This window comes from Rosa chinensis, chromosome 3 (genome assembly GCF_002994745.2).
Source record: "Rosa chinensis cultivar Old Blush chromosome 3, RchiOBHm-V2, whole genome shotgun sequence".
In the NCBI taxonomy this organism is placed as follows: Eukaryota; Viridiplantae; Streptophyta; class Magnoliopsida; order Rosales; family Rosaceae; genus Rosa; species Rosa chinensis.
Window position 1 is genome coordinate 11979509 of NC_037090.1, and position 138695 is coordinate 12118203.

The following is a 138695-nucleotide window of genomic DNA, read 5'->3' on the forward strand; positions in this document are numbered from 1 at the left end:
CCTTTGATTTTGGATGAAGTCAAGGCTTTCGGCTTTCTAAACTTACGTTCAGTTGGAAACTCAAAGCCATCATTGAAAATTTCAAAGAATTAAACATCTTGAACCTTTGTTTTGAAAAGTAAACGTCTTGTCTTGGCTATAAAAAGGATACCGAAGCTTTTGTTACACAACATTGGATTATTTGACACTCCCAACTTATGAAAACTTGGGAAATCATACCCATAGTCGGGTTTGTTGGCTTCTTCGTAATTACTGCTTTGAGTCTGTTTTTAAGAAGTCGTGGCAGTCTAGGCGATGGTGGACATGGAAATCTTTCTGAAGGTGGAGCTAATACCGACGTTGAAGCCACTATTGACATAGGACCCGACGACAACGGTGGAGCAATTATCGACTCCGGATTCATTGTAACAGACTCTGGAGGTGGAGCCAATTTTGGCAATGGAGCTGATTCAGGGGGTGGAGGTTGTGGCGGCGGAGGAGGAGTAGGCGGCAGTGCATGATAGTTCAAGTTTTTCCTCGTTTGACTTGTGCTCCTAAAACAAATAGCAGTACCCTGAAATTATATTGTGATTCTTTCATTGTTTAGAGTTGTCCTTTCATATGCGTATGTAATTGTGATGGGGTAATGTTCATCCGGTCATCCCCCTCGTTCGCATCTGTTCTCTTTCTAGTTCCTTCCCTTCATATAGAAAATAAACAAAGAAAGGCGACTTTTGTTCACCATTCACAATGAGCAAGGAGAGCACATCAACACGCTTTTCAGTTGACCAAGTACAAAATTGACATACCTATGAACAGCGAGGGGGAATTCCTTGTGTCTAAGACCAAGTCCAAATACCCAATACACATGCACGAAAACAAGCAATAAATCTAATAACACCTACAGGTCTAGCATATTACTGCTTCCGATGAGCTGATATTGCCTTATTCTTTATTAAATTAACAAAAATAAAATATAAAATAAAAAAAAAACAAATATTTTACTGCTCAAGTTCTTATTTGCAGTCAAATAATTTGCTCTAGACTTGGAACATTTCTACCATCTTCCCAACCAAACTTCAGGTTCACTAAGCTGGAGCTTAACATTTTACTGGGGCTAATTAGATTTTGAATTCAAATTGCTAATAAACGATAATTGCTATCAAACATTGTTCGAACCTGCAGAGCTTAGGTTCAGAGAAAAAAAAAATGAATAAGAACTATAAAATCCATAGGGTACTTGACTTTGGTTCCTATAGTTCTCAATACCAAACTGTGCAAATGAACTAACTTTGCCTTATGCTTGAACCATAACTCTCAGAACCCTCAATAACCCAAAACTGCAAGAGCAAAGCTAAAAAATTGGAGAGCCGAATACTTAACGACTGACTTCAGGTACCAAAGCTACGGTCTCCAGCATCACCCAGACCAGGGATTATAAACCTGAAATCAGTACCAGCCCAAAAGAAAATATATTAAACCTGCAGTTTGCAAAATAAATCACATTTCCTAGTAGGTAGTAGCCGCATTACAGCAAAGGGAGTTACTTACCCTTTATCATTTACAGTAGGATCAATGATCCCAGTGTACACATGAAGCCTGGAAAATGGTAAAAGCCAAGTTAAGAAATGCTAAGGTTGGTCCAAACTGTACTCGGTGATAAGTAAATTGTTACCCGGGAAATTTCTCGCTCAGCTTTTGAAGGGCCGGAGGAGCAGCTACAGCAGATATCTGTGAAGGAAAATTATTCACAGGATATATGACCTATCAAGACACTTATAGTAAACATAAGGAACCCCTTCACAATACTTACAACTTTGATTTGCTTGTTAGCAAGCCCATGCTCCTTCAATAGGTCCACAGCGGCCACTATTGTGCCACCTGAAATGAAAATAAGGGGACAGAGAGAAAGAATCGAGTCAACCCAATATAACAATTCAGTGCAAACTGCAAAATTTTCTGCTAAAATATATGAACAGATGAAGTGGTCACTTATGACGCATCTTTTATCAATCCAATCGGACACCCACACAAGTATGATATTGATACCTGTTGCTAGCATCGGATCAAACAGAAATACTCGAGATCCTTCAGGAAATTTTGCAGGTAGCCTACCAAAGATTTGACAAGATTTGTTAGAAAGGTCGCACAAACACTGCATGTAGAAGGAATGAGAAATACAAAGAAAAAGGCAAAACAAGACTAGTTCAGAACTGAGACGAATACTTGAATCATGCTTAATAAAAGGAATAAGAAATACTTCAAAGCATTATAATTCCCACAAAAACAAGCTTTTAAATACTTTTGTGATTGAAACAAGGAATGCTTACTTGTTAAGATATATAGTTGGTAGAAGTGTTTCCTCGTCTCGGGCCATTCCTTGAGCGTAGAATAAGTGAAAAAGACATCAGCTAATATCAATTACCCAAAAACACGAAGAAACTTGAACTGCATGCATGCTACACGGGAACTTTTCTTACCAAGATGGTACGTTTTTGTTGCTGGCAAGACGGATGATGCATGTTCCATAAGAGCTAGACCAGCTCTCAGTATTGGAACGACCTGCAAAACTAAAAGAATAAAATATCAATAGATCACACTCAGATGTTAGACCCTGTTCAGTGAAGTACTTATCTACGCTTTTATAATCTGTGAATCCAATATTCAATCATCATATAAGATTACATAAATCTAGTACCCTACACACTCATATAATGGAAGCATCTTTAAACACCAACCAATGCTGAGAACTAACCGCCACAGGCTCCCTTGGATCTATGAATTCAACTGATGCAACACCCATTGGTGATTGAATTTCTCCAGTGACCGTAGGCTGACATTTAGTAAAGAGAAAACATGTGTTATAAACCTAAAATAGAATGTAGTATTTATTGATTACTACTGAAGCCATGAGTGTAAGATATGGAAACTCACCAACCAATCTCTTGAAGCTTCATAAATAAGAAGTCTCCCCAACTCAGCCATGGCATTTTCTACAACATATGACTGACCCCATAAGAAAATGCTTACTCAATTTGGGGGCAGCAAAGCAGTATAAGCTCAAAACTAGAAACAAAAGCCATAGTCTCTCCATCATTTTAACAATGACGAACAAACAAACTCACTTAGAGCACTAATCAAGCTTGATAGTCGATATCAAAATGATCAGATATAAAACCACGTTTGGCAATTCTGTTACTTACTGAAAATGGGGCAAGGGGTCTGCTCATTTCTCAGGACTGAAACCCAATGCTTAATCAACGGGTGCGGCGGCACAAAGACCTAAAAACAAATCCCGAAAAAACCCTTGAAACGAAGCATATTCTTCACAAAGCCAAAAACACTTATTCTAACCATCATTCTCTATTCTCAGCTCTCCAACTTCAGCAGCAAATTCCAAACATATAAAGCCAACAACCACAAACTATCCAAAGATACAAACTTTCCAATTCAAAGCATCCAAACTCATCCCTTTCAACAATCACAAACCCAAAAAGCATCCAAATTCTAACAATCACAAACCAAACAGAGCATGAAAGTGACAAGCAAACCAGCATTCGGTCGCCGGAAACCGCCTTCTCCTGGGTGGTCATGTGGGCCTTCACGGTAAGTGATCTCCGGCGTCGCGTACCGGAATAAGAGACCTAAACGCAAGCAGCGTCGCTTGGTTACAAGGCGTAAAAGAAATTTACTGTGACGGCCGTGAAGGGAAAAGAAAAAGAAAAAAGAATTTACCTTTTGGGGATTAGAGGAGGAGGGAATGAGATTAAGTAGGGGAGGGGAGGTAGGGTTTCGGGAAGAGAGACGTGGAGTTTGGGATTGGGAGGGACAGTGTAGAGAGAAATGTAAACGACACGACGCCATGGATTAGAGGATTACTTTCTCTCCGTTTCTGTGTCTGAGTTTGGGATACGAGCGTTTGGGAGAAAGGAGGTGAGCTAAACGACACGCGTTACGGGTCGACCCGTTGAGGCCCAAATAAGATCCACGGCCCGGATGGGATGTGACATGCTCGACAAGTAAATCAATTTCATTCGTAATAAGCTTATTGTGTTTGAAGAAAAAATCGAGTATTTACTGACCAAAAGCAAATTGTGATACGATAACAGTAAGTACACAAACACCGCCAAAGCCATGCATTATCAAGATTTGATGTTGTTATGAACTTCCCCTTTTGTTTTTTGAAAGGATGAACTTCGCCTTTATGATACAAAGTATTGTGAATGTCATTTACGGCTTTACATAATTACATTGTTATATAAATTATTTATAATATTAATAATTAGTGGATAGATGAAAATAAACTATGTTGTATATTTTTCCCAAAAAAAAAAAAAAAACTATCTTATATATAAATTACACAGTATAAGTATAAACATTATGTCTATCTAAAACTTATGACTCTTGAGTTAAAAACAAAGTACATATCTCTTCAAATGATATATAAAAGGATGAATGACATACAGAAGCTTTAGGTTGTAGTTTTATTTTATTATAAAAAATCGATATACAAAAGAATAAATTAAATAGTTTTGAATATATCCTAAAGATCTAAAAAATCAACATACCATATGTAAGTATTCATGTGTTGAGTTATTTGATGTAATATGATTTTCTTTGTTAGACTTAGAATCAGGCGGGTCATGAATATCTCTAGCATGATAAAATTGTTTTGTGGCCGAATTTTCTGATGGTTAAGCGTTACTTGAGCTGACAACTTGATGTTTCCACTAGAACCCAATCAATCTACTTTGTTTGCCCCGTTGACAAATTCACCACCAAAAGTCATCTTCAACAACATATCACGATTAACTTTCACTACTCCAAATATTGATAGAACAAGAACGGGTATCTTCACTCCCCCACAAATTTCCCCCTGCCTACCTAGTCTTTCCACGACTTTTAGCTCTACTCCTAATTCAAACTTTCAAGGAAATACAAACACCATCAATGATAGTGAAGTTAAGAAAACACCTTGTCTTTTTTTTTTTCGCTTCTTTCAATTAGTTAAGAAGATTTTGGTGTCTCTGTTTGGTTAACCTGACAATCCATTGGTATAGATCGAGGAAATATATTAATATAATCCATGAGGTGGATCATATTTGATGGCTTTTGGTTAATTTTCTGTTTGATTAAAGCATTAAATCAGGTTATTTATTTGTTTATTTCAGCATGAAACTACTTTCATTGGTATAGAGTAATATAATCAACAGTAAAGTGACTGAAAATAGCTTTTGGACAAGATGATTCTTTAGTACTATCGAGTCAGGAAATATAATTCATAGGTGAATCATATATGAAGGCTTTTGGTTAATTTGAGTCCGAGCTACATGCTAAGAACACCCTATAAGTGCATTTTAATTAGTTTCGGATGAAAATTACCCTTTGCGGATTAGACTAGGAGAGAATGAGATTAATGAGGAGAGGAGAACGAGGAGAGCTAGAGTTTTGATACGAGAAATGTGCCGTTTCGGAAGGACACGGTTGAGAGAAATGTATTTGAGACGACGACATATATTAGAGGATCAGTACTTCTCGTCTTGTATAGAGTTTGGGATACTTGTGGAAGTTGCACTAAACGATACCCGTACGGTTCAACCTGTGAAGGCCGAAATAAGATATATGAGTTTAGGAGTCTAAGTAAAAAAAGGTGGCCAGTATAATAGACATAGACATGTGCATTTTCCTGTATGAAAATAAAAAATATAATACAAAGATTGTGATGTTCATGTTCTTTTTAGTGTTAATCGCATAAACTTCTGTGACGGGAAAAATATAGTTTGTATTGATTAATTCTTAATTTGGGATCAAAAATAGAAATGTTGACGGTGACTTTTGGATGTCACAATTGAAATATCAACACATCCTTTTAGCTGGGTCTCACGGAAGAAGAAAAAAAGATGAGTTTTTAGACAATGAGATTGAATAGCTTATTTGAGTATGTAATTGTCATTATCGAATATCGATACAAGAGGAGTATGACTCCTAGTGTGTGAAATGTGTATGGGGTACTCAATAAAAAGTTGATACGTAATCCTAGCTTACTAAATACCAATTGGTGAAACTTTATCGTGAATTTGTGAAGGTTTCATGCAATGAATTTAAGAAAAACAACTTTGAACACTTCACTTGCATTGTTGGTGCATAGAAGAATTTCCAAACAAAATAAACATCTAATTCAATAGCTTATAAACTTAGCATACGCACATCAATGTAGATGAATTCTTCTTTTTTAGGGTAAACAAAATGACCGGTTATAGTACAACGTAATACATGGTAACAATCATGTGTAGCTAATGTGTAGCTACACATAAAACTAATGTGTAGCTTCTTAGAGATTTTTTTTTGGTCAGAAGATAAGTTCATAGCAACATGCATGTGTATAGTTTGCAAGATTGTTCAGGAGCTAATAAGTTTTGCAGGAAAGACACGAAGAAAATTGATAGAGGACTCACCTATGCTCTTGAGTTGGGTGGCTTTCTTGAGGGGTCTCATCGATGTCGGATGGTAGAGGACTCACCCATGCTCTTGAGTTGGGTGGCTTTCTGTACCCACTTTTGGCTTTAGGTTGCAGTCTTGCAGAGATTCTCCACCATCAAAGTTCTCTTCCAAAAGTACTTATTTTGCCTTCAGCAACACCACTCCTCACATTTGCACGTATTTGTTGTCGCCACGCACTTTCGGTGATGACGTCCTCTTCCGGTAAAGCGACTCACCTCTTTGGTAACAACTACGTCTTAATCAGGCTTCGTGAATATCCCGAAAAAGGACGGGTCGACCCTAAGTCTGTCATGGGCTTCACAAGGTGTGTCAGTAATAAAGTCGATTGCTAATGTTGTAACCAATTAAGCAAGCGCCACATTCAATTCTTTGAGCAGTCCAAACCGATTCAAGCTCATGCTCGCTGAGGTACTACTTGTCATCTCCTTGGTAAGTTTTCCTACATAAGATGTCGATCTTCAGGATCATTGGCCTCACAGCTTCATTGCTTGATAATACACCTTGGTAGGGTGCTGGGGATACCTGATACATGCACTTGACAAAATCAAGAGACATTCTCCGGCCTATCTTGTACTACCTTCACCTAGGCACTCTATCTTCAGGGTAGCATTGATCGATAAAGGGTCCATCCTGCATCTAGATAGTAGTCAGACTCCATGCGACATTATTTTTGTGCATGCGATTTTTTACTTTGGCTGTTTGGCATAATATGATCACATCGATCAAGCAAATACGTTGCGTTCGCGTTTCCCTATAAAGACATTACTTTACACTAGATCAATTGTTACTATATATTGTACCCGAATCTTTGCCAAATATAGTTTTTTTTTTTGTAAAGGCTTGGATAGTTGGATAGGTAAGGAGGAGATCATTCATGTCATTTTATAGTAAGAAAAGGAAAACAAGAGTGCAAAGGAGGGGGATCAAAACCTTCTCGAAATATTTTATAAAAAGATTATCAAAAGATTTCACTTCTACCCTTATGGTGACTCGAACCCATAACCTGGATTTTAGGTAGTGGGTGCTCTAACCACTGAGCTAATACCACTAGACCTTTAATTACATTTGTTAACTACGTGAAGAGTCTTTGAAGGCATAACACACGTGTCCTCAGTTGATACGTTTCGCAGTTTTTCACATAACTTGGTATTGAAAGAATAACCACCCGTATTTGAGTCACCTAACATTATATCATCACAACTAGACTCAAGAATGGCCTCAATACATTGATTTAACAATTTTCATGCTGAAACATATAAAATCTTCATTATAAAAGGTGGGGGTAACACCACCCTACTCAAGTAATAGCCAGATTTCCGTGTGCAAAATACAAGAAGCTAGTGGTAGTGTCCCCATCCTTTTACATTATTATTCGAACGATAATGCAATAAGATACGGTAGACATTAAATTCAAATCTACGTTACAGATTTGAATATCTATTTAATTTTCAATATTAATTAATAATAGATTTAGATTATGGTAACAAGACAAAAATTACTTGGATAAATCATATTTATATTAGATATAATGCAATTGGATTGGATTTAAAACTAAAAATAATTAATGAAATCCCCAAAAGGAATGAAAGTTGGAAATGATTAGGTTCAATGCACTCGTATTCCCGTTACGATTTCCAATAACCATGAACATATTTTTGATTTTTCTCTCTGCCCTGCAGTTACTTTTCTTTCCATCAATTACATAGTTACACTTGGAAGTGGCACACCGCACAAATCCAAGTCCATGATGATCATCGACTCTTTACTCCTCTCACGTAAACAGCGTTCTCTGGTTTTGTAAGTCTTCACGTGACTCAAATCCGCACCATCACTTGCCCAGAAAAAATTACACCACCACCCACCCACCCGCCCACCCACCAGAAGCGCGAAAGAGGTTCGTCCACGCGACGTGGCTTCCCGTCCTCGCTTTTCGGAATAGACTTCTCGACCCAGTTAAGTCTCACTCGATTGTTTTTGTTTGTTGCTCTCCTCATCTTTACCCTTGTTTTTTTTACTTCTTTGGTCTTTTCTCACAGCTTTTTTATATGTGCTCTTGTTTTCTCTTTGCTCTCTATCTCTATCTCTCTCTCTCTCTCTCACACCTCAATCTCTCCACCTCTCTCTGTCTCTCGTTTTTTTTTTTTTTTTTTATCTGGGATTTTCACTACGTACACAAAACCAGGGTGAGTCGACCCGCCTAACTCGTCAGCATGGACACTGTGGATCCTACGCGAGCTTTTGTCAAGAATGTTAAGCGTATCATCGTCAAGGTTATCATCGTTCGTCTTCACTGTCCCTAACGTTTGCATTCTGTGTTTTTCTGGGTTCGTTCTTCATATTTGGTTGTGTTGTGTGAAAGACGTGTAGAATCTTGGTTCTGATGAGCCGTGTTTTATTATTATTACTATTATTTTGCAGGAAAAAAGTATATATATTTATTGCTTCTATATAGCGATTTGTTTATATGTATATATGATTGATTATGTTTGTTCGGTGTTGGGACCGTTTCCCTGGTCCAAGAATCCTGGCCAGAAAATATAAATAGGTTATAGGGATTTAGTCATTTAGATTTATAATAAATGGGAAGGGACAACAAGGGTTGAGCTTCAGCCCAATTTTTGCAGAGTAGTTTCTGACTTGCGGGAGTGATGTTATAGTAGTATATAGATCCCTTTGTTAATTATACGTGTAGTCTGCAGGTGAAAATTTTGAGCTTTTTGATTGGTGGCTCTCAGTTTTGCAGTTTTTGGATTTTTTCTGTCGTCACAGGGTCTTGTGAGTCTTAAATTAATGGAGACTGTACATTATTCTAATACAAAATGTGGGATAGGCCTCATAGTATAATCAGTTTCAGAATATTTTTTTTTTGGCGAAAGTAATCAGTTTCAGATTTGGTGGCTTATTCCCAGATTTTGTGGGATAAACAGCATTTTCATAAAGTTTGTGTCTTGGGGTATTTTCACAATTTGCAAAGATTCATTTTTACCCAATTTTATTTATTATTATTATTATTTTATTTTATTTTAACTTTAGGTTTTACTCAGTTTCTGATGAAGATTGATTTATGATATTGCAGGTTGGCACTGCTGTGGTCACTCGTGGTGATGGAAGACTGGCATTGGGTAGACTAGGATCTCTTTGTGAGCAGGTATGTAATTTTAGGAGGACAAGTTTCAGTTTGTTTATGCACTCATTGTATCGTATGAGCGGAAGAGTAATAAAAAGTGGTGTCTGCAAGTTTCAGTATGATTGAATTGGTCTTACTGTACATTAATAATGTGACTGATGATGACATGTTTTGATTGTTGTACTTGCAGCTTAAAGATATAAATTCTCAGGGCTATGAGGTTATTTTGGTGACCTCAGGAGCTGTTGGGCTTGGCCGTCAAAGGCTGAGATACAGGAGATTGGCAAATAGCAGGTAAGGATGGAGAATTTTTCTTTGTTGATTCTGATTTTTGGCATCAAATTGAGCAACCTGAAAAGAATGTTGTGTCTGAGACAAGTTTGTGCTTGTTTTGTAGCTTTGCTGATCTCCAAAACCCACAAAATGATTTTGATGGAAAGGCTTGTGCAGCTGTTGGACAGAGTAGTCTCATGGCTCTTTATGATGCCATGTTCAGCCAGGTGAAAAATAATCTTCTTGCAATTTTATGTAGATTACAACAACGAGTATGTTCAGTTTGTCTATCGATTTTGCATTTACTCTGTAAACCAATTTTGTTGTGGGGAAAGTACTAATGTGGAACTCTTTAACGTGCAGCTTGATGTGACTTCTTCTCAGCTTCTCGTGACAGATAGTGTTTTCAGGGATGAAGCTTTCAGAAAGCAGCTCTCTGAAACTGTGAAGTCCTTGTTAAAACTGAGGGTTATTCCCATATTCAACGAAAATGATGCAGTTAGTACTAGGAAGGCCCCTTATGAAGTATGCAACTCTACTTGTTTCTGTACTCTTTCAGTTGAATTTGTTTAGATATGCAGCTTTTTTCAGTCTTGCACGCTTTTACAAAATGTTACAAAAATTCCTTCACAATGACATTGCATAAGTGTTCACACTCTGCATAGCGGTGGAGAAGCATCACTGCCATTTGTTTGTGATCTCATTGCTTCGTTTCTTTCCTTTTGGACCTGGGAGTGATCTAATATCATAATTTCGTCCTGGTTGTCTGTTATTAATTCCTATAATCATCAAGTTGCACTAGGAATCATATCTACTAATTGCCTTAAGGATATAACAGGTTAAGGCTATATTCCATATTAGCTGGACCACAAGGGATATATGTTTCACATTTTCTTTTTCCATGTTGTACTGAACACATATTCAGTTTTGCCCAACATCCATATTTTTGTCTCTCGCCCACTCCCTCTTCTAGGAAAACAAATCTTGTTAATTGCTCATGGCCCGTTTGGTAAGGTTTTTGTTTTTGAATTTTATTTTAAAGACAGAGAAGTGAAAATGAGAGAACTATGAGAAGAAAGATCTTTTTTTCTTTATTTTTTTTGGTCTGAAGGGAAGAAAAATTCTAGACGTGAAGTAGACAACAATCAATTTTTTTTTCCATGATATTTTTGTGCATTGTCCATCTCTCCCTGTCCCTCCCTTATACTTTCTCCTCTAAATTTCCATTCATATCCTCAACTAAATAATAACTGAAAATCAAAAACAAAAATGTTATCAAACGGGCTCTTAACTATTCTGTAATTGCATTAAGTGTGTTGCTTCTAATTGAAAGTTCTGTTTGCAGGACTCTTCTGGTATATTTTGGGACAATGATAGTTTGGCTGGTCTATTGGCCCTCGAACTGAAGGCTGATCTTCTTGTGTTGCTAAGTGATGTAGAGGGTCTCTACAGTGGTCCTCCCACTGATCCAAAGTCAAAGTTAATCCGTACATACGTGAAAGAAAAACATCATGGAGAAATAACATTTGGAGACAAGTCAAGGGTGGGCAGGGGGGGTATGACCGCTAAAGTCAATGCTGCTGTGTGTGCCGCTTATGGTGGAATCCCTGTTGTTATCACTAGGTGAATTCCAGCTTATGGTTAAATTGGATATCTCTCTTTAACATTTTCATCTGCTCCACAACCTTCAATTTGTTGCATATTTTATCTAACTCTCCAATTTCTCAACCACCTGATGCACCTTGACAAAGAAACATTTACTTGAAAATCATCAAGTAAAGTGGAGTTAATGAATCAACTGTTTTTTTCCAAAGAAAGTTTATATATCAACTGTTTCTGAGTTTCTCTTGCAATTTTTTCTTTAACTTCATTGTAAGTTTCCTATAACATGTCTGTGGTTACTAGATTGATTTCCATTTTTTTTAAAACAGTGGCTATGCTAATGATAACATTATCAAAGTGCTTCAAGGAGAACGAATTGGTACTGTCTTTCATCAAGATGCACATTTGTGGACTCTGGTTAAAGAAGAATGTGCACGCGACTTGGCTGTTGCAGCACGGGAATGTTCTAGAAAGCTTCGAGTACTTAACTCCATAATCTTTTTTTTTTTTTTAATTGTGAAGCTTGATATATTGTTATGGTTTCTCCTGAAGATTCATTTTTTACTCCAGGGGAGCTTCTGGCTTCTGAATTCCTTGCTTATTTCATTAATTGGATCCGAAGTAAAGAATTCATAGAGTAATTCAGCATGTAATGCAAACTATTTTTATTGCAGGCTCTAAACTCTCTGGATAGGAGGCAAATATTGCTCGATGTAGCTGATGCCTTGGAGGCAAATGAAAGTGACATTTTAGCTGAAAATGAAGCTGATATTGCAGCTGCGCAGGAAGCTGGATATGATGGGGCACTAATAGCTCGGTTGGCCCTAAAGCCTGGGAAGGCATGTATTTTACTACTTTCCTAGTTGAAATTCTGTTTGATCTCTTAATCCCATATCACTTGGTTGTGGATTAACATGTTTTTTTGATATCTACAGATTTCTGCACTTGCAAAATCTATGCGTCAACTTGCAGACATGGAAGAGCCCATTGGCCAGGTCTTGCAGAAAACAGAGGTCAGGATACCGTACTAGTTCTTATGACTCATAAATTTATGAACATGTTGTGATACAGATTTTAGAATTTATATACATTTAAATGATAGGTATAGAAGTTTTTTTACCCATCTCAAGCATCTTGCAGTGCTGCTAATATCTGATTTTCCACCATGACACAAGATTAGAATTTATTGTTTAAACTACATAGAAGTTAAATTTAATTAAAAAATAAACTTGTTTCAGTATGCTTTCTTTCCATTGCTCTGAGATTAACTATCAAGTATGCCATTTTAACTTTAAGATACACTTCTCCCTTTGCTCTTGCATGCAGGTTGCAGATGGACTTGTCTTAGAGAAAGTGACTTGTCCCTTGGGTGTTCTTTTGGTTGTTTTTGAGTCTCGACCTGATGCCCTTGTTCAGGTAGAGATAAAGTACCATTATATTGTATATTCCTGCATCTTTAAACATCTATGCACATGTTGAAAACTTACTAGTAATTAGTACATTTCCAATGGACTATATGTAGTCACTTCTCAACCTTATTGGTTAGCAATAATTTTAAAATATTGCTAGCAAGCCATCCACTCCTTAATGATAAGAAAATTGAATGACAATGTAACATACTTTCTCTGATTATTTAAGTGAACAATGAACCTGCCATAAGCTCTTATTTTGGCACTGGCCTCTTTATTTTTTTAGTTTTTGTTGGTTTTTTTTTTTCAAGGAAACATTCTTGATCTTGCATTTTTGTATCTCTGCTAGTGTATTTTAATTTACAACCCTACAAAATTTTGTTTGAATTTGTTTCATTGTGTTCATGTAGTATTTTCAATGTAATGACGATTACCTGTTCATATGATTCAATAGATAGCTTCATTAGCAATTCAAAGTCGGAATGGTCTTCTGCTTAAAGGTGGGAAAGAAGCCAAGAGGTCAAATGCTATCTTGCACAAGGTTTGAGACTCTAGAGGCTGGCACTTTATTAGTACATTTATAAATGTTCTGGAGCTGTTTTCTCTGCTACGTGTTCCTAATTTAAATTGTTGTTCGCTAGTTTAACTTTCTTCTTTTTGCAGGTCATCACCAAAGCAATCCCAGATACTGTTGGTGGCAAGCTTATTGGACTTGTAACTTCAAGAGATGATATTCCTGATCTGCTGAAGGTGGGCACAAAAGTTAAAGGTTATTTGTGTGTGTGTGTGTGTGTGTTTTTTTTTTTTAATATATGACGAAACCTAATATATTTGTTCTGTTATAGCTCGATGATGTGATAGATCTTGTCATCCCTAGAGGCAGTAATAAACTCGTTTCTCAAATCAAGGAGTCGACAAAGATACCTGTTCTTGGTCATGCCGGTAAGATAAATAGGATAGACATTGTGCGTACACCCTACCATTGCAAACTAGCTAGAGTTTCAGCAAAATTCTGTTTTTTTTTTTTATGCATGCAGATGGGATCTGCCATGTTTATATCGATAAGTCAGCTAATTTGGAGATGGCAAAGCGCATTGTTCATGATGCAAAGACAGATTATCCTGCAGCCTGTAATGCAATGGTAATTTCACTTTTGCTATCCATCTCCATTTCCAAACTACCACATGAACATATTTTATGCATTTGACATTCCATGTGCCGCATGTCTTGAAATTACTCTTTTTTTTTTCTTTCTGGCAGGAAACACTTCTTGTACACCAGGATTTGTTTAACAATGGTCAGCTTAATGAGATAATCACACAACTCCGAGAGTCAGGTTTGACACCATGTGTAGACTTATATCCCAACAAGTTGTAAGACTTATAAGATGTCTCTGACTACTAACATGTCACTTCTACCAATGTTTCATATTTGATACTCACAAACTAGATTTTGGTGACATGTAACCAGTAACAACAAACTAGGATACGAGATGCCCGACCTTGGTGGCATGAGTTGAATCACCTCCCCTTTTAGTTATCAATCTTCACCTAAAATTTGACAGGCAGGAATATATGGACATTAATTACATGGGGATGTGCTGAAAGAAATATAGTCTGAAATACATTGTGATTAGTAGATTGAGGACATTTGGGCACAAGTTGAAACTTGGCAAATGTTGGGGTTACTATAGCTGGTAGATTTACTACCTTTGACAGTATGATTTTATCCTCTGCTTTAACCAAGAAGAGGAAGGCCAAAACTTGGCCTTGATCTAGTGAAAGCAGAAAAAGAACTGGTGTAAAGTTTGACCAGAATGTTAAGGTTGTGACTGTTACTAGAATCAAATTTCTAGCCAGCCATTGAGAATGAATTTTCAATGAAAAAATGTGATGAATTTGTTAAGCTGATATTTAGCTTGTACTTATTTATTTTCTATGACTTGGTGACTTTGTTTCTATTCCTGTGGGTACAATTTTCTGCAATTAAATATCTAGCCAGTCATTGAGAATGAAATTTCAATGAAAAAAATGTGATGAATATGTTTGTGAGCTGATATTTAGCTTGTACTTGTTTCTTTTTTATGACTTGGTGACTTTGTTTCTATTCCTATGGGTACAATTTTACTTACAGTTTTAGTTATTCTCTTCCTGATAATAGTGAACTTGAAAAGATAGCCACTTAATGAAATCAACCCTCTTGGTTGCAGGTGTTACTTTGTATGGTGGACCACATGCAGCAGTTTTGTTAAATCTTTCAGAGACAAGCACATTGCATCACGAGTACAGTTCAATGGCTTGCACAGTTGAAATTGTAGATGATGTGCATGATGCAGTTGACCACATTCATGTATATGGAAGGTCAATCCATTTCTCATATTCCGTCTCTTCCCCCCTTTTAATTTCTGTACAGATTAATTTTTTCAGTTATTTCTCCATTCTGACTTTTTCACCTCCTCTCTCTCCCCATTTTCTCTTTTGCAGTGGTCACACTGAATGCATTGTTACTGAAGATGATGAAGTTGCTGAATATTTCTTAAGCCAAGTTGACAGGTAAGCATGGTTCATGCATATATGTAAATCGTCTTACAGTTAAATTAAGTATGAGACAAAGTAGAGCATGTCTCACTGATTTCCGGAATCATATTTTCAAGTTGCACTTCTTGATGGGTAATGCTTTTTGTATCTACAGCGCTGCAGTATTTCACAATGCAAGTACACGATTCTGCGACGGAGCTCGATTTGGTCTTGGTGCAGAGGTAGGTAATCTGCGAGTAGACCTGGTATTGAGTATCAAACTTTTCTTTTCCCCCTCATCTTTGACTCAAATATTGGCTGAACAGGTTGGGATAAGTACAAGCAGGATTCACGCTCGAGGTCCTGTAGGAGTTGAAGGACTGCTAACAACCAGATGGTATGAAATAGGAATTCTGCATTATCTTCTGTTTTATATGCTTAATACTTTTTATATACTGATAAACTAATATAGATTTGCCCATCAATCTCTATTTGTTTATGGTGGTTAGCTTTCCTAGAATGTATTCTTTATGTTTCCATAAAGAACCAAATGCGATGGTTAAAATTATGTGGAAAATGTCTGAATGTGCAGTATTGATTGATATTTTGGCAAATTTAACATGCAAGATACTTGGCAGTAGATCATAATACTCTTTGGTGCTATGAATTCTAGGGCCCTTAGAGCAGGATAACATTGTTACATGATCATTTCCGTTTTGTAACAAATGCAGGACTCTGAGGGGGAAAGGGCAGATCGTCGATGGTGATAATGGGGTCGAATACACTCACAAGAATTTACTTAAAAGTTCCTAAATCTCGGTGGCAGAGTAAAGCTTTATAGAACACAATTACATATCAATGTTAACCTTGTCGACCTCATGCGTAGCTGCAGTCTATTATTTCTCAATTATAGTGTAGGAGTACCTAGTATCCTTGCTCCATAGATACTATATATTCTATTATCATGTAATTTCACTCTTATTCCCTTTGCCAGATTTTGATTACCTGGATTATATAAGGGGCCTCATGTTATCATCCTTTTTTTTTCGGTGAGAACATGCATGTAATCATCCTTCTACTGATGAATGATTTTATCATTTGTGTTGGCTATGCTTATAGGCTATGGGGTGCAGGAATTTAAATTCTTAGGTGCATGAGCTTTTCTTTTCCAATTTAGAGATAGGTTAGATCAAGGTTATGTCTCTCGTACCAAAATCTACTCTTTTGGGTAGGCCGTACTTCCTGAGTTGCAGTGATTGAGCAAATGGAGAAATTGGAAGCAATATAAGCTTCAAAATGGAGAAATTTCCCAAGCTTAATCTTGGTTATAAACGCCGACTATCAGTTCCATTTATGAAATTATAACAACATAATTAAGCAAAAAAAAAGAGAAAAAAGAACGCGCCTCACGCGCCTGGTTTTCCTGACAGAGAGTGATGCTCCGTCCGGCGGCGCATCCTTGTTACGTCATCGTCGGACGGGTCTGTGTTGTTTTTACGCAGTCCGGAGGGGGGCTCAGGCGAAGACGTGGCCGTGGGAAGGTGGCAGGTTGTGGTCGGTCTGTGAGTTCTCGATGCAGCTTGTGGACTTCTGCAGGTGAGGAGCGGAGGTGCGGCGCTGTTGAGCGGCGGGATGTTCTGGTGTCATCTTTGCTTCTAAGTTCTGGGAGTGGGCGGCGGCGATTTGGTGTTCTGGGCATAGTCGATCCAGATCTGGATCTATTCTGTCTGTGGATCCGGATGCTGTTGCCGTTCAGACTCATGTCGGGGTGGCCCGATGTTTTGCGGCGCAGCTGTGTGGCGTCTCGGTGCTGGGATGGGTGGGTACCTGGTCGTCTTGGGTGCTTGTTCAGGCTGCGGTGGGATGGTGATCGAATCGGGTGGACTCATGGTGATCGGAGGGCTGAGAGAGACGGTGCTCCTCGCAGGCGATTTCATGCCAGTCGGACGGTGTGGATCTGGCTTGCAGGACGGCGGCGTGCGGCTTGCAGTCTGTGCTCCTCTTTGGTTGGGCTATGTGCGGTTTGGACCTGGGCTCTGGGCCCAAATTCGCTTTATTGTTTTAAGTTTTATTGTTTTTTGTCTTTTTCAGGTAATGGTGGCTATATGCCAGTAATAAGTCCCTGCCGAGTTGTGGCAGGGCGACGTGGGCTTGGTCCCGGACTGCACCCTTTGTGTGCCTGGTCTGTCCTAGGTAGGCAGCGAGTTCCTTGCGTTTGCAAATGGTCGCGGTCCTCTAGTGGCAGTAATGTTTCTGCACTAGCTAGGCGGCGAGTTCCTTGCGTTTGCAAATGGTTGCTGCCTCCTAGTGGCAGGGTGAAACTGCGTGTCGTAGGAGTTCTCTCCCGACGGCAACATAACAGAAAAGTTGTGCCTATGGCATTTATGCTACGTAGTCATCGAGTTCTCTTTCTGTTATGTCACCGCAATGTTAAAGCAAATGGAGAAGCCAGTAGTGCGCTCTTTGCTAATTGGTGCTTATTTGAATACATGTTTTTTGTAGAGTTTCCTGATATCATTTCGGGTCGTACTCTTTATGCTTATTGTAATCAGGGGTTTAGGCTAAATGTCCCCCCCTTGTATTCAACAGTTTCATTAATGAAGGCGTGAGGGCAGCCGCACCGGCCCTTTTCAAAAAAAAAAAAAACATAATTAAGAACAAATATGTATGCCAGTTTTTTCATTTATTCAGCAGTAGAATGAAGTCGAAGAACAAATGTGTATGCCAGTTCCATTTATGAAATGATAACAACATAATGTTGTCACGATATCAGCAGGGTCTGGTATTTGAATCGACACCTTGCCAGAGGGCCATCCCAAGTTGTATTTATTGGTAGTATATAAAGATTAACCCTGAAATCCAGTTTAATTAACATTGTATTATTACTTCATAGCTGCAGGCACTACAATCTGGGTTCTCCAGAAGGCACAATGTAGAAATGACTCGTGGATATTCAGACGAGGCCATGTTGCTCATTCTCATTGGTTAGCTAATTTCTTCTCTCATCTGCAACTAAAGAATCATGATCGAGTTATTTTCTTCACAATAATTAGGATGATACGAGGTTCCACATTGCACTATGGTTTCCACAAGCTCTCCTACATTTTCATGGAATACAAGCTGGTATCCACAATTGCGCACCACCAAGTCCTGGCTTTTACCAGAATATGTGATTTTCATTGTGCAGTCATTCATCAGCTCATTTAAAATTGACCGACGTGATATATAAGTTATCGAGATGAAACTAGTCCGCTTCAACTGAATAAGTTCTGACGTTCTTTCATGCTTGCGGCTGGTCGTGCTCAAACCTGTGCTGGCTTGCACATGACATTCCACGACATAACAATAAGGCAGGAGAGATGGATCCCCGTGTATTGTGAAAGCAGCACAAATTGCAATTCCTTTTAAATCTCTCATAGATCCCAAACTGGAATTTAGAGGGATGGTTACTGAGGAACCATTGACACTGCAGAACCACTCTGGAAGTTTGTATTGTGGATAAGATTGGCTATGCATTATGTACCGATGAGAATATTCCTGTAAAAAAATAATGATATTTAATTAGTCTAGCTATTGTGTACGAGTGTGTCGGATGAGAGAGGGTTGAGAGAGAGACCTGAAGGATTTCCTTCAAAGCAGATGCAGTGTGCGGATTTAGGGGGATGCCTACTATGCAGTAGGTTTTCTCTCCTAATTGTTGACCCTATATAAAGGAAATTTGACGTTCAACAGAAATGCATAAAAGAGAGAGAAAGAAAGGTGCAAAGTCTGTACATCATTGGATATTGAATCAAAATAAGAGAAATACCTCATAGAAATCTAAAGGCAGTGACTCCATGCGTTCTTCTAGAGAGACAGTAGAGTCAATTGTGCAGCCTTGATCCTCTGTCGACATGAGCAAATGAGTTCTGGACCAATCTGAATCTCCTGAAGTCGATTCCCCTCCTTGTTTCTTCATGGTCAACTTTGTTTCTTGAACGGAATACACTTTCCTAAACTCTCTACTTCTTCTTACAACAACAGAAATGCTTTTTATTGCTTGGATAAACCCTAAAACATCTTGCTCGTGCTTCAATAGACGACTACCACTCATTTTCACTTGCACAGCTGTGTTATCAGTTCTAGTGAAAACCTCAATGCTACTGCACTCCTCGAAGCCATTCAAACGTTGAGAAAACCACGCATGTGTTATGTATAGCCAATATCCATTTGGCCCAGTGAATGGAATGTCTTTGACATTTAGCTCGTGACATAAAGTTTCTTTTCGACGAGGACCTTCTTTGGTTTCGAAGTAACAATCTAACTCGTGCATAACTTTTAAATCACATCCAGTATCAAAGTCATCATGCATTCGAAAACAAACATACAGAGCATATCCTATCCACGGCCTGCTTTTATTATATAACTCTGTAGGCAGCTGGATGGTTATAAAAGAGCTGTAGCTTTTATTGGTAAACCACCCTGGAATTATGAAGACTTCAACTGAAACACCGTATGTTGTTTTCAACTGTGGATTTCCTTCCACCTGCATAGGGAAAAAAATTGTTAAATGTTCGTAAGTTGACACTATTATCATGGTATGAAGAGGGCCTAGAGAGAGCTAGAGACCTCATTAATGTCATGATATCTTTGCAGCACTGCTATGAACTCTAACTCTGGCATAATGACCAAACATTCTGGGGATACGGAACGCTTAATAATAGCAAGTCGTCCTTCCTCTCCTGAAGGCCATACTTCATACTGATCAGAATCACTTCTCAGTGAGGTACAACCATCCGTCCAAATGTATTCCACGGTTATTGGAAGTTTTGGCAGTGACTGCAATTTGCTACAATCTCTCAAGCACAGATCCCAAAGGTTAGAAAGTCGGCTGATGCTCTGGGGGAGACTTGTAAAATTGTTTCCCCTTAGATATAGATACTTCAACGAGGATAAGCAGTCCAAATCATTAGGGATTGCTCCATCAAATAAATTGCAGTAACTTAGATCTAGTTCGGTCAAAAAACATAAACCTAAAAGTGAAAAAGGTGACAACAAGCCCATTGCAGGGCATAGAGCTGGAAACCAGCCGAAGACCAATGACGAAGACAACATGCCTGTGCAGCCGGAACAGGATAACACTTTGAGGTTCTTAAGATACACAATGGATGATGGCATCTGTCGTATGGCAGTTCCACTCACATCAAGCTCTTCCAGACTTTCCACACCCCCTAAGGTCAATGGAATTTCATCAAGATTGGAGCAGCCTGATAGATTGATGGTTTTAAGGGATGTCAAATGGTAAATGACACTCGGAAGTCTAAGAAGTTTTTTGCAATCACTTAAATTCAACAACATAAGACCAGTCAGGAACTCAATGGACGAAGGTAGTTCTTGTATAGCTGTCCCATCTAAACAAATCTTTGACAAGCATTTCATATCTCCCACAATCTCTGGAAATCTCTTGAGCTTGGAGCAACCGGAAAGAATAAAAGTTTCAAGAGATTCCATGCTGACCTTGCATGTAATGCTCTCAAGACTTTTACAATTCCTCATGTTTACTAAGACAAGTTTCTTGAGATTTCTAATGGATGGATGAACACTAGATAATTTAGTGCAACCTTCAAGAATCAGCCTTTCAAGATTTGGGACTCCGGTAAAGTCTGGGGTTTCTGTCAAACTTTCAGAATCAGTGAGTTCAATAGACTTCAACCTCTCTAATGCCTGTAATAGACAAGGTAAATGTTAATCAGTAAAATTTTAATCTTCCTAGTTTACTTAGTATTATGCATGAGAAAATTGTTACCTTGAATCCCTTCCATAATTGTTTTATATTGCTGCAACACATGGTCAGTTCAACAAGTTTGCTTGAAGGGAAATTTGATGGAAATAACTTCAGAGGATATCGTTCCCATTGGACAACTCGCAACTCAGTAGAAAGATACTTGAGGCCTTCAGGAAGTACCACATCACAATATATTCCAAGCAATCTTAGATTTTTCATCATCAAGAAGGTTTCACAGTTCAATTGTACCTTTCTTTGTTGAGGTGACTTTAGGACTAACCCTTCAACTACTTTGGTTCCCTGCTTAATTAGAATAATAAGCATGAAAAGATATTGAATAATCTTATTGTAGAAAGAATGGAAGTATAGAACAATTAACGTCTTTTAAATATGAGGATGTAATTGCAAACCCTTTTTTTTTTAGCACATTTTCCTTATAATGACTAATGAGATTCATGCAAAAGGGAAAGGAAGAGAGTGGCATTTGTGAAAAAGCAGGTGCCAGCCAAATTCAGCCCCTTTTAAATATTTATTGCAAGATAATGCATTATTGAGCATGCGTATTATTGATATGTTCGCTTAAGGTTGTGTTCTTATTATACTGTAAACTACTTATATATATATATATATATATATATATATATATAAAACAACTATTTAGATAAATTACCTTATTATACTCCAGTACATCAAGCACATCATCACAATGCCACAATCTGCTGCGCTTTCCGAGCTCTCTTGTATTTTCCTGTCGAACAATTTCTTGACCCATTTCCTGGACTAAATCATGCATCCACAAGATTTTCCCTACTACGGTAATTAGAGATTTATCAATGAGAACTCTTAGACCAATGACAGGGTCAAAACCAAAACTTTCTAATATCTTTTCCACATATTCTTTGTCATTTCCTCTGAAGAAACATGCAATGTCTAAAAATATTTGCTTTTCCTTCTCATGCAAACCATCAAAGCCTATTATAAGTACAGACATAATTTTTCCTTCAGGGCTTTGTTTTAGTCTACTAAAGGCACTTTTCCATTCAATTATGCTTTTACCAAATAAGAAAGGACCCAAAACTTCAAGTGCTAGAGGAAGGCCCTTGGCATAATTAACAAAATCCAGGGACAATTCCATGTAATCTCTCTGAGGATAATCACTCTTGAAGGCTTTCCAACTAAAAAGCTGAAGGGCTTCCTCATTTCTCAATTCCTTAACCTTATACCTTCTATCCACTCCATGAGCATTCAATAAATGTTCATTTCTTGTTGTTACAATGATCCTACTCCCTTGACCAAACCAGTCATCGCTTCCTGCTAATGCTTGCAATTGTTCTAAACTATCAACATCATCAAGAATGATAAGGACCTTTTTATGGCGTAATCTGTGCTTGATCCCACTAATTCCATCATGGACATCCCACCTTTGTGTAAAACTTTTGATCCGAACATCACGAAGGAGTTTTTCTTGTAAAGCAACAATACCATCTCTTTCTGAAACCTCTCTTACATTGTGAAGAAAGCTTCTAGATGGAAATTGATTGGCGATTTTGTCATAAAAAGCTTGTGCAAGAGTTGTTTTTCCTATGCCACCCATTCCTGATATACCTATGAATCCCACATCATTCTCCTTTCTTATACCAGAACATAACTTCATTATTTCCTCTACACGGCAATCAATTCCAACAAGGTCTTTGGAAACAACTGAGAGTTCCCCAACCAAATCACATCCTAACTTTTCAATAATCTTTTGAATAAATTCTGACTCATGCCTGAAAAGAACCGCGGTAACTTTGGCCAGTGAGAAGCTATAATTAATCAGTTATCCAACTTTAACAAAGGATCACTGGGGTCGAAAAGAGAGCAATTGAAGTCAAAATGCTTGATGCTAGGTGCACCACATTAGTGTGTATAGTTCATAGTTTTAGAGCATTTAATAAGTACTATGTGAGAATCTAGCTAGGTTCTTCACTTTTCTAAGCTTTTAACTTGGTTTATAGGCATGATATCTATGTGTTTGCATTTGGGTAAGTTTAGTTGTATATGCATAGGTAGATGAAACCTTTTTTTGGATCATTGTCTTACTAGGTTGATTCAGAGTTTAAGCAGTCAAAGTTCCAAATTCAATTTCTAATCAGGAAGACAAGATATATGTCTAAACCACACGCATACTTCTGTAAAAGTCAATTCATGAAACAAAAACAAAAAAAACAAACAAAAAATTGCTAGGCTTTCTCAGAAGGTTAATGTTACGTACCCATCTTGTAGATGAAATCCGGAAAGATTGGCCACTTCAGTCAAAGCAGCTCTCCACCTTTGCACGTTTTCCAAGTTATCCTTGAAGCGTTCTTCATGTGCATCAAAGGCTTCTGCAAAGCTTCCAGTTTGTTTCCGTACATTTGATGGATCTACATTATAGAAAATGGGAAGCACCGTCTGTCCCATCTCTTTCATGCACTGAACAATCTCAGCGAGTTCATCCAAGCACCACCTAGAAGAAGCATAGTTTCTCGAGAAAATAACAAGAGCAAACCTTGATTCTTGTATTGCTCGCCCGAGTTCTGATGAAATTGGTTTCCCTCTCTCAAGTTCATCATCCCTAAAGGTGGATATTCCTTCTCGTTTCAAAGCAAAATATAGATGATCTGTAAAGCTTTTACGGGTGTCCTCACCTCTGAAGCTGAGGAAGACATCATAGTTCCAAGGTGGATATGAAGAAGAGGAAGAAGGAAAAACTGAGGGGAAGGTTCTTTTGGTTGCCATGAAAGCCTTTGGAAACCTGCAGCTAAAGGAAAGGTTTCCAGAAGAAGCAATCAACTTCATAAATTTCACTTCTTAAAGCGAAAAAATAAAAATAAAGTTTTCATGCTCGAAGAAATAAAAATCTAAGTGAACTCTGTTTTCTGTTTTTCTTTTGTTACAAGAAGCAAAGATTATGCATATATACCTATCTTCCTGAAGAGCTGAAGAAGGCCATAGTTGACTTCAAACCAGACCAAGGAAGGCGTGATGTCTCCACTGTGGAGTCTGTGGGTCAGAAAAAGAACAACAAATTAGGATTTAGTAAGTAAGAGATGTCCAATAGGAAGACAAGCAGCTTTCAAAATTCAATTCTTTATCAAAAGAAAATATACTAACTAGGATTTAGAATCAAACAGGTACTGCATACCTATCCTCAAGCAAGCCATTGTTGAAGAACCTTCTTCAAACCAGAGTGAACAAGAAGTTCAATAGGATATGAAACAGAGAAGTGAATCAAATCCTGCGATTACTTAAATTCACAGAGAATAAAGGATGAAGACTGATCGGTACAATACAAAAGCTGATGATTACTTTAATAGACGAGAGACGAAGAGAAGTTGGATGGTTTTTTGGAGGGAGGAAAAACGCGTTACACTTTACCTATAATGAAAGCCAAAACACTCAACGCGCAACATGTTGACTATTATTTTCTTTTTCAATTCCCCCAAAATGGGCAAAGTGGGAATATTCTACCTATTTGTCAATATAAAAAAAAAGGAAATATATAGAATTTGAGATAGAAACTCATAACAATCCGTTCTTTAAAAGAAATGGGAATTTCTGGTATGATAGGTCCGACCTCAGTTAGTCATCTTGTAATGGGTCACTTAGAGTAAGTCCACCCGTTGAGGTTGGCAGGTCAATACTATTCTCTACTTTTTACCTTTCATTTCCACCATTTAGGTTGGCAGGTCAGATACTGTTCACAAAAGGTCATTCTGGGTCAATTTCTTGACCTGCCAACTGACATTCAGTGACCTTTTGTGAATAGTATCTGACCTGCCAAGCTAAATGGTGAAAATGAAAGACAAAAAACAGTGAATAGTATTGACCTGCCAACCTCAACGGGTGGACTTGCTCTTAAGCTACCTACGTATCTTGAATATCTTGAGTGTTTTAACATTTGGAGTCCTTGTCCTCTAGAGTGGTTGAGGTTAATTTAATGGCCGGGTTAAGATTAATTTAATGGCCGACCCTTAACTTGAGCAAACTAGGCCTGTCAATTTCTATTTTTATTTCTTATTTTATTTTTTATAGGAGGCTTTGAACGGCGATGTATTTTATTTTGTTGCACGAGGCTTTTAACAACGAATAGTTTGTCAATAAACATTATGGGGCTCATTGTCAATAAACATAAGCCCAGGGCTAGCCCTGCGTTTTTGCCTTAAATCTTGATGTTTTTGGTTCTATTGTAGTGGAGATAATCACAATCATTAAGGCAATTAGCTTCTTAGGTTTGCAATCAAAAACATATTTGGTTAGAGAGGTTGATTCATCTCTAGTGTTTGATTATATTGGCAGTTTTCTTATTCCTTGGCAGTTTTTGGTTTGATTAAATATCAGATTCCTCAATGACTTTTAGAACTTCCATAATTTTAGGGAAGAGAACAAAGCTGACAAATTATTATACATCTTCTTTTAATTTGGTGTGGTGGGATGCACCTCTTTCTTTGTTTTTGTTAATCCATTTTTCGGAAATATTGGTTTCGGTCCTCTTACTATTGCTTTTCTAATAAATTGGAGGGATATTCCTCTCTTATCTTCAATCACTCACAAAAGAAAAGAAAAAATATACGAACAACAAAGACAACACCTTATCCATGTAATGGGATGAGAATTTTTGGTCGAACAACCCTTCTGGTAGGGTGGTCTGACAAAGGACCCTCTCCCTCTTTGCCTATGCCTATAGCTCCTTAAGACTTGAAGAATTATCCTTTTAGCAATTTTCTTATATTTCAACTCCTAGTCGAGATAATATATTTCATAACAAAACTTTTTTTTTTTTTTTTTTTTTTTTTAAATTTTTTTTTTAATCCCCACCCCTCCCCACCCATGATGGGGCTCGAACTCCTGACCTCCCAAATGAGAGTTCAGAGCCTTACCACCCCACCAACACACACACACTAAACATGAACAATACAGTTCAAGTCGGAGTTCGGATTGCTCTGGTGAAACCATAACAAATTTGATACTGGTTTAAGAAATCCAAAGATACTAGTGTACAATTTCTTCCATGTAAAATGGGATAGACAAACTTCCCTGGATTAAAAAAAGAGGCTTCATTTGTTAATCATCGGTCTCAAATTTCACCATCCCACAATTCATCTAGGCTTTTATAAGGACTACAGCTCTCATGGATTGCAAAATCACCACGGAGGAGCCTTTGCTGCATTAATAGCAAGATATGTCAGTAGACAAGTATTATGTATGATTGAAATCATGTACACCACCGCTGTTGATGAATGTTACATGTATATTCAGGCGTATTACCTGGTGAATATCTGAGAATTTTGAGAAGAGCTCTGAAGGAATGCACCAGTCAAATAAACTTCGATTTTCCTTGATCCTTGATTCGTTTACGCTCTTTGGAAGGATACTGTGTCCACTCTGAATACCCCAACGAAGGGCTACTTGTGCCGGTGACTTGTGAAGTTTTTCAGCAACTTCAACCAATAGTGGTTCCTTCAATATTTCCCCCTTCACCCAAGACCCTGGAGAACCAAGAGGAGAATACGCCTGAAAGGAAGATATAGGAAACAGATGACTAATGGCCTAGTTCAACAGTTTGGTAATATAACATGTGTCAGAAAATCTTACCGATAAATGAATACCAGTTGATTTGCACAAGTTGTGGAGAGAATGTTGTTGCCAGACAGGATGACACTCAACTTGATCTACTGCAGGTGGAACTTTTGCATAACTAAGGAGGTCTTGCAGCTTCTTAGTCGAGAAGTTGCTCACACCAATTGCACGTGCCTGACCGGATGCGTACAGGCCTTCCATTGCATTCCATGTCTCTGGAAGGCACAATGGAGCCATGACTTCCGGAGTCAAACCCTGTGACCCGGGCTTTGTACGAAGTGGCCAGTGAATCTGTCGAAGGTTGTTCCACAAAATCATTCTACATTCTTCATTATCACAAAATCTTAAGTTCCAGTTTAAAGTTCTAGATGCTTACAAGGTATAGATCAATGTAGTCAAGCTGTAGGTTTTCTAAAGACTTGCTTAGTGCCTTAGCAACATCTTCTGGTGCATGGTCACTGCACCTGTAGATGTCACAAAGAGTTGAAAGAAGCGATATAAGCTTCCATTGGTTACTGCTCAAGCTTAATATTGGTTCTAAACTCATAGCCAACTCTATCAGTTTCATTAAGAAGTTACGAAAAACAAAATTAAGAACATTTATGTATGCAAGTTATTCAGCAGCAGAATGACCACATACCATAGCTTAGATGTTATAAAGATTTCACTGCGATGCACTACACCAGTAGAAAATAGTTCCTTCAGTGCAACCCCTATCTGCTCGGTATCAATACAACAAGCATGCGTGCACACACACATGAAGAACCAGCATAATGAGCATACAAGGGAAGAAAATGTAACAGGGTGTTATGAATTGATGAATTATTACCTCTTTTTCATTACCATAGACTGATGCACAGTCAATATGCCTGTAGCCATTCTGCATAACCAGGAAAAATTCTCCAGCATAAATTTTTCCCTAAAACAGAGCCTATACCTAACCATGTAAGCATACTTCAGGAACCTGTATCAAGAATGTACCTTCACTGCAGCAATGACAGCTTGACCGACCACACCTGGTTCAGCTTTCCATGTTCCAAGGCCAACAGAAGGAATCTTAGCTCCAGTATTCAGATCAAAATGCAGAGTTTCAGAATCTGTATCGTTACTCATGTTTTATGTACTGAAAAGGTGAATAGAACCAAGATAAAGCATAAGATTAGCTTATTCGATTTCAAAAGTGACAGTAAGGTAACCCAATCACAAAATTGAAAGAATTCTCAAACAATAGTTGATGAAGGGAGGAAGATGTCGTTTACCTATTTGGATCAATTGTTGGAAGACAATGCAGGATACGTATTGTTAAGAGGCAATTCACCAATGTATTATCTCTAAACACTCGACTGCTTACTTGTTTTCTCATCTCCAAAATTTTCTCGGAGTTTGATGATAAGGCATGAGCATGGTGAATGTTTTACTTGTTTAGACAGTCTTTTGCGGAAAAAAAGATGGATCTTTCACCATTCCTAAACCACAAAATAACAATAACAATAATTAGAAAGGAAACATCTTAATGACAAAAAGTGAGGGGAAAAAACCAAAATTACAAGAAGAAATGCATGGTGTATAAGTTTGCGAACTGCATAAAGACATGTGGTGCGAACAGCAATGCCGACCGCTCATACTGATTATTACTGTCAAACGTGAACAGGGAAACATATATTGTTGGAAAAAATATCGTTTTAGTCACTCAACTTTCGCTTGATTAACACTTTGGTCACTCATGTTTATAAAATCTCACTTTAGTCACTCAACTTTAACTCCGACTATTACTTTAGTCCGCCAGTGAATTTTTTCAATAAAAAAAAGTCACATGACACCTAACATGCCATTTTTTAAAGGTAATTTTCGTCCTATAATTTCAGAAAATTTCAACCTATATTCAAACCAAAGGTCTCACATCTCTTCAACATCTTAAAATAACCCTTGAGATTATATAGTTGAGTGACTAAAACTATATTTTTCCGCAAAAGTTGAGTGCATTCCTGCTAGATTATTGAACTATTTCAAGTCCTGCTTACAAGTACAGAAGGATAAAATTAGCCGCGCATTGATTGCATGAGATGCGGCTCATTCTTTCATATATCTTTCTATGGCCAACACATACAACATAACTGAATTGAATTCTAGCAGGCAACTGCCCAAGAATTCACCAGACCTAAAAATTGATCGGTAGTTGCTCCTCCCGATGAAGCCGGGAAACTTTCAAACTTATCAAGGAAAACTAATTATTATTTGAGTCTTAAAAGAGGGGAAACACCATCCATTAATAAAAACCATTTCCAAGTTATAAATATGTCCCCTGTTTTTTAAGTGTACAAAGGGACTCACATGATCAAAACTGCCTCGACACTGGTTCATTGGTTGCAATCTACTATTCCTATCTTGTTCATCCTTCTGAATTGATTTGCAATCCTACTACCCTCTATCCAACACGTGAAAGCAACAATCACTGCTCCAACACGTGAAAGCAACAATCACTGCTCAATAAAACCTTTTAGGTTCTTCAACCACATCAAGTACTCTCTGAAGTCTTTGTTCCTCATATACTCCTGCAAGAACTTAGTTATGCTCGACTTGATCCCTCGAACCTCCAGATATTTCTGCAAGGCCTTCTGGAAGCTCTCATCCAAGTCACTGGTGAAGAAAACAAAAAACAAATCGTATCAGACCATGAACAAACTGAATAAAAGCATACATAATAGAACAGAACAATCATCATTCCCACGACAAGCTTACCTAAAATTAGGCCCTTCATATGCAATCCGTTTCGATCCTTCAGAATCCTCTGGCTGCCTCATCGACAAGCTATCGACGCAAATCTCATCAGAAAAGGCAGTGAGCCCAAACTCCAGCTCCTGCTCATTTCCTTTCGAAACACTCACAACCATTGGAATCCCAGTGTCTTCATTCTCCTCCTCATCATCATTGTCTTCGGTGGAAGAAACATTAGGAATATCGACCGCCACTTTGATGATTTCTCCATCGAATTCTCTTCTGAGCATTATGGTCTGCTCTCCAGCATTGTCTACTATTTCAAAAGGAAACCCATCTGCAACCTCACCCACCTAGTACGTGTCACATTACACAAACCCATTCCTCAATTAGGTAAAACTTGATTCACTGAAAAAGTGAAAATCCAATTCAAAATGAAAAAAAGATGGCAAACCGCAAAAAGAACAGCAGTACTTCAATTTGGGGAAAACAAATGCAAACCCATTACTCAATTACTAATTATTCAAAATTCAATTCATCGAAAACCCATTTAAGAATTAAAACAAATGAAAACAAAGATGACTCATTTATCCCGAAATGAAATGAAATTTTGGGGAAATGAACAGAAACTGAAATTAGGCACTGACCTTATAATTTTCTATGTCCTCTTCGGCGACCTTGATCTCAGACTCGAGAGCTCCGACTACCCTTTCGTCGGTGGCCGGTTTCATGGCGGTGGCGGTAGCGGCGGAGAAATGCCGAAATGGAACAGAGCATTCTCGGGTGATCTCACCGCCGAAATTGGGGACGGTGGAGAATCGGCTGTGAAAGGTTGTTGCAGAACCGACGGTGCGGAGCACGAAGGAGAATAAGGAGTAGGATGGCCTGCGAAGCATCGACGAGAACAAAGCCATCAGGGTTTTAGGAGTAGCTGCGTTTCAGACTTCGAGCTTTGCTTAGGGTTTTACAGAGGTTTGGAGTCAGTGATATTGGACCTATGGTTTTAAGGAAACAATAATAAGGCCGGTTATAAACAAGCCCAACAGAATTTAGAAGTTAAATTTGAGGGAAAATGATCATTTACCTAATTTTGGGCTAAAATTGAGTAAGTGGTCACGACCCCATATATATATAAAGACACAGACACACATACGGTAATATCTAAGGATTTTTTTGATAGACCCACTTTTCGATCGTATATCCACATCTCGACCGTTCAGGTTTTAGGTCTTAATGTATAAATCAATTCTGCAAATTCTCAGTCAAATTGATGATTGTTAAAGTATTGAACTAGATTAAATCAATGAACGAATCGAATCTGTCAAACATGAACTATTCATGTCTATAATTGTAAATCGCAGTTTTGAATGTCTTAATTATCAGTAGTTTCACTTACCATCTAACCGCGCGTGCTATTCACACACCAAACATAACCGTGGTCCACCTCCACCAAGGTCTATAGTAGAATTTTCGGTTAAAGAATTAAAGATTACTCAAATCTAATGCAATGCAATAGTTTCAGAAAGGAATCTTGATGTACTTCTGATTGTAAGTAGGATAACCGATAACGTCATAAAACAACATTAAGAGTTATATTTTCAGCAATGTTTAAATAAACTGAAGAAAAGTTTACAACTTTGTGATCAAATTGGTTTGGGAGGTTATGATGATCATAATCCCTAGTTCCATACCCATAAAAATCCAATTCAGTTGAAGAATATGTGCACTGGCTGACTTCCTAGATTTCGCCATCCCACAATTCCTCAACACTCCTGTAGGGACCAAAAGTGTCATGAACAAATGAAGTCCCTCTTACCAGTCTAGCCTGCATACATCAAAATCAATGGAGTAGTAAGGAGCAAAGACAAAACACAATTCCTCCTGACGAACCTAATCCCAAATCCCAAAGAATTCCCTATTTGAAGATGCAAGGATAACTCCAAGTGAGGTCTAGAATGTTTTAGCAACAGTAATATAGTGGTGCGATGTGTTTATTGGTATTGATCGAGGTGAAGCTTATCAGATGTTGGCAAAACTTTTGATGGTGGGGACTCGCTGGGGAGGTTATAAGACTAATACCAGTAAATACTTGCCTGCTCAATTTGAGAAAGCTTGGTGAACAAGTCCTCTGGGATAGACCAGCCAAAGACATCGAAGTTCTGCTTGATCCTTGCTTCATTAGTACTCTTTGGAAGAACACTATGACCCGTTTGCAGACCCCATCGAAGAGAAACTTGTGCAGCAGTTTTCCCTAGTTTCTCTGCAACCGTGTTCAGAACCGGATTCTCAAGGACGTCACTTTTGATCCATGTGGTGCCAGGAGAACCAAGCGGTGAATATCCCTGAAAGATAAATTCACAGTTCTTTCAGCTAAATCAAAATGCTGAGAAAAGTAAAAATTTGCCAATTAAACATAGGTAAACTAGTTGGATGAATGAAGACAGTGAACACAGAAATTGTACTTTAATACTTGCATACTCACAGATACATGAACTCCCTTGGATTTACAGAATAAATGTAGCTTGGCCTGCTGCCATGAAGGATGACACTCCACTTGGTTAACAGCAGGAAGAACGCGTGCCACATCCAGCAAATCTGACAGCTTCTTTGTAGAGAAATTGCTCACACCAATAGCTCGAGCCTTACCCAAATCATAGAGAGATTCCATTGCTCTCCATGTGGCAGGGATATCTGGTTGTATAAGGTTTTCGGGACTAAAATCTACTGAGCCCTTCTTCAACCGCACTGGCCAATGCATCTTCATATTGTCAGAAGGAAATTAGTTCCAGCTAAAGAATGTCCACAAGATGGTATGACAAAATAACAAATTCATGATGATGAAGTTGGTGCTAATTATCTGTAATTTGAACTGATATCTAGATAGGGCAACACAGCCAGACTGAAGGGGATCGGTTAACACATCAAAAAAATGGGAGAGAGATGGCTCTGACCTCAGCAAACTTTAACAGAAGAAATATGCAGATTTCAACTTGAACAAACCTACTAGAGACTCTACAGTATACCAAACCCCTGAAAACATTCTGATAATGCACAAATTGTTCCACCATGCTGCAATATCTTGAGAATAAGCATTGAAAACATAATACGTACAAGGTACAAGTCAACATAATCCAGCTGCAAGTCTCTCAAAGTCTTTTCCAATGCCACTGTTACATCTTCTGGGGCATGATCAGTACACCTGTGAATTGTATATTTCTTTTAGAAATTTAGAAACTACCTAATTTTAAAGGAACCTTAAGGTTTTAGTTAAGCTGAAAACAGCTCACATCTCACGGCAGGACCATTTTAGATCTTTAGCATAAACATTTATCAATGCTCATAAATCATAACAACAGTACTCGATTTAAAATAAAACAAACCAGAGTTTGGAAGTAATCCACAAATCCCCACGCTTCACCACACCATCTTCGAACAACTTCTTCAGAACCAAACCAATCTACAACAAGTCCAAAACGACATCTTTATCACAACAAAATCCAAGCAGCAACTTAAACATCTCCACAGAATGAGCCAAACACACAGAATAAGAATTGATTAGAAAAAGAAAAAGAAAAAAAAACGAAAGGCAATCAATTAGATCCAAAAACGTACTCTTAAACACAGTGATACAAATACACAGATATTAAAGAAAATAAAGCTATAACTTTGAAGCAACTCGGCAAGAAAACAATTGCAATTTACCTCCTTTTCATTTCCATAGCGTTGAGCACAATCAATGTGGCGATACCCTGCCTGTAATTAGTGGAATCACATGTGTGATCAGTTTAGTGTTAAATTAGCCAAATCAATCGAGATTCAAATCGGAGAAAAAGGAAGACCTTGACGGCGGTGGCAACGGCGTCGCCGACGACACCAGGGCTGGATTGCCAGGTCCCTAATCCCAAAGACGGGATCTTGGCTCCGGTGTTCAACTCAAAGAACTGAATTTCATTCGCCATTTTCGAAGCGAGAGAGTGAGGCAGGCGTCAGGCCTCTTGGAGAAGATCTTTATATATGGGGAGAGCGGGAGAGAACGTTACGTCTCTGACTAACTGTTTGACTGCCGTTTTTTATTTGATTAACTCTCTAAAATTTTATAAAATAAAGGCGAAATTTATTCTTTATGATACAACACACTTTAAGAGCATCTCCAACAGTAGAATTTATTTTTTAGTTAAATTTAGCTAAACTTGTAATTATTTAACAATGTTGCTCCATCAATGATAGCTATTTGTAAGTGATATATTATGTTTCATCGAATCGTAAACTGACATGTGGACAAAAGATGAGAGAGAAATATAACTTTTGCTTTAGCTATGTAGGATTTTCTAGCTAAATATAGCTAGCCAATTTAGCTAAAGTTAAATATAGCTAAGCTATAGCTAGTCTGTTGGAGCTGAATTTTGCTTCAAAAATAGTTAAATATAGCTAAAAATTAAATTTAACTACTCTGTTGGAGATGCTCTAAGGCCCTCAAATTAATCAGTGTAGAGTATGAAGTTCATTTGTTTAAAGGCCAGACAAAATGTTGTTCCATGAATCTGCAAGGTAGGAATCCTATTTCAAGTTTCTAGCAAAGCAAGCTTCAACACAAATTTCGGTTCAACATGAAGCAAAAAAGGTTTGGCCCCAGAAGGCTCGAATAATATGAGCATTGGAAAGCATGGTGTATTCGGTTAGTCCAACAAGCCAAGCACAACGCTGAGCAATAGTTGTTTTAGCTCAAGTTGCCATCAAGACAAGCAAAGCAAAGCACTGAGCTTACAAGAATACAAGTACCATAACCATTCACGGTCTCATACAAATCATAAAAATCCACTCTCACTCTTAAATATATGCTCCCAAGCTCAGCACTCATCTGGCATTTCTAGATTTCACCATCCCAGAGTTCATCCACACTTCTATAGGGTCCAAAAGTGTCATGTACAAAAATGGTCCCATCGAATAGCCTTTCCTGCAAATTTGGAAAATAATGTAGTATCAGTGACTGTCATCACCATCTTCGATCAATTACAGGATCTAATAGAACTTCAGAAGCTGTCATATTATATTATACTGGTCGGCTGTGTTGAATGGTTATGACATAACTGACCATTCTACGATACGGGTGAGGGTATTGATACCAGGAAAATAATAAGAACCAATCCCACTAACTACTTTACCTGCTCAATTTCAGAAAATTTGGCAAACAAGTCTTCTGGGATAGACCAGCCAAAGACATCAAGATTCTCCTTGATCCTTGCTTCATTAGTACTCTTTGGAAGAACACTATGACCCATTTGCAGTCCCCATCGAAGAGCAATCTGTGCAGGAGTCTTGCCTAGCTTCTCTGCCACACCGAGAAGAATCGGATTCTTAAGGACATCGCCTTTGATAAATGTTGTGCCAGGAGAACCCAGCGGTGAATATCCCTGAAAAAAGATTATATAGCTCCCCTTTTAGGTTCTAGCTAACTAAAAATGCTACAACGATCAATATTTTGCTCAAGACAGAAGACAACAACATTCAGATTTGCACTGCATACTCACAGAAAGGTGAACCCCCTTGGATTTGCAGAAGGATCGTAGCTTGGCCTGCTGCCATGAAGGATGGCACTCCACTTGGTTAACAGCAGGAGGAACTCGTGCCACATCCAGCAAATCTGACAGCTTCTTTGTAGCGAAATTGCTCACACCAATAGCTCGAGCCTTGCACGAATCATAGAGAGTTTCCATTGCTCTCCATGTGGCAGGGATATCTGGTTGTATAAGGTTTTCAGGCCCAGAACCTACTGAATCCTTCTTCATCCGCACTGGCCCGTGGATCTTCAAATTTTCATTAGGCTCATTAGCTGCAGGTGAATAATGGCCGCAAAATGGAATAATAAAACATTGATGAAAGGCTAGTTATCACATATTTTATAGCTGACACAGCCAGACTAAAAGGTATCAAGTATCAAATATCAAATATCTTATCTATGCTTTCCAGATGGGGCAAACTTATCCAAAAAATGTAGATTGAAACCCTGAAGTAGGCATATTGCATAAATCTACATAGAATCCCAACTGAATGATCTGATAAATCACGCACACACTCCAGAACCGAAGTATGAGAGACATAACATGAGACTAAGAACATGTAGCGCATACCAGGTACAAGTCAACATAATCAAGCTGCAAGTCTCTCAAAGTCCTATCCAATGCATCCGGTACATCTTCTGGTGCATGATCAGTAGACCTGCGGATGACCATCTTGGATTTTAGAAAATGCAAATCGTAGAGGGCGGAAGTGTGTTGATTAAACTAGCATGACAATCATAACAAACGCTAGTTTGGAGGTAATCCACAACTCCTCGCGCTTCACCACACCGTCTTCAAACAGCTTCTTCAAAACTAAACCAATCTACAATAAATACAAACTATTTGTCACACACTACATCCTTGTAAGAACCTAAACATCTTCATAGATTGAGCCCAAGATATCTCCTTTAAATTCTGAACTAGAGTTATATACATAAAGATTTGACCTTGCCCAAAATGATATGAACTACAATCACAGCAACTTAAGAAATGAACAAATACATGAAAACTAGTGAAAAAATGCTACTAAAAGCATGTAAAATTACCTCCTTCTCATTGCCATAGACTGGAGCACAATCAATATGCCGATATCCTGCCTGCAATTTGTAGAATCACAAAAACAGAGTGAACTTTGATCTCGATCAGGTATAAAATTCAACTATCTAATTAAGTTTTCTTCAATTTCTGAGAAGATTGATTGAGTAAAAGGGGAAGAGGAAAACCTTGATGGCGGCAGCGACGGCGTCACCGACCAAGCCAGGGCTGGCCTGCCAGGTCCCTAAGCCAAAAGAAGGCATCTTAGCTCCGGTGTTCAGCTCAAAGAAACCAATATCGTCCGCCATCTTCAGTTTTCAGAGTCAGAGCAACAATTTCTGGCCCTGCCTTTGTTTAGAAGAGGAGGAGAGAGAAAGCATAACGTCACCGTTGTTGTTTTTTTTTTTTTGAAAAGAAAATTACAGAACCATTGACGACCGTTTGATATGTACGATTAGTTTAGTCCTAATTGTTTACTGTAGTAGCCCAAGGTCGAGAGAGAGAGAGAGAGAGAGAGCGACCATTTGATATGTACGATTAGTTTAGTCCTAATTGTTTACTGTAGTAGCCCAAGGTCGACAGAGAGAGAGAGAGAGAGAGAGAGAATTTTTTAATTAATGCTGTTTTTTTTTTAAAAAAATAAAGGTTCATTCTATTAGATGACCGGCCAATAAATCAGAATCTAACATACACTTAAAAATAGAAAAATGGCGGGGAAACAACCACGCTCCTATCTAAGTAATGTAAACTCATTTCAAGTCAATTTTAGCTACAAGAGGACACATGAACTAAAAATAACTCAGTGTCTCCATTAGCCAGGCGTGCAATTGTGGTACCAACAGAGAGCCACTTCCTAGCAAACAAATAGGAGCAATTCTTTATCCATAAACCGCTTGAAAAAATGTCAATCTTATTCTAGATAATTACCAACTCCCACAGAAGTCATGATCTGCAAATGATTGATCCTGGACCAGATATCAGCCCAATTGCCCAAGAAAGTCCACCTCTTGGGCCAGGCCCACCCTCACCTTTAAGTGATAAATGAGGGTGGCAAGACACCCTCCTTCAAGGCCCACAAAATAGAGCCCAGTAGTTGAAGTTGGAGCCCAGGCCCAAACCCAATCAAAGTCTGCAGAAGCCCTAAGCGTCCTCTGCCATGCCCACGTTGCTGCAAGCCAACTTTCTGACTGGCAACCCTTCCAGCCGGCCATTAGATGCAAACCAATCAACCCGGTGAACATGGCCCCTGTAACACTGCTCGATCAAAGCAGGAGTACCAAGCCAGTGCGAAACAACCTACCAAGTTGGCCTCCCTCTGCCTCCCTGGACCGCCGCAGATTCCGTCACCGAGAACTACAATCTCAGACGCTTAGGTCTGCATCTCACTACTCACAACTGTGAATCGTTGGTGTTATCCTGTCGCCGCCACGTTCTGCCCAGAACCCACCACCTCCAAATCTGCCGAAACCAGCCACCCACCTGCTGGACCGACAAAGATCAGAGAAAAACATCGCCGACTCCGCGAAAACCAGAACAAACACGGTCAGAGAGGCCTCCAAGTCAGAAACCTCTCACCGCAAAACCACGATCGAAGCTGAGGACCCGCTCCACGGACGTCGCCTTGCCTGAAGAACGCCGCCACTAGTAGAAACCTAGGTTTCGAATTCCAAAGTCGCTCCGAGAAGCTCGGAAAAGGTTTCTTTCGCTGAGTTTTTTTTTTTTTTAATTAATGCTGTTGTTAGAACAAATTAGAAAAATTGAGTTTTTTTTTTTTCCGTTTTTTTTTTAGCTTACACTACTAGAATTATGTTATCAGACATCACCACTATTAAATCGGTTAGAATTGCACGTGATGTAAAAAGTCGTGCTAACATCAGTTTATAAATTTACCGATTTCTATTGTTATTATTAACATCGGTCGTCAAATTAACCGATATCTAAACTTTCGTTCAATTTTTTTTCAAAAATGCGGAGGGACTAAGTTAAAAATTTTAGAAACGCGGGGTCTCTCCCTCCCTCCTCCCCTGACTCCTTCCAGACCCTCCTGACCGAGCGGGATCTTTGGCGCTCAGCTTGTTTCGTAATTTTTTCCCCTCCTTTTTCTTATCTTTTACTTTCCCATCTCTCTTCTAATCCGCTCACTGTCAAAAACCCAGAGCGAAGAACACACCAAAACCCAAACAACCAAATCTGAATCGGACCTCCACGATCCATCTTCGCCATCCATTTCGTCATCCTTCTCATATCCTGCTCCATTTATTTTGAAATCCAATCTAGACCCAAAATCCCTAATGCTCAAATCACAAACCCTAACACCTCAGCCCCAAATACGTCCTTCAATCTCACATGCTCTCTCTTGATTCTTTAATCCCTTGTCTTCTCCAGTTTTCGTTAAGGATTGGGTTAGTTCTATGAGGGTTGAGTTAATTATCGACTCATGACAGATTACCAAAGACATTGGAAGAAATATTGATTTCCAGATCACCGAGCTGTTCATGACTAACCATCTCATTCTGGTTATTCTGCTTTGCCTCGTTTTGGAAAGGTATTATTGTACCATTTTTGCTTAGCACTGGATTTCTTGTTGCTAGTTTGGTATTTTCTGCTGTTGGTTTACGTTTGCAGCCTATTTTTGGTAGATTGGAGTTAATTTTTGTTTTTAATTGTGATTCTGTCAAGAAATTCAATGGGTAGCAGACTAGTTTTGGTATTTTCTGCATTTTGATTTACATTTGTAGTGGATTTTCAGGGAATTTAAGCTTAATTTCTGTCAAATTTTAGTTTTGAACTATGATTCTATTAAGAATTTTGATGGGTTCTAGCTTCACACAAGTTCCACCTTGAATCTGTTTTAATGAGAAGAACGAGTCATAGAGTTGTAGAAACTAGAACTGTGTTGATGATTGATTTCAATCGTCTTCAGTTCCACCTTTTGTTAAATGCAATTTTTCCATATTTGTCAAGTTTCTCTCTAAGTACAGTTTTGTTTACATTTGTTACTTATGGTGTGTACAACAGTAGCTTCTCCATACATTGGCATTTACATAAGCATTTTGCTACTACTTTTAATTCAATTCATGGCTGCCAAGCCATTGCTTTCAAAGAATGAGCACGTACTAGTCAAGCAAATACATAGTGTAAAGTGTTGGATTAATTAATTAATGTCAACTAGAGAACTAACTATAAAATGGACAATGTTTTGGAAGTAATTAGCACACTTTCAGCAAAATGTCTACAAAGTAACTTGCTGGGTTTTGATATTTGGAGCAATGATTGAAGATTGAGTTTATTTCATTGGATTTGAGTTAGTCTTTGGTTCATGACAGATACCAAACATGTGGTAGAAATTTTGGGTTGCAAGTCCCAATCTGAGATTGAACCGTAAAAATCTCATTCTTGCCATCCTGCTTTGCCTCATATTGGAAAGGTATCATTTTTTTAGGATTCAGTTTCTTTTTTACACTAAATTTGGTTCTTATTCTGTTCTGAATTGTGTCTTTGTTAAGTATATTAATGAGTTGCAGGTACACAGAAAACTTTCAGGTTGCAGGGGTTTTTGTTTGGAGTACATTTTGTTGGCTGGTATTTGATTTTCTTTTCTTCTCTCTTTGTAGGTTGCCGGTGTTTCTATTTGTGTTGGGGCTTGGTATATTTGTTTCTTCTTTTGCTAAAGATCACATAGAAAAACATATACAGTACCTTGATTGTAACTAGATTTTGTTGTGTGATGTATTGATTTGATTGTGATTTATGAAGCTCACTTTCACGACGAAAGAGATTGATGTAACAGAATGGAAAGGGGGCCTGCTTGCGGTTGGTGTTACAGAGAAGGACTTGGCGAAAGATCAGAACTCGAAATTTGAAAATCCGATATTGAAGAAGCTGGATTCCTGTTTGGGTGGGGTGTTGGCTGATGTCTTGACTGAGGAGGACTTCACAGGAAAGTCTGGCCAGTCTACTGTTGTTAAGCTTCCTGGTCTTGGCTTGAAGAGGGTTGGCTTGTTTGGGCTTGGACAATCTGCTTCGTCTACAGAAGCTTTTAAGGGTCTTGGGGAGGCTGCAGCAGCAATGGCAAAGACTGCTCAAGCAAGTGATATTGCTATTGTGCTTGCTTCCTCGGAGGGGCTTTCTGCGAAATCTTGCAAAGCTTCTGCGATAGCATCTGGTACTTTGATACAGAATTTTTTAATTCTAAGTTGGCATTTGGTTCAATTGTTCAAGTTATGGTGATAGTTGTTATAAACAGTGTGGAATTGCTTGACTTGTTGTAGGAGCTGTTTTGGGGATATATGAAGATAATAAGTATAAATCTGAGTCAAAGAAACCAGCTCTTAAGTCTGTGGACATTCTTGGTCTTGGAACTGGACCTGAACTTGAGAAGAAGCTCAAGTATGCTCAAGATGTTGCTTTTGGAATAATACTTGGGAAAGAGCTCACGAATTCACCTGCCAATGTTCTCACACCCGGTTCGTTTTAGCTCTACTATTGCTATTTTGGTGGGCTATACTTGTAATTTTTATGTTGATTGTGTTATGTCTAGTATTGACTGGATGTGATGATCATTATGTTTTCAGGGAAACTAACAGAAGAGGCCTCAAATATTGCTTCCTTATATAGTGATGTTCTATCTGCAAAAATATTAAATGAAGAGCAATGCAAAGATCTGAAAATGGGTTCCTATTTGGCTGTGGCTGCAGCCTCAGCAAATCCTCCACATTTTATTCACTTGACCAACAAACCCCCTGGTGAACCTGCTAAGCTTAAATTAGCATTGGTGGGTAAAGGTCTGACTTTTGATAGGTGGTTACAGATTGACTTAGAACAATGTATTTTTTACCCTAGACTCTAGTCCTCATAAGTCATAACTCTTGGAATAGAAGAATAGCATTGTTAGTATACATTAGATGCCTGTAAATGTTGTGAAGTCCTATAAGTGGTTGGTATTTTTTTAAATAAAAGTTCAATGCTTCTCTTATTTGTCTATTATTTTTCTGGCACTCAGGTCTTTATTTTCCTATCTTTTATGTTATCAGTGGTGGCTACAACATCAAGACAGGAATTTGCTGTTCAATTGAGCTTATGAAGGTTGATATGGGAGGTTCAGCAGCTGTATTAGGTGAATTAGTTTCCGACTGTTTCACTGAACAAGGAGTATAATGATAAAATCAAAATTAGTTAGCTATGATTCATAAACTCGTAAAGGAGTATAAAGTTAGCTGAATTTACATCAGCTGTTATATGGGATTTATATAGGGTTTATCAGCCAGATATGAGTAAGCTACAACACCAATTAGGAAACTCTTAATGTGATGAACACTTTTGCAAGAACAGATTATAAGCATTCCAACTTCAGAAAGGCATACAAATTAGGGAAATAGACAATGTACCAAATAGTCCAGATTTCAGACAGAGTATTGCTTTTCTGTGAAATTCGGCGGGAAAGAAGACGGCGGTGATACATGAATGTTGAGAAGGTGTGGCGGAGATTTTCAATTGGTTTCCCATTACTTATTCTAAATATACGAAAGCTAAACTACACTTTTCCTGTTCATTTCAGAAAAGACAAAATGAATGAACAGTGAATTAACGGTTATGCCCTGCATTTTTCTGCTGTTTTACAGAATTGCCTTGGCGCCTGTCGTGCTGCTCAGTGCTACGTGTGTTTGCTTTACGCAACGACAGCACGGGTGAGAGGGAGATTCAGGTCAACCAGCTGGATAGCTGGATAGTGAGTGAGAGTGTGAGATTTAGTTCTGAATTTGAGAGAGGTTTTGATCAACAATTGTGGTTGTTGATTGACAGAGAAAAAAGTGCTTCGTTCAAATACTTGGTCCGCCATGTAAGTCTCTGGCACCGCTTCGTTCTTTCCAATTTGTTGATCGAGAGAGAGAGAGAGAGAGAGAGAGAGAGAGGAAGAAAGGATAGGAGCAGGGTATTTTGCATGTTTTCGTTCTTCTAAAGTCTACTAAATCCGACTCCTACGCATCTTCCAGCTCCGGCGCCGACAAATCTCCCGATTCTAAGGTAAACTATTTCAATTTTTTGGCAATTGATTGTTGGGTCTTCATTGAATCTTCCATGTACCAATTGGTCTATAAAATCTTGATGATTGCTGAAGTGGTTTCATTGTGGTGGTCCTTCCGAAATTCAATATTGAATTTTTCTCTTATTCTAGGATCCTTGGTGTTTGAATTTCTATGCGTACAAGGCCACATTCAGACAAAGCATATATAGTCCTTTTGGTTTGCTGCTACTGAATAATCAACCAAGTTTAGATCAGTTTTCTAGGTCTGTGTAGGTCAATTTCCAAGAACCTTACGTTTCAGTTGTATTGTTACTTTAATAAAGAATAACTTTATCTGTCTGATGATATATCTTTCAGGGGAAAGCTAATAGATGCATACCGATTTTTACACAAAGAGAAGGACATGGAGCGTGGCTTCTCCTGGTCAGGAAATCCCATTGGAAAGTAGACCATATGGTTCATGCACATAGGAACTTGCCGTTGAAAATAAATTGGATTACTGTTGTGTTGGTCGAGTTGAAGTGATGTAGAATCATAGTGATTCCATCTGAATGTGCAATCATTAGATGTACGTACATAGGAAGTTAGGAACTGTATTATAATCATATATTGTTATTATACAGTTTACACCACATAATAAACATACCGGGTGGCTTTCTGGCAGGTATAGAGGCAAAAGGATGAGGATAGACTACTTCATAGCTGCAGAGCAACTCAAAGATAGGATTGTTTCATGTGAGATGCACGGGCAAGGGATGAATTACAAGGTATGACTTTTTCCATTTCAAATATTACCTCTGCTGGCTGTGTATTTTCTTGCAGTAGTTGGAACTGGCATAATATATACGAATTACAGAAATAGAATATATAGTTTAAAATAGGAACAGATTCTCATTTCCAACTTAATAGGCCAGTATTACTCATCCATAAGCTCCAGTTGGTGGAGATCATAGCATGTATAAAGGCATAGTCTTCTTCTGATGGCTGATCAAATCATGTAATTTTGGTTTTCTGACATTATTAGCACATTGATTACATCCTTAAACTAAAATATAGTATTCATTGAAACAAGCTAAAGAATCAGAACACAAAGAAAATATCTCTATATTGTGTTGGTAAAAAAAGTATAGCTGAGCAATAAAAGATATTTGTTAAGTTTTACTGCTTCGTGATGTTTTCGGTGTTTATCTTCTAAGCTTGAACTTTTTTACTTTCTGTAGTAGGTTCTTGAACTATAATCATGATTGTCGAAGGTTTTGCAATACACTCATTTGAATTTGTGGTTTCAGGCATCATTTTGTGATTTCAATTAGTATAATATTTATGCTTTGTCATTGAAAGATTATTAAGGTTCCTCAGTTCCTCACAAGTTAGCAAGATCTGCAGTTACTGAATTTTATTCAGACATTATCTCCTTCATGTCATGTACAGATAATGGAGATAATTAGCTGGGTATTATATTCAAAAAGAAAATTGATCTTCTGCATATAGTTTTTCATATCGATGGAGATTTTACTAAGTCTTCAGCTTGAATAATACAAGAATGCTTTAAGTTGGTGGTTGGTAATAGGTGTTAAAAAGATGTTTGTATCATGCAAATGAGACATGTAGCATGTATACTTGCTTTCAAGGTAGATAATGACTTTCAATGGTTGGAATTTCTTTCAGTTTGCTAATGTAAAAGTGAAGCAAAGTGTGTAGAATGATCAAGAGAGATCAATGTCTGCATTAGGCTTCATTTCCTGTTCTTTGTTTCCGTCAAGTGTTTTATAAATGGAAGAATCAGAGATGACATTTGTGCACGTATAAAGAAATTGAAATTGTTAATGGACGCTAATATTGCTATGCTGTGATGGAAATAAAATTGTTGACATTTCCTTGATCAACTGAAAAGAAAAGAAAAAAAAAAAGATTAAGACAAATGTACTGCAATAGCCTTTGAAGCAGCCCCATTATACATCAGCTTAAGTTTTTTTCCACTGCACTGTACAGGTTTGCTGACTGCGGTGCAGAAGGACTACTTTAAACTTCTACATTATCAATAGTTGCATTTCGATGATTGTGGAAATCGTGTTTCTCAGTTGTTACATGTTGAATTAGCTGCCCCAGCTTCACAGTTTCAAAACAATGATATTCTAGAAGACCTCATGATTCAAATTTGTGTATAGTAATTAGCTAAAGTACCAGATTTTGGATCATGTAAAACAATATTCGATGTGTATATACAACGCATTTATATAGTGTACCTAATATTTGTAAATTCAATACTGTTGAAGTCAATAATGTCCATGATATACCCGCAGCATCGCGCGGGCTATCTCGCTAGTAAAAGCTATAACAAATAATAAACTTTCAGAGGTACATATGCAAGTAGTACGGCTTTTGATTCCAAGTTTGTGAACGAATATATACTAATTGCTTGGAATCAACGACTACCTGAAAGTAGTGACGACTCTGCAACATATGATGAATGGGAGGACCCCTTGCCTAAGGAAGACTGATATGACATAGCATAGTCATCAAAACCTTCACGGTGTCTATCCGTTAAGCCACTAGAAGAAAGCCCGAGAAGTGACACTTCCGGCAAAGCAACATCACCGGCCAAGTACTGAACGACTTGTCGCATGCTTGGCCTTGCCGCTGGCTCCGAATGAGAGCATAAAAGCCCAAGCTTCAACACCAACTCCAGTTCCTCGGCTACAAAATCCGTACCAAAGCTCTGATCTCTTGCCTCAAGGATGTCACTCCTATTCCAACAAGAAAACACCCAATCAACCAAAATCACATGTTCTGGACCCTGTGTCTTAATTGGCCTTTTTCCGCAAGCAACTTCGAGCAAAAATGCCCCGAAAGCAAACACGTCGGTGCTCGTGGTGGCCCGACCTGTTCTTGTGTGCTCTGGGGCTAGGTACCCTAGTGTTCCAACTATATGAGTAGTTTGAGGGTCTGTTCCATGGTCGTATAATCTTGCAAGCCCAAAATCTCCTAGCCTTCCATTGAATTCCCCATCAAGCAACACATTACTTGCCTTCACATCTCTATGAATCACAACCTGTTCCCATTCTTCATGAAGATAGAGCAGCCCTGAAGCCACACCTTTGATGACTTTAAACCTCTGGCTCCAATTAAGGGTCATCTCAGGTTGATCAAAGAGGTATTTGTCCAAGCTTCCATTTGGCATGTAGTCATAGACCAAAAGCAGCTCCTCTTTTCGCCTGCAAGCAAGGCATTAAACATCTGTGTTAAAGCAAATATTTGTATACAAGCGCTTATTGTTTCTCAAAATGTTTAAACTGTTGAGGAGTGCAAATTAACACTTCATCATATACGGCCAAAATTCGCACATGGAGACAAACATATCAAAATATACATAATCTGATTACATGAGAGATGTGAAAACTCTAGACTTTATTCAAATAAAGTTGTGATAACATGACTTGAAGATTTTAGAAAAGAATAAGTAAGCAATATATATCATTGCTATTTAACACTCGAGTAAACATCAGAACATAAATCTAGAGAGTTGTATGAAAAAAAATTATACTGAAGTAAAACAGAGAACTAGAGAAATTTGGTGAATATATCAAAATTTGAAGACCATACCTGCAATATCCCAACAGTTGTACTAAATTCCGGTGACGAAGCCGGCCAATACTAACAATTTCTGCTACAAATTCCTTCATCCCCTGTCTTGATTCAAGTGATACCCTCTTCACCGCAATCTCAACTTCAGAGGAGGGTAATAAACCTCTATAAACTTTACCAAATCCCCCAGTTCCCAAAAGCTCCTTTTCCCTAAACCCTTTGGTGGCTATATACAGTTCTTTGTACTTAAACCTCTGAGGACCATACTCTAGCTCCCAATCTTCAAGCACTTCTGCAAACTTCCTCTTCCTTCTTATGACATAAAGCACCCCAGAAACCACTAGCAAAACCAAACTCACTGAAATCAGAGGCACACCAAAGGTGAAAAGCATGGACGTCTTTTTACCTGCAATGCTAGGCAACTTGGGAAGGTTGGAAGCTATAAGGTCTTGAGCTTGACCATTCATCCTAAAGCTCCAACCCACTACATAATGGGATGTGAGGAACGGACCATTTGAAGAGGAAAAGCCAACATACATGGTTTTGTTGAGAATTGGGGAAAGGTCATATTTCAAAGACAAAAGTGGAGTTGCGGGTTTAGTAACTTTAGTTACAACACCAATTGGAGCCATAGTGACTTCAATTTGCTTCTTGGTACCATTATATTCAACCCAAACTCTCATTTCTTTACCACTGATAAGAGTCAGGTTCTTGAAGTACTGACCATCAAAATAACCAGCTGGAGCAGCTGTGACAGATCTCAAGCCATTGATGTCGATCCCAACATGGTTGTCATTGATGTCACTGAATTCCAGCGTCTGGATCGTGTCAAGCTCCACAGCAAAAATATGATTGGTGAACTTCCCATTGTTGGAGGGGTTGAACAGGCTCAGGTACTGGTTCGACAGAGCTCCGGGGAGGCCTCTCGTCGGAGCGATGACAAAGGCCATTCCATCGCCGCTGGAAGTAGTGTACTCTGGTTGGATGGCAAAGATAAAGTTGGTGGAGAAGGAGAAAGCGGAGTCGTTCTCTGAGTTCTTGAAGGTTACTGGGTTAGGGTAGAAGGCATGACCACCTCTCTGTTTGGTGTGGTTTGTAAGCTTCAAGAGACCTTCTGGTGTGATCTCTGCTATGCCGTCTAGACTGAGATTAAGACCAGAACGGCCAGAGAAACCATCATTGTAGATGAAATTGAGGTTTTGGGCTTCTGCGTGTGCCAGAAGTACTAGTGGTAGTAGGAGAGCAGAAAGCTTGACAAACATGGCTGGCTAGGCGTTGTGAAGTTTCTGGACCTTCTTTCTTGGGTATTTATGGATCTAATTAAACCGGCCAAAAATTAAGGAAAATCAAGGCATCTTGCCGATATCCGAGAAGAGTATATTGGGTAATACATTACAATTTGAACCATCATTGTTAGAGTGGGTTAAAGATGTTGTTTTCATGGGGAAGGTCCTGTGATATAGACGATCCAGCGCCTGCTATCGTACGCAAAGGGAAAATTTACTACTTATGAATATTGAATTGATGTTAAAAAAGAAGTTTTTAAATTTTTTTATTCCTATTTTGCCCTTAACGCCAGTTCTCTCTGTATATTTTCTCCGCCTCCTCCTCCACAGAGACAGACCTCCTCGCTCGAGTGTCAATGACGAAGAACGACGCGTCCTTGGGATCAGTGGGTGAGTTCTTGAAGCTGTGCCAGCAATCTAGCGAGCCTTCGATGATAGACATCTCCAGAGATCAGAGCCAAACGCGCACATGAGGCTCTACTATGATCTCCTTACCAACGGGTTTGATTCTCTTCTCAATTCTCCCTAGTTTTTTTTCCAGCTCTGGAATTTGTAATTGTAGTGAATTGAAGGTTCTGGAACTTAGAATTGGAATCAGGTACTACACGACGCGGCTGTGGATTGGGACACCGCCTGAGATGTTCGCTCTGATTGTGGATACGGGGAGTAGAGAATTAAGGTCACCTGATTGGGACACCGCCACCTCAAATCTGGCAGCTGCGGCGGAGAAGCCGCTGCCAATACCAGCTGCAGCCTATTTGATGTGTACGCAAACAAGGCCTTGGACATGATTAAGGGTTTTTTTATTTGGGTTTGTGATTGGTGGTTTTTGCTGGTATTTTTGCTTCTTTGGCGGCTTTGATGTTCAATTGCATTAAGAAGGACGACATTGACTAGTCTCCTTCCGAAGAGGGTGAGTGGAGGTGAGTAATTTGATTCCAGCTCAAGATATATCATCAAGAATTCAGTTTAAATTTGATTCAGTATTGAAATAATTGTTTTCATGATTTTGATTTGTGAATGCCACTGGTGTTGTAAATGTTGGGACTCGGTAGATGACCTAACCTTAACTCAGGCCATCAATTAATGATATGAACATTTAGATGATTCTATACTTCAGCAATTGAATATCAGTGTAAACTGAACATGAATTTGAATCTGGTTATTGATAATGATGATGATGATAAGTTTAACATGAATTCAATTAATGATGATTAATTGACAATACTCATTTGCTTTTATTATGTGTGGGATCGTTGTACATTGGTTTTAACTGTAATTAGAAGCTTAGACAAGTCTTGTAAATTGGAACGCCTTGACATTGTTGTTGTTTCTTGTTTGTGTATTTGTTCAAGATTAAATTTGGTATCACTGATGTTGTGGCATTTCTTCTTTTACTCAAAGTATTCCCGTCCTTTAATGCCTTCTCTTCATTTTCTCTTGTTCTTTCGTATGAGGGCAAAGTTACAGATAAATACCTTGGACAGAAATGATCATGGCACAAGATTCATACATGTCAAGCTATATGTCGAATTAGGGGTAGCAAGAAAGAAGGGTAAATATATTGTTTTTTTGCTTTCCCGTTACGAACTGAACTATTGAACAAGAAGCTAAGTAGCAGTACAAAACAAAATGATTGAGATATGACTCCCAAGCCAATACACGTACAAGTCTGTGTAGTCAACGTTGTTTCCATGTTTTAAATGATAATTTCAAAACGTGTGAGAGCCTCTAGTCTTTCCATTGCTCTCTGTATGTCTATCTGCGGCTCTGGTTAATCTCCCATTCTTTGTTTATTTGTTTCATAAAAGCAGAAATTTGTATGTTGTAGTTTCAGGGCACACTGAATTTTAAGTTTGGAACTTCTTCTGGAGCTGTATCTTAGCCTTGAGAACTTTCTAGTTAGAAACTTGTATGTGATAACAATACTATTGGGATGGAGTGGGTTATGTAATGCTGTATTGGGTTTGATTTATAATACTCATAGTGAGATTTCTGTAAATCATCAATACAATGAATGAAGTTATTAATTTTATTTTCATCTTTTCTGGGCATTGTCAATTCAATTCAACACAAAGCAAGTTAAGATCCAGAATTTTGTTGGTGGTTGCAACACTTTTTTTTTTTTTTTTTACGTATAATGAACACAATGCAGCTGTTAGAACATGTCTTGTAGTGTTTGTCCAACTTTAAGTGAGGAATTTTTAGAAGAGGTTCTTAATCTGGCAGTTAGACAATACAACAGGAATTGACAATGACATGGTCAACGATTAGCCGGTGACTTTGCCAGTAATTTGAGATTAACAGTGATTTGACCAGTGACATGCAATATGACATAACCAGTGATAGTGACTTGGTCAATTTAAAAGATGCCTAAAACTTGAATTGCTGCAAAAAAATGTATAAAAATAATGTTTTATTAAGAAAAACTAAACATAACAGTGACGCCATAAAAAGATATAAAAAACTTTTTTTTTTTGGGTCTGAAAAAGATATAAAAAGCTAATTGATTTAGTAAGTAGAGTAGGGGTCGTCAACGGGCCGGGCCGGGTTTTATTAAAAATCAAAGGATCCAAGCCCGTCCATATAAAGCGGGCATTGTGGGCTTTTTCGGGCCGGGCCGGGCTTGGCCTTGCGGGCTTTTTGGGCGGGGCCTTGCGGGCTTTATTTATAAATAAATATTTAAAGACACAAGTATTTTTTTTTTTAATCAAGCTTTGGAAATTCAATGGATAATGATCAAATACAACCAAAGATAACATATCTATATAACTATATTGTACCCAAAAAAATCTATATTTATATATAGATACTAATTTATTGATAAATAAATTTTTAAAGACACTAATTTTTTATAAATCTATATTTATACATCATACACTCCAAAGAGCTACATATAGCAATTCAAAGAAAATGAGAAACCGACCGTTGGATGAGTTTATTACAATAAATTTTGAGTGTGGTAAAAAATTTAGCCAATTTCACCATATTTTCGAATCCGTTCGGATTGGTCAACCGTAGTCACTTATATGTTTTATTGGTTGACCGATGGCGTGGCAACCGCGAAACGTGCTTATTTTTTCACATCACGTTTGCATATATTCCATTGATGGATGTGCGTGGACATAAGATAAAAAAAATTAATTTTAATTACAAACACATTGGACTATACCAATTTTATTCCTAAAGTTATATGACTTATACACTGCATTTAAATTGTTTAGGTTCATTCTAAATCAACCATGAAGTGGAAAATGAATTCCGAGAAACCAACCGCTCGATGAAGAGATTGTAATGTTTTATGGTGGTTTTAGAAAATCCAGCCAATTTAGTTCTCGTTTCGAATTCGATCAACTAGGTCAAACGTAGTTACTCTTATAAACTTATATTTATATATCATACACTCTAAAGAGCAACCCCTATCAATTCAAAGAAAATGAAAAAACCGACCGTTGGATGAGTTTATTACAATAAATTTTGAGTGTGGTAAAAAATTTAGCCAATTTCACCATATTTTCGAATCTGATCGGATTGGTCAACCGTAGTCACTTATATGTTTTATTGGTTGGCCGATGGCGTGGCAACCGCGAAACGTGCTTATTTTTTCACATCACGTTTGTATATATTCCATTGATGGATGTGCGTGGACATAAGATAAAAAAAATTTAATTTTAATTACAAACACATTGGACTATAACAATTTTATTCCTAAAGTTATATGACTTATACATTGCATTTAAATTGTTTAGGTTCATTCTAAATCAACCATGAAGTGGAAAATGAATTCGGAGAAACCAACCGCTCGATGAAGAGATTGTAATGTTTTATGGTGGTTTTAGAAAATCCAGCCAATTTGGTTCTCGTTTCGAATTCGATCAACTAGGTCAAACGTAGTTACTCTTATAAACTTATATTTATATATCATACACTCTAAAGAGCAACCCCTATCAATTCAAAGAAAATGAAAAAACCGACCGTTGGATGAGTTTATTACAATAAATTTTGAGTGTGGTAAAAAATTTAGCCAATTTCACCATATTTTCGAATCTGATCGGATTGGTCAACCGTAGTCACTTATATGTTTTATTGGTTGGCCGATGGCGTGGCAACCGCGAAACGTGCTTATTTTTTCACATCACGTTTGTATATATTCCATTGATGGATGTGCGTGGACATAAGATAAAAAAATTTAATTTTAATTACAAACACATTGGACTATACCAATTTTATTCCTAAAGTTATATGACTTATACATTGCATTTAAATTGTTTAGGTTCATTCTAAATCAACCATGAAGTGGAAAATGAATTCGGAGAAACCAACCGCTCGATGAAGAGATTGTAATGTTTTATGGTGGTTTTAGAAAATCCAGCCAATTTGGTTCTCGTTTCGAATTCGATCAACTAGGTCAAACGTAGTTACTCTTATAAACTTATATTTATATATCATACACTCCAAAGAGCAACCCCTATCAATTCAAAGAAAATGAAAAAACCGACCGTTGGATGAGTTTATTACAATAAATTATGAGTGTGGTAAAAAATTTAGCCAATTTCACCATATTTTCGAATCCGATCAGATTAGTTAACCGTAGACACTTATATGTTTTATTGGTTGACCGATGCCGTGACAACCTCGAAACGTGCTTATTTTTTCACATCACGTTTGTATATATTCCATCAATGGATGTGCGTGGACATAAGATAAAAAAAATTAATTTTAATTACAAACACATTAGTCTATACCAATTTTCCTCCTTAAGTTGTATGACATATTCATTGTATTTAAATTGTTTAGGTTCATTCTAAAGCAATCATGAAGTGGAAAATGAATTCAGAGAAACCAACAGCTCGATTGAGAGATTGTAATGTTTTATGGTGGTTGTAGAAAATCCAGCCAATTTGGTTATCGTTTCGAATTCGATCAAGAAGGTCAAACTTAGTTACTCTTATAAACCTATATTTATATATCATATACTCCAAAGAGCAACCCATATTAATTCAAAGAAAATGGAAAAACCGACCGTTGGATGAGTTTATTACAATAAATTATGAGTGTGGTACAAAATTTAGCCAATTTCACCATATTTTCGAATCCGATCGAATTGGTCAACCGATATGTAGAATATATATATATGCACATATTCTATATAGAATAATAGAAGTATAAGAACTTCCACACACACACACACACACACACACACATATATATACACTACTACAAAAAATGCATCACACAACGGTGGAAATCTGTTGTGTGATTTGGACCATGTCTGTCGTCTATCTCAGTGTTGTGTGATGAGTAAACTCCAACAACGGTGTTTCACCGTTGTGTGTATACGATAGACACCACGCATAAGTTAAAACCGTTGCACCGATTCTGCGCATGCCAATGCCATATTTTGGATGCGGCGCATTCAATTGTTGTTTCGATGGTGATCAGACAACAGAAGTAAGTAGGGACCATTGTTGGTTAACTTTTCACACAACAGAAAAATGACACTCAGACAACGGAAGTAATACCATACTATTGTTGGTTAACTTATCATACAACAGAAAAATATGGGAACTGTTGTGTGAGTACTAATGAGACAACAAAATTTTATAAGAACCGTTGTGTGATTTAACATTAGACAACTGATAACTATTTGTTCTGTTGTGCGAGTATTAATGAGACGACAAAATTTTATAAGTACCGTTGTGTGATTAAAATTGATTTGTTGTGTGATAAACAATATATGTGAATTCATACAATGTAATATAATTGATTGTTATTTGATTATTTTTGGTTCTTTACCTGAAATATTTGCACAAAAATAATGCACAATATAAGATTTAGGCATTGAAATACTCTAATTCAACCATCTAATGTATGAAAAGAGGTAACATTCATGTATCCATTCATGTATCCATCCATACCATAAAACCAAAAAAGAAGGCATTCTAGCTAGCTTGATGGTTGCTGCATCCTAGCTAATTACAAATGCAAGATAGCAAAAACTGATACACTATCATTGTTCCAAAAACACACACATGCTGGCACTATTGCATTCAAGTGTCTTCTTCCCACTCGCTAGCACTAATGCAGCTGCACCATCACTGTCCAAGAGAACAACAGAACCCCTTACGCACTGTTAAAAATATGAAACCAATATGAGAAATACCTAAGCACAAACACACACACACACACACACAGATAACATTATGATAGAAGCATTGCCAGCAATAACTAACCCCCATAATATAAAGTAAAAAATAAAAGAGATACTCAAACGATAACATAGATAGGGCATTCATGTGACTTGCCTTTGTCCAGCCAAAACCACATAGCATCGTGCTCATCCTCAGCAGACATATATCCAAAAATTATAGTTAGCTGCAAATGTAGAATGATGTAACTTCAGCAAGGAAGAAAAAGATGCAGCTGGAGGAGTTTACCTCCTTCAACACCACTAAGGCATCTAATTATTCTATTGTCATAGTAGGACTTGACTATAGCAGGTGTTTCCTACAACACAGAAAACATAATAGCCTTAATTACATGATAATGTGAGTTGAAGACATTTATACACGTTCTTAATCATGTAAACAAACTGCAACTTTACCACAACTAAAATTCACACGGGAAACGACAGGTAGCATGCTAAGAGGTGTGTAATAAGCATATTCTGCTAGGAATTACATACCAAACTCTAATTATGTTTATATGCAGACTCAGCTGCCCATGTCAATAACTAAGTTACTAATTCAAAAAATTCAAATTGAAGGCATCAGTAGGACATAATAAAAACAAACAAACCATTGACAAGTCATTAAAAACCCTTCTTCAATGAGCAACTGCATGCATGATCTGGCATAGGCAAATTATTACCTCTACAGATTGTGGAAGCAGTTCTTCCAGTGCAGTTACTCTTTTAGCAATTCGGGTCTTGCAAGCCTGCTATTTGAAAGGAAATTAATGTGTAACAAATCACATCAACTGGCGCACATATCATAATTTAAGACAAACAAAACTAGTAAAGATAATGCCTGCTATTTGAAAGGAAAAATGACATGGATTATGATAATCAATTCAACTATCCAATGAGATATCAGACACAATCGGCCTACTTGTTTAAGATTAAGCATACTATGCAGATCATTGAGGATGATATAAATTATATAGATATATATAATGAAAACAAGAATTAGAAACTAGAAAACATTATTAATCGTGTTATATGTTTAACTATGCACTCAAATTCCACAATTCCATGAACAAGGATCATGCTAAATGAATTGAGCATACCATGCACACAGATGGAGACATATAATCATGCACACACATGGAGACTTGTGTGCGTGTATATCAATAATAAATACATTTCAATGATTTCATTTATCTAAGAAACTTCTAATTCCTTTTCCTTTAATTCCTTCTATTTTTAAAATGAGAAATTATCAAACAAACAACTGAGAAGGAAGATAAAAATTAACAAGCAAATGAACAGTTTTGACGCATTTCAAATTTTCAACAGGCATATCCATAACATATCAAAGTATAAATCTTAATTACATAGTCAAGTACTGGTAAAGGAAACAGTTAAAAGAGACAGTTAAAAGTTACAATCCTTACTTGCTAGGTTGCCATCAAACTCAATTCAAACAATAGCAAAGAGCTAGATATATGTTAGATGTCTATCCATGTTTCAGAAGCAGAATATGACAGTAAGAGTTGATCAAAAAAGAGAAACCCAAAATATGAACTTGTCTGACAAGAACAAGTTAACACTGCAAAGTAACACCACAGAGAGATGGGAGAGTGAGAGTTAGCTATGTGTCCATTGTTGATATTCAGTAACCACTTAGAAATAATTGTAAATGGGTAAATTTCTCACTTTATATTCAGTAACTACTTAGAAATAAGCCACCACTAATATAATTCAGAGGACAACTTTCTTCTTTCACTAATCATTGGCATCTAAAATCATTAGATCACTGCAATACTCTTCGACATAAAATAAAATCATCAGCATACAGAGACGTTTAATAAGTAACGATCACAAAAATCAGTCAAGGCATACCTTACCTTAACACCAGCCCACTGATCAATGAGGCCTAGCAGAACCCACCAATCCAATTCTTTAACCATGCCGCTTATCCTTGTGTATACACTGATACCTTACCTTAAATACTTGTACACAAGCTGAGTATCCTGCACCATAAAGAAACTCATTCACACAGAAACATAACAAATGGAAGAAATTAAGGAAAAAAATTAGTTAAAATAACAGACCAAAAATATACTCCGCATCCAGAAAATTGCTGGACTTCTCAGCTCTACTACTCAAAACTGCAGCAACAAAAATAAAACTGAACAGTATGTACATAATGTATAGCTTAGCATTACCAATGGAAAAATTGAACAGTATGTACTCTAGAAAAGATGCAAGACTTTAGCAAATAATCAAGCCTTGTTTTGTTTTGTTTAATAGTATGCACACCAAGTGTATTTAAAATAACTAATGAAAAAACTAAACAGTATGTACTCCAGAAAAGATGATGACTTGGGCAAATAATCAAGCGTTGTTTTGTTTTGTCTACTGCTATAGAACAATCTATATAGGTTGAGTGAAAGAAACAAAGGACAAGAAAGCAAGAACTCTTAATCTCAAACACTAGAACATGCACGATCCAAGATTGTGCAAATGCATTGGCCTCAAAATTAAGATCATGCCTAAGGCCTTTATTCAATTTCCTAAACGCTAACTCTGAATGCAGTAAGAGCAAGAAATTACAATAACCGTAACACACTAACAAATATCAAACCTCAATCAACACACATGTAAACAATTGAAATACAACCTAATCAAGACAACACATTGACACATTCACCAAGAGCTCAGCCAAACTCCATAAATACCAATCAAAGCTACAAGATTGATACATACATCTATATAAAAGACAATCAAAGCTAACTGACCTCTCTTCCTGGATGGAATGGAACATTAGGTCCACCAGTGACCTCGACAGCAACAACTCCAGCCAATTATTTCCAAAACAAAAACCCAAATTAAAAAATAATAATAATAATTGAAAGCCGAAATTTTAACCCGTAAATGAAACCATAAATATACAAATTCATAAAATTGTTAATCTATTTTACCTGGTAGAAGTCAGCATAAGAGAGAATAGGGAACTGCTCCTTGATTGGCTCCAAGAGCCTGACAGCAATATGAAGACCATTGTTAGCACCGTGAGCAAGCTCAGCTGACTACTTCATGGTTCCGAATGGATCTCCAGTCTTAGTTTTCACATCATAGGTTCCAGCAGAGAGTGAAAGAACCTCAACTGCGTATTAGCTCCTGTTACTTCTCCACAGGCTGACCTCAAAAACTGGAAATATCAGCCAATTTTTCTACAGAAAAAATCTTAAAATCTTAAAAACAAAAAGAGAAGGACCTGAAATTCGTAAAACTTGGCAAGGCGAGGCTTGCCCTGAGTATTTTATCACCATCACCGCTTGTATCATCTTCTCCACTGATTCTGAATTTCCGATCAAAATTCAGATGAAGATCCATACATATTTTGGTTTCCTCCATTTCGGATACCGATTTGTGATACTCAGACTAGCAGAGAGAGAGATCGAGTTGGCGAGATTGACATAAAAGAATAGGGGTTTCTCGGTGTTACAGACTTGGATTTAGGGTTTAGGGATTGAGAATCTCACCCCCTTGGAAGGCTTTAGAATCGAGGCCATCGTAGTCGGCTCCCCGTGAAGATGGATGATTTAGGGATTTAGAGGGTCTCGAGTCAGGGTCTGCGACGAAGAGAGGTTGGAGTTGAAAACTGGGGATCTTGGGGAAATGACAATAGAGAGAAGGTTGAGGGAGGTTTCACAAGAGAGAAAGTGTGGGTGTGTGAGATAGAGAGAGAGAGAGAGAGAGAGAGAGAGAGAGAGAGAGAGAGAGAGTGAGAGTGAGCGGAGGATCGAGAGTTTTTTTTTCCTTCTCTTTTTGACAGATGTGGCTAGGTCTGGGACTTTGGGGACACAATAAAAACTTCTTGTTTAGTTGATCCCACAACAGAAACGTAACACACTGTTGTAAGAGTGTGTTACACATAAACAAAACCCAAAAATATAGAGGGAAACATGCCGCCTATTGCATTTTGGTTCAAAATCTTGCCCCCTAAATTTCTAGTTCAGACAACAGAATTGCTTAAATCTGTTGTATAATTTATGCAGCTTGCACTAGGAGTACTTGGTAGAAGACATTCAAGCGAGCTTCCTCAAAATTTTAGTGCCCAGTTTTCAATCATACAACGGAAATAGTTATACCGTTGTACCTGGTAACCCAAATTTCAATATTTCGAGAGGCAATTAATATTTCAAAGTGGAGGAAAATCTGCTCTAAATTTTTTAAGACTCAGACAACGGATAATGCTTAATTGTGTTGTGCAATGTAGTTATGAGAAAATAATTATCACTTTGCTGACATTCACACAACAGAACATCACTAATACCGTTGTATAATAGAGTTCACTCAAACACACAACAGTCAATTTCTATTCCGTTATCTGATTGGTGTTGTGTGATTAACTTTTTGTAGTAGTGATATATATATATATATATATATATATATATATATATATACAGCAGGGATCAGAAGAGGACGTCCGTGAACAATGAGAAATGCGGACAAACACGTGTCAGCCAGTCAATCAACTTCATTTCCATGTGGGTTCCACCCACATGTCCTCCTCCGTCTCTAACTCTAATATGGTTTTCTAGGACTGAATCTTCTCTTAATCCCGATCTTTCTCTGTCTCTCCAATCTCCAACTCCAAAAACATAAGCAGCTTGAATAGAAAGTTTTAATCTTGAAATCGGCAGCACTTTCTAGTGTTGTTGCTCATCTCCCATTCCCCAAAGAAACCCGCCAACCGCCACCACCGCCACCGCTGCCTAAAGCTTCTCTCTAACTTCACATTCTCTCCTCCCCTCCACCACTCTCACAATCCCATCCCCTTCGACTCTCATCCTCTCTAATCATCATCGTTAACAAATGACAACAAAATCATCTGAGTGAACTCAGTAAAGGTGTGGGTCTGACTTGGTTTCTTTCGGGAAGTGAAAAGTGGTCACTGGGTGAATTCATTTCTAGTTCTGGAGCATAGGAAGGTTGAGAATGAGATTGGGTCGCTGAAATCATCATTTTGTATGAAGATTTTTAGATGAGGTTTGCATCGCAAGATGGGAGAAGAAGAACTGGAGGAAGAATATGAGTTTTTTTTTCCTGGTGATCTGTGTCATTGGTGGGGATCTGGATCTATAAAATCTTAGAGTTCATGGTCTCTGCACAATTTGGATATAGGCTATGATTCAAATTGAAGAGTCTGAAAGTACTAACAGTTCAATTTCATCATTTTGCAGGCGTTAATGCTGATATGGGAGAATTGGAGACACATTGGTTGGTTTGAGGTTGCTCTAGAAGGTGGAGTTGAATTTGCAGAAGCCGCTTATGGAATTGAAGGTGGTCAGAGTCGAAATTTCAATTGATCAGAAGCTGCCAAAAATCATTGATTCAAATGCTCCAATCAAACGTCAGCTTTTCTCGAAACGTTTCTCAACTCAGAATTCTGGATATCAAAGGGGAATAGGCGGATAGCTTCATCTTCATGGTGCCCGGTTTGCTACCGGTCTTTTTTTGAAGGCGGTGCCACGAAAAGACCAGACCCATCTCAAATGTTAGGCAGTCACCAAATTCCAGTCTCTTCTACCATTGCGTTTCCATAGTTGCATCTCACCGATGAAGCTTGACTTAGAAGAATTTTTCTTCGTTTTTCTTTTGTTCGATCTGGGTTGGTAGTTTGGTACTGAACTCCTCTAGACTTCTCTCCTAATTTCTGTCTTTTAGATATATGTCCTCCCCTTTTGAGTTCTAATATTCTAGCTCTCTCAAAATCAAGGTGTTTATGGGCATCAGTTTCTCAGAGATAAGATTTTTTTTTTAGGCATCAATTTCCGGGCTCAACTCTATTAATTGGAAATTCATGTTTGAATTTACAGAACAGTCTGGGTTTGCTTAATTGTGATTCAATTTAAAAGAAAAAAGAACTCTTGATGAAAGCTTATAGAAGATGAGAGGGACGTCGAAGGGAATGAGATTGCGAGAATGGTGAAAGGGAGAGGCGAATGTGAAGTTGGAGCGGAGCTTGAGGCGGAGCGATCGTCGGCGGGTTTCTTTGGGGTGGTGATATATATGAAAAGTGAGGGCTTGCCTATTTCAAGATTTCCACTTTCCAGTCAATCTGTTTATGGATTTGGAGATTGGAGAGATGAAGGAGGATCAGGATCACGAGCAAGTTTCAATCTTTAGAAATAGAACAGAGTTAGCTAGAGACAGATGAGGAGAGTGTTGACTAATCGGACTGTGCGGGAGACAGAGAATATGTGGGTGGGACCCGCATGCAAATGAAGAATTCAATCTGAGCCATAGCTTTTCATTTAAACCAATCAACGGTTGAGAAGCTTTCGTCCGCAGATTAAGTTTTTCACGGACGTCCTCTTTAGAACGTTGCTGTATATATATAAACACACACACACACACACACACACACACACACATATATATATATATATATATATATAAACACACACACATATATATATATATATATATATATATATATATATATCTATATATATAATTATATATACAAACACACACACACATATATAAATATATATACATATATATAAACACACACACACACACATATAATATATATCTATATATATATATATATATTTATTATGCGGTAATGCATATATATCTTTTCTATATATAACACACACACACACACACACACACACACACACATATATATATATATAAACACACACACAAATATATATCTATGTGTGAGTGTGTGTATATATATACTTATAAACACACACACACATATCTACACACACACATATATATATATATATATAATATTTTACGGGATTTTACGGGCCGGGCCGGGTTTTTGCGGGCTTTTGGCGGGCCAGCCCTCGGCCCACCGAGGCGGGCTTTTGCGGGTTTTTTGACGGGCCGGGCTAAAAGCCCTCAGGGCCGGCGGGCCTCCATTGGCCCACTTGATGCGCGGGCTTTTTGATGAGGCCTAAGCTAGAGTTTACAATTGGCCAATGACTTGCATCCTAAGCCATAAACAAATTTCTAAAATTTCTTCTGTCCTTGCTACTCTTCTTCATAACTTTTTTCTACCTGGCTGGAACTTTTGCTTCTTCTTCATAATCTTCTTCTTCACTTTCTTCCCTCTATTTTCTTTTACCCTAGACCATGTGTCATGTTTGTATATCCTGTACAAAATTGTGAAAATGAGAAGATCATCAATGACTTTGACAGTGACATGTTCATGACTGTGACATGACCAATGAATTGAGGTTAACAGTGACTTGGCTAGTGATCTCACTAACTAGGGACCTGACCTGTGACATGGCCAGCCAGTAACTCAGTTAGTAACGTGTATAACAGTGACATGGTTAATGACATGCATTGTGACTTGATTAGTGACATGTGCATAACAGTGACATGGTTAGTGACATATAATGTGACTTGGCCAATGACATGGATATAACAGTAAATTTGCCAGTGACTTGGCAAGTGACATGTGATTGACACTGACTTTAACAGTTACATGATCAATGACATGGTCATTACTGTGACATGGCCAGTGACTTGAGGTTAACAGTGACTTGACTAGTGACCTCACTAACTAGGGATCTAGGCTGCATTGGCCAGTGACTTGATCAGAGACGTGTATAACAGTGACATGCAATATGACTTGGTCAATGATTTGTGTATAATAGTGACATGGTTAATGACATGCAATTTGACCTAGCCAATGATATGGATTTAATAGTGACTTTGTCAATAACTTGGCAAATGACATATGATTGATAGTGACTTCTATTAATAAAGAATATATTATGGATAAAGAAATCTAAATATAACATAATGACCAAACCTCAATGTAAGCTGCAGCAGACTCTGAGTGCTTCTCATTTGTCCTTGCAATGAATATGTCCCACAAACATACCCCCATTCAAAGTGGAACCCTCCTGGTGCATCAATTGCTGCATATCCAAATCTAAAATATGTCTACTCTTGAGAAAATCACTCAATATATACCATGAAGTCATCTAAAACAATGTTATGCAAACACATACAAAGTGGAATTTTGTCAATATGACAACAAAAGGGAACAACTCAAAAGTGATACATCAGTTACACTAATTATTACTAATAAATTAAAAAAGTATCAAAAGCTAGCTGAGAGCATTACCTATTGGATCTGTAGCAACCTTCCCTTCATTCATAAATGTATTTGCAGAAGCAGTCAATTTCCTTTTCAACAAACAATCATGAATATAAACATAAAGCTTGTAGCAAAAAACAAGTCAAAGTAGGGTAAATATCAAATTGATAATCAATCCAGAGAACAAAAAGGAAAAGAACAACACTCGGCAACAAATTAACAAATCACAAGTAGACCTAACATTGAATATAGGAACCCGAGTAATCCACTACTTATATCTTATCAGCTTCCCAATTATCTGATGGACATGAAACATAATAATAAGAAAAACATCTTACCATGAAGCTGTTTTTTTCAAGTTCTACTTCCAAGCACTGTTCTTGCTGGAGAGAATCTTGCCACGACAACAATTGAAGTAAATCAAAGCAAATGAAGCAGATTTGCAATGAGTTCACCATCAGCATTGACACATAAGAGTCGCAAAACTCAAAATTGCACCAAATCAACCAAAAGCTTACCAGATCAACAAGAATTACACCATAATGCACTAAAATATGATTTATACGGCTCACAATACGCAATCAATTCAAACAGATTGGCTGTAAACAAAGATATTCGGATGAATGAATTGTTAATTTACTAATTTCGAACCAGAGCACCGAAACACTATGCAAAATTGAGAGAAGAAAACCAGATCAAATTTGAGAGCGGTGAAATTGATTGCCTATTAAAAAGGACATTACCTTCATCGCCACGATTGTTGTCTTCATTTACGAGAGGCTAAGCCATCGAAAACCGGAATGAATCTCCTAGATCTGGATGAACTGTACAGGGAGGGGCAGCCGGAGAAGCCCTCGATCGGGGTGCGATCTTGTGTGGTGGAGATGGAGCAGCTGCCGTGGGCGTCCCAGTCGCACTCGTGGTAGAGGACCAAGTTGTCGGCGGAGCTGCGGAAGTCGACGACCTCGGAGGCGCAGTTGATAAGGGTTCAGACGGGCTTGAGGAGAGAGAGAGAGCTGCGGTGGCAGTTTTTGTAATTATTTGTATTCTCAATGTCAAGTCATAAAGAGGTGACATTAATTATCATGGGGTAACTTATGTTACCTGAATTATAATATGACACTCTAAAATGACCTCTTTTATCATTGTTTTTTTTTTTAAATTATACATACATAACATGTGTGAAGAAAGCTAGTATATGTATAAATAAATGCAATATAAAATAAAAAAAATCTCACCGGTATTGTTAGGGAAGGTTAGCAAATCAGCTCTTGTAGTCTGAATCATTTTTCAACTGGACTTTTATAATGTTGATACATATGATTAATGATGAAGGACAAATTTAAGACATAGCCTTGTATTCTTAATTGCTAAACCGAAAATAAGGAGGACTAGATTAGACTGTAAAAGTAAAAATGGATTGGAATTGGTCTACTCATTTCATTCATAACCCTTTTATGTAGGGATAGGATTACAACGGAAATATCAATTACATTTATGATACTAAATGCTGATTGAGCTGTGATTTGTAATTGCTTGATTCTCTCTTCGTCTGTTTCTTTGACGAAGACACATAATGTGCTTTTCCTTTAACACTCCCCCTTGTGCCAAGTCAAAGACGAAATGGTGCATGAGTTGTTGCCTCACTAAAAACCTTGCCAAGTAACAATAAAAACCCTGTGGGACAAAAATAAAACTTGGTCGAAGGAAAAGAGCACAACGCACCTTCTACATTTGAGAATGACATGTGTGTGTTAGACTCCCCCTGACGTCTACACCTGCCCCTGATCATTACATTAATCAAGTGAGCTTGGAAAGTCTTTGCATTCCTATACTTTTCACATGTTTCTCAAATGTGGCCTTAGGCAGTGATTTGGTGAACAAATCTGCCACATTCTCCTCAGACCTTGCTTGATTCACTTGAATCTTGAGAAGGGTCTGTTGTTGCTGATTGTAGAACAACTTTGGTGATATGTGTTTTGTATTATCCCCTTGATATATCTTAGCTTTATATGTCCGATGCAAGTTGCATTATCTTTATAAATGCAAGTAGGCTCTTTAGTGGTAGAACTCAAACCACTAATCCCTCGAATATGTGCAATGATAGTTCTTAACCATACACACTCACGAACCGTCTCATGTACAACAATGATCTCTGAGTGGTTCGAGGAGGTAGCCACAAGGGTTTGCTTGGTTGATCTCCAAGATATCACCGTGTTCCCATTGGTAAATACATAACCAGTTTGGGAACGACCTTTATGTGGGTCAGAGAGATACCCAGTATCAGCAAAACCAACCAAAACGTCATTTGGTGTTTCGGTGTAGGGACTGGCGCTTTCGCCATCAACATTTCCTTTGGGGATTGCAGTTCCATCTGCGATCCCTCTTGCCTCTCTGTAGGGAAAGAACAGTCCCAAGTCAATGGTTCCTTTTAGGTATCGAAAATGTACTTGATACCATTCCAGTGACGCTGCGTTGGCGCTGAGCTAAATCTAGCTAACAAGTTCACTGAGAATGCAATGTTTGGTTGAGTAAATTGGGTTAAGTACAGCAATGCGCCTATTGCACTTAGATAGGGAATTTCAGCTCCCAACAGCTTTTCGTCATCTTCCTTTGGACGAAATGGATCTTTCCTTGCATCCAAACTTTGACCGATCATGGGAGTGCTAGCAGGATGTGCTTTGTCCATGTTATATTGCCTGACTTTTGGACATATGCAGAATGGTGGATTAATATTCCACAAACTCGGTGTTCTAGTTCAAAGCCTAGATAGACTAGAGTTTTCCCAAGATCCTTCATCTCAAATTCGGATTTCAAGTAGCTCGCGGTTTCTCTTATTTCATCAAGAGTACCTGTTATGTTCATATCATCGACATATACTGCTACAATTGCAAATCCAGAACTTGTTTTCTTCATGAATACGCAGGAGCATAATTCATCGTTCTTATATCCCTTCCCAATCAAGTAGTCACTTAGACGGGTATACCACATCCGCCTGGATTGTTTTAATCCGTAAAGTGAGCGTTTCAACCTAGTTGCAAAATGCACTCCGTGGTTTAGAGTCACTTGGCTTGGGTAATGTAAGGCTATCAGGCACTTTCTTATATATCTCTGAATCTAGATCCCCATGGAGATATGCAGTAACCAAAACTATGAGCTGCATTTCTAGTCCTTCGGAAATTACTAAGCTAACTAAGTAGCTGAACATTATAACGTCCATTACGGGAGAGTATGTCTCCTCGTAGTCAATTCCAGGGCATTGTGAGAAACCTTGCACCACAAGGCGAGTCTTGTATCTCAGGACTTCATTCTTCTCATTACTCTTTCTGACAAAGGTCCATTTATGTCCTACAGGCTTTACACTTGGTGGGGTTAGCACTACCGGACCAAATACCTGTCTCTTTGTCAGAGAATCTAATTCTACCTGGATTGATTCATTCCATTTAGGCCAATCTGCTCTTTGTTGACATTTTTCAACAAAGCGTGGTTCGATATCATCGTGCTCTATGATTCCTTGAGCAACAGTATATATCATCAATGTGTATATATGGAAGATCTTTCTATCAACTCATACGTACTCTCGTAATCCTTTGAGATTTCTTTGTTCTCTGGAATCATTTCAAACATCGAAGCGTCCTCCAGTATTGATTCATGGACATAACTATAATCAGAGACAATCTCATGAGAGGGATTCTATACATTGATGATTGGTTTGTGCCATACTCACCCTCTTCTTCCTTGGGTGAGTGTCAATCGAACCAAGTGGCCTCCCCCTCTTCCTTTGGGAGCCACGGCCTCAACCACACCTCCACTAGGTGCGGTTAGTGCCTCTATCTGCGGCACCGTGCCCCTTGTTGGGGACTTCTAACCTTGCAGACACATTTGCAGCTGGTATATGTGATCTCGTCACTTTTGCGATATCAGTAAACGTATCAGGCATCGAATCTGCTACGTTCTGAATATCGATTATTCTTTTCACTTCACTTTCACTTTATGAAGTGCGGGGATCGAGATAAGACAGAGTGGGGACAAACCACGACAATTCCTGTCGTTCCCTTGGAAAATCCTTTTTCCTATCTCCCCCAAAAGACGGGAAGACTGTCTCATCAAAGTGACAATCCGCAAATCTAGCGGTAGAGAGATTGCCTATCAAGGGTTCCAAATAACGGATAATTGTTGGGGATTTGTATCCAACATAAATACTTAATCGTCTCTGAGGACCCATTTTGGTGCGCTGTAGGGGCGCAATAGGCACATATACTACTCAACCAAATATGCGTAAGTGTGAAGTGTCAGGCTCATATCCAGTTACCAACTGGTACGCTGATAATGGTTGGCTAGCTGTGGGTCTGTAACGAATAAGTAAAGCTGCGTGTAATATTGCATAACCCCATGCAGATATAGGCAGGCTGGTGCGCATAACCAATGCCCTAGCCACCATCTATAGCCTTTTGATGGTGGCTTCTACGAGGCCATTTTTTGTATGCACATGGGATACAAGATGCTCTACATCGATCCAAATAGATATGCAATAATTATCAAATGCTTTTGATGTAAACTCTCCAGCATTATCAAGCCTTATAGACTTGATAGGGTGATCGGGGTGGTGAGCCTTTAAACGTATAATCTGTGCTAGGAGTATGGCAGCATTTCTTGTGGACAATAAAACTACATGTGACCAGATTTTCGAAGCATCCTCCAGAACCATAAAGTTCTTGAATGGTCCGCATTCTGGATAGATATATCCACAGACATCTCTTTGTATCATTTGTAAGAATGGAATGTTTTGTTTTGTATCTTTAGCATAGGAAGGTCTCGATCCTGTTTTTGCTAAAGAGCAGGCTTTGCAAAACAAGTGATGTGCCTTTGAAATAGTCAATGAGGCATAATGGGAGGGAGGTAGTGCTTCTGGTACTTCAGAAAGCAATGACTGCATTTGAGCAATCCTAGAATCGACACCTTGCAGTGTGGCAGATTTTTCTCCCATTTTTCACTCGAAAGAAGGGATGTCCGTGTGAGTCCTTGAAAAATACGGATCATCATGTCACGACCTCGGTGCCATAGGCGGTCATGCAAAAGCATGTATGAGTCAGTGTCCCACATTTCATTGTTGGTGACAGTATAGGATTCAATGATCCAAATTGTAGTGAGGTATAGTCCACTAAATTGGCTCATAAGTTTCTCTAAGATGTGTTTCCTTCCATAGTCATTAGATGTAATATCAAGGTATTTAGTTCCATTCTCACGGTGTGTTTTTACTGGATAATCTTTGGCACAAATAGCTTTGAAACATTAACAAGGTTCGATTAGCTCTTGGTGCATATAGAGCGTCTGTGACTTCAAATGTTGCGCCATTAGGCAGCAGAAATTTGGCAGTTCCTCGCCATTTTATTAGTTTTGATAATCCAATCATCGTAGTCACAGAGGAATTATAGGCTATTAGTTCAATGAATAATTGCCTATTTCTTAATATTGTGTGGGTAGTCCCACTATCATCTAAGCACTCAAGTTCTCCTCCATTCATTCCTACAAATAAATGGGATATTTAGAAAATATAACTCATATTCTTTAGAGTATTTCTATTTGCGTAGAATGGTATTCTTTTCATTCTAATAATTTTTCTCTAGATGTATTGCTTTACATCTTTATAGTGCTATGTCGAACCATGTAAATATGTGTAGTAAATAAATTTGAATAAATTCGGTGCTTCAGAATAAAATTCAAAATTTATTAATAAGCCAACGATAATCAAATCAAGGTCTTGTTCAGAAATCTTATTCATCAATCCATGATTGAAAATAAACTTTAAGACCAAACAATAGTCTAATTAAAAATGAGGCATTATGCCTTCACAACTGTCTTTGGAAAATAAAATGAATAAAGCAGATCAGTCAAGATTGAGAGCATCCATTGACTTAGCAAGTTCCTCTTTGCCGTTGGAGTCTGCAACTGTAAGGTTGACGTCTAGGTCATGACCTCCTTCTTCCATATAGTGAGCCACTTGTTCTTTAGACTCTCTATACCTCTTGTAATTGGCTGCTACTCTGTTGTTTGCTTGGCAGTTCTTGTACCAATGCCCAATGAATCCACACCTATAGCATGGTTCATTGTCAACTCTTTCCTTTGGCATCTTGTTTCCATGATCCCCATGTCCCTTTCCACGTGGTGCATTGTTGCCACGTGGGTAGGGATCAGCACGTCTAAACCCCCTTGCATTGGAGTTATTTTCACCTTTCATTTTTCCATAATTAGCCTCGGGAATTTTCTTTGTCCCAGTGGGCCTGGCATTGTTATTCAAGAGAATCTTATTTTGTCTCTCAGCCCCTTGCAGTAGGCTTATCAACTTATTGAAGGTTGTGATTCTTTTGTTGTCATAATCCAACTGATACTGGTTCGCTAGTATAAAAGCTGAATTAGGAAAGGTGGTAAGAGTCTTGTAGATCATATCATCTTCTGTGATTTCCCTTCCACAGAAATTGAGACGTGCCTTTAAGCGCAACATATCCTTGTTGAAGTCATTGACCTTTCTATAGTCAAGCAAGCGGATTCCATTCCACTGAACAGCCAGTCCTGGGAGCAAAGTATCGTGAATGTTCCCAAAACGTCCTTTAAGGGCATCCCACAGTGCTTTGGGTGTCTTCAACTGAAGGTACTCCCAGCGTAGGCTAGGATCAATATGTCGCCTCAGAAAAATTAAGGCATCTGCTTTCACCTTATTAGATAGTTCATCATCTTTGGGATCAGTAATGGTGGCAGTGTAGTCTTTTGCCACAAATGCAGTTTCCATATCGGAAACCCAACGATGGTACTCAAGTCCTTCTGAGTCCAAGATGTCAAACTCAGGTCGAGTTGGATCAGCCATCTACATAAAACAAGAGAGAAGATATAAATTACGCAGTCATAAAGACATCCACGTAAATTATTTTCCAAATATATGAATTAGATTTCAAGACCAAGATTCGTAATGGTTGATAGGAGCATTTTAATGCGGTATTTTAATAGTTAATTCCTCACATTTTGCTTAGTTAATTCCTTAACTGAATCGATTTTTAATTCAATTTCTATTTTTAGGTACATTGGAGTAAATGAAGGTGAAATGAGCGTTAGGTCCATAATTACCTAGAAATGATGGAGAAGAATGAAAATGCACTAAAAAGTCAACCTTGAATATTTTCTTACTCCGGCTAGGAGAATCAGAGCCAAGCAAGGAAGAAGGAGCGGCCGCCTGACCAAATGAACTTCAAATGAGCTAAAACCTTCCAGATCCATTATAGACACCCAAAGGATCATTTCTTATGAAGAGTGCCAGAGAAAAATATGAGTGGAAGGCCTTCAAACAATCAGCCCAATTTTCTACAGAAGCAAAACCGGAAAACTGGACCTGTAAGAGGTCCAGCAGCATTTCCGGCCCAACCACATGGATTGAAGCTCTGAAAATTTGTCAGGATGATCTACACTCATAGTGGAACATTTCATATGAAGAAGTCGAAGGCATATAATGAAGTCTTGTTGGAGAAATAATTGAAGGAATAAAGGGGAAGAAACTGACCTGAAAACAGCTCAACACCACATATTCATGTTTCCCACCCACATGAAGAAAGCTAGATGCTTTTCTCTTTTTCCTTGGATATATTTTTTCTACAATCTCTTTAATAGATCATCATCACTTCCATGTTGCTGCACCTTCATGCTTTGCTTTCATTTCATCATTTCTCTTTCTTTTCCATATTTTACAAATCACTTTCATACTCCACTTTCATTATTTTTCTTCCACTCATCATTTCACTCTTCTTTTTCTTCCCTATATAAACACCTTCTCCTCTCATTCTAAAACACATTCCTTCATCCATTCCATCTTCTTTGTCTCTCCATTTCCTTTCCATTTTCCTAAACACATTCCTTCATCCATTTCATCTCCTTGTCTCACCATTTCCTCTCCATTTTCCTTAGTTTTCATTTTCCCACAAATTCCTTCATCCATTTCATCTTCTTTGTCTCTCCATTTCCTTTTCATTTTCCTTCTCCATTCTCTAGTTTTAAGTTTCTGCATTTTCAAGCAAGGAGAGCAAGAAGAAGAAGGAGCCGTGAAGATCATATCCTCCATCATCCACCTTGAAGGCTTGCTTCCAAGATTCAAGATCCAACCATCTAGCTCTCCATCTCCATCTCCACTCACGGTGTAATTCGTTCCTTTTCCTTGTAACTTTTTTGGTTTCCTTATTTGATTTCGTATGAACTTGTTTCTAGTTAACAATAATGTTTAGGGCAAAGTTTAAGCCCAATTTCTATGTTTAAATAAAGTTTTCGAATTCTATAATTGTGATTCTAAGTCGCTTATGTGAGTTTGTTCGATTAAATTTGCTTTACAGAAAACTTTTATATGTTTATCTTATTTGGGTCGACACTTATAGGATTTGCATGTAATTGGTGCTAGGTTTAAGAACATGAAATCGACTTTTCGTTTTGTGTAACTTGAATCAAAAGTAGTAAAGGTTCTGGACAAGAATCGAATTTAATTGAAGAGGATTGCAATTAGGTGGACTTTTCCATAACTAAGTTGTACACTTGAGTTGATAGCCTTTCTCTATGTCTAATGCGTTGAACATGTCATGATTGACTAGCTTTCTAGGGCCTGATTGCATGTTTGATAGGATTAATCTAGGTGCTTTCGCTTAGGTTAATTAGCATTGAAAAGTAAAATATGGGAAATCATTTGCTTTCGAATGTTTCACATGATCAACTCCTCTCTCATGACATTTAAAATCAACTATAGGAATTGTAATTGGATTTCTTGCATATGGATGTGGTTTTGATCTTTGTTCCTTGCGATCCACCCTTGTATATATGTTTTTACGTTTTCTTTATTTTATTTATTTTAATTTTAATTTTAAGAATCCTAATCCCCCCCCCCCTTTTATTTTGTTACTTGTATATATTTATTCTTTATTTTTGTAAATAATACTTTATTATTTTAATTCTTTATTTGTTTATACAATTGTATATATTTATATTCTTTATTTTATTTTTGTAAATAATACTTTTCTTTATTTGTTATACAATTACAAGTGTACCCTCAATCCCCGGAATAGAACGATCCCTACTTACTTATACTACTAACGATATTTTCAGGGTTAAATTATGCGCTTGCTTCGAGCGCGTCAATGGTCACATTTTTTTTTCGATGCTATGTGAAAATACTTTATCACAGTAAGTGTGTGTATAATGCGCATGAATTTTCATTATCATGGCCAAACGGTATTGATATGTTGCATTAGAAATAATCATAGCACATTTAAATATAGCATAAAAATAAACTACATGGCATGCTCAAATTTCACAAATATACAACAAATTATATACTACACATAATAATAGCAATAATATAGCATGCGTAAAATAAAATGTAAACAATAGTAAAATACAAAGCATGCGTAGACATAATTTATATAAGCGTAAATAAAATAAAAACATGCTCAAAATTTCATAAATAATATATAACAATATATATAGATATATATGGCATGCTCAAAAATCAAATATATAATCATGGCTTAAAGATAATTATATAAAGCATAAATAACAAAGCATGCGTAAAATAATTAATATAATCTAACTAAGCATGCTCGAAAAATTTATAATAAAAGCATAAACAATAAAATATATAGCATGCTCAAGAAAATAAATAATGAGAATTTACCATAGTATGAAATTAAATAAATTAAAGAGAACATACTTGGTTTCGAAAAATAAAACAATTCTAGCGCACGCGCGTGTTGATGCAGGCGTGCGTAGCGATGTTTTTTTTTTTTTTTTGGACTTGAGAACTGGACCGCTTCCTCTTTTTTTTCAGCAGTGGGCCGGGTCTTTTCTTTTTCTCTTCTTTTATTTCTGTTTTTTTTTTCTTTTCTGGGCCGGGGGGGGGGGGGGGGGGGGGGCTCCTCTTTTTTCTCTCGGCCGAAAGGCCTACTTCTTTTGTTTGTTTTTTTTTTTTGCTGGGCCACGCCACACTCAAGGCCTTTTCTTTCTGGGTCGCCCTTTTCTTTGGGTCAGTTCACTTTTTCTTCTTTGCTTTTTTTTTTTTGGTTGTCAGTTAACTAAGATCTGGTGTTGGAAAATCCGGCAACCTCTGCCGGGGTTCTCGAGGTCTGGGTCGAGTGCCTGAAGTCTGCTTCAGCTTCTGATCAAGATGGGTCTAGCTCGAGGGATGACGTGGCTGCAGGCGGCGAGTATGGATCGATTGGAGACGAATGGAGGTCGTCGTATGGGTTGTCCCGTGTCGGAATCTGCAAGAGTTCTTGTCTGGTCTATCGATCGACGCCGGGAACTGATCTAGGTGTAAGAGACGAGGCAGTTCTGGTCGATCGTGGATGCTGTGACGGTGGAGAGCGCCGGCTGTGAGCTTAGGTGAGGAGCAATGGTGGATCGTGTCGACGGCGATGATGAGGAAGAGGGTTGACGAAGTCGGTGTTCGGTATGCAGACGCCGGCACGCTGGGCTGGGATCGAGATGCTAGGCAGAGGGAGTTTTTTTTTTTTTTCTTCTTCTAGGGTTGGTTTTTTTTCGACGGGAAGGAGAAAGTAACTAGAAAAACTAGGGTTTTTTTTTTTCTTTTCTTTTGACTATTAGCTCTGAGCGTGCTGATAACGTGTAAAAGTAAAAATGGATTGGAATTGGTCTACTCATTTCATTCATAACCCCTTTATATAGGGATAGGATTACAACGGAAATATCAATTACATTTATGATACTAAATGCTGATTGAGCTGTGATTTGTAATTGCTTGATTCTCTCTTCGTCTGTTTTTTTGACGAAGGCACATAATGTAAGGAAGGTTCAAATAAAGAGTATGAGGTCCTCCCTTGAACTTAGTCTTGGATTTGTAAGGAAGGGTCTTATATGGGGAGGCGTCTCGTAGTCATTTTTCCATATATTTATGGTCAATATTCACTGCCAAAATTTGAAGAAATAAAATTACAAACAAACTAAAGTTAAGCAATTCAAGGTTGAATACAATTAAAGAAATGAAATGAACTCGATTATTTGGGTTTGCTGGAGATAGTCCTAGTAATTTATCAAATGCATTCCCCATGAAACATGAAATTAGCTTCCAAAGAATGATCGAAGAACTGATCTAGATGAGGAATTTGTTTTTTGTGATTCACACACATGCAAAATGCTTTAGCTAAATATATAATTTTCATAACTTTCATACAAGATTGGCACCGCTATTGTCTTTTATTTTTCTAGTTTTTTCAGTTGGGTAGTTGAATATTTAACTTCAACTGGTTTATTTCTCAATAATTTCTATGTCAGACTATTCTCTATATATAGTTATCTAGAACGCTGGATATATAACATTATGTTAGTGATGTAGACTGCAATGACTGTTTGAACAAAACAAGAATATGTTTGTATCCATTTATTCGATTAATCAATGAAACTTGTCCAAATTTTTTCTCTAGTTTATTTATCAATCAATGTCACATCGCATTAATTGTGCCACTTCCATCTCTCTCACTAGGGAAGACTGCATTTTAGCCATTTCGTGAAGATAATGACTTGTAAATATGTGTGTATGTCTACGTGTATATACAGGGCCCTTCCATTAAGAGATTCATTTTTTAAGTCATTTTGAGGGATCCATTGTGGAACTACTTTTTTATTACATATCAACATCTCAGCCATTCACTTCTAAGGACTCCAAGAATATATCAATTCTGCAAATTTTTAGCTAAATGAGTGACCGTTAAGATATCGAACTAGATTAAATCAATGGACGAACAACATCTATCAAACCTGAACCGTTCATGTATATAATTGTAAATCATAGTTTTGAATAAATTAACGATGATCAATTTGGCTGAAAATTTGCATAATTGACTTATATAGGCCTAACAACTGAATGGTGGAGATGTTGATAAGTGATTGAAAAATGATCAAATAATCAATCTCTTAAAATGACCAAAAACAGAGACCCTCAGTAGAAGGACCCTATATATATATAATGCTCGTTCTAGAGAGAATCTCCTTGCTTTAAGAATTTGAAGATTTTTACGATTTTACAGTATATGGCTTTATTAATAATTTCAACAATTGATTTAGATTCCTATGTAAAAATTGTGTCTATAAAAAATCAACTAAATCCATAATAATTTGGTCATTCAAAATTTTAAGAATTTGGAAGATTTTTACTATTTTACACTAACATATGGCTTTATTAATAATTTCAACCGTTGATTATTTACATTCCTATGCAAAAATTGTGTATACAAAAAATCAACTAAATTCATAATCATTTGGTCATTCAAAATTGTGTAAATAAATGTTGTCCGTTAGATAAAATTGAAACGAATATTGTGATAATCAATGGTTAAGCGGATATTCCAATTTGGCTAAGTTTTTATAAAATTCATGCGTATTTGTAACTAAAGAATGAATGGTTTAGATTATTAAACTAAATAATAAAAATAAAAGCATCCTAACATTCAAATTTAAAGAGATCATCTTTAGATCCTAGACACACACACACAGCCACTTTCTAAGAACGTGTTGGCTCTAAATAAGTTAGTCATCCTTTAAAAAAAAAAAAAAGTCAGTCATATTGTTTTGCTAAAATGATTTTATTTGATAGCTAAATGTGTCCATTTGTTGAAGAAATGCAAGAATTCTTCGGTGAAATTTCTAAGCCACATATGTAATTTTGTGTCTATTTATTCGATTAATCAATTAAACTTGTCCAATAAATTTCTACTCTTATCTTATTATCAATCAATGTCACATAGCATTAATTGTGCCACTTCCATCTCTCTCACTAGGAAAGACTGCATTTTAGCCGTTTCGTGAAGATAATGACTTGTAAATATGTGTGTATGTCTACGTGTATATATAGGGTCCTTCTATTAAAAGATTCATTTTTTTAGTCATTTTGAGAGATCCATCGTGGAACCCACTTTTCGATCACACATCGACATCTCCACTATTCACTTCTTAGGACTCTATGAATAGATTATTTCTATAAATTTTCAGCCAAATGGGTGACTGTTAAGGTATCAAATTATATTAAATCAATGGACGAACAAAATTTATCAAACATGAACGGTTCATGTTTATAATTGTAAATCGTAGTTTTAAATATATTAATGATTATCAATTTGGCTGAGAATTTGCATAATTGAGTTACTCATATATGCCTAACATCTGAACGGTGGAGATGTTGATAAGTAATTGAAAAATTGATCAAACAATCAAGCTCTTAAAATGACCAAAAAATGGGACCCTCAGTAGAAGGACCCTATATATAATGCTCGTTCTAGAGAGAATCTCCTTTAAGAATTTGAAGATTTTTACTATTACACTAATATATGGCTTTATTAATAATTTCAACAATTGATTCTTTAGATTCATACGCAAAAATTGTGTCTACAAAAAAATCAACTAAATCCATAATCATTTGGTCATTCAAAATTTTAAGGCTTTGAAGATTTTTACTATTTTACACTAGTATATGGCTTTGTTAATAATTTGAACCATTGATTCTTTAGATTCCTATGCAAAAATTGTGTATACAAAAAATCAACTAAATTCATAATCATTTGGTCATTCGAAATTGTGTAAATAAATGTTGTCCGTTAGATAAAATTGAAAGGAACATTGTGATAATCAAATGGTTAAACGGATTCCGATTTGGCTAATTTTTTATAAGATTTATGTATGTTTGTAACTAGGGAATGAATGGTTTATATTATTAAACTAAATGATAAAAATAAAAGTATCCTCATATTTCAAATTTAAAGAGATCATCTTTAGATCCTACACACACACACACAACTACTTTCTAAGAACGTGTTGGCTCTAAATAAGCCAGTCATATTGTTTTGCCAAAATGATTTCATTCGATAGCTAAATGTGTCCATTTGTTGAAGAAACACAAGAATTCTTCGGCGAAATTTCTAAGCCACATCTAAGTAATTAAAATTTTGTATCTATTTATTCGATTAATCAATGAAACTTGTCCAAGTTTCTTCTCTCATCTTATTATCAATCAATCCACTTCCATCTCTCTCAAAGACTGCATTTTCTCCGTTTCCTGAAGATATTGACTTGTAAACATGTGTGTGTGCGTGTGTCCTTCCATTAAGAGATTTTTTTTTTTTGCGTCATTTTGAGGGATCCATTGTGGAACCCACTTTTCGATCACATATCGACATCTCTACCATGCGCTTCTTAGGACTCCATGAATAGATCACTTATGTTAATTTTTAGCCAAATGGGTGACCGTTAAGATATCGAACTAGATTAAATCAATGGACGAACAAAATCTGTCAAACCTGAACCGTTCATGTTTATATTGTAAATCACAGTTGCTGAAAATTTGTAGAATTGATCTACTCATATAGGCCTAACAACTTGGTGGAGATGTTGATAAGTGATCGAAAAATTGATCAAATAATCAATCTCTTAAAATGACCAAAAAAAGGGACCCTATATATATATATATATATATATATATATATATATAATGCTCGTTCTAGAGAGAATCTCCTTACTTTAAGAATTTGAAAATTTTCTATTATTTTACACTAATATATGGCTTTATTAATAATTTCAATAATTAATTCTTTAGATTCCTATGTAAAAATTGTGTCTACAAAAAATCAGCTAAATCTATAATCATTTGGTCATTCAAAATTTTAAGAATTTGAAGATTTTTACTATTTTACACTAGTATATGACTTTGTTAATGTTAGAAACCGAAGGCTCTAATTAACGTTAAAGAAAGAGAGAGAAAAGACAAAATGTATAGTGGTTCGTTTCCAGCCTTAGCGGGAAACTATGTCTACTTGAAGTGTTGCAGTATATGGGTTTGGGCCTTACAGCCCAAAGGGATTACAAAGTGTGTAATGGGATGGATGTTTAAGTGGGAGGAGGGGTCCCTTTTATAGGTAAGGGAACCCCTCTCCTTTACATTGTCTTTTATGTGGGACTAAGAGTCCTTATGCTAGTGTAGAAAGCATGTTGTGGAGGAATGTTAGCAAGACCGGGAAGGTGGCTTATATTGATAATAATGAAGACAGCAATAGATATGTGTTGTGCGTGTATCCAATTATTTTATAAGAGCCAAGAGATTAGCAGCCTTGGGTATGACGTTGTTTATTGATAGGAGCATAAATGCGACAAATATAATGTGCCATCCTCTACACTTTTCTTAGCTATTTCTTTTAAAAAGTCAGTTTTAACTTTGTTTTCTTTTTAGGTAGTTCGTGAAGTGATTCAAGAGAAATAGGAGCTGAAAGGGAGCAATGGAGCCATACTTCAACTACAGCCAAATAACTGGTCAGAAGTTGTGATGCCCCAGAAATTCGTATTTATTTTCCGAGGAGTTTCCGGATTCTAATTTATGGTTGTTGGACGGTTTCGGGGCTCGTGGACAGAGCGGAAGTGTTTCGGACGAATTAGTTATTTGAAAAGTATGACTTTAGGGGGGGGGGGGGGGGGGTTCAAGGTTGACTTTTGATGCGTTGGGATTCTCCGAAAACTTCCTTCACAAAAGTTGTAGAGCGCTTTGATACGAGTTCGTGGACATGCGGAACGCGTAAATCGGAGTTCGTATGAAGAAGTGATGGCTATGGGAAGAAGTTTCCATTTTAGTATAAATAGAGAAAAATCAAAAATTATTTCATTATTCCCACTTTCCTTTTCCGGAAGTTTTTTTTTTCTCTCCCTTTTCTCTCTCGGTCGATACCTTCAGTATCAAAGATTTTCGACTGACCCGACCCGGACCCGGCCGATCCGACCCGGCTTTTCCGGCGATCTCCGGCGACCTCTAGCCGTGAAACCTGCACAGAACGACTCGTCTCCTCCTTCTGGTCGTCTCTGTGGCATCCTCTTGTGGCGATAACCACCGTGCAGGGCGCAGCAAGGCAGTGCAGCTTGGTGTTTTCGGACCCGACCGGAAAACATAGTTCCGGCGACTTCAAGGCTTCGAGTCTTCTTGGTTGAGCTCAGAGCAGCCTCGCCGATCGATCCTTGGTGGTTGTTAGGATCGATTCACGTGAAACTTCGATCAACTCGGATTGGATTACTGTTCACGGCTTGTGAGGTAGTTTTCGATCCCTTAGGCTTGTTTTCTGACTTCGATCCAGTTATGAAAGTTCACAAGCATGCTTAGATGAAGCTTTTTGATGTTGGGAGTTTTGTGAAATATTGAGTTTTGGCCGGCGGCGGTGCGCCACCGCCTGTGGCGGCGTTCCGGCTGTGTTCCGGCCATGTATGGGACTGTTTTTGGTATTATATGTCTTCTACTCGTCGATACGAGCGTTTTGATATATAATATGCAAATTTTGGAGTTCGAATGGATTTGTTATGATTTTTGCCGTTTCATATCGGTGAATTTATTCGATCCGTGGGATTCGAGCGTCCGATCGACTTGTGGTTTGGTCACATCGATCGTGGGCGTATTCCGGAGACTTTGGGAGGTCTCGGATGTGGTTTTGCCTCAATTGGCGCCACTTTGGGGATTTTAGTTCAAAACAGGGGTTTCGAACTTAAATCAAATGTGAATCGTTACTAAGTTGGAACCGTATGTGATTAGGTACTTGACGAAGTATTTGGACGAGTGGTTGGTGATAGTTTTGGTTCGGTTCTGTATTGAAGACGCAGCAGGAGTTCGAGGTGAGTAATCTCACGAAGTTCATATCACGAACGGGTTCACCATACTGTTTTGAGAGTTATTTAGTTAACTGCAAACTATAGTTGGTATTAGTAGGCATTCCTGAGCGGATGACTACGTATATATATATTTACGTGAAATATATATGTTTTGGTGGTTTGTGGATTTTGAAACAATATGCATGAAATGATGCTTTTTATTGTTTTGGGTTGTGGCTTTTGGAAAATAAATGATTGTGGAAATGTTGATTTTGATTTGTTTTGAAAAGCGTGTGATTTGTGTATTTGAGGAACATTTTAGTTCGTGGGTGGTTTATTTAAATATGGGTTTTTACCGGGAGTAATTGATAGGGATCAATTACGGGGAATCTTTCATTTTAGATTCGTGTAACATTTTGGGTCCATTGTGACTCCTTTAATGTTTTGGTATTTATACTGCGGGTCCAAAGACTTACGAGTTGAGGATCGTGGGTGGGAAAATCGGGACTTCACACCTTTGGCCGGGTTAGTGAATACGATCAGTTAGAGCTCTAGTCTGTCCGCCGTGCTTGTTTATTGATTTAAACGTGATTTGAGTGGGTTTATCACGTGCTTGTTTATTGATTTAAACGTGATTTGAGTGGGTTTATCCCGTACTTGTTTATTGATTTAAACGTGATTTGAGTGGGTTTATCCCGTGTTTGTTTATTGATTTAAATGTGATTTGAGTGGGTTTATCTCGTGCTTTGTTTATTTATTTAAACGTGATTTGTGTGAGTTTATCTCGTGATTTGAGTGAGTTTATCTCGTGCTTTGTTTATTTATTTAAACGTGATTTGTGTGAGTTATTCTCGTGATTGGTGTGAGTTGTGTGGGGTTTGAGTTACTCATAAGGGCTTGCAAAAGCTTACCGGGTTTGTTGTGTGGCAACCCGGTACACTATTCAAACGGTGTAGGGGTTAATCCTGCAGGTCAGGAAAATCGTGGCTAAAGTGGGGGTTGCATACTTGCAGCTAAACGGTAGGAAGCAAATTATGTGACTTTACCGTTATTTGGACTTCCGTTGTAGTGAGCTCTGAGGAGCATTTACGTTTTATCTTGTTGTCGACAATTTAATTCGTAAGCTTGTGTAATATATAACTCTATGGAGCGAGTGTATATTAACTTTAAGGGTTCAGGGCATCAACATGTACTTGGTTTAAAAGGGAAAAACATTCCAGGTATTTTGTATTGATGACTGAACGTTCACGCATGTATAATTATGGGATTATATATATCGATTTTCATGTGTGTAAAATCAGGGGCGTGACAGAAGTGTCAACGAGGCAGTAGGAAACCAAGCACAAACTAGGCTTCCCGATAAGGCAGAAACTGTCAGCTTTTCACGAAACTTTTTGGGAGGTCTTTTCCGGCTATTTAATTGGAGTTTTTCCAGAAAGTTGTTGATCAATCTACAAGATATGGTGTCATAGAACATATGCGAGTCAAGAACCATCCAGAAACCTGTCAAGACGGAGTCGTTCCTTTCGTTCCTTGTCCAAGAAGGAAGCTTCAGAGTCAGAAATTGAATCCTAGTCAAAACAGGACAGTTAGGCAGAATTCTTCTTTGGACGGATTTCCAGGGCATTTTTGGATGGTTATTGCTGCTGCAAATATGAAGGAGAGTCCTAGGATGATTCATCAAGATTTTGGGAAGATTATTAAGGCTTGAAAATCATTTAATTATGCACCAAGTAGAGTAATCCTGAAGCAACTAGGGGAGGCTTTCAAAGCAGAATTGAAAAAGGAAACTTGGGGCTGCTCCACATATATATAGAGCAGCAGAACACGTTGAAAACTACGACCCTACAGCGCCATCTTCTGCCCTAAACCCTAGCACACAAAGTCTTGAAATTTCCAAGTCCTCCAAGAGCAAAAACCGTGCACATCATCATCCATCTTCATCAAGCCTTGCCGTGTACCATCTTGAGGGGGGTTCTTGCGTTCAAGGCCGCCTAAAAGTGGATTCGTGGCTCTCATCTTCTGCCCTTTACAGTTTTTATTTTCTTGTAATTCAAACTTATATGTTTCTAGTTGTGAATTTTGAGACGATGTGTGGCTAATTCACTTTTGTTAGGGGCAAGGTTTGAAGCCCCTAAGGTATGTTTTTGACAATATTATGATTCCTAGTTTCGTGATTGCTTTGTTGTGAAATTGTTTATTTGGTTTTGGTTTACAGATAACTCTTGCATGTTTATGTTTTATGAATGCGCACATAAAATATTATGATCATGTGAGTGGGGCTAGAAATAGGTATTTTAATCTCCTAAACGGTTAATAATGCTTGTTTCAATGGTAGTAAAACCTATAGGACAATAGGTGAAACCAAATAAAAAGGATTGCATGCTAGGTAGGCGTTCCACACTAGTTTTGCATACTTGTTTCGATCAAACTTCCACACGTGATTAATGCTTAGAATGAATTGTTGATAGGATAGCGTTCTATACCTTGATTGTTTATTCTAAAGGCTTAGTAATGGTGCGTTCATCTTGCTTAAGTAATCTAGGGAAGTAATAAGAACTCACGCATGCTTCATGGTTTGTTCTTGATTGAAACCTTTTTCACGACTTAGTAATTGAAACTAGGATGATAAATTTGTCTCAAGCATATTTTGGTGGTGGATTTCCGAGTTCCTGACATCTTCATCCATATCTTTCAAACCTTAAACTCAAAATCGTTTTTCTTTTCTTTGTTTTCTATTCATTTTTGTTAAAAACCCAAAAACCCCCAGTTCAGTTTCGTTTTTAGGATTGCAGTGCCCTCTTCTATCCCCTATCTGTCCCTCCATCTTTTTCTCTTTTCTTTTTGTTGTATGACGTTTCTTTTAGTGTTGGTTTAGTCTTGTTTTGTTTTCTTTTGTGTGATTAATATAGTTACCCTCAATCCCTGGCTTGAACGATCCCTGCTTACTCTATATTGCTAACGACTACATCTTGCAGGGTTAAGTTGAGCGTATATTTTGGGCGTATCATTTATATGCAGCACTGAGTTTATTGAGTATACACCATGTAGATCATGTATTCAATGGAAATGCAACAAGTTTAGCATATATGTCAATCAGATAAATGTAAAATTGGAAATTTGGTTTTCCAAAGAAGACAAATCTCAGAGAGGGTCTGTGTTCATTTTGGAATGACATGCTCAGTTTATGACATCTAGGCAGCAATATATTGACAGAGAAAGTAAGTGTGTTACGTATTTGATACGTGGCACATTACTTGAAGCATAGCAGATCAAGAAAGAAGGCAAACATGACATGTATAGTAGGTGAGTTAGCAACTGTGGTACTTGTGAACTTGCTTAAGACAATCTTAATAGGCAAGTGGTGTCCATAGCTCCATATATATCTCAATAAGCAGATAAATTAAGAGGCAAGAGAGCTTAGCAGACAAGTGTGATATTGCTTATATGTGGCACTTGAACTTAAGATTATAGCATATCATACATTCGATGAAAATATGACAAATAGGTTTAGCACCTAAATTATTTGGAAGTGCGCAATATATATAATAGAGTGCTTGTGAGCTAATGACAAGCATGATCACGTTCAAATTCCAATTCAAGTAGGTGAAGCTAAAATTGAAACGGATGTACTGTGTGATCATAAGACATTGCATTTAGATGGACATAAGCAACATATATACACAAAGTGCCATTGTCTTAAAGCATGAATGAATACACAGTTGCTAGAAAGCTAGCACAGATATCATGTTGGTCACAAGTTGTGTAAAGAAAAAAGTAATTTCTGATGCTTGTCAATTGTAAATGACAATAGACTCACATCAAAGATGATGTGGAGTCTAGTAGTAAGCTACTGATAATGATTGAAGCAGTGCTTTAAACTATATGAAATAAGCAATTAAGTATGGGATGCCAACATGTTATGTATGCATATTTAGATAACAAGTATCAGATGCTTGGTAAATTATATAACTCACACATGAGCTAGTATTTAGCATACAGAAAAGTCAGCATATGATAACGACACATGCTAGTGCTTCAAAGCTTCGGGTAAAGCAGAGTATATATGTGTGTGTGGTTATTTTAAGCTCATAACCTTGCAGATATATTCAAAGAACAATAACCGGGGATATGCAAAGCACTGAGCTTTTATTACCCGGAGCTAGATGTCAAAGGTAGAACTTATCTGGATTTTGATATTACTCGATAGTATTGCCTGGACTCCTTGATCTCAGCAAGCTAACGAGTAGCTAGATGAGTTTCAGCTGGTGAAAGTTGGATGTGAGAGACCATTATATTTGGTGTCCATATCAACTATATGGGTGTCCATACCATTGAATTACTGCCGGAAGTTCTCAAATTTTGGATTTTGACTGATTTGCTCTTTGAGCCTCAGTCACATGCCCAATCTATGTAAGAATTTACTCCTTTAATTGTGGATCATATGAAGTAATTGGTGTTTATGGTGCATATTCCATATATGATTTGATAGACTAATTGATGGATCCTTTGACCACCTTATGGGATTTGTCGGGGTGTGAATTTCCGACAGTGGCTGAAGTATAACGAGAGGAAAAATGTGGCGGGACTGTTAAACTAACTCATCGACCTAGAGCTCCGAAACTTCAGGAACATACGCCCGATTCTTCCACAAATCGGCGGGCTACTGTGTGTGTTGCTACCGATGGTTGGGAGTATGACATGAGGCCAGATAGGGCGAAGGTTCCGCGGTTTCAGGTTCCCTCGAAGTTCTAAGCCATAAAAGGTTGTTGTCTATGTGCTTGAGGCTTTGTTTTTGTATTGAGTGTAATATTTGCTGCCCTGCTTGTTGTTTATGCTGCCATGTTTTGTTATGTGATATCTTGTCTCTGCTTGCAGAGGGTTGGAGACCGAAGTTGACGGACATTGAACGACAGTGGGTGTGTCAGGTGCACTATTGCTGGGAGCACAAAAGCTGCCTAGATCTTCGCATCCTATCACATTGGTCGCTACTTCTTCACTTGTGCTTGACTCGGGAGCTTGGTAAGTGAAATCAATAGAATTGTGATATGCTATTATTTTTCCCAAAAGTGACGATATACGTGCTTTCTTTTGTAGTTACGATTCGTACGAACAAAAGAACCACCGAAGTTCTTAAAAAAGCGATGGTTGACATTGGCGGGATTAATGACTACGTCAATTTTATGATTGACGAGGCGGCCAAGGTGCAAAAACAGACTGTTGATCCTCAAACGAGGGAGATAACGACGACGGGAGAGGCGAAAACAGACTGTTGATCCGCATGTCGGCGTATGAACATGTAAAGACCGCGACAGTCTCTTTGAGAAGCTGGATGAGTTCAGCCGCTATCTCGGGGGAGAGTTGGGCTCCGATACGAACAGTTCTCTCTGGGTGCTCGATTTTGTCGATCAACTGTGGTGTATTAGCTACTGTTAAAATTTCATGGCTGCCTCTTGACCTTGACACCGTCGTTGAGTAACACTCTCGTGTAATTGACTGACTTTCCCTGACAGACCCGGTGCGGTTGGGTGTCGGGAACTTCATGAGTAACATGTACCCGTCGATGATGCATTTCAGCTTGTTGAGAGCTAGGCGACCGATAATGGCATTGTATGAGCTGAAGCAGTCGACCACTATGAATTCAGTATGTATTTCCACCGTGCAAGGGATTGTCCCGAATGATAAGCGCATATAATTTGACCCCAGAGGTTAGGTCACGTCGCCGGAGAAGCTGAGTAGCAGCTCGTGGTCTTGCAAAAGTTTGTTGTTGCGCTGTAGTTGCTTGTAACAGCCATTGAATATGATGTTGACGGCTGACCAGCTATCCACTAGTACCCTTCCTACAGACGATTTGTCGAGGACAACATCTATCAAGAATGGGTCATCATGAGGTGAGTGAATACCTCGCTCCTCCTCCTTAGAGAAAGTGATACGTTCCCAACCTGTTTTGGCCATTTTGGCTGACCGGTATAACGGATATTGAATACCTCTTTTGGGTGGTTAGCGCACTCATAACACTTTCTTGCTCTGTGTTATAGGCTGCCTATGAAAGCACCGTCATCAATGGTGTTGATCCGCCGAATTGGTTCGATGTTGGCGACAACCAGAGGCGGTTGTCAGACCTTGTACTGCTCCAGCTTTCGGTCACGGTATAATTACTCAATTGCAGTCTTGTGGGCGTTGCAATCGTTGGTGTTGTGACCGTTGTCTTCATGGTGTTTGCATCATTTGCCGGTGTTTCTAGGTTTTCCTACTCTGAGGTATTTTCTTGGGGATGGTGGTGGTATTTGATCCTTGCACTGATCACATATTTCTTCATACAACGCCGTCAAGACTGTAAAGACGTCAAATTTTTTAGCACTTGTGGAGGGATTATTGTGGCGATTTTCGTGGCGATCATTGTGAAACGGTCTGTTGCCCTTGTTATGATAATGCTGATCTTTTTGCCGCTTGTCTTGATAATTACCCTACTGCCATTACGGTCTGTTGCCCTTGTTATGATAATGCTGATCTTTTTGCCGCTTGTCTTGATAATTACCCTATTGCCATTCCCTTTTTTTTTGTCATTGGGTGTTGTGGTTATGTTTGGAGTGGTGGTGGTGTTTCCTTGTTAGAACGTGGCGGGTTGGGGGGTTTTTAAGTGGAGTTTGCTGTAGTGGTGGTGTGGCGCCATAAGTGTTGTACTCGGCTTGGGCATGCAGGACTGCCTCATTCATGACGTAGTCATATGTGGCATTTGGACAATTACAATTGAGGTGGTATAGAAAACTTGCCTTGTGGAGTCCTTGCTTGAAGGCCACCAGCGCCATTGTTTTGTCAAGATCCCGGTATCTTGATGTGGCGGTCCTCCACCTTGTTACAAATGATTTTAACGACTCATCAAATGATTATTACATGATCCTCCACCTTGTTACAAATGATTATTACCTGATGCAGCACTTATACCGGTAGTCCCAATGAGTGTCGCCCTAAACCCAGCTGAACTAGTGGGATTGGGACCGACACCGCCACTATAGGTAGCACAAGAGCAAGTGGCAGACTCACAGCTGCAGTATGATAATTCATTCAGCGCCATTGATTAGATGCTTAGTGTATTCATTTGTAATAGTTCCAATGGGAGTCGCCCTAAACCTGATCCGGGATCACCTTGTTACAATGATTTTAACGACTGCATCAGGTAATAATCATTAGTGGACTACCGGTATCAGTGCTCCACCTTGTTACAATTTGTTGATTCTGCATCAGGTAATAGTTATTCTTTTCACTGAAAGAAATGTTCTATTATTGTTTCCCAATGTCCTAGCTATTAGTTGTCCAACCTGTAAATTCACAATAGGTTATTTCTTCATTTAGTATAGTTTCAAACTTTCAATTGAAAATTATTTCTCTAAAGGGGTGGTACTTACTTAGAATGAAAAAGATCACTCTAATAATCATTATTTTATGTAACTGAGGGTCTGAGGCCACCAATCACTCAAACATGTTATACTATTTGCTGCATTGTAGAAAAGAATTGGTCAGAGGTAGCAAGGGAAGATCTTCAATAGGGAATAAGACAACAATTTCAGATAATGGTGCTTCAATCTTTCATAGATGATGAATCAAGCTATCTTCACTCATTTTCATCATTTATGATGTCATGTAACAATAACATTTTGGAATGCGTTTTGTGAAACAAATTGCAATTGGTGAAAGTTCAGAATGAACCTACATCTGAATAGGTTATGTGATTTTTTAGCATTTGCTAAAAGTAGGCACAAAGCCAGCCTTTGTATTTTGTTGGTATGTATATTCCAACTGGATGCTTCAAAAGATATTATAATGGTATATGATATCTTTTTTTGTCTAGCTCAGGCCTTACTTCAATCCAACAGTGTAAATTTTTGGTGTAATCATACTTACCTATACTGCATCGGTGTACATAGATTTGTGATACTCCACGATGTTTCCTGAACCTGCCTTCCCTGACTTCATTTATCCTTGATAGTTATTCTGAAACACCTCATGGGGAGTCAACCGACATTGATAACATTTTGGCTTCAATCAAGGATCTTTGAATTAACCCATATATATAGCATTAGAAAGTTCCTGCCTAAGGTTATTATGTTCTTGGACGCTCTGATGGAGAATATAAGCAAGGCATGATTTTTTGTAATGGTACACCTCTCATGGCATTGAATTTCTAATGGAGTTATTTATATGTATGTTTGTAAGTTGCAAACAAATAAAAAAGTAAAACTCAAAATTTTGATAACCCAATATACTAACTGCAGCTTATTGCATGAAAATTTTTCTGCTTTATGTTTCTGTCTTTTGTTATTTGCTTTGGTTCTTATTTTTTGCTTTATTCGTCCAAATGTACAAAAGTTATGTTTTGATTTGCATAAATGACTAAGTGGCAACTTCCAACTTTTACTACAAATTGATCAGTCTTTCCAAATTCACTGTAATTATGAAAGCATGCTCGAGGGTGAGACTGATGAACTCAATGTATTTCGACTTTGTTAAGGTATTTCTCATTTCTTTTACTTGGGATACTTTCTTCAATTTCCATATGATAATTTTTTTTTTTTTGCTATACTTTCTACAGTGCTCATATCCAATTCAATTTCGATGAGTATGATCGAGAACTACTTTTTAAAGTTTTTTGGAGTCTATAAAACAAAAATAAGATGTTATCCATACTATATTTAATGACCTTGCACGTTGTATATTTTAAAAAGCAATTCAATGATGAGAGTTATGTCAAACTAAAAAATGAAAATCCCATTGTCATGGTTACCGCCCCACTTTACTCTTTGCAGTAACTTCTATCACCGCATGCTTAGCATTTCCTTAAAGCTCGGGTAATCCAGATTAGTTACTAACACATTAAATTGTGCAATCTTAATCTGCAGTGGGGTATTGGGCGGTGGGAGACTACCAAGAGCATATTGGAGGTATAGGCCATGCTAGAGATGTGCCTCTCAATTTATATTACATCTTTTGTAATGTCAAGAAAGTGTTGTGCAGGGTTTGTTGATTGAATTGTATAAGATTAAGGATTCTATCCTTGGGTTACTTAAAAATAAATTTGCTTCATCTTCTAAACTTATTCATTTCAAACAGTTCCTATTGTTATTAAGAGTGAGTAGATTAAATTGTTATTTATCTACATGAGCATGTTACTAACCGCACCTCACAATTTAGCTAATTATTTTCGTTACAATAATTTTTCATCAATAACAACCTTGCTAGAATGTATTACTATAATTAGATCAATTGACAATAAAATCCCGCGGCATCGCACGGGCGCTCTTTCTAGTTACAATCATAGAACTAACCCTAGTTTGATAAGACACACAAAAGTTAATTTCCTTCAACAAAATTACAATAAAATTTTCAGTAAACTTAAACCAAGAAGGTTCGAGGGCCAGAAGGCTCGAATAGTAGGATGAGCGCTGGAAAGCATCATGTATTCAGTTAGTCCAATAAGCCAAGCAAAACGCTGAGCATTACAAGTTCCTTTCACAGTCATACAAATCATCGAAATGCAATCTCACATAAAATATGCTCCCAGGCTCAACTTATCTTACTTTCTAGATTTCACCATCCCATAGTTCTTCAACACTTCTATAGGGTCCAAAAGTGTCATGAACAAATGAGTTCCCTCTAAGCAGCCTTGCCTGCATAATTGGAGATCCATATAATTGTTAGGGATAAAGACTACCTGAGAATCATCAATTTATCAGTGGCGATATCATCATCAACGTAATGATTACAAGATCTAATCCCAAACCAACTGGAAGAACTAGAGAAGACAAGTGATGTCTGAAACTTCGGCAGCTTTCACATTATATGATAAGGGTGGAATTTGTTCAATGGTTATGACATAGCTAACCAACATACCATATTGGTGAGGGTATTGTTGATGTCATAATTTGGTTCGACAAATACTTTTGACTTTTCAACCCATTCCACGTGGTACGCGTTGAAATGTCAAAGAGTCCATGTAGGACCCTGACCTTTCAACGCACTTAAACCCTTCATCGAGAAAGAAAATATAATCCTAAGATGAAAATAACCATGGTATGTCGAGTCTTTAACCTTGGACCTCCACCTCTTAGGTCTTGGACAATCACCATGTTATTGACTTGTCACCTTGGACGGTGAGGTCAAAGCATATCGTGACCTGGCTATTAGAATAGCATAGTCCGAAGGAATCAGGAGCCTCAACTAGGAATGAGCAAACGGGGGTGGGGGGAGGGGTACCCGCGGGTTTTCCCCGTATTTGTCAAGCGGGGGCGGGGGCGGGGGCGGGGGCGGGGTTTCCCATTACCCATGCGGGGTCCCCGTTTATCTTTTTTTTTTTTTCCTTTTTTTTTAATTGAGAACTATTATTTTTCAACCAACATATGGGGCATCTTTATAATTTTCTTATTCTAAAAAAAAACAGAAAACTTATACGGGGTATTTATCTTTCCCATCCAGAATACACCTTCAAAGCGATTCAGGTGGATCCGACCGTTGGATTGTCGTATAATTTTGTGAGGATGATTCTAAAGGCGATCCGGGATGATCCAACCGTTGGATCTTTGTATAATTTTGTGAGGATGATCCTCAGGGCGATCCGTGAGGATCTGACCGTTGGATCATAGTATAATTGTGAAAAGACGATCCTCTAGGCGATCCTTGAGGATCCAACCGTTGGATCGTCGTATAATTTGTGATGATGATTCTAAGGGCGATCCGGGACGATCCAACCGTTGAATCTTCATATAGATTTGAGATGATGATCCTAAGGGCGATCCGTGAGGATCTGACCGTTGGATCATCGTATAAATTGGTAAAGATGATCCTCTAGGCGATCCTTGAGGATCAGACCGTTGGATTGTCGTATAATTGTGATTTGTGATTTTGGCTGTTAGAGAAGACGCAGCCAGATTTTTGCCAAAAAAAAAAAAAGAAGAGAGAAGACGCAACGGGATTTTATTACTTCACATTTAATCGCCAGGTTGTGAAAATTGTTTTATAGAAATAAATATTTGTTTTAAACGTATTGCTTCCTCGTGACTAAACAAACAATTTCTTTCTTAAACACTGTCTCAAGCATTTGAAATACTCAATCGACCAAAACAATGATGAAAATAAAAAGAATAAAAAAATTATTTTTTTGTCAAAAAAGAAAAGGAAAAAAAAACTGAAAAGATAGAAAATAGACAAAAAAAAGAAGAAAAAAAAAGACCAATGCTGGGGGCGGGGGCTGGGGTGGGGAACCCATTACCCGCGGGGGCGGGGCGGGGAATCCCCCATCTGATAATATCCCCAGACGGGGAACGGGGGCGCAGGGGAATTTGGGCGCGGGGCCAGGGGAGGGGGGAATTCCCCGTTTGCTCATTCCTAGCCTCAACCCCCAAGGATAAGAATTCAACTCCCAAGGCTTAGAATCCTCAACCTCTAAGGATCATGACCACGACTTCCAAGCCTAAAGCCTCGACATTCAGGCTCACATTTGGACGTTGTTGAGGAGACATGGTAGTACACATCAAGGACCAACTCTCACAAACTTTTCCACGTGTCAAGCTCCGACACCCAGTATGGCTCCCTTGTCATGTCAACAGTGATTCGAGGACAAAGGGTGGTTTACGTGACGACACCTATCACCAACTCTGTCAAATCCATCCTGGAGCGTCAGTAAGCAGAGAGTGGAGGCTGACACCCCAATTTTATGGGATTGAGCCCATGCCTTTCCCTTTCCACCTCAACACTCTTCTCCTATAAATACACAGCCTTCACAAGGCTGAGGGGCACTTCAACTTTCTCTTCTCTCCGAAAGCTATGCCAAAATGCATAGTCCTTTCCATAGAGCTCCGCCAACTCGAGGTGGTGGAAGCCCAACATCAGGTGGAGGAAGCCCGACGTGAGGCCATCAGTTCCACCCAAGAAAGGAGCTTGGAAGCCCAACACGAGGTGGAGGAAGCCCGACGTGAGGCCATCAGTTCCACCCAAAAAATGAGCTTGGAAGCCCAACACCAGGTAGAGGAAGTCCAACGATATGTGAAGGAAGTCCGAGACGAGACTATCAGCTTCACCCAACAAGGAGCTTGGAAGCCCAACACCAGGTAGAGGAAGCCCAACATTATGTGAAGGAAGTCCGAGACGAGACTATCAGCTTCACCCAACAAGCCCGACGTGAGGCCATCAGTTCCACCCAAGAAAGGAGCTTGGAAGCCCAACATTAGGTGGAGGAAGCCCAACACCAGGTGAAGGAAGTCCAAGACGAGACTATCAGTTTCACCAAACAAGGTAGCTTGGTGGCCCAGGATCAGGTGAAGGAAGCCCGAGGCCATACCTTCAGTCACAAGAGGTGAACGACCAAGGCTAGGCACAGGACTACCAGGGCATACCTTCAGTCACAAGTGGACGACCAGGGCTACTCACGTAGCCAAACTAATCGAAGGAAAAGATAGGCCCACTTGAAGAAAACAACCCCACCACTTTACACTTGGATTTCAACGGAACCTCCGTTGACTCGTTGATGCCGAAATTGGCACCAACAGGATACTAGGAGAACAAGAACCAATCCCATTAACTACATACCTGCTCAATTTCAGAAAACTTGGCAACAAGTCCTCTGGGATAGACCAGCCAAAGACATCGAGATTCTCCTTGATCCTTGCTTCATTAGTACTCTTTGGAAGAACGCTATGACCCATTTGCAGTCCTCATCGAAGAGCAACTTGAGCAGGAGTTTTGCCTAGCTTCTCTGCAACGCTGAGAAGAATCGGATTCTTAAGGACATCACTTTTGATCCATGTTGTGCCAGGAGAACCCAGTGGTGAATATCCCTGAAAGAAGAATATATACCTCCCTTATTATTTTCTAGCCAACTAAAAATGCTACGACAATTAATATTTTGCTCAAGACACATGACACCACCATTCAGCAATTGCATTGCATACTCACAGAAAGGTGAACCCCCTTGGATTTGCAGAAGGATCGCAGCTTGGTCTGTTGCCATATATGAAGGATGGCACTCCACTTGGTCAACAGCAGGAGGGACACGTGCCACATCCAGCAAATCTGACAGCTTCTTTGTAGCAAAATTGCTCAGACCAATAGCTCGAGCCTTGCACGAATCAAAGAGAGTTTCCATTGCTCTCCAAGTACCAGGGATATCTGGTTCAACAAGGTTTTCAGGCTTAAAACCGACTGCACCCTTCTTCATCCGCACTGGCCAGTGGATGTTCAAATTTTCAGTGTGGTCATTAGTTACAGCTGAACGATGGCGATAAAATGGAATAATAAATTCAAGATGATGAGGCTAATTATCTATGATATTCACCGTCTGGCCATACAGCATTACTATAAATGGATGAATAACTTTGGATGTAAAGTTATATTCAAAAACCACGTTAAGATTTAGGGTATATTGCCAAATGTTTTGAAGAATGCAGATGAAACCTGAACTAGGCATGACACTTATCATGTTAAAGCCATCTGAATGATCTGATAAACCATATGCACACACTCCAGAACACACCAAGTACAAGTCAACATAATCAAGCTGCAAGTCTTTCAAAGTCCTATCCAATGCCTCTGGTACATCTTCTGGGGCATGATCCGTACACCTGCAGAGTGCAGACCATGTTGCTTTTTAGTATATATAAAACATAGTATGGCTAAGGTTTTAGATCATGAATAACTAGCACTCATTGCAAACATTCATGATAGTCAATATTTCGATTCAATAGCATTGCCCTTATAACGAACCAGAGCTTGGAGGTAATCCACAATTCTTCGCGCTTCACCACACCATCTTCAAACAGCTTCTTCAAAACCAAACCAATCTACAAGAAAACAAAATTTTAACAACGTAACCATCTTCAAAAAAATGAGGCAAATCATAACCAACACATGAAAGAAAAACAGTGACAACAACAAATGAAATGATACAAAATCTTTAGATTTGAGCAAAAGCAACTTCAGTTACCTCTTTCTCGTTGCCATAGGCTTGAGCACAATCAATATGCCTATATCCTGCCTGCAATTACAACAATCACAACTTTACTAGACTGCTAAGTTTTTACAAAATCAAACAGCAGATAATCAATATCATCAAGAAAGGCTTGATCTTTGTTTTTAAGAAAAAGCATATAAACAAGTGATCTTGATTTCAGAGGGAAAGAGGAAGACCTTGATGGCGGTGGCGACGGCTTCACCGACCAAGCCGGGGCTGGACTGCCAGGTCCCTAATCCCAAAGAAGGCATCTTGGCTCCGGTGTTCAACTCAAAGAAACGAATATCGTCCGCCATTTTCAAATTTTCACAGAAATGAAGTAGAAAGAGTGATGAATGCTTGTATAAAGCCGCTTGGCCTCTTTGTATGCGAAGAGATGGAAAGAATATGGAACAGTCTAGTATGGTCCTAAAGAAGATATAGTGGCAGTTATGATTGGCCAACAGAGTGACACCTGTGGAGAGAGTCGCGTGTGAACCAGTTCTTTTTCACCGAAAAGAAAAGAAGGAAAAAGGAAGAAGAAGATCACTGTCTACCCAGTAGGCCAGTACCCACCCACTTTAAATGCACATTTCAAAGGGTGTGTCAGACATTTTTTTCTTTTTTTTGTGAAAACGGGTTCTCCTGTTATGTTGGAATAGTGGTCCTCTCCCCTATATTATTATTAATAAAAGTTTAATAAAAGTTTGAGAGTACAATGAGGGAGACATAGAGCATAGTCCTCATGAGAAAATACATCCATTTTCAATAAGTACATCCTGAATAATATCAGAAGTGTCCTCAACCTAATAATCATTCATCTCGGATATACTAGCAAAGTGTGCAAGTTTATTTGCAACACCATTTACTTCACAGAACACATGTCTAAGGGAAATAAAACTAAAACTTTGTAAGTAAGACTTATAATCATTCAATATAGACCGACCTCAGACAAGTCCTCCCCTTCTTTTGCCAGGGCAGTCATCGCTATAGCACTGTCACTCTCAAGCTCCACATCACTCCATTGTTCATGTATGGCTATAAGAAGACCAGCACGCAATGCTTCAGCCTCCATATGCAAAGCAGACCGTGCATATGGTATATGTCTTGCCAAGGCAGCAGCACAACGTCCCTCCGCATCCCTACCAATAACCCCCACTCCTCCATGGCCGCTAGTAGCACAATAGGCCCCGTCCACATTGATTTTCAATCTTCCCCTCGGAGTACAGCTCCACTTAGCCGGAGGATGCCATATCCCCTGCTTCGCAGACTTGACATGAATTCGTTGATAATCTTCCAAAAGCTTCAACGCCAAACAGACATGTGTAATTGATTCCCAAAAAAAAAAAAAAAAAAGACATGTGTATTGGGTTACAATCACCACCTTCCCCAACCACCTTGTTTCTCTCACAGCATATGGCCCATAAAGACTCAAAGAAAACCTCAATTTCATGCTGAGAAAGAGACCCCATAATAGCAATTATCCAATCAAACACACATGTGGCTGGGAAAGACCGAATCTTTCAAGTGGATGGGGTTGTGGGCCCAAAAGCTACATGTAATTGGGCAATCACGAAACACATGCATGCAAGTCTCTACGTCCCTTTCACAGAAAGCACACTCTAGCATAGTAAGAGATACCTTACGTGATAGCGCTGTCCTTGTTGGGAAAATTTCTCTACAAAGCCTCCAGATAAAAGATTTGACCTTAGGAGGAACATTTGACCTCCAAACCTTGTTCCAAAACTGCCTAGTTGTGCCTCCAGTTCCGGAAGAAGACGATGCGTGCTCCATGAGCCTAGTAGTGGTTTTGGCAATATGATAGCCGCTCTTCACTGAATAGGACCCATGTTTATCAAAATGCCACATATATCTGTCATTTGTTTCTATCAAACTAAGAGGAATACTGGCAATGAGGGCAGCTTCTTCCACCGTGAAAATATCATAAATCATTGGTAAACACCATTCCCGATCATCATGATCGATAATGTCACAAACCCTGAACTCTTCCGTCCCATCCATTGGCAGAGAAAAAGGCTTGAAACTATAGGGAAGTGGAAGCCACGGATCGTCCCAAGGAGACATAGACCTGCCACTACCAATCTGAACCCGGACTCCCTTTTCTAACACAGACCTGCCAACAAGGATGCTTCGCCACGCATAAGGAGCATCATACCCAAGCGTAGCTTTCATGAAGTTTGTAGATGAGTAATACCTGGCCTTGAGTAATCTAGCCACCAGAGAATGAGGTCGTTGCAGAAGTAGCCAACCTTTCTTGGCTAGAAGGGCGTGGTTGAACATCACCATGTAACGGAAGCCCAATCCTCCCTCGCTTTTCGGAGTACACAGCTTGTCCCAAGCTACCCAATGAAATTTTTTTGCATCGCCCTTGTCTCCCCACCAAAACTTCGCCATCGTCATATGCATAGCACTGCACAGATGCTTGGGGAGCTCAAAACAACTCATCACATAGTTGGGAATGGATTGAAGTACCGCTTTAATTAGGATTTCTTTCCCCGCTGCACTCAAAGTTCTATCCCTCCAACCTTGAGTTCTCTTATCAATCTTCTCTGCCAAGAAACGAAACGCCTCATCTTTTGAATAACTCAGTTCCATGGGGAGGCCTAGATACTTATCATGTTTCTTCACGCTCACCACACCAAGAGACTCTTCTAGGTGGAATTGTATAGGAACGGGTACATTTCTACTAAAAGAAACACTACTCTTGTCAAAGTTAATTTGTTGGCCCGACACCATAGCGTAATTCAGGAGGATGTCCCTCAACACATTGCACTCTTCCGCATCAGCTCTGAAAAAGATAAGAGAGTCATCTGCAAAGAACAGATGACTAATTGTTAGGGCTCCTGCACATATCGTAACACCATGCAACTTATCTTGCACTTCAGCCACCGTGATCAATCTTGAGAGCGCCTCTGCACATAGGATAAAGAGGTAGGGTGATATCGAATCACCCTGCCGCAGTCCCCGGGAAGGTTGCAAAACTCCCCTAGGTTCCCCATTAAGGAGGAATGAGTAAGAGACTGTCTCCACACAGTTCATGATCCAATCAACTCATTGCCAGCAGAAACCAAACTGGACTAACACCGCCTCCAGAAACCTCCATTCAATTCTATCATAAGCCTTACTCATATCTAGCTTCAAAGCACAGAACCACACTTCACCATCCCGTAACCTCTTTAAGAAATGGGAAATTTCGAAGGCAATCAAGGAATTATCTGAGATCAATGAATCAATCTACCCGGAATGAACGCACTTTGGAAAGGAGAAATCAAACTCTCAAGGAGTGGCTTCATTCTGTTAGCAAGCAATTTCGACCCAATTTTATACAGCACATTACCTAAACTTATAGGGCGTAGTTGACTTACAGTTTCTGGATTTTTGACTTTCGGAATTAGAGTAACATGGGTACAATTAATTTGCTTCTGAAGCTCTCTTGACTCCAGGAAAGCTTTGACTACCGCTACCACATGATCTCCAACTATATACCAGAACTGCTGATTAAAACATGGGGCAAAACCATCAGGCTCAGGTGCTTCGACGGGTTCATCTGCTTCAGGGCATCCCAGACTTCCTCCTTAGTAATCTCTTGCACTAGGGCTGCATTAATATCATCAGTCACCACTATGGGCAGAACACTACTAACCCGCGAGATATTAGTGGGGTTAGACGACCGGAATAACTCTCTATAATATGAGAGCACCACCGCTTCAATATCTGACTCCTCTAATCTCCATTCCCCATTATTATCATGCAACCCTCTGATCATATTCTTCTTCTTTTTGTTAGTCGCACTCTGGTGAAAAAACCTGGGGTGTTCATGTCTCCATCAGAAAGCCAGAGAACCCGAGATCGTTGTCTCCAAAACACTTGTTCCTTTTAGCTCATGGAGTTTGGTTTCAAGCTCCAACCTGCATGGAAGTGGCTGTGCCGAATAAGACTAGTCATAAAAAACTCCCAACTGAGCCCTAACCATCTCAATTTCTTTTTTTAAGCTTCCAAATCGCTCAAGACTCCATTTTAACAACGCATCCCTTGTAGTAGCAATTTTGTTACACACTTTCACCAAGGGGTTAGCACCGGTCGCGGAGTCCCAACCCACATGTCAACTATCTCTTTGCAATCATCTTCATGTAACCAAAATTCTTCAAAACGAAACCGTTTCTTTCGCTTCCTAGTCGTCCTCCATGACTTCCTCACCTCCAAGAGTATTTGGCAAGTGATCAGATTCATTAGGGCCAGGTGGATAACCCGAGATTTCGGGAACTGCTGAGACCATGATTCACTAGCCACAAACCTGTCCAACCTCACCTTCAGGTCAATACCATGCCTAACCCCTTTCCACGTGAAACAAGGCCCAGTGTAGTGTAAATCCTTCAAAGAACAATCCCCCAAAATCTTTTTAAAATCATCCATCTGTTTGTACCTACTCCGTGGGCCCCTTTCTTTTTCATGCAAAGGAATTATCTCATTAAAATCTCCTCCTATCACCTAAGGAAGTGAACATCTCCCATGCAGACTAGTAAACAGTTTCCACGTTAAATGCCTCAAGTCAGCCCTAGGGTGGTCATATATACCTGTGAATCTCCATTGTGGGGACGCAGGTCCTTCATGCACAATCACATCAATATGATTATCCGAATGCGTATTCAACGACACTTTTATACCAGCCGACCACAGTAAACATAGACCTCCAGCTCTACTTATCCTTTTCCCTTTCCTCTTTGTCACAAGTTTACAATCCACCGTGAAAGAATTCCTCCACCCCAATTGTTTCTTTACCCGTGCCATCTCCGCCTCCGTACACTTAGTCTCACTCAAAAAAATCACTTTGGGAAGGTTTAGGGCAATAAGCCCTTTAAGCCCATTGACTGTCCAAGGGTTCCTAATCCCTTGGCAGTTCCAGCATAAAATATTCATGGCTCGTGATGGGTCGAGACCGGACCTATCACGGAGAGACGTTTAGGAGTACGTCCTAGACTCGTCTTAGAGGACTTTTTTGCATGACCAGCCTGATAAAACCTTCTTCTTTTTGGGAGAGAAAATAGTTTTGGGTCTAGACCCAGAGGGAGAAGGGATGGCCCGTGCCTTTCTCTCCAGCCCATTATCCAGCCCCCATATCTCACATCCAATAAAGTTGACGAATCTAGATCCCCCATCAACGTCGTAGACGTTAATACGTCCGTAATGGACGTACATACCATAACTGGAACATCCCTGAGCTCCTACCCTTCCACCGGTATCACCGCCATACGCCGTTTCTTAACTGCCCACCCTTGCTGACCCTCATCACCGTCATCCGCTCTGTCAACCTCCATCCCGTTCTCACCCATTTAGCCTGGTACAAAGGCATCTGAATCTCTTTCCTCCCTTGTACGAACTAAACCTGACACCGGAAAATCTGGTGCAGCCATCATCCAGTCCGTCTTCTTTGGTGAACCCAGATCAAACAGGCGGCCGCAGAACCCCGGTGCAGACTCCTCCTCCTTTGATTCCTATTGGGATCATAACCATTGTTCTTTCTTTTCTGCATTCAGCAAGACCGAGTAACCGGGTTCTGTGATTTCTCCTGCCTCCCTCTTAGGACAACTCTTCCCTGTATGATCGAGTAGGCCACAAAATAAACAAAAAAAAGGAAGATGTTCGTATTCCAAATCATAGAACCTGCTTGTTTGCTCCCCAGCAGCCTTGAACGAGAAGCCTTTCTTCAACGATGCCTCCACATACACTCCCACACGGATCCTGAGATAGCTACCCAAGCTACTCCTCCCTCTGATGAAATTAGTTCTGGCATAAACTCCCACCGTTGTGCCATTACATTTACCAGTGCCTTCGCGCATACCTTCCTCCAACACCACTGGTGGAAGGCCCCGAATTCTTAACCAAAACAACTGACATTTGAGAGACACTCTCAGAGGGTCCTCCAGACCATTCGTCACTGCCACCGCAAAGAGAAATTTCTCAAAAGACCATGGAGTTCCTTCCAACACCCACCGTAGATCGGACTCCCTCCGGAAGGAGAATAGGATCCGATTACTATATTCTATTGGACAAACCATGAGGCAGGAGCGATCGGACTGTTCCGCCGCCGGTATCCAAAGGGATCGCAACATATTGATGAGAGATTCCATCCTATATGGCTTCTGCGTCATTAACTCTCCGACCAGGTAGAACCGGCGCGGCCCTTTCTCCATCACCTCCGAAGGGAGAACCACATCCACCGCGCTTCCATCATCTATCGCCATTTTCTGAACTAAACCTCCCAACACATCCTCCATCTTAGAACAGAACTCTGCTAGAACCACCCACCCGTAATAAAGAAAAGAGGGCCACCACGACATACAGTCCGCCAAACCTTATCGTACCTAGCACTCCTATCTACACCTCGTTGAAAAGGGACATGCAAAACCCTAACTCTCACAGCGCTAAGTTAGAGAGAGAAGGGACCTAGGGCTCTACAAATGCAATAGTTGTTATGCTTTAGGATTCTAATATTTGTTCATTCTGACATTCTCCCACTTGGACTGATATTAGAATCTATAACAAGAAATTGTACTTGATTCAGAAATTGTAAGAGCAAGTTCACCTGTTGGGTCATTGGGTTACCTACTATTAACTATTTTGGTGTGTTTATTTCCATTCTCTGGGTCACGAAATATACTATACCCGTGAAATACACTGTGCAGGTCACCATGGTGACCCAGAAAGTGACTCAGAGTGACCCAAGGCAGGAAATACACTGTGCTCGTGACCCAGAGGGTAAAAATACACATAAAAAGCAATGAATAATAAGTGACCTGGTGACCCACGGATGAACTTGCTTTAAAGGCCCCTTATCACGAGGATGGTAGAGCATTCTAATCATAACTAGAATTCATTTTTGCAGACTACCTTTTTCATCAGCAAACTTCTAGTGATCAGTAAAAAGGTTATGCTAGTAGTAAAATACAAGACCTAGGAAATATGTAAACGATGCTTGTGGAGCAACTAGAAGACACTTTACCATGCATGCGGATGTTATTGTGTTTAGAAAACAACACTCCCCTTCCTGGAGCTGACTTCAAGTACTTCAAAATGCGCATAATAGCATCCATGTGACTCTCACTCGAGTTATGCATGAACTGACTCACCACACTCAATGCATATGCAACATCTGGTCTAGCATGTGCCAAATAAATGAAGCGCCTAACTAACCTCTGATAGTGAGCTCGATTAGTAGGTACCTAATCTGGATACTCAGTTAAACAATGGTTCTGCTCAATAGGAGTATCAATAGGTCTGCAATCCAACAAACCTGTCACTGTCAGTAAGTCAAGAAGTACTTCCTCTGGCATAGGTAGATACCTTCTCTCCCCCTGGCTACCTCAATTCTTAAGAAGTATTTAAGTTCACCCAAGTCCTTCATCTCAAACTCAGAGGATAGTTGTCCCTGCATTGTATCCATCTCAACAGTGTCATTGCTAGTGATTACCATATCATCCACATAAATAATTAGAGCTGTTACCTTCCCTTGTTGATGTTTGAGGAACAAGATATGGTCTGAGTTACTCTGTCTGTAACCAACCTTCCGTATGAACTGTGAAAATCTTCCAAACCAAGCACGAGGTGACTGTTTGAGACCATACAAAGATTTTCTTAATTTGCATACAAAATCACCCGGAGAAGCAACTACATACCCAGGTGGAAGGCTCATGTACTGACAGGACCCGCCCCGGATTTCACCCTGAAATTCGAAGGGGCCCTGCGGGGCCCACCTTAGAAGAAATTCTACCAAAAATTTGGCAGAACTCCCTCTAAAAGTGGACAACCCAAAACCTGTAGAAAAACATTTACACTTCTAAATCATCCATCCTTATTCTCCTGGAGCCACCCTGCTCCCTATATCACAACATCTCCCATTTCACAAACAATTATGATACTTAAGAATATTAATCTCAAGAGTTATCAGAGCAATCTATTTCTTAGGCGTACAAGAAGGTAGAATACAAGATAAGTGACCAATACTTTTATAATGCGGAAGCTATGACAGCTATGCCTCAACCCCAAGTACGCTCGACCTCAAGCTAAACTGGCCTTCAAACTGGGCATTTAAAACCGAAGGGCCCAGGGAAAAACATTTAAAATCCGTTAGAGTGAGTGGACGAAAAATAAGTACTTTCAAATGTATAAGTAAAACTTAATGCTTTCCCAAGTTATTCTCTAAAATCTCGCATGCAGTAACAATCTTGAAAACACTCTTAATCATCCTCTTTACTGAAATCTCAATCACGTAACAAGAACATCTTGAAATCTCTTAAAATCTCATCCTCAATCCTTATAAAAACATCCTTTTCATGAGGCTCGTTTGATGACTAGAAAGGACTGCTGTCTAGTCATCTCATGCCATCTAGGAGGGACTGCCACCCAGATGACGCATCAAAAGGGACTGCCAACCGGAATAGGAGGCGGTGGATAGAAGGGACTGCCAACTAGCCACAAGTAGTAGACGGGACTGCCGACTAACCACAGGTAGTAGACGGGACTGCCGACTAACTACCTCATGTCATCTGGAAGGGACTGCCAACCAGGTGACTCATCGGATGGGACTGCCAACCGGGCTGTAGTCTGGAAGAGACTGCCAACCAGACTATTACCTAGAAGGGACTGCCAACTAGGTAAGATACGCATGAGCCAAAACTGGCCTCCTTAATAAACTGAATAGCCTCCTCAAGAAACTGAAAATAACCTCGAAATCTCAATAAATCCTCGAAAGCATAAAATCAAATACTCTGTAAATCAATAAATGCTTTCGGAAAGAAAACTCAATCTAACTTCAAAGCTGATAAGTACGGAGCTCAAAGCTCAATAAATCTGGATAAATCAATCATGCTCAAATATTTGATGAAACATTCGTACTCGTGAATCCTCATAAAAACCGATATTCGAAATCCAAAATTCTTATAATATTTTCTGAATCATTCACTTCCCGAAAATCATTCCTCAACTCAATAACTCAGGAATGACTATCTCAAAAATCTACTAAAAGCCCTCGGGAAGGAATTTCAATACTAATCTCGTAATTCATAAATAAATCTCGATAAACTAAATCTCATAAAACCATAAAACTCAATAATTCAAATTATAAATTAAATCTCAATCAGAAAATGCTAATATACTGCATGCACAATTAATTTAAAATAAATGTCCACTCACAGTACTATTTAGGCGATCACGCATACGAGTTCCTTCATCGAGCAATAGCTCGGAATATCGCCCTATACACAATTATAATTCGTGAATAACAATCCGGAGTTATACAATTCCAATGTCCTATTCTCATAAATCAACATTTTCATTTCTTCTCCAATTAATCCAAACTTCACCATTAACACCAATTCCACGATTTACATAATCCACAATGAAAACGAGGGAAATCTGACGGCCGGATTTCCCACAATTCAATCACAAAACTCCAAACTTCCAAAAATCACAACCAATTCTAAATTCCTCCAAAATTCACCAAACTTCACATCTACAACATTTCTACAATTTAATGGGCTAAAAACTGAAATTAAAACACTGTCCTACACTCCTCCACGCGCCACCAACAGTGGCAGCGTGTGGGCCCCACGCGCCGGCGGCAACCACCTCTGATGGCCACCAAAATTTGGCAGCACCATCTACTCAACAAACCCAACCTCTTTCTCAACTACAAAAAGTTCCAATTTTACCTGGAAAAGCTCCAATTAGGCCGGTGAAATTTTTCCAGAAAACTCCAAGAACCCTAGAAATTGAAATTGTTAATTCAACCTCTACACTGCAAATTGAAATGAAAGACCTTAGGGAAAATGATCTATGTCAAAAACCGAACCTTCGACGCCAATTTGGTGGCCGGAGAGCGCCGGGATCGCTGGAAATCGACTGAAATCCCGATTTGCTACAGTAATCTTCACAGCTCCAAATCGAGCTCTTCCGGCCAAATCGCTGCAAAACACCACCACAGACGTGACAAGGGTGAAGAGGCGAGCCAGCTGATGCCCGGATTCCATCGTGGGGTGGCCGGAGGAGGAAGAAATCAGAGGAGGAAGAATCGGGCCGAAGAGGAAGAAAAGGTCGGGGGAGAGGAGAGAGAAAAGACCGGTAGGTTTCCAAAAATGGAAACTTACCACAGTAACTTGGCTATTTATAGAAACTTACCACATGAACAGTAACTTTAGTATTTCGCTTATAACTTTTGCATACGAACTCCGATTTTTACGTACCACATATGCACACGCTCGGTTTAACGTCCTCTACAACTTTCATGCAGAAAATTTTCTCAAATTTTGATCCGAACAAAAAGTCAACTTTTAGGGCCCCCTAAAATGTCAAAACGGAGCCAAAAATTAAATGTAATTGTCGTTTACCCATCGAAAGACTCGTAAAGTGGTAACTTTAGGTTCGGGACGTTACATGTACACCTCTTCGACTAACTCTCATGAAGGAACGCATTCTTGACATCAAACTGTCGGAGTGGCCAATTTAAACTAGCAACAAACGAGAGCAAAGCCCAAATAGTGTTCGTCTTGGCAACAGGAGCAAACGTTTCATCATAGTCTATACCATACGTCTGAGTAAACCCCTTTACTACAAGGCGTGCTTTGTACGGATTCACAAATCCATCTGCATTATGCTTCACTGTAAACACCCAACAACAACCTACAACCTTCTTGCCTTGTGGTGGAGGCACAAGTTGCCAAGTATTGTTCTTCTGAAACGCCTCCATCTCTTCCTCCATTGCCTTCCTCCACTTTGGATCCCCCAACGCATCCTGCACTTTGTTAGGTACTGATACAGTAGATATTTGATTCACAAATGATTCATATGATTTAGACAACCTCCTAGTGGACATATAATTGGCTACTGGGTATTTTGAATTGGCAGTAAGAGTAGATTCATCTCTTTTGGTTGATTGACCTCGAGTTGTCCTATTTGGTAACACATGTTGCCCAACATTAGACTCACTACTACTACTACTAGTGGGTGGACATACCTCAAATGACTGATCTTCAGTACCATGGAGCTGTGGGTCAGGGGTACGTAGAAGAGATGGCAAGAAAGGCAATTGTGTCTTTAGCTTCACTTGAAGTGATTGAAACTAGTGCTTGGATGTCTGGAGCTTCTATGTCTGGAGGTGACTGGTTGATGGTCTCAATCGGATCGGTCAAAATACCTTCTACTTGTGTGACTTCTTCTTCCCCTTCTTTTGATTCCTCTCCCTCTCCATGATACAGCTCTTCAAAATATGAATTCTCTCCCTGAAGTGCTGTATCTGAAGAGGAAAAATTGCTCATGTCGTCAAACAAAGTAACATCCATAGTGACATAGTACTTTCTGGAAGGTTGATGATAGCACTTATATCCTTTCTAAAAACCTATGTAGCCCACAAACACACACTTAAGGGTCCGGGCATCCAACTGAGACCTCTGGTTTTTACGAATATGGACAAAAACAACACAACCAAAGACACGAGCTGGAAGATTATGAAATGAAGGTAAGGAGACATGAGATGCAAGAACCTTAAATGGAATTTTGACTTGTAAGACACTAGATGGAAGACGATTGATAAGATGGGAGGAAGATTGTACAGCATCACCCCAAAGATACTTAGGCATATGAGCACTAAAGAGAAGTGCACGAGCCATATCAAGTAAATGACGGTTTTTCCTTTCAGACACTCCATTTTGCTCTAGTGTTTATGGACATGTGGTTTGGTGAACAATCCCATGGTTTTTAAAAAACTCTAGGAAAACATGATTAACATATTCTCCCCATTATCAGATCGAAGGACTTTAATGGTGCTATGGTATTGTGTTTGAACAAGAGTACAAAAAGTTTGGAAAGCTGGAAAGACTTCATCTTTGGTTTTAAGAAGAGCAACCCAACACAATCTCGTACAATCATCAATAAACAACACAATATCTCATACCCGATACAGTGGGCTCTCTAGAAGGTCCTCAAACATCAGAATGAAATAACTAAAAAAGAATAACACTTTTATTAGAAACACTAGGAGAATTAATAACACGACTCTTGGCCAAAACACATGTTTCACAATGTAAAGCAGACTCAACCACACCAATAAACAGAGTAGGCATGGTTTTTCTCATAAGACTAAAAGATGGATGCCCTAAACGGCAATGCCACAACCAAATTTCACTTAACTTATCAGAATTCAAAGTCAAAGCGCTGCGAGACTGTGCTCCTAGTTTCTCCCCTGCGTATGTCTGATCCAGATGGAACAATCTGCCCCAGAGATACCCCCGACAGATTATCTCCCTGGTGAGAAGATCCTAAAAAATCACATACATAGGATAAAAGGTTACAGAGCATTAGACTCAGTGTTCAACTGTGGAACATATATCAAATGATGAGATAAATTAGGCACATATAACACATTGTGAAGTTCTAAAGTAGGAGTAATACGCACTAACCCTGACCCTAACACAAAAAAGGTGGGGAAGACAATTCAGTAAAATATGATTTGTCATAAGTCATATGATCGGAGGCACCAAAATCAATAATCCACGTATCAGAACCAATCAAATGGAGTTTTAGAACTATTTTCCTCTAATTAAGAGAAAAATGAAAAAAGAACAAAGAGACAAAGTCATTTTCGAATCTTTGCTCTGATACCAAGTCAAATAGAACAAGATTGATAATGAATTTTATTCGTCTCACAGTGGAAGTATATAAACAGGATTACATGAATATAATTTATTTACGTCTTTATTCTCTACCATACACAGAATAGGTAAATACCAACTACGCAATATATTACATCCCTAATGTTACACCATGACTCACGCTAACACACAATACTTCCACCATCAGAATACTATTTTTACAATCGTTACAGATAAGGGGTTTACAAATCAGGTCTAAACCATTAACACCAGTAGCACGTGTATAACGTACTCGAACAAGCTGCTCACAACTGTTCATCCCAGAGTTCTTCAAGGGTCTTATATGGACCAAGAGTCTCATGCACAAAATGAGTAGCTTGAATAAGCTTCTCCTGCATGATCATCCAAAAAGAAAGTTTATTCAATCATCCCAAAAGAAACTAGATAATGGAAAACTAATTTTGTTTTAGCTAATATTTACAGTCAAATCACATTTCAGATCACATTCACCATAAAGTCTAATTTTAATTACCAGTGCCTACTGATATATCCACTCGAACGATGCACCAATAGAGACTATACTTATAGAAGGTGCCATCAATCCAAGCTTCCACATTTCACTCATATACCAAATGTCAAGCACATACAAAAACTAAACAAATTCAATATCTGAGAAAATACGAAGGCAAAGAAAGGGAAGAGGACAAGGCACTTGCCTGCTTAATTTCAGAAAACTTGGCAAGCAAGTGTTCAGGTATAGACCAATCAAAAAGATCAAAATTTTCCTGAATCCTGGTCTTATTTGAGCTTTTAGGCACTAGACTGTGACCCATTTGCAAGCCCCACCGAAGAACAACTTGAGCAGGAGTCTTTCCCAATTCTTCTGCCACCATTTTCACAATAGAATGCTCAAGGATCTTGTTCTTTACCAATGGCGAATATGCCTGGAATAACATACACATCACAACAACAATACATCAGTAATCAGCATTGCTGATATTTGGACCCCAAAAATGGAAACTAGTAACTAGTCCATTCTGTTCTGAAATCATTCAATGTCATCATAGCATGTTTAAAAAAACTAGATTTTTGCTCAACATCGATATTACTACCCATAAGTTCAAATAATGACTTTACATCAGCATACTCACAGTTAAGTGAACTCCCTTAGATTGACAGAAAGCATGTAGCTTAGGTTGCTGCCACTGAGGGTGCAACTCCACTTGATTAACAGCAGGAGGTATCCGTGCCACCTCTAAGAGATCCCCGAGCTTCTTTGAAGAGAAATTGCTGACTCCAATAGCCCTTGCCTTGCCTGAATCATAGAGTGCCTCCATTGCTTTCCAAGTGGCAGGTATATTAGGTTGAGTAAGCTTTCCATTTTTCATGCTGACTGGCCAATGGATCTACCAAAAATCTAATCACATTCGGCAGCAGATAGACAACCAAACTATATGTATGGACATACGAAAACTAAATACACGAGCTAGTAAGAGTGTGAGACCGTCACATACAAGGTAAAGATCCAGATAGTCAAGTTGCAAGTCTTGCAAAGTCTTATTAAATGCTTTTGGCACATCTTCTGGTTCGTGATCAGCACACCTGCACATAATGATGATCATCATCCTAACTAGGAAATCGGATAGTAAAACCGTCAACAGCCAACTAATGTTGAAAACTTCATTTCCTTAAAAAACAAAAACAAACAAAAAAAAAAAGGAGAAAACTTAAGATAATTGGAGACTAAACAAGCTAAGCAGAGTTTCAAGTTCAACTAATGCAAGTGGAAACAAACCAGAGTTTGGAAGTGATCCATAAATCCTCGCGCTTCACCATCCCCTCATCACACAGCTTCTTCAGAGCATCACCAATCTACATACACCACAAACAACTATGAAACTAAATAAATAAACAATAGCAGAAGTTGGCATATGAGATTTTCAAGAAATGAGTATTCATCAGAAAGAAAAAAGAATTATTGATAGTGTGGTGCCACCTCCTTCTCGTTGCCATACACTTGAGCACAATCAATATGACGATACCCAACCTGCACCACAATTCAGATGCTATATGAGCAACTCAACTCAACTCAATATAGTGAAAAATGACAACAACAACAACAAAAACTCAATTTAGTGATTGGTATTGAAGGATGAGAGCACCTTAATGGCAGTGGTGAAGAGGTCGACAGTGAGATCAGGTTCCGTCCGGAATGTTCCTAAGCCGACCGAAGGTATCTTGGCGCCTGTGTTCAGCACAAAAAAGTGACTTGGGTTCGACATTGTCTCTCACTCTCTCAGTAATTTCCAACTAATACCAACCACGGGTCAAAAATGGGTTGGGCTAAAACTCTTGTAGATGTTGTAAAACGAACGTAGAAGAACTTGAGAGAGAGAGAGAGTTTAGATGTAGAGATTAGAGAATGGGGTGTAGTATTTCAAGCTCACTCTTGCATGTTTACAACTCTGCTCTTATAGTGCTGCTGCTACAACTATCCTACGTAGGTTTTCTGATACATCAGGGTATGGACAACTAAGTCAAAATATTAATATAGTACGGATTTCTTTATCAATGGTACGGATGTCTTTGTCAAGTGTGGACAGCTTTAGGAATATTTTAGGAATATATGGACAGCAGCTTTGTCACAAAAGTCATGGTTTTTTTCATGGGTTCCACTTGGGTGTCAGCTAGCCTTGTCAATTTGGTGTAGTGGCCTTGTCAATCTGGTGTAGTGGCCTTGTCAATGTATGGACAACAACTTTGTCACAAAAGTCATGGTTTGTTTACATGGGTTCCATTTGGTGTCAGCTTTGTCAATGGTGCAGATATGCCAACAGCTTTAGCAATGTATGGACAACAGCCTTGTCAATTGTGGAGATATGCTGATATAGAGCAGATCTCTTTGGAGAAACACATATCACTCTACGTCTATTTATATGATATAGCTATAATAACTTACAATACTCCCCTTTAGATATTTCATGTCAATAGTGTTATCTAGGCTGTGCGCTTCTAAGTTAACTTGTCAAAAACTTTGCCAATTAATAAAAATCCTATGGAAAAAAACAACCTTGGTCGGATGAGAAAAATAGCACAACGCGCGTGAGTGTGGAGTAGTAATATCACAGCTTTGGAGATAAGTGGAGTTTTCTTATCAGCATCATAAGTAGGTAGTTATGTCTACGAGAGAGATGTATTAGAGTTGCTACACCAAAATCTTGTCCGGTAAAACCAATGGGAAAAACCCTGGCCGAAGGGAAAAGATGGGAAAATGCATATATGTCGAATTAAAGCATCTTCAGGATGTAGTACAAGTGGGGCGACCATGCTAAAGATGTGCCTCTTTAAAACCTTGTCAAGTAACAAAACTCAGTAGGACAAAATAACCCTGGATGAAGGACAAAAAGAGTACATAATGGTCAAGTGGGTACGCTTCGGGATACTCCCCCTGGAAATTACATGTTAGGTAACTCAAATAATTTACGAAGACCAATACCTTATAAATGCTTCTGGAATGTAGACTTTGGTAGTGACTTAGTGAAGAGGTCTGCATGATTGTCTTCAGGTCAAATCTGCTTGACCTCAATCTTTTGATGCTCCTTTTGTTGTTGATTGAAGAAGAATTTTGGTGCAATATGTTTGGTGTTGTCTCCTTTGATGAAACTTGTCTTCATTTGCTCGATGCAAGCAGCATTATCCTTGTGGATAGTCGTTGGTTCATCAGTGGTGGAATGCAGCCCATTTGTGCTTTGAACATGCTTTTGTGATGGCTCTCAACCATATACATTTATATACTGCTTCGTGAAGGGCTAGAATCTCAGCATGATTCAAAGAGGTAGCAACAAGAGTCTGTTTCCTAGACCTCCAAGAAATTGCAATATTCCCAATGGTAAAGACATAACCAATTTGGGAACACGCCTTGTGCGGGTCTAATAGATAGTCTATATCAGCATATCCAACAAGGCGAGCATCATTCCGAGGATCAAGGGGGTTTGATCCATTCCTTCATGCGTACGGATAAAATAAGCTCATGTCTGCCGTACCTCTAAGGTAGCGAAAAATGTCTTTTATGCCATTCTAGTGGCGGCGTGTTGATGCAGAGCTATATCTAACTAACAAGTTCACATCGAATGAGATGTCTTGTCTAGGGCATTGAGCCAAGTACGATAATGCGCCTATTGCACTTAGATAAGGAACTTCTGGCACCAATATCTCTTCGTTATCATATGCAGGACGATACGGTTTTCTCTAGATTTCGTAAGACCATGGGTGTGCTTGCTTTTATCCCCATTAAGGCATATTAACATCTTCTGGATGTAATTTGGTTGATGGACTAAAATTTCATCAGCACTTTGCTCGAGCTCCAGGTCGAGACAATAATTTATTCTCCCAAGGTCTTTCATCCCAAATTATGACTTCAGGTGCTTTGCGGTTTCATTGATCTCTTCAGGAGTATCTATAAAATTCATGTCATTGACAAAGACTGCCATAATTGCAAAATCAAAACTTGTTTCCTTAATATACACGCAAGGGCATAGTTTATTATTCACATATATCATCCCAATCAAATATTCACTTAGACGGTTATACCACTTCAATCTAGATTGTTTTAAACCATAAAGTGAACATCTCAAAACTAATGGAGAACATGTTCCGTGGTCTAGAACTATTTGCATCGGGTACCTTGAGTCCTTCAGGTACTTTCATGTATATCTTTGTATTATGATCCCCATAGAGATAAGTTATGACCACATTCATAAGCTGCATATTCAGTTTTTTGGAAACTACCAAGTAGCGGAACGTTATGACGTCCATTATGGGAGAATAAGTCTCCTCCTAATCAATCACAGGGCGTTGAGAAAATTCTTGCGCCACTAGACGAGCCTTGTGTATAACAATCTCGTTTTTCTTATTACGCGTCCTTATAAATACTCATTTAAATTCTACAAGTTTAATATGGGGAGGTGTAGGAACAACAGGTCCAAAACACCTTTCTCTTTGTCAAGGAATCTAATTTGACCTAGATTGCTTATTTCCTTTTTGGCCAGTCGTTTATTTGTTGACATTCATCAACGGAGCAAGGTTCGATTTCATTACTTGTTTTAGTTTCGGTGGCCACCACAAATACAACACATCATCGATGATAATCTCATTACGATTCCAAATCTCATAAAATTTACAGAGATTTCTCTATTCTCGGGAGTGGGTTCAAATGTTGGAGTGTCCCCCAACAACGTCTCTTCTAGGACAGACCCATAATCCGAATTTATCTCGTGAGATGAATGAGTTTGAGATTGCGATGTCAAGAAGATTCATTTGTGCCAAGTTTACCCTCTTCTGGAGATAATAATGTTTCGAACCTAATAGTCTACCTCGCTTCTGGGTAGGGACATATGATTGGTTAGCCACCATGGTCGTACCTGGTCCATCTGGGACTACATGTCTTACGGGGACGTCTATCCTTACAGGCACATTTGCAGCAGGTATATGTGATATCATTACTTTAGCTAGATCAAAGAAAGCATCTGGCATATTTTAGGCTACACTATGTAGATCTAGAATTCTCCACACTTCATTATCGCATTGTGCGGTTCGGGGATCGAGATGAGACATAGTAGGGACATTCCACGTCAATTCACGTCGTTCATCAGAAACGGTAATGTTCTTATCTCTCCCTAACGGCAGGAAGATTGTCTCATCAAGGTTACAATCTACAAATCTAGCATAAAAGAGATCACCTGTCAAGGGCTCTAAAGAGCACATAATGAATGGGATTCATGATCGACATACATACTCATCCTTTGTTGAGGACCTAATTTTGCACGTTGTGGCGGCACAATTGGCACGAGGACTACATACCCAAATGCGCGTAAGTGCGAAACGTTAGGTTCATACCCAGTCACCAACTGCAACGCGGAGTAAAATTGGGTAGCAGTGGGCCTCAACAGGACCAACATGGCTGCATAGCCCCATGCAAAAACTAGAAGCTTGGTGTGCATTACCAAGATTCTATTTACCAGACCATCTTGGGTGTGAACATAGGGAACTGTATGTTCAACATCAATCCCAAGGGATATGCAATAATCATCGAAAGACTTCAATGTAAACTCTCCGGCATTATTAAGTCTTATGGACTTTATGGGATAATCCGAGTGGTGAGCCACAATTTCATGATCTAGGCGAGAGTTTAGCAAAAGCAACATTTTCTTGTGGACAATAGTGTAACATGTGATCACTTTGTCGATACATCAACCAAAATCATGAAATATTTAAATGGTCCGCATGGTGGTTGGATAGGCCCACTAATTTTCCTTGTATTCTATGCAGAAAAAGGTGGCTTATATACTAATATTTGCATATGATGGTCTAGTGTTTAGCATTCCTAACGAGCAAGTTTGGCATAATGTGTTAGTAAGTACAAGACCCTTATTCAGAAGGGGATGCCCGTGTGATAAGTTGAGGATACGGTACATCATACTTTGACCAGGGTGTTCCAAATGGTCATGTCATAGCAAGTAGCACTACTACAAAAATTGAAACACACAACAGAACTAAAATTTGCTGTTGTGCGGTAACACAAACTCTATCATACAACGGTACAAATATGTTTATGTTGTGTGAATGTAAGCAAATTGAAAAAAAAAATTAAGAAGATATTGCACAACTGAGTTAAGAAGTTTCCGTTGTGTGAATGTGAGGCCTGGATGAAGGGAAATGAGCACATAATTCCCTCCCAGAAGGAGCTCAATTTGAGCTATCCACACAACAGTTTTTTTTATATCTGTTGTATGAGAAATTTTGTATGAAATTTGAGAAATCCTCTAGGTACACCTAGTGCAAGATGCACAAATTTGTACAACAGATTGTCATAGTTCTGTTGCCTGAGCATGGAAGTAACTCAGCAAGTTGCATAGCTCGCCAAAGTTTCAATTTGATGAAAAATATGTAGGCACATACGGCAAATTTTCCTTCCCAGCCTACTTTTGTATCACACTCTCACACAACAGTCATTTTCATCTGTTGTGGGATAAACTTGAGAAAAATTGAAGTCTCCCACTAAACAACTTAATTGAAGTCCGATAACCACTCTTATTCCTTTACTTCCCCCCAATTACTCCCACCAAGCCTGACCTAATTGTAGAGAAAAGAAAACAAAAGCTCTCGACCCTCTCGACCTTCTCTCTCTCAGTTCTTGAACCCTCTAGGTCCTCTATCTCTCTCTCTCAGACCTCGGAGTCGATGGAGGCAGCGACGTTAGTGCTGAGATGGTGGGACGACATCAACGAGTTAACTCAGTGACAAGACAACATCTTCTAAGCTCTCTGCACAGCCGACCCCCTTGGCTCCTCCATCGCTATAGTCTCTCTCTCTCTCTGTCCTCTATATATGATTCGATTTCGTGCTTGATTTTCTATAGATTTGAGTAGAGGTTTGGGATTGATGAAATTGATGAATAGAAGTTATATCATTGTGTAGTGCAAATTCGATTACCCAATTCCTCTACTCCGATTTACTCTTATCCTTGAAATCTTAATTCACCGATTGTTCTTACTCTCCAGCGAGAAATTAGGGTTCGAATTGGGGCTCGCTCTTCACTTATCCAAACCAGCCTCCAACTCCGTCTACCCAATTGATAATTGATAATTGAAGCTCCACTTTGCATTAACCTCATCTTCTTCTTCATCGATTCTCATCATTACTCTCTCTCTATCGCTAAAGATCTAAATCAATTCATGGCTTCTCGACCTGGTGATATTGATGAGCGCGAGGTTGTTACCCCTGATGTCATGACCAAGTATTTCATAGGTAAACCAAAACCAATTTAGTTCAGTAGTATGTTTACCAATGCTTAGTACCCATTTTGTGTTATTCATCAAGTGACTAGTTTTGTTTCTCATATGGTTTTGCTATGGTTATTGGCTTTATTAGTTTATCGCAAGATAAGCAACTGTTTAACTTGCTTATGTTGAAGATATTGAACTAGAACCAACTGAGAAATGAGATGGTTTGGAGTTTGTACTGTTAATGAATTTTACTATTTAGTTTTGGTGGCTTGTTTGTGTTTGTTGTTTAGAACATTGGACAAGTTTTGATATTTGCCATTAATGCATAGGTGTCACACTAAAGGAAAGATCTCCAGATGGTGTTGGGAAATTAGTTGATGTGGGCTTGAGTAAGATATTCTCGTTGTCGAGTTTTGCTAGTCTTTCACGAGTTATTGCCTGATACTTTTCTTCTTTGTTTTTCTGAATCCCGGGAGTTAGCGATTAATTGATTTTCTTCTTTGTTTTTCTGAATCTAGGGAGTTAGCGATTAACTGACAAGAGTTACAGTGGCTATGATTTGGATGCTGGTAATGAATATTTTGTTCTGAATTCTTTTAACTATAGTGATTCCTTTATTAATAGTTAGTGAAGGTTTCTTTTCATCTTTTAATATAATCTTAGATACGTAATGCTTTTTTTTTTCTTATGGCATTTATCTAGATAAATCATGGCATGTTGTATCATCATCCAAGCCAAGGGAAGAAGCAGGGATGTATTGGGGGTACAAAGTGCACTATGTTCCAATATCACTTCGATAATGACTGAATGTCCATACGAGGTATCCATACATTGACTCTATGCCTCTCTTTGCCTTATCTATTCATGTTGTCTCTCTAATTGTTCGGATATGACCTTCCTTACCAACTTCTGTTATCTCAATGACAGGGTGGCTATGATCATTTGATTGGGACCTCAGAGCATGGTCAGATTTCAGTATACCCACTTTCAGGTACTAACCATTAATTGATAAGATAGTACTTTTAGATGAGCCAGGTACTGCTTTTCCTGGGTAGCTGGTCTTTAGCCACAAATGGTGGTTGTTCTCTTTGCTAGATGTCTATTGTGTCCACAAATGGAGACCCTTGATGTATGTGGGACGGGTTTTGAACCTCCTTCAATCTGTCGACCTCTGATTTCTTTCAAGGCATATGTAGAAAATTGGTGTCAGCTGGCCAATTGAAATTTCTGAATTTGGAGAAGTTATGAAAATGAACCATGCCATATTCTTCCTTCAATTTCATTTTTGATGCATCTCTTTGCAACTTAAGGACTAGCTGGTGATAGCCCCGTGAGGAACATTTCATCTCTTTCTTCATCAGGCTTTCGCAATTGAAGAAATGGAAATTATTCTATGCACCGACGGTGCAAGTGACCCAACCCTTATAAAATAATCTCAATCCTTGATATTTATTATCAACTTTATTTTTAATAAACAAAAAGTGTATTTAATGCAATCTAACCATTTATTTGTGTTGGTGCAAGTGCACGGCGGTGCTCTGAATACTCCCTCTGAAAATCCTTCCCTCCTGTATCATGAGATAGATAGCACACCCCACCCCACCTTCTCCATTTCCTTTTTTACTTTTCTACACGTGCTTGAATTGCTCCTTTAAAAATGGCTGGATTTTGTTATTTTCCAATCAAGCAGGTGGCCAGTAGCTTTTTCAAAGATTTGGTGTGAGGCAGCCATTCCTTTTTTATTTTTATTTTTTATATATTACAGTAAGAAAATATATCTATATAATACATATATATATATATATATATATATTATACATAATACTAAAGATGGATCCACTGTTCATCACTGTTCATGTAACAGTGGAATGACAGTTTTGCCCCCAACGTTTAACTAAAATTACAATCTGTCTTTTTTTTTTTTTCAATTTTGCCATATCTTTTCATTTAAAAAAAATATTTATTAATTTTTTTTTATGAGAGAACAATTCTGTTTTGTATTTGTAAATTTCTACAAATGATACCTAAAGTAGATTTTTTTTTAATCTTAAAAATGGAAGAGTTTCATTAATCATATTTCTGTAATTGTAGTTCTCGTAAATGTGTAATCTGTTCAAACAGCTTATTAAAAATTGTACTATAGAAACTTTGTTTCTAAAATTGTACTTCTCAAACTTATGTAACTATGATCTATTACATTTTTTATCAGAATTACAAAAAGAATTGTTTAAGGACTAAGCACTACATAAAAAATTGTTAACAACTAACAAATCCAATCGCGCGGTTGCCTTTTCTAGTATATATCTAAAGATGGATGCACTGTTCATTCATGTTCATCATTGTTCATGTAACATTGAAGTGACGGTTTTGCCCCCTTTTTTATTGAAATTACAGTTCTGCCATATATATATATATATATATATATATATATATATATATATATTTACAATTCAACCATATATCCTTTCAATTTGATTTTCTTTTATTTATTTATAATTCAGCCATATATCCTTTCACTTTGATTTTATTTTGTATTTATAAATTTCTACAAATTATGAAAAAAGTTTGTTGCTTGCTGTATTCATTTATTGTTAATCTATTATTAACAAAAAAAAATTATATTCTAACTAGCACCGATGTTTTTTAGATTATGAGTATTCATCTATTATATATGAAACTTGGAAAAAAAAAAAACAGACCCGCAGCATCGCGTGGACACGTTTTCTAGTACATACATATATATATGTATATAGATATATATATATATATATACATATATATATATATATATATATGTACACACACATATATGTAAAGATGCATCAAGGTTAAAAGGGTTAGTACGTAGGCATAATTCCTGTTGAATATTTTGGTTTAACAATTGATTGCTCTAAGTGTATTTAAGAGGACCATGGTCCTATAATTAGTATCGATATATCAGGTTCCGTTGCTTTTCTTTAAGAAAAATTGAGACATGAAGCTAATGTATAGTTATATAAATAGAGATTTGTACCTACTTATTCACTTATACTTGTTATTTGACTGAATGAAATTTGTTAGGCATCTATTGATTGCGTTTGGTGGACTTGCTGGGTTGGAAGAGATCATTGAAGAGGATCATAACTTAAAGGTTTGGTTGCTTAGGGATTTGGTTTGGGACTTGAATGTTAAACTCTGGGCAGGTGCAAGCCTTTGCTTCCTGTGATGCTAGAAATTAGCTAGAAGCTCTGTGAACAGTTTTATGATCTTGGAAATGTTTGTTTGACAACTTGTAATAGTTTGTTTAACTGAAAGTAATAAGGTAGAAATGAAAAGGTATTTAATACTTTTATTGACACAGGCAAAGAATGTGCGGGAGGTGTTTGACATATAGCGAGTGGTTATCTTGTGGAACTGAGTTTGCTTGACTACTGCTGTGTTCGATTCCTACCATCAGTTATTGCTGCATCAGTAGTTTTTCTTACAAGGTTCACAATCCAGCCTGAGGTTCATGCCTGAGTAAGAAACAATGTAGCGGACTTAGTAATTGTGAGCTTGTGAATTTTATCTAAAGTTGAAATCTTGCAACTTAATACTGATTGAGACTGTTAGAAATATTTTGAAGATTATTGATCCCTCTAGATATGTTGTAGAGTTGGGACTTGCAAGGACTTGCTGGTTATAAACCACCTGACTTACAAGATTGTGTCATTGCCCTTCATGACTTGCAGCTAAATAAATAAGGAAGCAATTTGCGAGCAGTAAGAGATAAATATATGCAAGCAAAGGTACTGTAGTTATTTTATGTTCAGTTAATTTGCATCTTGAAACCGTCCCATGCAAATTTGTTGATATTCTGAGTTTAACTTCCAAAAGGGCTTATAAATGTAAATGGCTGGAAATTACAGTACATGTGTACGTTGTATGTGCATTTCTAGAAAGACATGTGTAAGTTGTTAACATTTTTTCAGAGTTTCAACAGTCTTCAATTATGACAATGAGGACTGGGAAGGAAGACATTAGAACTGTAACCAAGGATGTCCGCTTTGTGGTAGTGATCCAAAGCTCGAGAAGCAACATAAATGAGTTGGAGTGGGCCTCCTTTTAGCATATGAGCTACCAAGTTTGATTCATGGGTCTAGCTAGCAGCTAGGAATAGCTAGGAATGCTTTTGATTCATGTGTAGGTAGCAGCTAGGAATGCTTTCTTGTTTGGTACATTATTTAGTAACTTGAATGTTTGGATGTTTGAAAAATGCTACTTGAATTATATGGATTAGACTGTGGTTTATGTGGTAATATGGAGCATTATTTTTGGAAAAATATTCCAGTTATGAATTACATAATGAGAAAACAACAGCTCATAACAATGTTGTGAGAACTAAGCTCATACAACAAACCTTATATTGCTCACACAATGGTTGATAAAAGGAATATGTTGTGTGAAGAAACAACCAAAAACAAAAGAAAATAAAATTTTGTTGTCTGAGATTCATAACACACAACAAAAATAAAATTATCTATGTTGTCTGAATGAATCAACAGACAAGAGAAATTATATTTTTGTTGTGTGTTATGTATCTCAGACAATGATTACACACATTTTTATACGTGTAATTATGTTCTAAACACTAGAATTAAGCTAATCTCCAAAGTAATTATTATGTAATTAATTTATTTTTATTTTTTATTGTAGTAAATAAGCGAATTTATGGATTTCGGAAGAAGTGGCGCAAAATCAGAGCAATTCGAAATTTTTGACAAAATGACGAATCAATGATGAGGTGGACGATGATCGCTAATAAAAAATCAGAGCCGAGGAACGAATTGGGAGCATATTTAATTAATCTTATTGGAGATTGGTATTAGCTTAATTAATAATTAAACCATTTTGGTTTAATTACAAGGGGAGCTGCGTGCATGCATGTTTCTTTGGGTTTAATTAAATTTAAAATCAGCTGCACCATCTTTTTAGTCTTCCTCTTCCAATGACACGTGCCACCTCCACCTCCATCACTCATACTTTCTTTCTCCCCTACCACAGCATGTCACATGTCCAAACCTAATCTCCATCCACTCATCCTCTCATTTAAGTAGACCAACACGACCCATATATTTTACACACAACAAAAATAAAATTATCTCTGTTGTCTGAATGAATCAACAGACAAGAGAAATTATATTTTTGTTGTGTGTTATGTATCTCAGACAATGATTACACACATTTTTATACGTGTAATTATGTTCTAAACACTAGAATTAAACTAATCTCTAAAGTAATTATTATGTAATTAATCTATTTTTTTTTATTGTAGTAAATAAGCGGATTTGTGGATTTCGGAAGAAGTGGCGCAAAATCAAAGCAATTCGAAATTTTTGACAAAACGACGAATCAATGATGAGTCGGCACCCCAACTAGAAAAGGTGGATGATGATCGCTAATAAAAAAACAGAGCCGAGGAACGAATTTTTAATTAATCTTATTGGAGATTGGTATTAGCTTAATTAATAATTAAACCATTTTGGTTTAATTCCAAGGGGAACTGCGTGCATGCATGTTTCTTTGGGTTTAATTAAATTTAAAATCAGCTGCACCATCTTTTTAGTCTTCCTCTTCCAATGACACGTGCCACCTCCACCTCCATCACTCATACTTTCTTTCTCCCCTACCACAGCATGTCACATGTCCAAACCTAATCTCCATCCACTCATCCTCTCATTTAAGCAGACCAACACGACCCATATATTTTACACACAACAAAAATAAAATTATCTCTGTTGTCTGAATGAATCAACAGACAAGAGAAATTATATTTTTGTTGTGTGTTATGTATCTCAGACAATGATTACACACATTTTTATACGTGTAATTATGTTCTAAACACTAGAATTAAACTAATCTCCAAAGTAATTATTATGTAATTAATCTATTTTTATTTTTTATTGTAGTAAATAAGCGGATTTATGGATTTCGGAAGAAGTGGCACAAAATCAAAGCAATTCGAAATTTTTGACAAAACGACGAATCAATGATAAGTCGGCACCCCAACTAGAAAAGGTGGATGATGATCGCTAATAAAAAAACAGAGCCGAGGAACGAATTGGGAGCATATTTAATTAATCTTATTGGAGATTGGTATTAGCTTAATTAATAATTAAACCATTTTGGTTTAATTACAAGGGGAGCTGCGTGCATGCATGTTTCTTTGGGTTTAATTAAATTTAAAATCAGCTGCACCATCTTTTTAGTCTTCCTCTTCCAATGACACATGCCACCTCCACCTCCACCACTCATACTTTCTTTCTCCCCTACCACAGCATGTCACATGTCCAAACCTAATCTCCATCCACTCATCCTCTCATTTAAGCAGACCAACACGACCCATATATTTTTCTTCTGCTTCCCCTTCAGCGACCAGCGCCACACAGCAGCTTTGGGAGGGCTGCTGCCCTTCCACTCCTCCCCTTCAATTTCTCTTATTTTCTTTATTTTTCTTGTGAGTATTTGGAGGATTTCTCGCTCAAGCTTCAAGGGAATCATCACCAAGAGCACCACACCTCCATTTTAGGTAGTTGGGTGAAGAAATTACTTGGTTCATACTAGCCCATAGCTAGAAGTGAGCCAAGCTAACTCTCCTCTCTCTTCTTTATTATCTATTCCATAATTTTATTGTATTGATTGAGAGATTATTCAGAGCACCGCCGTGCACTTGCACCAACATAAATAAATGGTTAGATTGCATTAAATACACTTTTTTTTTATTAAAAATAAAGTTGATAATAAATATCAAGGGTTGAGATGATTTTATAAGGGTTTGGTCACTTACACCGTCGGTGCATAGAATAATTTCCAGTATTGATGATGTATTTGACTATGGATAGTGAGTACAATTTTGGGAGTTAGGGTTGTGAAGCCCTAACTCATCTTGTATAAATATTGATGCTTTACTTTTAATAAATGCAATTTCCATTGTGTATGCTTTAAATCCGAATTTATTGGTCCTTAGAAGCATGTTTCTAGGCTTTGTCAACCTTTGAAATTATGTTGTGGGCAATTGTGATGAATAGATTGATAAATTGACAATGTATTAGTCTTGTGGCATCTAGGATTTAAGTGTGGTGACCATTAGCTAGCTTAATTGTAACTAAGCTTGCTTGGGTCTCTATTTTCTTGCTCTCTAGGCCTCTAATTTTGGATATTGCAGCCTTAACCGGCCTAATGCTCAAACTAGAGAGTTGATTGTGGCCTTAACCGGCATAATCAATACACCGAAATGATAATTGGTTTAGTATGCTTAACCGGTACTAGATACGGGACTCGACACATATAGGAAATGTATGCATTTGTGAAATTGGCATCGATATTTGCAAGATAGTTAGTGTGAATCATCCAACACTCCCATGTTCCCATTAATTTGAAAACCCAAATTTAATTTTCTAGTTCGTTAATTAGTTGTTTAGTTTACTTTTCAGTTGCGTTTAATTTAGTTAATTCACAATTCAAAACTTCCTACAATTTTCGACTCATTTGTGCATATCCACCACTAGGTTCTTAGTTTTGATTAGGCTTTGGTGAAAACTAAAGCCGAGCATTGCTAAGGCTTGGTGCCTTAGAATAGCCTTTTTATTTTATTTTTTTCTTTTTCCTTTATTTACTTAGTGACTCTAGTTCCGACTATCCAAGGATTGTGGATTAGCCACTAATCTCCGTAGTATGATAATCAAGGTTCAAATACTTCCCTTACTTGACAATGATTCGTACTCTTACGAGAGTTTATGAATCAAGTCAGACAACAAAGGAAGAATTCACTACTACAAATTTCCCCAAAGCACACTGATTTGAATTAGTCCCTATTGGGACAAAGCACATTGATAACAGTGGCTAAAGACATTACCCACTATGCAGCCACTAATGAGCTAACAGTCCCTTCTATTGCAGGTGCTATAGGACAATCCACACTGATAAAACATCAGTGGCATCCCAAAACCCAATGCAGCAAGATACCTTTTTATTTCCCACTGTTACTGAATCAGTGTGTATTCTCAATGCCACCAATATCAATGGCAAAATTGGGAGTATATATAAAAAAAATAACAATTTGATCTAGCTACAACCACTTATCTCTAAAATGTATTGTACAATTCATATACAATTTCAAATAAAATACAACATAAAAAAAAAACTTAAATATCTTCATGTTCCTCTCCATGGCTGCATCTCTGCTACCTCGAGCAAGTTTTCTATGCTTCCTGTCAATCTCGTAACTTTTCTGAGAACGTTGCAATCCTACCCTGAGATACAAAAATTAGATTCTAGTTTAATATCCTGGATGTTAGTACTGAAATTGAAATATGTCTTCTACTTCACTGTAAAATACTAATTTCATGATTTGAAAATAGCAAATATTGCACTAATTTAGCTATAAAGAAGTACCCATATTTAAATTCGATGCAAAAAACTGAAGATATTGTCTTTAATAAGATATGTAAACTAACACAAGGCATAATTAATTGACAGAAGTGAAATGAAATAAAACCCAGACTAATAATACCTTTATGGAAGAATAAAATTTGTGGAGTGGCTTTAGAATTCTTGGTCAGGCTTCATATTGCCACTGACAGCCACCGAAGGAAGAGATATCATAATTGAGAAATATGGGAGGAACACAATCCTCTAGAGAGAAGGCATCAGGGAACTTGGAGGATGAAGTGTAGAACTTGCTGAAATAAGAAAGAATAGATTGAGATATACATTTTAATGAAAGCATTACTACACATAATGAAATCATATCATTATTGCCATTACACTTCATGAAAAGCAATTAAGTCAAAAGTAAATATGGAAAGACATTCTTCAAGTATTCATTTATAACAATAGTCCATCATCTAAAAAGAAAATGACAGTATCAAATATGGATTATTGACACTAGCAGATAGTAACGTAACAAAACTATACAACACCATCAGATCAACCATTTTATAAATAAGTAAAATTTTAGAGTTAAATACTATTTATTCTCTATACTTATAGGGTTTCATCGTTTCAATCCCTAATCTTCAAATTTCACCTAAAAAATCCCTGAACTCCCAATTTCCTCCCAATTGGTCCCTACCGTCAAGCATAAATCAAAAACTCTGTTATCTTGCTGACGTGGCGGTCGTTTCCCCCCTAAAGAGTCTATTATACCCTCACTCACTTTTTTTTTTTAATTAAGTTTTTTTTTTTTTTTTTCGCTTTTTACCTCTTCTTCTTCCACATCTCTCATCTCCTCTGTTTATCTCTGTCTGGTTAAAGACCATCTATTATCCGGAAGCTCTCATCCTCCAGCATCTTCTCGCTGGATGGAGAATATGCATACCCATGACCAGAATCATCACTAGATCCCGAATTTCGTTAACTGCTGCAGAACCATGTTCGATAATTAAGAACTATAATTACTTGCATGCAACTTTCATTACATCAACACTTTCCATATAATCACAAATACCAAATACCAACCACACCTAATCCAATTCAATTTTTTCGATTCATTCACAACTTAGTGAGCTCAATCGAGTACAGTCCCATCACTTTCTTCATTCCAAAGTCCAAACCACACTAGATCCAATTCCAATCAAAATGTGTGCCCCAAAACTAACATAAACCAAAAAATTTGATCTTGATAGAAAACCTCACAAAAACTCAAATACCCAAATGAGATTTTGAATCAAAACACTTCACCCAGCAAAACCTCACCAAAAACTCAAATACCTAGAACAGATAGGCGGGTTTCGGCGCAGGCGCTGGGCAGCTTGGGCGGCGTTGGTGTTGGGCTGGGCGAGGTACCCAGATTGCATATGTTCTCCTTTTGCCTCTCTCTCCTTGATGGCTTCAACTTGCTCAAGATTGAAATGAGTACTTCATGAATTGAATTCAATCTCAAGAGAAGAACTCAACCCATTTCGAAGAGGGACTGGATTTGAAAGGAAATAGGACATGTAAATACGAATTGGAGTCAATTCATCATTTCATTTCAAAACAGAATTTTGTATGAATAGTCATTGGTTTTACCTTGATTTTGGAAGATTCAACCGCTGGATTTTCATGAAATTTGAATACAGTTTAGAAGACTCGATTTTGAACAACTTTTATGAAGAAGTCATGACTATCTGAGCAACAGAAGATGGAGATTTTAGCCGCCGAAGTTAGCTGACGAGCAGAGTTTCGTAAGAATGAAAGAGTTGTTCATTCTCCACTATGTATTTCCATATCAGGCCTAGTAAATCTATAGTGATGAAGTGGGTTTCCTGAGAATGTAAAGGGTAATTTCATGAAGATATGAAGGCATTTACGCTTGGTGTTGATTGCAATGGGATTGGTGGTTGGGTATGGAAAGAGAGCTCAGTGGTGGTTATGGTGATTAATTTGGGTGTGAAGAAGAAGATGGTAGAGAGAAAAGGGGCATATTCGTCGTTTTGGGGCTTTTCTTCTTCTTCTTCTTCTTCTTCTTCTTCTTATAGTTGTTCAAGGTTGGAGTTTGGGGTTTTTGTTCAATTTCAATTGTTCAGCGTCGTCGAAGGTCTAGAGATGGAGAGAGAGCTGAGTTTATTTTGGGTTTGTTTTTGGAAGAAGAAGAAGAAGCTCTATGTGGAAGAAGAAGAGGTAAAAATAAAAAAATAAGAGAGAGAGAATAAAATTAATTTAAAAAAAAAAATAAGTGAGGGTATAATAGACTTTTTAGGGGGAAAACGACCGCCACGTCAGCAAAATAACGGAGTATTTGACGGCAGAGACCAATTAGGAGGAAATTGAGAGTTCAGAGACTTTTTAGGTGAAATTCGAAGGTTAAGGACTGAAACGATGAAACTCTATAAGTATAGGGAGTAAACAGTATTTAACTCAAAATATCAGGTGGACTGTACTGTTTAAATGGATTAAGAATTATAAGTGTAAAGGCAAACCTCATGGTCCGGACCATCTAGAATGCAGTCCCCTGCAAAACTTGAATTTCATTCATTTTGGTAGTTATCTAGAAAAAGGCACAGCAAATACTATTAGGAGAAAAACTTCAAAATGATTGTGAAAACTATAGAATGGCAAGGAGGAACATAAAACATTATTTCGGCAGGTAGTACGGTATAAATACAAGTATGGTACCATATAGTAATCATAGAGAATGACATGGAGCTAGAATGGCACAGCAAATACAACAAGCATTGCACTTACAGTGTAGCAGACGAAGAGTTTCACAAAATATGCAAGTATTGTAAGTGAATCCCAAAATTTCCAGCTCCAGTGTTTGAAATGCCAAGCCATGGTGCCATCTGCTCATAACCAATTGAAAATAAAGTCATTATACCTCTTTACAGGGAAGGGAAAAAAAAAAGCACTACTTAGAACCAATTAGATTGCACACTAATGTAGAATTCCCCTTATTGAAGGATGCTAAAATCAAAATCAAAATCAAACTTTACAATACCCAGAGTTAAAAAAATGGAATGACATGTACCATTATTACTAACTCAAACACTTAGTACCACTACTGAGTCAAATATAGGCCATGAATAGAGACATAACCCTCTCCCAATTTAGCTTTAGTAGCCTTGAAAAGAATGAAATAGGAAAGGGATAAGAAATAACAGAGCAGGAACTAAGTTAGTGTTCCTCCAAAACACAACCTTCAGGAACCCTTGAATGAGGTTTCTAGAGAACTGAATTTCAAATTACAGTCTTCCTTGCCCTCCCCTCTTTAGTCATTTCTAACAAAACTCCAACTATAAGAAAAAGAAGTAAAATTAAAGAAAAATATCATCTCTAATTATGTTTAACCATATAACTTAAATGGCATGATCAACATGGGAGGGTGATATTCACCCAAGCTACAAAAGCATTCTTTGCACTAGCAGACCAATCCAATTAATCAAATGAACTAATAGTTCACCTTTGTACCCATTAATAAGGATGAGCAACATACAAACACAACACTAAACTTAATGACCTGCAACCTAAGACCAAATAGAGTTCTCTCAAAAGACCAAACTAGCAACACGAGTGGTCCAGAAACAATGACTGGTTTGGAAAAACAATACTTAAAAAGAAAATAGAAGTAAACATTACAATCCGACCCATGCTGCTTTCTCCTCCAAAATCAAGTAAATCAAAACTTCAATTTACCCTAATCCCAAATCATACAACACCCAGGTTTCTCAAAAACGCATAAACAAAATTCCATCAAAGTTAAAAATTCAAGATCTGCAACATGCAAGCTTAAAGATTGAGGCTTTAAAAACATAGAGACAAGATCAACAAGTTGGTGGAAACAGAAGCTAAACCCTAACTAATCAAAACTTCAATTCGCCCTCTGCATCCACTCGCACCTCCCCTCGCTCGCCAGTAGAGTCCTCTGTCTCGCGATCGCTGGCTTGGCCCGAGACATGCTCCGATACAGTAGCTTGCTCCCGGATCACAACCCCAGCACCTCGACCACCACTCGCGGCACTGGCCTACAATCTCACTGCCTTCTTGGCCTGCATATCCCGCACCATCTTCTCCTGATCAATCCAACCAGCATCGATACCATCTCGGATCGAGTGCAGGGCCCCATCCGAGAAGGCCTTGTTCATATTTTCTTGAAAGTGGGCTGACTGAAAATAGAGATCCACCGCCTTGTCCGCTCCATCTAGCTTGGCCTTGTGGAGCTTGTCAAAATGAGAACTTCCTTGGCAAAGTTAATAGCCCGAGCCTGTTACTCAGCTAACTCTTTCCTCAATCGCTCCACTTCAGCCTCCCTCTCTCTGCCTGGAGCTCAACGACTCGCAAGCGGTCAACGTCTCCTTGCAGGGTATTGACCTGTCCTTCCAACTCCACCACGGGATCGGGAAAAATGAGCTAAACTCTCCAGAGAAGCACTGGGAAGCTCTAACTCTGCATCACGTTCCCGGACTTGCCTCTCCAACTCTTGCAGGCATTCTTCACCCTCGCCAACCCAGGCCCTAACCTGATCCAAAGCCTTCAGGCCATCCTCCGCCCGCTGTAGCTTCCTAGTCAGATCCAAGTTGGACTCCCCCAGCGGGGCAATAACATCCTTTGCCTCTTGACGACGAGCCTCCTCCACTGCAAGTGATCGCTCCAACTCCATCCTTCTCGCAATCCCCTCATCAACTGCTCGCCTTATATCCTCGCATTCCACGTGGCCTTGGTCCAATGCACTCTGCAGCTCGCTTGCCCGCTCCCTATTGGCATCCAACTCCCCCTGCAGTCGGGCTATCTCCCAATAAAAATGGGCTACCAACTCGGCAAAGGCATGATAATTCATGTTCACAGCCTGCATCGCACACCGGTGTCAGCATACCTATGTGAAAGAAATGAGGAATAAATGAACATACAAACTCATAATGATATACCCTCATCAGCCTCTCCTGAGCCTCCCGATACCCTAGGCGTGAATCTTCAGCATTTGCACAACTGCGGTTGCGATGACAATTCGGCAGATTGGCGACCATATGAAGGATGGCACCATCAGTGACTCCAATCTCGCCCAGGGTGCGCACGAGACCCCTAGCAACTTTATCACACGAACCCCGCGAGTCCCCACTTGTCAATCTAGAGCGCGATACATTCTCAGTTCGAGACCTCTTGCCCCCATGAGTATCGACACTAACACCGACTGGGGGACTCCTGAGCCAAAGTTGCTATACAGTCGTTTTCTTCGACCCGACCCCGTCAGTACGAGCACACGTATTCGATACTCGGGTTCCATCCCCCTCGCCAACCTGGCCATGGGTCCCCGCCTTGATAACCTGGGCAACCCCCAATCACGCCTTCTCCAGACTAGGGTTGCACCTCAGGAACCTCAACCGAACCTGTCTCACCAACAACTTGGCTGGTCACCTCCGCCTCCCCATTATCAACAATAATGACCTCGCGCTAGACTAGACCGCCAATGTCATCGCCCAAGACAACATCCAGCTGTTCCAACACCGTATCTTACATCAGGCGAGCCCGAGCGTTGGTATCGCTTTGGTGTCGCTCCACTTCTTCAAGCAATTCCTCGACGGAGATCTCTACCTCAATCACTAGGTCTAATGGCCGAGCCACATCACCACGCTCCCACCCTCCTACAGAGACTTAGGGGGACTATCTCGCTACTTCCCGAATCTCGGAAGACTGGTGCTTGCCACTGAGTATGTAGGGACGCTCGCCCACTTCACCCACCTGCCTTCGAGGCCCCTGGGGACTTCGAGCCTGTTCCAGAGCAAACTGAGCCTCGTGCCCCTCGGCATGCTGGTTGAGATACTCCATCACAGTATCGGGAAACCTCATATACATCTCTTCGGGTAACTGCATGTTCACCGATGATCGGTCACACGAACTTTGTCAGGAAGATCGACGTCAACTCACCTTGTTGTCTTCGATTCGCGCAACAACTCCCTGATGATAACATCTGTATCCACCTCCGCATAAGGCGCATCACTCTTGCTCGATGCTATTTCGACATGTCAGCTGGAAAGCACACAAACAATGTTAGAACATAAACAAAGAACGGGTTGAACGTTAAAAGCAATACATAGCCCTTCACTCGGACACCTCCCCAGATTAAACTTCTCATATATCGGGAGCTTACACAGGCGATAGAACCCCTTCGCTCCCCTGGGAAACTCACCCATCACCCTAGCTACGCGCTTCTGCTTCAGTGTGGTCTGGTCAACCTCCTGCCTCACTACGATACAAAGACACGTTATTAGCACACACCGGCCAAAGGTAAAATCAACCAAAATGCAATCACGATACTCACAGATGGGCTGGAAACGGGTCGGAAGCCTATGCACCATCTCCGGGTTCTGCCAGGGGCTTCCAACCAAGCAAGGCCTCCCCCGTCAGCGAGCATAAATGTTTGACAGGAGATCCTCAATAACTGCACGGCCATGCGCCCTGAAATTAATACACTCACTATCGCCACCCTTGGTCGAGTACTACATCTTGAACAGGGAATTAAACTAGCCAATGCTGGGATATAGCAGTCTGTTGAGCTTCCACAACAACAATACCCCCATCAACTGCCTCAACGCTTTTGGCGATAGCTGCCCTAACGATACATTTAGGCACGACAGCAGATACTGCAGCTCCTCTGGTATCGGGAACGTCAACCCACACTTGAGCTGATATTCGTAAAAGCCAGCCCATCCGATCTTGGGATGACTAAAACACTCCCTATCTCTCAAAGGATGCAGCAGAACGTTACCCGGAATACCCCAAGTGTACCTCATATCGTTTATCTGCTCCTCGGTCATACTCGGCCCAGGCTGGTCAATGGGCATCTCGCCAAGGAGTAACCGCCCACCTGGCGAATGAGCAATCTCCAACACCTCAACTTCTTCCACCTCGGGAACCTGGGGACCCGCAACAGGCTTAACGTACCCTAATCGGGACCCCACGTGAGGATCCCTCACCACCTCGAGGAACACCATCACTGCCACCTCGAGAAGTACCCACCGCACCTCCGTGAGAGGCACCTTCACTGCCATCCCGGGAAGGGCCCATGGCCCATCCGCGAGGAGCACCATCACCACTCCTGCGAGAAGCGCCCTCACCACTGCCACGAGAAGCACCTTCACCACCCCCACGAGACGAACCCTCCCGCCTACCACGACTACGATGCTTCCGCGCCATTCTCTCAGATACCCAAAATCAATCAACCGTCTCCTACCTATCGCCTTCCACGAACCGCTCTGCGAAATTTCAAAATCCGGTATCCCCTGAAGCAGCAACTGAGACTCCTACTAAACCTAGAATTCGCCTTCCCCAGTGACTAACCAAACCCACAACGACCCAATGCCTACAGGAAAACACCACCCTTGATATACAACTCACACTAACCCAAACGCCCTCAAAACAGAAACCCAGGAAAGTCAGAGAGATGGCGTACCTGTTCACTTCTCCAACAAGAAAATAAGAACAACAACGCCAACATCCTGGAGTTTTGACCACCAAACGAAAGATTCAGGCTTTTGACACACCAAAGATTCCAACTTTCTTCACTTCTTACCTCAATCTCCAACGAAAACAGAGGAACAATAACCACCCCACTCTCCCTCCTCCGCCTATATAGGGACCACGAGAGTACAGGGACCGTTGGACGTGCAAGGACGACGACACTAGATCTCACCACGTGTCCAACACCTCTGATCGTTACAGAGGTCGTGCGTCGTCGCCTCATCTCCCTACCACCACACCATTATTACACGTTACGGACTCCAATACACCAAACTTTCCACACACGAAAAACAACTGCCGGCAGCACACGTGTCACCAAGGCATAAAGTATGCGCCAAAAGACTCATAAAGCCCCATCACTGATTCGCGATAATGACACAATGGCAATTGCGAGACCAATCTCCTCACCCCAGCTAAGACTCATCTTATGTGGGGACTGGGGGTAATGGCTGTATGGAAACCATGTGGCATGAACTCGCCTTGCACTTCTAATACTTGTACCAAAGACAAACTCCCCACCTAAGAGAACTCTTGACCAGGGACTTGGGGGACTTGTTGGTATACACATACCTCCTAGGCACAAATATCTGAAGCACAAGACTTGTATCGCCAATGTAAGAAGTAAGGAAGGCCCCTAGCCGGCGATCCTAATACCCTACGGGGCAATATAGGGATCCCAAGCGTCCCACACCGAAAGAAATAGAACCAAGTTCCCACAAATCTGCTACATTAAGGTCATCTCCAACAACCCAAAGAGGTAATTGTTTACTATCGCTTTTCATTATCATTATCTTATAACGATACTGACTTAGGCATCGGAGCGTTGAAGGCCGGCACACCTAGTCTTCCCTCTGAATTTCGTCTGTTTTGCAGATAAGCGAGACCGATAACAATAGTAGTAGACCGATACACCCCGTGTTTAGCTGGATCAGACCCCTCTCAAGATAGCTGAAACATGAACCTTACCTAGACATCGCATCCAACTGGGCATTTGTCATGGCAACATGTGGCGAACTTCTGTTCTGGCCTTGCAGCTTGGGCTTGAGCTTCTGGCTCAGGTTTGTTGTTATGACTTTGGGCTTGATTTGAGCTTCTGACTCAGCCTCATTTAATATTCATCATTATAACATAACCAAATTCAATATATGTTATTAAATCATAATAGAAACAACTTAATGTGAAAATAGTATCAATGAAACCGTAAATCAAATATGGAATAAATGACCAAATAAATATTGTTTATGCGATTATTTACCTAAGGGCACCTCTTTGGGCAGTTTCAACCTACAATTGACAATCTTAGACAACAGATTCCCTATATTTTGATTTTTCTCTACTTTAGGAAAAAATAAGACTCTTTTGCTCCAACAGATTCCCTATAATTATCTCTATTTTAGAGAAAGTGAGGAAAGAGAAAACCAAATTCCCTATATTTACAGCAAACTCCAAAATTTTAAAGAAGAATATGGAGATTTTATAGATTACTGTAAACTAGGGAATCTGTTGGAGTTGGAGAAGAAAAATAGGCTAAATGTTTGACTTTTGCTTCTCTATAATACAAAAATTATAGGGAAGCTGTTGGAGTTGCTCTTATTCCAAGTTTCTTGCAAACCAAATTTACAATAAAACCTTATTCTCAAAAAAAAAAAAACAATAAAAATTTCAGTAAAATTAAACCAAGAAGGTTCGAGGGCCAGAAGGCTCGAATAGTAGGATGAGCGCATGTATTCAGTTAGTCCACTAAGCCAAGCAAAACGCTGAGCATTACAAGTTCCTTTCAGTCATACAAATCATCGAAATGCAATCTCACATAAAATATGCTCCCAGGCTCAACTTATCTGACTTTCTAGATTTCACCATCCCATAGTTCTTCAACACTTCTATAGGGTCCAAAAGTGTCATGAACAAATGAGTTCCCTCTAATCAGCCTTGCCTGCATAATTGGAGATCCATATAATTGTTAGGGATAAAGACTACCTGAGAATCATCAATTTATCAGTGGCGATATCATCATCAACGTAATGATTACAAGATCTAATCCCAAACCAACTGGAAGAACCAGAGAAGACAAGTGATGTCTGAAACTTTGGCAGCTTTCACATTATATGATAAGGGTGGAATTTGTTCAATGGTTATGATATAGCTAACCAACATACCATATTGGTGAGGGTATCGATACTAGGAGAACAAGAACCAATCCCATTAACTACATACCTGCTCAATTTCAGAAAACTTGGCAAACAAGTCCTCTGGGATAGACCAGCCAAAGACATCGAGATTCTCCTTGATCCTTGCTTCATTAGTACTCTTTGGAACAACGCTATGACCCATTTGCAGTCCCCATCGAAGAGCAACTTGAGCAGGAGTTTTGCCTAGCTTCTCTGCAACGCTGAGAAGAATCGGATTCTTAAGGACATCACTTTTGATCCATGTTGTGCCAGGAGAACCCAGTGGTGAATATCCCTGAAAGAAGAATATATACCTTCCTTATTATTTTCTAACCAACTAAAAATGCTACGACTACTAATATTTTGCTCAAGAGTCAAGACACATGACACCACCATTCAGCAATTGTATTGCATACTCACAGAAAGGTGAACCCCCTTGGATTTGCAGAAGGATCGCAGCTTGGTCTGCTGCCATGAAGGATGGCACTCCACTTGGTCAACAGCAGGAGGGACACGTGCCACATCCAGCAAATCTGACAGCTTCTTTGTAGCGAAATTGCTCAGACCAATAGCTCGAGCCTTGCACGAATCATAGAGAGTTTCCATTGCTCTCCAAGTACCAGGGATATCTGGTTCGACAAGGTTTTCAGGCTTAAAACCGACTGCACCCTTCTTCATCCGCACTGGCCAGTGGATCTTCAAATTTTCAGTGTGGTCATTAGTTACAGCTGAACGATGGTGATAAAATGGAATAATAAATTCAAGATGATGAGGCTAATTATCTATGATTTTCACCGTCTGGCCAGACAGCATTACTATAAATGGATGAATAACTTTGGATGTAAAGTTATATTCAAAAACCACGTTAAGGTTTAGGGTATATTGCCAAATGTTTTGAACAATGCAGATTAAACCTGAACTAGGCATGACACTTATGTATGTTAAAGCCATCTGAATGATCTGATAAACCATATGCACACACTCCAGAACATACCAAGTACAAGTCAACATAATCAAGCTGCAAGTCTTTCAAAGTCCTATCCAATGCCTCTGGTACATCTTCTGGGGCATGATCCGTACACCTGCAGAGTGCAGACCATGTTGCTTTTTAGTATATATAAAACATAGGAGGGCTAAGGTTTTAGATCATGAATAACTAGCACTCATTACAAACATTCATGATAGTCAATATTTCGATTCAATAGCATTGCACTTATAACGAACCAGAGCTTGGAGGTAATCCACAATTCTTCGCGCTTCACCACACCATCTTCAAACAGCTTCTTCAAAACCAAACCAATCTACAAGAAAACAAAATTTTAACAACCTAACCATCTTCAAAAAAATGAGGCAAATCATAACCAATACATGAAAGAAAAACAGTGACAATAACAAATGAAATGATACAAAATCTTTAGATTTGAGCAAAAGCAATTTCAGTTACCTCTTTCTCGTTGCCATAGACTTGAGCACAATCAATATGCCTATATCCTGCCTGCAATTACAACAATCACAACTTTACTAGACTGCTAAGATTTTACAAAATCAAACAGCAGATAATCAATATCATCAAGAAAGGCTTGATCTTTGTTTTTAAGAAAAAGCATATAAACTAGTGATCTTGATTTCAGAGGGAAAGAGGAAGACCTTGATGGCGGTGGCGACGGCTTCACCGACCAAGCCGGGGCTGGACTGCCAGGTCCCTAATCCCAAAGAAGGCATCTTGGCTCCGGTGTTCAACTCAAAGAAACCAATATCGTCCGCCATTTTCAAATTTTCACAGAAATGAAGTAGAAAGAGTGATGAATGCTTGTATAAAAGCCGCTTGGCCTCTTTGTGTGGGAAGAGATGGAAAGAATATGGAACAGTCTAGTATGGTCCTAATGAAGATATAGTGGCAGTTATGATTGGCCAACAGAGTGACACCTGTGGAGATAGTCGTGTGGGAACCAGTTCTTTTTCACCGAAAAGAAAAGAAGGAAAAAGGAAGAAGAAGATCACTGTCTACCCACCGACTTTTAAATGCACATTTCAAAGGGTGTGTCAGACTTGTGTTTCTTGATGAAGCGAATATTCTGTAAGGGGGCCTTATCACGAGGATGGTAGAGCATTCTAATCACAACTCGAATTCATTTTTGCATACTACTTTTTTCTTCAGCAAACTTCTAGTGATCAGTAAAAGGATTAGAAGTATTCCAACATGCGAGTAGTAAAATACAAGACCTAGGAAATATGTAAACCATGCTTGTGGAGCAACTAGAAGACACTTTACCATGCATGTGGAGTTCAATTGTTCAAATGTGCAGATACATGGGAAATAGTAGTCTTGTACTCTTGGTTGGTTTTGGCTGATGACACGGATACAGTCAGATGTTTTGGAAAAGCTGGAAGCTTTTATTGTGATATAGAAAATGAAAGACTTGGAAATTACCCACCTGTCTGGTGACCTTATTGGGCATTTGCCCTAAAACAAAAGTAAGGTCACAACACTTCCACCATCACAATACCAATGGGTTAATATGCTGATTTCAGTTGCAAACATATTTTCCAGATAAATGGGTTTACAATCGTTACAGATAAGTGGGTTTACAAATCAGGTCTAAACCATTAACACCAGTAGCACGTGTATAACGTACTCGAACAAGCTGCTCACAACTTTTCATCCCAGAGTTCTTCCAGGGTCTTATATGCACCAAGAGTCTCATGCACAAAACCAGTACCTTGAATAAGCTTCTCCTGCACGATCATCCAAAAAGAAAGTTTATTCAATCATCCCAAAAGAAACTAGATAATGGAAAACTAATTTTGTTTTAGCTAATATTTACAGTCAAATCACATTTCAGATCACATTCACCATAAAGTCGAATTTTAATTACAAGTGCCTACTGATATATCCACTCGAACGATGCACCAATAGAGACTCTACTTATAGAGAATGTGCCATCAAACCAAGCTTCCACATTTTACTCATATACCAAATGGCAAGCACATACAAAAACTAAACAAATTCAACATCTGAGAAAATAAGAAGGCAAAGAAGGGGAACAGGACAAGGCACTTGCCTGCTTAATTTCAGAAAACTTGGCAAGCAAGTGTTCGGGTATAGACCAATCAAAAAGATCAAAATTTTCCTGAATCCTGGTCTGATTTGAGCTTTTAGGCACTAGACTGTGACCCATTTGCAACCCCCACCGAAGAACTACTTGAGCAGGAGTCTTTCCCAATTCTTCTGCCACCATTTTCACAATAGAATGCTCAAGGACCTTTTTCTTTCCCATTGGTGAATATGCCTGGAATAACATACACATCACAACAACAATACATCAGTAATCAGCACCGCTGAGATTTGGACCCCAAAAATGGAAACTCGTAACTAGTCCATTCTGTTCTGAAATCATTCATTGTCATCATAGCATGATTACAACAGAACCAGATTTTTGCTCAACATCGAGATATTACTATCATAAGTTCAAATAATGACTTTACATCAGCATACTCACAGTTAAGTGAACTCCCTTAGATTGACAGAAAGCATGTAGCTTAGGTTGCTGCCACTGAGGGTGCAACTCCACTTGATTAACAGCAGGAGGTATCCGTGCCACCTCTAAGAGATCCCCGAGCTTCTTTGAAGAGAAATTGCTGACTCCAATAGCCCTGGCCTTGCCTGAATCATAGAGTGCTTCCATTGCTTTCCAAGTAGCAGGTATATTAGGTTGAGTGAGCTTTCCATTTTTTATGCTGACTGGCCAATGGATCTACCAAAAGTTTAATCACATTCAACAGCAGATAGACAACCAAACTAAATTTATGAACATACGAAAACTAGATAAACACGCTAGTACGAGTGTGAGATTCTCCAAATTGATGTCACTTCAAATTTGTGTTGAGTATAAAGAATCAACTTCTGGGTGACATCTTCTTGGAACATTTAGAAAAGGGTAAAGCTTTAGATTTGGTTCACATACAAGATAAAGATCCAGATAGTCAAGTTGCAAGTCTTGCAAAGTTTTATTAAATGCTTTTGGTACATCTTCTGGTTCATGATCAGTACACCTGCACATAATGATAATCATCCTAACTCAGAAATCGGGTAGTAAAACCGTCAACAGCCAACTACGGTTGAAAACGTCATTTCCTTAGAGAGAGAGAGAACTTCAGATAATTGGATACTAAACAAGCTAAGCAGAGTTTCAACTAATGCAAGTGGAAACAAACCAGAGTTTGGAAGTGATCCATAAATCCTCACGCTTCACCATCCCATCATCACACAGCTTCTTCAGAGCATCACCAATCTACATACACCACAAACAATTATGAAGCTAAATAAATAAACAATAGCAGAAATTGGCATATGAAATTTTCAAGAAATGAGCATTCATCAGAAAGGAAAAAAAGAATCTTGAAGGTGTGGTGTCACCTCCTTCTCGTTGCCATACATTTGAGCACAATCAATATGACGATACCCAACCTGCACACAATTCAGATGCTATATGAGCAACTCAACTCAATATAGTAAGATTGTCAAAAAATAAATAAATAAATAAATAGGAGACTCAATTTAGTGATGGGTATTGAAGGATGAGAGCACCTTAATGGCAGTGGTGAAGAGGTCGACGGTGAGATGAGGTTCGGTGCGGAATGTTCCTAAGCCGACCGAAGGCATCTTGGCGCCTGTGTTCAGCACAAAAAAACGAATTGGGTTCGCCATTCTCTCTCACTCTGCGAGTCTCTGCCGCAATTTCCAACATATACCAACCACGGGTCAAACACTGTAGATATTTTAGGAGGCTGTCGAAAGTCTATTGTTTTTGTTTAGGGTTGTTTTTTTTTTTTTTCCTTGCAAGTTCTACATTACTTTGTCAACATTTGACAAATTTCTATAGACCAGAATTCTTATGAGTGGGAGAACTTTTAACACGGTCCGCATGCCAAACTAATGAACCTGATGTGCTCTGAGTTACATTTGCTGTTTAATTCAGTAGGATTATAAGACCCAACATCTGATGTAGTAACTGCAACATCATACATAAACTCTCATGGCGCAGGTAATAGATTGTATCTGAAACTATCATATGAGCCAAAAACATCGTTCAGCAGAAGTGCCAATTAACCCTTCTGCATTGAAAATCAATCTACAACCAAATAAACTAGCCGAAGAAGGCATAAAGAAGAGCCAAATGTTTTCTAACATCCACGGTATGCTCACTACTCTCCATCCCAGAGTTCCTCAATGGTCTTGTAAAAACCGTGAGTCTTGTGGACGAATGCAGTACCTTTAAGCAGCCTCTCCTGCAAGGAAAGTGGTAATATTTACAACGTCAAACACCAAAAACATAGAAATGATCAGGAGAGTTGCAAGTGGTTACTGATTTTTGATACTGAACATGCACAACGTCACCAATGTGAAGCTTCCCAGTCAGAAATTTCATTCATAATTCATACATCATTATTTAAGCGCCAAAGAACAAACACAAAGGTGCTAGCAAACAGAGCTTCCTTTTAGAATTACTTCACATAGAATGATAAGCAAACACAAACACTAGATCAAATTAACAGTGTGAAGAAAAGAAAAGAAGGGGATAAAGGAATAGGCACTTGCCTGCTCAATTTCAGAAAACTTGGCAAACAAGTTATCAGGTATAGACCAATCAAAAATATTAAAATTTTCCTGAATCCTCATCTGATTTGTGCTTTTAGGCACTACACTGTGACCCATTTGCATCCCCCACCGAAGAACTACTTGTGCAGGAGTCTTGCCCAATTTTTCTGCCACCATATTCACAATAGAATGTTCAAGCACCTTTTGCCTTCCCAATGGTGCATATCCCTGCAATAAGATTATCATCACAAGTTGCAACCAGCATTTATTAATTAGTCCATGCTGAGTTTGGAAACGGCAGAACTGAAAAACTAGGCCATTCCATTCCCAAAGCATTTACAGAAGTCCATGTCATCAGAACAAAACTAGATCATTGCTCAAGATTGAGATATTACTATCCATACAAACAATATATGAACTTATATCAGCATACTCACAGTTAAGTGGATTCCCTTAGATTTACAGAAAGAATGCAGCTTAGCTTGCTGCCATTGAGGGTGCAACTCAACTTGATTAACTGCTGGATGTATTCGTGCCACCTCTAACAGTTCTCCAAGCTTCTTTGATGAGAAATTGCTGACTCCAATTGCCCTGGCCTTGCCTGAATCATACAGTGCCTCCATTGCTTTCCATGTACTGGGTATGTTAGGTGTGGTAAATTTTTCAGGATCAGAGCCAACTGACCCCTTTTTCATGCTGACTGGCCAATGCATCTACCAAATTTATATGACAGTCATGGCAAATAAACAACTACGAATCATTACTTTAAGAACACCAGAGAACAAAATAAATTTCCTAGTGAGACTCAAGCACATGTCTCAAATCACTGTGCAGAATGTGATTACTCATTTCCATCTGACCTCCAAATCATATTAAGAGCATCAAACCCACTGACTTGGTCACATTCCTTGGTATAAATACAATAAAGCTTAAAAGTAGTCCACATACAAGATAAAGATCCAGATAGTCAAGTTGCAAATCTTGCAAAGTTTTATCAAATGCCTTCGGTACATCTTCTGGTTCATGATCAGTACACCTGCATATAATCTCAATTCTTACTCAGATAATCTTCCGGTTTCCATAAAGTAAAAAAAAAAAAAAAAAAAAAAAATCTACAAGATTTTGAATGCTAGAAAATCTAAGCAGCGTTTTAAACCAATCTCCAAGTGTAAACAAACCAGAGTTTGGAAGTGACCCATAATTCCTCACGCTTCACTATCCCATCATTACATAGCTTCTTCAAAGCATCACCAATCTACCACAAACCAGAAACTGCTCTCAAAAGTTTAAATCAAAGATGTAAATTTTCAAAGAATGAATCTTTGAAATTCTGGTGTCTACCTCCTTCTCATTGCCATACATTTGGGCACAGTCAACATGACGATATCCAATCTGCCCACGAAAACGAACGAACCCAAAATTACGCTCAGCATTTCCTCAAAGAAATTGGCATTGAAGGTTTAGTGGTGAGAAAAGAGTGAGTGATACCTTAATTGCAGAGGTGAGGACGTCGCCCACGAGATGAGTGTCGGAGCGATAAGTGCCTAAGCCTAAAGAAGGCATCTTGGCGCCGGTGTTCAACTCAAAAAACCGAATTGCGTTCGCCATTTTCTCTCTGCCTTCTTTGGCTCCAAACCCATCGCCGGTTCAGATATTACAATCCCGTTCCCTTCCGTAGAGCGACACTTGGCAGTTTATAAGGCTCTTTTTTTTTCTTTTTTAAATAGTAGATATATGATCAAAGTAATAACAATTCCCTCGTTTGATAAATGTGATATTGAAGCAGACCGATTCTATGCATTTTGTAGACTAGTTAGCCTGATCTAAATCTAGTTTTTTTTTTTTTTGAAGTGGATATAAATCTAGTGTATATAAGGAGTTAGATTAGTGCTATAGGGAGTGTGATCTATATTTGATATACCGATATGTGAACATACCGTACATCTTCTACATTTGACTCCATTTGCATTATTTCTTTGATTGGATTTTGGTTTATCTGACATGTTCAGGCTATGAAGCCAAATAGTGGAGTGAACTCAAAACAATGGTTTTTTGGTATTTATCATGTACAGGGTTTTAGCTTCTGGTGAGATTGATGCATAGAGATTGTGTGGATTACTGGATTTTAGTCCACACACAACTGTGCAAGATCAGTCTGGATAACTACTGCATTTGATATTTCAATGAAATTTATTAGCAATTCCCTGAAATTCTGTATAAAGTACAGAGGTGCCAAACTTCTGGACTCACCCATCGGCATTGAGACATGGAAATTAACTCTAACTAGTGAAACTACAACCAAAAGAAAGAACGAGCTAAAGGCATGAAGAGAAGGCAAATGTTTCTGTAACATGTAGCATCTGCTCACAATTCTCCATCCCAAAGTTCCTCAATGTTCTTGTAGAAACCGTGAGTCTCATTGACGAATCCAGTGCCTTTAAGCAGCCTCTCCTGTGAAAAAGCAGAGAATATTTCGATGAGAAAACACCGAGTACATATAAATGACCATGATGTTGCAATGCCAATTGATTCATAAAGCCATTGAACATAATTACATAAACAACAAAGATTTGAAGCTAGTCAGGTCTCATTCCTAGTCTAATCATGATAAGCACCAAATAACA

The 138695-nt window shown here is 38.7% G+C and overlaps 16 protein-coding genes and 5 long non-coding RNA genes across 29 annotated transcripts in view; 4 read left to right on the forward strand and 17 right to left on the reverse strand.

Moving 5' to 3' along the window:
• Positions 1-1100: 1100 nt before the first annotated feature.
• LOC112194825 (uracil phosphoribosyltransferase) lies at positions 1101-3889 on the reverse strand. The gene is made up of 12 exons (XM_024335067.2): positions 3715-3889; positions 3531-3623; positions 3183-3261; positions 2914-2972; positions 2735-2812; positions 2460-2541; positions 2310-2358; positions 2029-2090; positions 1793-1860; positions 1655-1710; positions 1531-1578; positions 1101-1422 (listed from the first exon to the last, which is right to left on the reverse strand). Exons 1-12 carry the CDS (start codon positions 3841-3843, stop codon positions 1371-1373), a joined length of 855 nt encoding a protein of 284 aa, XP_024190835.1. The 5' UTR covers positions 3844-3889; the 3' UTR covers positions 1101-1370.
• Positions 3890-8316: 4427 nt separating this feature from the next.
• LOC112193882 (delta-1-pyrroline-5-carboxylate synthase) lies at positions 8317-17797 on the forward strand. Of its 3 annotated transcripts, XM_024334136.2 has the most exons (21): positions 8317-8432; positions 8663-8750; positions 9557-9628; positions 9798-9901; positions 10005-10107; positions 10244-10405; positions 11214-11503; positions 11812-11962; positions 12157-12321; positions 12418-12495; positions 12809-12898; positions 13346-13432; positions 13555-13641; positions 13737-13833; positions 13929-14032; positions 14152-14227; positions 15101-15251; positions 15375-15443; positions 15583-15649; positions 15734-15804; positions 16139-17797. In XM_024334136.2, the coding sequence occupies exons 2-21, from the start codon at positions 8691-8693 to the stop codon at positions 16218-16220; spliced, it is 2166 nt and encodes a 721-aa protein (XP_024189904.1). In that variant the 5' UTR covers positions 8317-8432; positions 8663-8690; the 3' UTR covers positions 16221-17797. The 3 variants fall into 3 exon arrangements, with proteins under 3 accessions (XP_024189904.1, XP_024189902.1, XP_024189905.1); XM_024334134.2 differs by lacking the exon at positions 8317-8432 and having other exon boundaries at positions 8543-8750; XM_024334137.2 differs by lacking the exon at positions 8317-8432 and having other exon boundaries at positions 8545-8750; positions 11226-11503.
• Positions 16729-24588, reverse strand: LOC112193881 (TMV resistance protein N). Of its 2 annotated transcripts, none has more exons than XM_024334133.2 (9): positions 24338-24588; positions 24116-24195; positions 23426-23947; positions 21842-22940; positions 21193-21471; positions 20016-21110; positions 19216-19932; positions 19024-19110; positions 16729-18944 (listed from the first exon to the last, which is right to left on the reverse strand). In XM_024334133.2, the coding sequence occupies exons 3-9, from the start codon at positions 23929-23931 to the stop codon at positions 18420-18422; spliced, it is 4308 nt and encodes a 1435-aa protein (XP_024189901.1). In that variant the 5' UTR covers positions 23932-23947; positions 24116-24195; positions 24338-24588; the 3' UTR covers positions 16729-18419. The 2 variants fall into 2 exon arrangements, with proteins under 2 accessions (XP_024189901.1, XP_024189900.1); XM_024334132.2 differs by having other exon boundaries at positions 23426-23953.
• Positions 24589-26107: 1519 nt separating this feature from the next.
• LOC112192896 (NADPH-dependent aldo-keto reductase, chloroplastic) lies at positions 26108-29236 on the reverse strand. The gene is made up of 9 exons (XM_024332811.2): positions 29104-29236; positions 28032-28238; positions 27754-27895; positions 27602-27652; positions 27413-27489; positions 27149-27236; positions 26788-27063; positions 26461-26706; positions 26108-26356 (listed from the first exon to the last, which is right to left on the reverse strand). Exons 3-9 carry the CDS (start codon positions 27883-27885, stop codon positions 26270-26272), a joined length of 957 nt encoding a protein of 318 aa, XP_024188579.1. The 5' UTR covers positions 27886-27895; positions 28032-28238; positions 29104-29236; the 3' UTR covers positions 26108-26269.
• Positions 28984-31294, reverse strand: LOC112192900 (uncharacterized protein At2g39795, mitochondrial). The gene is made up of 4 exons (XM_024332822.2): positions 31179-31294; positions 30135-30482; positions 29512-29840; positions 28984-29409 (listed from the first exon to the last, which is right to left on the reverse strand). Exons 2-4 carry the CDS (start codon positions 30399-30401, stop codon positions 29250-29252), a joined length of 756 nt encoding a protein of 251 aa, XP_024188590.1. The 5' UTR covers positions 30402-30482; positions 31179-31294; the 3' UTR covers positions 28984-29249.
• Positions 30464-33486, reverse strand: LOC112192899 (NADPH-dependent aldo-keto reductase, chloroplastic). 2 transcript variants are annotated; one of them, XM_040516899.1, is made up of 8 exons: positions 33327-33486; positions 33190-33240; positions 32868-32944; positions 32599-32686; positions 31970-32245; positions 31581-31829; positions 31179-31312; positions 30464-30482 (listed from the first exon to the last, which is right to left on the reverse strand). In XM_040516899.1, the coding sequence occupies exons 1-7, from the start codon at positions 33444-33446 to the stop codon at positions 31226-31228; spliced, it is 948 nt and encodes a 315-aa protein (XP_040372833.1). In that variant the 5' UTR covers positions 33447-33486; the 3' UTR covers positions 30464-30482; positions 31179-31225. The 2 variants fall into 2 exon arrangements, with proteins under 2 accessions (XP_040372833.1, XP_024188589.1); XM_024332821.2 differs by lacking the exon at positions 30464-30482 and having other exon boundaries at positions 31041-31312.
• A 628-nt stretch (positions 33487-34114) lies between these two features.
• Positions 34115-36463, reverse strand: LOC112192898 (NADPH-dependent aldo-keto reductase, chloroplastic). Its single transcript, XM_024332819.2, has 7 exons — positions 36269-36463; positions 36092-36142; positions 35792-35868; positions 35616-35703; positions 35016-35291; positions 34650-34898; positions 34115-34441 (listed from the first exon to the last, which is right to left on the reverse strand). The coding sequence occupies exons 1-7, from the start codon at positions 36386-36388 to the stop codon at positions 34355-34357; spliced, it is 948 nt and encodes a 315-aa protein (XP_024188587.1). The 5' UTR covers positions 36389-36463; the 3' UTR covers positions 34115-34354.
• A 1603-nt stretch (positions 36464-38066) lies between these two features.
• Positions 38067-41066, forward strand: LOC112192897 (leucine aminopeptidase 2, chloroplastic). 2 transcript variants are annotated; one of them, XM_040516016.1, is made up of 6 exons: positions 38067-38625; positions 39407-39507; positions 39587-39662; positions 39837-40245; positions 40352-40546; positions 40655-41066. In XM_040516016.1, the coding sequence occupies exons 3-6, from the start codon at positions 39594-39596 to the stop codon at positions 40927-40929; spliced, it is 948 nt and encodes a 315-aa protein (XP_040371950.1). In that variant the 5' UTR covers positions 38067-38625; positions 39407-39507; positions 39587-39593; the 3' UTR covers positions 40930-41066. The 2 variants fall into 2 exon arrangements, with proteins under 2 accessions (XP_040371950.1, XP_024188586.2); XM_024332818.2 differs by lacking the exon at positions 39587-39662 and having other exon boundaries at positions 38069-38625; positions 39695-40245.
• Positions 41067-41397: 331 nt separating this feature from the next.
• Positions 41398-44365, forward strand: LOC121052082. 3 transcript variants are annotated; one of them, XR_005807934.1, is made up of 6 exons: positions 41399-41554; positions 41702-42104; positions 42256-42368; positions 42463-42673; positions 42770-42872; positions 44098-44365. It is a non-coding gene; the product is annotated as an uncharacterized LOC121052082 (long non-coding RNA). The 3 variants fall into 3 exon arrangements; XR_005807935.1 differs by having other exon boundaries at positions 42463-42549; XR_005807936.1 differs by lacking the exon at positions 42256-42368 and having other exon boundaries at positions 41398-41554.
• LOC112192895 (L-type lectin-domain containing receptor kinase IV.1) lies at positions 44325-47101 on the reverse strand. Its single transcript, XM_024332809.2, has 2 exons — positions 45709-47101; positions 44325-45320 (listed from the first exon to the last, which is right to left on the reverse strand). The coding sequence occupies exons 1-2, from the start codon at positions 46950-46952 to the stop codon at positions 44531-44533; spliced, it is 2034 nt and encodes a 677-aa protein (XP_024188577.1). The 5' UTR covers positions 46953-47101; the 3' UTR covers positions 44325-44530.
• Positions 47102-47263: 162 nt separating this feature from the next.
• On the forward strand, positions 47264-48121 carry LOC112192901. Its single transcript, XR_002933699.2, has 2 exons — positions 47264-47477; positions 47563-48121. It is a non-coding gene; the product is annotated as an uncharacterized LOC112192901 (long non-coding RNA).
• Positions 48122-60266: 12145 nt separating this feature from the next.
• LOC121052227 lies at positions 60267-61301 on the reverse strand. Its single transcript, XR_005808550.1, has 2 exons — positions 60992-61301; positions 60267-60323 (listed from the first exon to the last, which is right to left on the reverse strand). It is a non-coding gene; the product is annotated as an uncharacterized LOC121052227 (long non-coding RNA).
• Positions 61302-61318: 17 nt separating this feature from the next.
• Positions 61319-62222, reverse strand: LOC112193662. The gene is made up of 3 exons (XR_002933952.2): positions 62026-62222; positions 61801-61881; positions 61319-61676 (listed from the first exon to the last, which is right to left on the reverse strand). It is a non-coding gene; the product is annotated as an uncharacterized LOC112193662 (long non-coding RNA).
• A 25160-nt stretch (positions 62223-87382) lies between these two features.
• LOC112191370 (NADPH-dependent aldo-keto reductase, chloroplastic) lies at positions 87383-92399 on the reverse strand. The gene is given in 9 exon segments (XM_040515935.1): positions 87383-87594; positions 90509-90534; positions 90537-90756; positions 90875-90931; positions 90933-91154; positions 91452-91539; positions 91682-91758; positions 91902-91952; positions 92105-92399. Coding segments are annotated over 9 exon segments (948 nt in total). The 5' UTR covers positions 92225-92399; the 3' UTR covers positions 87383-87507.
• An 11926-nt stretch (positions 92400-104325) lies between these two features.
• Positions 104326-107030, reverse strand: LOC112193830 (NADPH-dependent aldo-keto reductase, chloroplastic). Its single transcript, XM_024334074.2, has 7 exons — positions 106732-107030; positions 106566-106616; positions 106365-106441; positions 106084-106171; positions 105721-105975; positions 105286-105513; positions 104326-104961 (listed from the first exon to the last, which is right to left on the reverse strand). Exons 1-7 carry the CDS (start codon positions 106849-106851, stop codon positions 104875-104877), a joined length of 906 nt encoding a protein of 301 aa, XP_024189842.1. The 5' UTR covers positions 106852-107030; the 3' UTR covers positions 104326-104874.
• Positions 107031-120353: 13323 nt separating this feature from the next.
• LOC121052246 lies at positions 120354-123017 on the reverse strand. Of its 2 annotated transcripts, none has more exons than XR_005808639.1 (4): positions 122383-123017; positions 121574-122284; positions 120884-121052; positions 120354-120623 (listed from the first exon to the last, which is right to left on the reverse strand). It is a non-coding gene; the product is annotated as an uncharacterized LOC121052246 (long non-coding RNA). The 2 variants fall into 2 exon arrangements; XR_005808640.1 differs by having other exon boundaries at positions 122083-122284; positions 122383-123015.
• Positions 123018-123216: 199 nt separating this feature from the next.
• LOC112193832 lies at positions 123217-125998 on the reverse strand. The gene is made up of 4 exons (XM_024334076.2): positions 125715-125998; positions 123834-125635; positions 123538-123635; positions 123217-123340 (listed from the first exon to the last, which is right to left on the reverse strand). The coding sequence occupies exons 1-2, from the start codon at positions 125811-125813 to the stop codon at positions 125135-125137; spliced, it is 600 nt and encodes a 199-aa protein (XP_024189844.1). The 5' UTR covers positions 125814-125998; the 3' UTR covers positions 123217-123340; positions 123538-123635; positions 123834-125134.
• A 3951-nt stretch (positions 125999-129949) lies between these two features.
• LOC112193826 (NADPH-dependent aldo-keto reductase, chloroplastic) lies at positions 129950-132471 on the reverse strand. The gene is made up of 7 exons (XM_024334070.2): positions 132120-132471; positions 131917-131967; positions 131697-131773; positions 131467-131554; positions 130893-131168; positions 130519-130767; positions 129950-130237 (listed from the first exon to the last, which is right to left on the reverse strand). Exons 1-7 carry the CDS (start codon positions 132237-132239, stop codon positions 130151-130153), a joined length of 948 nt encoding a protein of 315 aa, XP_024189838.1. The 5' UTR covers positions 132240-132471; the 3' UTR covers positions 129950-130150.
• Positions 132472-132948: 477 nt separating this feature from the next.
• On the reverse strand, positions 132949-135324 carry LOC112193831 (NADPH-dependent aldo-keto reductase, chloroplastic). The gene is made up of 7 exons (XM_024334075.2): positions 135061-135324; positions 134890-134940; positions 134688-134764; positions 134438-134525; positions 133973-134227; positions 133535-133762; positions 132949-133208 (listed from the first exon to the last, which is right to left on the reverse strand). Exons 1-7 carry the CDS (start codon positions 135178-135180, stop codon positions 133122-133124), a joined length of 906 nt encoding a protein of 301 aa, XP_024189843.1. The 5' UTR covers positions 135181-135324; the 3' UTR covers positions 132949-133121.
• A 303-nt stretch (positions 135325-135627) lies between these two features.
• Positions 135628-137854, reverse strand: LOC112193829 (NADPH-dependent aldo-keto reductase, chloroplastic). The gene is made up of 7 exons (XM_024334073.2): positions 137560-137854; positions 137413-137463; positions 137250-137326; positions 137020-137107; positions 136509-136784; positions 136072-136299; positions 135628-135761 (listed from the first exon to the last, which is right to left on the reverse strand). Exons 1-7 carry the CDS (start codon positions 137677-137679, stop codon positions 135678-135680), a joined length of 924 nt encoding a protein of 307 aa, XP_024189841.1. The 5' UTR covers positions 137680-137854; the 3' UTR covers positions 135628-135677.
• A 388-nt stretch (positions 137855-138242) lies between these two features.
• The window catches only part of LOC112193828 (aldo-keto reductase family 4 member C10), a 2148-nt gene continuing 1695 nt past the window's right edge, over positions 138243-138695 (reverse strand). The window contains exon 7 of the mRNA XM_024334072.2: positions 138243-138522. Coding sequence (XP_024189840.1) covers positions 138436-138522 — 87 coding nt within the window. The 3' untranslated portion in view covers positions 138243-138435. The remainder of the gene's footprint in view (positions 138523-138695) is intronic.

Excerpts from the sequence above, each read along its gene's own strand:
- LOC112194825 (XM_024335067.2), bottom strand. The coding sequence starts at position 3,843 with ATGGCGTCGTGTCGTTTACATTTCTCTCTACACTGTCCCTCCCAATCC. Across the intron at positions 2,973-3,182 it reads GACCCCTTGCCCCATTTTCA|AAAATGCCATGGCTGAGTTG; the intron begins GTAAGTAACAGA and ends CATATGTTGTAG. Across the intron at positions 2,542-2,734 it reads ATCCAAGGGAGCCTGTGGCG|GTCGTTCCAATACTGAGAGC; the intron begins GTTAGTTCTCAG and ends TTAGTTTTGCAG.
- LOC112193882 (XM_024334136.2), top strand. The coding sequence starts at position 8,691 with ATGGACACTGTGGATCCTACGCGAGCTTTTGTCAAGAATGTTAAGCGT. Across the intron at positions 10,108-10,243 it reads ATGATGCCATGTTCAGCCAG|CTTGATGTGACTTCTTCTCA; the intron begins GTGAAAAATAAT and ends TTTAACGTGCAG. Across the intron at positions 13,433-13,554 it reads CAAATGCTATCTTGCACAAG|GTCATCACCAAAGCAATCCC; the intron begins GTTTGAGACTCT and ends TTCTTTTTGCAG.
- LOC112193881 (XM_024334133.2), bottom strand. The coding sequence starts at position 23,931 with ATGGCAACCAAAAGAACCTTCCCCTCAGTTTTTCCTTCTTCCTCTTCT. Across the intron at positions 21,472-21,841 it reads ATGTACTGGAGTATAATAAG|GGAACCAAAGTAGTTGAAGG; the intron begins GTAATTTATCTA and ends CTAATTAAGCAG. Across the intron at positions 21,111-21,192 it reads AATTATGGAAGGGATTCAAG|GCATTAGAGAGGTTGAAGTC; the intron begins GTAACAATTTTC and ends TGTCTATTACAG.
- LOC112192896 (XM_024332811.2), bottom strand. The coding sequence starts at position 27,885 with ATGAGTAACGATACAGATTCTGAAACTCTGCATTTTGATCTGAATACT. Across the intron at positions 27,490-27,601 it reads TCTATGGTAATGAAAAAGAG|ATAGGGGTTGCACTGAAGGA; the intron begins GTAATAATTCAT and ends GATACCGAGCAG. Across the intron at positions 26,707-26,787 it reads CAACTGGTATTCATTTATCG|GCGTATTCTCCTCTTGGTTC; the intron begins GTAAGATTTTCT and ends TCTTCCTTTCAG.
- LOC112192900 (XM_024332822.2), bottom strand. The coding sequence starts at position 30,401 with ATGGCTTTGTTCTCGTCGATGCTTCGCAGGCCATCCTACTCCTTATTC. Across the intron at positions 29,841-30,134 it reads AGGACATAGAAAATTATAAG|GTGGGTGAGGTTGCAGATGG; the intron begins GTCAGTGCCTAA and ends GACACGTACTAG. Across the intron at positions 29,410-29,511 it reads TATGAAGGGCCTAATTTTAG|TGACTTGGATGAGAGCTTCC; the intron begins GTAAGCTTGTCG and ends TTTCTTCACCAG.
- LOC112192899 (XM_040516899.1), bottom strand. The coding sequence starts at position 33,446 with ATGGCGAATGAAATTCAGTTCTTTGAGTTGAACACCGGAGCCAAGATC. Across the intron at positions 33,241-33,326 it reads CCGTTGCCACCGCCGTCAAG|GCAGGGTATCGCCACATTGA; the intron begins GTCTTCCTTTTT and ends CACTAATTACAG. Across the intron at positions 31,830-31,969 it reads CCAAGGGAGTTCATGTATCT|GGATATTCACCGCTTGGTTC; the intron begins GTGAGTATGCAA and ends TTTATCTTTCAG.
- LOC112192898 (XM_024332819.2), bottom strand. The coding sequence starts at position 36,388 with ATGGCGGACGATATTGGTTTCTTTGAGCTGAACACCGGAGCTAAGATG. Across the intron at positions 35,704-35,791 it reads TGGATTACCTCCAAACTAGC|GTCTACTGATCATGCACCAG; the intron begins GTTTGTTATGAT and ends GGTCATCCGCAG. Across the intron at positions 34,442-34,649 it reads AATTTTCTGAAATTGAGCAG|GAAAGGCTATTCGATGGGAC; the intron begins GTAAAGTAGTTA and ends CCAAATTTGCAG.
- LOC112192897 (XM_040516016.1), top strand. The coding sequence starts at position 39,594 with ATGAGTTGCAGGTACACAGAAAACTTTCAGGTTGCAGGGGTTTTTGTT. Across the intron at positions 40,246-40,351 it reads AGCTTCTGCGATAGCATCTG|GAGCTGTTTTGGGGATATAT; the intron begins GTACTTTGATAC and ends GACTTGTTGTAG. Across the intron at positions 40,547-40,654 it reads TGCCAATGTTCTCACACCCG|GGAAACTAACAGAAGAGGCC; the intron begins GTTCGTTTTAGC and ends TTATGTTTTCAG.
- LOC112192895 (XM_024332809.2), bottom strand. The coding sequence starts at position 46,952 with ATGTTTGTCAAGCTTTCTGCTCTCCTACTACCACTAGTACTTCTGGCA. Across the intron at positions 45,321-45,708 it reads CAACTGTTGGGATATTGCAG|GCGAAAAGAGGAGCTGCTTT; the intron begins GTATGGTCTTCA and ends CCTTGCTTGCAG.
- LOC112193830 (XM_024334074.2), bottom strand. The coding sequence starts at position 106,851 with ATGTCGAACCCAAGTCACTTTTTTGTGCTGAACACAGGCGCCAAGATA. Across the intron at positions 106,617-106,731 it reads TCTTCACCACTGCCATTAAG|GTTGGGTATCGTCATATTGA; the intron begins GTGCTCTCATCC and ends ATTGTGGTGCAG. Across the intron at positions 106,442-106,565 it reads TGTATGGCAACGAGAAGGAG|ATTGGTGATGCTCTGAAGAA; the intron begins GTGGCACCACAC and ends TGGTGTATGTAG.
- LOC112193832 (XM_024334076.2), bottom strand. The coding sequence starts at position 125,813 with ATGGTCGCCAATCTGCCGAATTGTCATCGCAACCGCAGTTGTGCAAAT. Across the intron at positions 125,636-125,714 it reads CTCAGGAGAGGCTGATGAGG|GCTGTGAACATGAATTATCA; the intron begins GTATATCATTAT and ends TGTGCGATGCAG.
- LOC112193826 (XM_024334070.2), bottom strand. The coding sequence starts at position 132,239 with ATGGCGGACGATATTGGTTTCTTTGAGTTGAACACCGGAGCCAAGATG. Across the intron at positions 131,968-132,119 it reads CCGTCGCCACCGCCATCAAG|GCAGGATATAGGCATATTGA; the intron begins GTCTTCCTCTTT and ends TTGTAATTGCAG. Across the intron at positions 131,555-131,696 it reads TGGATTACCTCCAAGCTCTG|GTGTACGGATCATGCCCCAG; the intron begins GTTCGTTATAAG and ends TGCACTCTGCAG.
- LOC112193831 (XM_024334075.2), bottom strand. The coding sequence starts at position 135,180 with ATGGCGAACCCAATTCGTTTTTTTGTGCTGAACACAGGCGCCAAGATG. Across the intron at positions 134,526-134,687 it reads TGGATCACTTCCAAACTCTG|GTGTACTGATCATGAACCAG; the intron begins GTTTGTTTCCAC and ends CATTATGTGCAG. Across the intron at positions 134,228-134,437 it reads ACTATCTGGATCTTTATCTT|ATCCATTGGCCAGTCAGCAT; the intron begins GTATGTGAACCA and ends AACTTTTGGTAG.
- LOC112193829 (XM_024334073.2), bottom strand. The coding sequence starts at position 137,679 with ATGGCGAACGCAATTCGGTTTTTTGAGTTGAACACCGGCGCCAAGATG. Across the intron at positions 137,464-137,559 it reads TCCTCACCTCTGCAATTAAG|ATTGGATATCGTCATGTTGA; the intron begins GTATCACTCACT and ends TTTCGTGGGCAG. Across the intron at positions 136,785-137,019 it reads ACTATCTGGATCTTTATCTT|ATGCATTGGCCAGTCAGCAT; the intron begins GTATGTGGACTA and ends TAAATTTGGTAG.